General features: G+C 42.9%; 18 protein-coding genes and 1 long non-coding RNA gene across 30 annotated transcripts; 11 read left to right on the plus strand and 8 right to left on the minus strand.

Moving 5' to 3' along the window:
• Positions 1-26,721: 26,721 nt before the first annotated feature.
• LOC6623259 (uncharacterized) lies at positions 26,722-28,490 on the plus strand. The gene is made up of 2 exons (XM_002046078.4): positions 26,722-26,933; positions 27,023-28,490. Exons 1-2 carry the CDS (start codon positions 26,914-26,916, stop codon positions 27,468-27,470), a joined length of 468 nt encoding a protein of 155 aa, XP_002046114.1. The 5' UTR covers positions 26,722-26,913; the 3' UTR covers positions 27,471-28,490.
• A 7-nt stretch (positions 28,491-28,497) lies between these two features.
• Trhn (tryptophan hydroxylase) lies at positions 28,498-31,868 on the minus strand. Of its 2 annotated transcripts, none has more exons than XM_032435514.2 (8): positions 31,790-31,868; positions 30,682-31,265; positions 30,199-30,364; positions 30,078-30,128; positions 29,739-30,020; positions 29,553-29,679; positions 28,974-29,206; positions 28,498-28,903 (listed from the first exon to the last, which is right to left on the minus strand). In XM_032435514.2, the coding sequence occupies exons 2-8, from the start codon at positions 31,247-31,249 to the stop codon at positions 28,615-28,617; spliced, it is 1,716 nt and encodes a 571-aa protein (XP_032291405.1). In that variant the 5' UTR covers positions 31,250-31,265; positions 31,790-31,868; the 3' UTR covers positions 28,498-28,614. The 2 variants fall into 2 exon arrangements, with proteins under 2 accessions (XP_032291405.1, XP_002046115.3); XM_002046079.4 differs by having other exon boundaries at positions 31,713-31,868.
• A 3,746-nt stretch (positions 31,869-35,614) lies between these two features.
• Positions 35,615-40,292, plus strand: Aplip1 (JNK-interacting protein Aplip1). Of its 2 annotated transcripts, none has more exons than XM_002046080.4 (5): positions 35,615-35,918; positions 36,652-37,022; positions 37,539-38,314; positions 38,806-38,990; positions 39,054-40,292. In XM_002046080.4, exons 1-5 carry the CDS (start codon positions 35,818-35,820, stop codon positions 39,124-39,126), a joined length of 1,506 nt encoding a protein of 501 aa, XP_002046116.1. In that variant the 5' UTR covers positions 35,615-35,817; the 3' UTR covers positions 39,127-40,292. The 2 variants fall into 2 exon arrangements, with proteins under 2 accessions (XP_002046116.1, XP_015031044.1); XM_015175558.3 differs by having other exon boundaries at positions 35,616-35,918; positions 37,518-38,314; positions 39,054-40,291.
• Positions 40,293-42,450: 2,158 nt separating this feature from the next.
• On the minus strand, positions 42,451-46,956 carry LOC6623293 (lysosomal dipeptide transporter MFSD1). 2 transcript variants are annotated; one of them, XM_070208716.1, is made up of 5 exons: positions 46,399-46,956; positions 45,816-46,079; positions 44,055-44,091; positions 43,817-43,995; positions 42,451-43,753 (listed from the first exon to the last, which is right to left on the minus strand). In XM_070208716.1, the coding sequence occupies exons 4-5, from the start codon at positions 43,881-43,883 to the stop codon at positions 43,452-43,454; spliced, it is 369 nt and encodes a 122-aa protein (XP_070064817.1). In that variant the 5' UTR covers positions 43,884-43,995; positions 44,055-44,091; positions 45,816-46,079; positions 46,399-46,956; the 3' UTR covers positions 42,451-43,451. The 2 variants fall into 2 exon arrangements, with proteins under 2 accessions (XP_070064817.1, XP_070064818.1); XM_070208717.1 differs by lacking the exon at positions 44,055-44,091.
• A 2,732-nt stretch (positions 46,957-49,688) lies between these two features.
• On the minus strand, positions 49,689-64,580 carry rno (PHD finger protein rhinoceros). 2 transcript variants are annotated; one of them, XM_070207993.1, is made up of 8 exons: positions 64,163-64,580; positions 63,325-63,740; positions 62,591-63,243; positions 62,331-62,525; positions 61,618-61,834; positions 61,367-61,556; positions 60,689-61,305; positions 49,689-59,809 (listed from the first exon to the last, which is right to left on the minus strand). In XM_070207993.1, the coding sequence occupies exons 3-8, from the start codon at positions 63,064-63,066 to the stop codon at positions 50,888-50,890; spliced, it is 10,617 nt and encodes a 3,538-aa protein (XP_070064094.1). In that variant the 5' UTR covers positions 63,067-63,243; positions 63,325-63,740; positions 64,163-64,580; the 3' UTR covers positions 49,689-50,887. The 2 variants fall into 2 exon arrangements, with proteins under 2 accessions (XP_070064094.1, XP_070064095.1); XM_070207994.1 differs by lacking the exon at positions 63,325-63,740.
• A 172-nt stretch (positions 64,581-64,752) lies between these two features.
• mri (BTB/POZ domain-containing protein mrityu) lies at positions 64,753-67,158 on the plus strand. 2 transcript variants are annotated; one of them, XM_070207997.1, is made up of 5 exons: positions 64,753-64,954; positions 65,016-65,836; positions 66,137-66,334; positions 66,403-66,720; positions 66,789-67,158. In XM_070207997.1, exons 2-5 carry the CDS (start codon positions 65,170-65,172, stop codon positions 67,013-67,015), a joined length of 1,410 nt encoding a protein of 469 aa, XP_070064098.1. In that variant the 5' UTR covers positions 64,753-64,954; positions 65,016-65,169; the 3' UTR covers positions 67,016-67,158. The 2 variants fall into 2 exon arrangements, with proteins under 2 accessions (XP_070064098.1, XP_032291397.1); XM_032435506.2 differs by having other exon boundaries at positions 64,753-64,930; positions 64,992-65,836.
• Positions 67,159-67,281: 123 nt separating this feature from the next.
• Gk1 (Glycerol kinase 1) lies at positions 67,282-71,708 on the minus strand. Its single transcript, XM_002046084.4, has 3 exons — positions 71,082-71,708; positions 67,833-68,963; positions 67,282-67,576 (listed from the first exon to the last, which is right to left on the minus strand). Exons 1-3 carry the CDS (start codon positions 71,328-71,330, stop codon positions 67,361-67,363), a joined length of 1,596 nt encoding a protein of 531 aa, XP_002046120.2. The 5' UTR covers positions 71,331-71,708; the 3' UTR covers positions 67,282-67,360.
• On the plus strand, positions 69,335-70,991 carry NitFhit (NFT-1 protein). The gene has a single exon (XM_002046085.4). The coding sequence runs from the start codon at positions 69,472-69,474 to the stop codon at positions 70,918-70,920; it is 1,449 nt and encodes a 482-aa protein (XP_002046121.2). The 5' UTR covers positions 69,335-69,471; the 3' UTR covers positions 70,921-70,991.
• A 103-nt stretch (positions 71,709-71,811) lies between the features above and the next one.
• Positions 71,812-73,068, plus strand: LOC6623138 (uncharacterized protein C3orf38 homolog). The gene is made up of 2 exons (XM_002046086.4): positions 71,812-72,036; positions 72,093-73,068. Exons 1-2 carry the CDS (start codon positions 71,895-71,897, stop codon positions 72,839-72,841), a joined length of 891 nt encoding a protein of 296 aa, XP_002046122.2. The 5' UTR covers positions 71,812-71,894; the 3' UTR covers positions 72,842-73,068.
• Positions 73,069-74,195: 1,127 nt separating this feature from the next.
• On the minus strand, positions 74,196-79,140 carry Prp4k (Pre-mRNA processing factor 4 kinase). 4 transcript variants are annotated; one of them, XR_011416351.1, is made up of 11 exons: positions 78,952-79,140; positions 78,447-78,824; positions 77,065-78,115; positions 76,642-76,917; positions 76,318-76,550; positions 76,064-76,172; positions 75,451-75,987; positions 75,153-75,378; positions 74,551-74,626; positions 74,318-74,392; positions 74,196-74,243 (listed from the first exon to the last, which is right to left on the minus strand). XR_011416351.1 is itself a non-coding variant. In XM_032435503.2 (9 exons), the coding sequence occupies exons 1-8, from the start codon at positions 78,969-78,971 to the stop codon at positions 75,175-75,177; spliced, it is 2,808 nt and encodes a 935-aa protein (XP_032291394.1). In that variant the 5' UTR covers positions 78,972-79,140; the 3' UTR covers positions 74,550-74,626; positions 75,153-75,174. The 4 variants fall into 4 exon arrangements, 3 of the variants coding, with proteins under 3 accessions (XP_032291394.1, XP_032291393.1, XP_002046123.2); XM_032435503.2 differs by lacking the exons at positions 74,196-74,243; positions 74,318-74,392 and having other exon boundaries at positions 74,550-74,626; XM_032435502.2 differs by lacking the exons at positions 74,196-74,243; positions 74,318-74,392; positions 74,551-74,626 and having other exon boundaries at positions 74,679-75,378.
• A 359-nt stretch (positions 79,141-79,499) lies between these two features.
• LOC26531712 (2',5'-phosphodiesterase 12) lies at positions 79,500-81,528 on the plus strand. Its single transcript, XM_015176299.3, has one exon. It carries the CDS (start codon positions 79,637-79,639, stop codon positions 81,479-81,481), a length of 1,845 nt encoding a protein of 614 aa, XP_015031785.1. The 5' UTR covers positions 79,500-79,636; the 3' UTR covers positions 81,482-81,528.
• Positions 81,482-82,613, minus strand: thoc7 (THO complex 7). Its single transcript, XM_002046088.4, has 3 exons — positions 82,477-82,613; positions 82,298-82,421; positions 81,482-82,239 (listed from the first exon to the last, which is right to left on the minus strand). Exons 1-3 carry the CDS (start codon positions 82,484-82,486, stop codon positions 81,543-81,545), a joined length of 831 nt encoding a protein of 276 aa, XP_002046124.1. The 5' UTR covers positions 82,487-82,613; the 3' UTR covers positions 81,482-81,542.
• Positions 82,614-82,624: 11 nt separating this feature from the next.
• LOC6623361 (U6 snRNA-associated Sm-like protein LSm5) lies at positions 82,625-83,175 on the plus strand. Its single transcript, XM_002046089.4, has 3 exons — positions 82,625-82,767; positions 82,830-83,026; positions 83,097-83,175. The coding sequence occupies exons 1-3, from the start codon at positions 82,719-82,721 to the stop codon at positions 83,124-83,126; spliced, it is 276 nt and encodes a 91-aa protein (XP_002046125.1). The 5' UTR covers positions 82,625-82,718; the 3' UTR covers positions 83,127-83,175.
• A 342-nt stretch (positions 83,176-83,517) lies between these two features.
• On the plus strand, positions 83,518-93,775 carry ssp6 (short spindle 6). The gene is made up of 3 exons (XM_002046090.4): positions 83,518-84,176; positions 90,299-90,661; positions 90,722-93,775. The coding sequence occupies exons 1-3, from the start codon at positions 83,913-83,915 to the stop codon at positions 92,609-92,611; spliced, it is 2,517 nt and encodes an 838-aa protein (XP_002046126.3). The 5' UTR covers positions 83,518-83,912; the 3' UTR covers positions 92,612-93,775.
• Positions 93,776-94,614: 839 nt separating this feature from the next.
• On the plus strand, positions 94,615-104,980 carry LOC6623387 (protein SCAI). 4 transcript variants are annotated; one of them, XM_032435504.2, is made up of 10 exons: positions 94,615-95,326; positions 100,720-100,863; positions 100,936-101,118; positions 101,470-101,688; positions 101,758-101,880; positions 103,066-103,209; positions 103,273-103,592; positions 103,647-103,901; positions 104,260-104,463; positions 104,531-104,980. In XM_032435504.2, the coding sequence occupies exons 2-10, from the start codon at positions 100,766-100,768 to the stop codon at positions 104,773-104,775; spliced, it is 1,791 nt and encodes a 596-aa protein (XP_032291395.1). In that variant the 5' UTR covers positions 94,615-95,326; positions 100,720-100,765; the 3' UTR covers positions 104,776-104,980. The 4 variants fall into 4 exon arrangements, with proteins under 4 accessions (XP_032291395.1, XP_070064096.1, XP_015031046.1 ...); XM_070207995.1 differs by having other exon boundaries at positions 103,081-103,209; XM_015175560.3 differs by having other exon boundaries at positions 94,617-95,326; positions 101,470-101,700.
• A 2,832-nt stretch (positions 104,981-107,812) lies between these two features.
• On the minus strand, positions 107,813-109,821 carry LOC6623416 (brachyurin). The gene is made up of 2 exons (XM_002046092.4): positions 109,328-109,821; positions 107,813-109,264 (listed from the first exon to the last, which is right to left on the minus strand). Exons 1-2 carry the CDS (start codon positions 109,576-109,578, stop codon positions 108,673-108,675), a joined length of 843 nt encoding a protein of 280 aa, XP_002046128.1. The 5' UTR covers positions 109,579-109,821; the 3' UTR covers positions 107,813-108,672.
• A 413-nt stretch (positions 109,822-110,234) lies between these two features.
• Positions 110,235-111,559, minus strand: LOC6623345 (galactose mutarotase). Its single transcript, XM_002046093.4, has one exon. It carries the CDS (start codon positions 111,440-111,442, stop codon positions 110,351-110,353), a length of 1,092 nt encoding a protein of 363 aa, XP_002046129.1. The 5' UTR covers positions 111,443-111,559; the 3' UTR covers positions 110,235-110,350.
• Positions 111,560-112,365: 806 nt separating this feature from the next.
• On the plus strand, positions 112,366-113,804 carry loj (logjam). Its single transcript, XM_002046094.4, has 4 exons — positions 112,366-112,562; positions 112,638-112,715; positions 112,770-113,201; positions 113,398-113,804. Exons 1-4 carry the CDS (start codon positions 112,416-112,418, stop codon positions 113,452-113,454), a joined length of 714 nt encoding a protein of 237 aa, XP_002046130.1. The 5' UTR covers positions 112,366-112,415; the 3' UTR covers positions 113,455-113,804.
• Positions 113,805-114,773: 969 nt separating this feature from the next.
• Positions 114,774-115,649, plus strand: LOC116650803 (uncharacterized). The gene is made up of 2 exons (XR_004303817.2): positions 114,774-114,965; positions 115,070-115,649. It is a non-coding gene; the product is annotated as an uncharacterized lncRNA (long non-coding RNA).
• Positions 115,650-130,105: the final 14,456 nt, after the last annotated feature.

The following is a 130,105-nucleotide window of genomic DNA, read 5'->3' on the forward strand; positions in this document are numbered from 1 at the left end:
CACAGAAAAACTACAGCACTTGGCCACGCCCTCAATGCGAGCCAACAGGCGACCAGCGCAACGGGTGTGAGCGAGCGCGCAAGCTTGGCGCTCGCTCCCTACACGAACAGAGCAGTCAAGCAGTTAAGGTGAGAGGCGAACTCTCCCCCCCCCACCCCACTCACCTTCCACTTTCACGAGACTAACAACAGCGCGTGTGAGCGCGAGCGAGAGGGAGAGAGCGTGCCGAGCCGAGCATTGCTGCGGCGCTCTCTTAGACGACGGCGCTCATTGGCAAGGCCAAAAAGAGCAAAAACTTTTGAGCGCAACAACAACAACAACAACAAGAACGAGCAGCAAAAAAAAAAAAAAAGAAGAAAACAGCAAAAGCATTAAGCAGAAAGATGTGCAGCGGGCCAAAGAGGAAATGCAAAATGCGAGCTGTTATTGTTGCTCTTCTCGTTGTTGTTGTTGTTGCTCTTCTCGTTGTTGTCGTTGTTGTTGTTGCTGGTGACGTCACGCAGTAGGCGGCGCTACGAACGCATTTTTAATATGCAGCTCGAATAGTTGTTGTTTGTAGGCCTCCTGCAGCAGCAGCAGCAGCTGTTGTTGCTGTTGTTGTTGTTGTTGTTGTTGCCGCTGGTTGACATGTGCGCAGCCAATAACAACAACTAAACTAAAGCCTATGTGTGTGTGCGCGTGTGTGTGTGTGCGTGTGTTTGTTTTTGTATATTTTGCATATTTTATTTGATTTGCTTTCTCGCTTTTTTTTTTTTTTGCCTTTTTTGTGCTTCGTGTGCTCGCACGCTTCGTGTTCAACGCCCATTGGCTGGCATTTTAAATATATATATATATATGAATTATATACGTATATATATATATTTATATTGGTGTGTGTGTGTGTGTGTAGAAAAAAGCGTAGCATCGTAAATATTTATAAGCGCCTCTTCGGCCTGCCGCTAGCTTCGGCAGACACGAAACTCGGCGAATTACAAAAGCGAATCAAAACGATTTGCTGATATTTATATAATAGTTATTATAAAATCGGAAACTATTTAAATTTTTAAATAAGTATTTACAGCGAAAGGTCTCTCAAGTGGATACTCTTAGTTCTAGTTCCAGTTTCAAGTTCTAGTTCTAGCTTTACCTATAGTTCTTGTTCCAGTTCTGGTACTAGTTCTTGTTATAGATTTAGTTTTAGTTCTCATTATACTTCCAATTCAGGTTCTAGTTATATTCGTGGTTCTAGTTCCCATTTTAGATCTAGTTTTAGTTTTAGCTCTAGTTCTAGTTATATTTCTGGTTCTTGTTCTAGTTCTACTTGCAGTTCCAACTCTAGTTCCACTTCAAGTTCCTGTTTTATGTAAGAGCTGCTGTATAGATAAGAATTTCTTGTTTACAAAATTTGTACTTACGTTGTTTCAAAATTGGAGAACAAGAAAAAGTAAAAGGTGGTGTCTTAAAAATATTCAAAAATGTCGGTCCTTTAGCAGAGAAGTTATATACCTCGTTTTAGAGGCATATATATTTTGTATTTCACTTAAAGAGCTTACCCATATCCCAAAAAACTTCTGGTCAAGAAACTGAAGTCAAGAATTTGAGCAGAATCCATTTAAAATACAATTCTGTTACTTTTTGTTCGAAGATCTAAGATAATGTATCTTTCAGATATGACAAGATCTTAGATCTAATATAGAGTATCTTTCAGATATGACAAACTCTTCAAAGGTTTTTACCCGAGTGTCTGTCAGATCGATGGCTGTGGCAAAGAGCTCTTCAAGATTTTTAAAATGACAGTTTTTGTCAGTTTTTTGCATTTAATCAAGTCACTTTCTGTTGCGCCGCTGAACGCCGGAAATGAAAGCCCTTTCCGCTTTGACAAGCTCAAAGATGGCAGCCAAAAAAACCAAAAAAACAAAAATAAAACAAAAATTGTGAGCTAAAAAGTGAAGTGGGAAAAATAAAAAAGAAAAACTAGCGAGTATTGGCTTCCGTTCTGCCGTGGCGAGTAGGAAATTTCAAAGTGAAAATTATTGGGAAAAAGCGTGAAAAAAATGTGTGCGAGTGTGTGTGTGTGTGTGTGTGTGTGTGTGTGTGTGTGTGTGTGTGTGTGTGTGTGTGTGTGTGTGTGTGTGTGTGTGGGCAGCGGTGTGGAAACCACGTTAAAGGACATCCGCTAGAAAAGCGAAAGAGTTCATATTGGGAGCATCCAGCGAGAGAAGTCAAAGAAATGGCGACAGGAAATGGACATTGCCACTAGAAAGAAGCAGACCAAAGGCGACAAAACTAAAAACAACACAAAATACAACAGAATATCCCTAGAGATGGGCATATGCTAACCTACAAATCGAAGTGGACAACAAACCTGAAAGCTGAAAGGGCAAACTCTCTGAAGAGCTCTTCATGCCATCGAATGCCAGAACATTTGATGTCTTCTGTCCAAGCAGAGCAGCAAAAAAAAAAAACCCCTAACGAGGCCTTACAATTCAAGTGCTCTGCAAAGCATTCAAATGAAAGTTGCGTCTGTTTTGAGCTCTGAGATATATCAGCGGAGTCTCTAGGGGAATGCCATAAAAAGATCTGGGCAAGAGTTTCACAAAGATCTTTAAAAATTAGTTAATAAATTTTCCATAGCTAAGGGTGCAAATTCCAAAATTGCTTTAAAAATGTATTCAGCATGTTTTTATGTCAATTCTTGAAAATAAGCTGTGATGCTTGTAGAGATTGCAGATTCCTCAGCTCTTAAGTAAGTCAGGCAGTCATTCAGTCAATCAATCAATCAGCATAAACAAATTGTTTTTTTATGTAAACATCGAGTATACCTAACTAATATGTTTCTTATTCCATTTCTTACAGCATCCACATAATTAACGCCGGAATTTATTTTGGAGCAATTGAACAAGTTTCAAGCAAGCAAAATCTTGCAAAAAGTTTAAGGTAGGAAAAAAACTCTGATTAAAACATAACATTTATCAAGTAAACCCTTTCAATTTGAAAGCCTTTTAAAAAAAAAGACATATGATATATTTTTCCCAATTTAAACTGTTCCAATACTTTGGACAATCGACTCTGGGAGCCAACGGAATAATCCTTGGACCCAGGCGCATCCTTCGCGCATGCTGACTTTGCCAGTGCATTGTTTGTGTCCAGAGTGTAACATTTACATCTGCGAATACTTGGGTCAAAGGCATTTTTTTGCACCCTAAACCCATGCCAAATGGGTAGAGAGGGTATATTGATTGTTGCGAAAAGATGTCCAACAGGCAGAAGCAGGCATATGCAATCCCATAAGTCGATCTTCTGCTGTCTGTCCGGTCTGTATGTGTGAAGCTAGAGATATAAGCTTCTCCTCTTGTTCACACAGATCAAGATTTCTTTAAATAATCGATAATCGATAATCGACTTCACTTTTCCATAATGTCGATACAAATCGATATCGATATTCGAATAATCGAACATGTCTTGAGGCATGAGAAAACTAGAGTCTCCAATTTTCAAATTTATTCTTGACTATTTTAAAAAGTAACTTACTTTAATAGGTATTGCCTTGAACTTAGCTCTGTACACACTTTTGTATGCCATATTTAAGTCCTGAAAACAAAATCAAGAATGCATTTCCTAAAATGTAATCTGGGGGCAAAGGGAAGAAGAGAAACAAGCTCAGCTATAGTCGGCCAATGTGCTCGTGCAAGGCTTTTAAATAATGAGCAGGGTATCTGCTAGTCGTGCACTCCTCTCCAGTTAACTCTGACTTGTTTTTAGACTTTGCTGCTGCTACTGTTGTGGCTGCTGCATTTTCAACTGTGGCTTTGCTTAAAGTGTAGATCACGCAAAATCAACGCAGCGCAGAAAAAAATGCAGAGAAAACAACAAGCTGCGTGTGTGTGTGTGTGTGTGAGTAGGTGTGCCTGCGTGTGTGTGTGTGTGTGCCCCCCTTTAACAATAGAAGTAGCCACAGCAGCAGCAGCAGCAGCAGTCGGTTCCGTTGGCTGACTCTGCCCCGGGCTTGGGCCTGGGCCTGGTCCTGGGCTTTGGTCAATTGGTTAGTTGCCGTTGCCGTTAGAAAATTGCGCATACGACGCGTCGTCCACGTTCTCGTGCTGCCCCTCTTCTGTGCTCCTCCTGCTGCACACAAACAAAAAGTAAATACAAAAAAATATATGTAAAAGCCGCTGCCGTCGTCGTCGAAGTTTTCTCCAGTTTTATTTCCCCAAACGCCGCGCGACGTGCGCTACCTAACAAAAGAGTTTCTAATGATTTTTGCGCCCTGTTTGTGCCTCTTACTACTTCCCGCCCCTCCTCCCCTACCACTGCTGCTGCCCCCTCTCTCTGCTCGTCGCCTTTGCAATTGTTGTTGCTGTTGCAGACGGAAATGAAAATCGAAAAGAATTGTTAGCCCGGCTCCAAACGCTGGGCAAAGAGTAGGCCTACACTTGCAGGTCCTATCCCTCCCCTTGCACTCTTCATCCCCCTACTACACTGCCCCCGCTGCTGCTGGAACAATGCAAATAAATTCAATCGATGCTCGGCCCCAAGTCGCCGCTGGCCGTTGTCGTTGTTAAGCTCTGCCCCAGTCCACGCCCCACCTCCAATCTCTTGTAGGCGGGCGCCTAGCCCCACGCATGCATGCGTCAGCTGCGGCCATGTGCGTGGCATGGCAGGGGGGGGTGGTGGTGGGTGGCGGCGGCAGCTTGTTGCCTCAGCCGCTGCCAAAGTCGTTGGCTGTGGCCGGGCAACGACGCGCGACTCGTCCTCGCCAGAGGTTTAGAAAAGCAACTGCAGCTGTCTGTGTGTGCCTCTCTATGTGTGCGTGTGTGTGTGTGTGTGTGTGTGTGCGTGTGTGTGCAGCTGCCCGCATCGTTGCTAAGCTGCCAAATGAAAATCCTTTCGTTGGAGTCCTGACCATGGCCAGGCAGGCTCAAGTCCAAAACCAACATGGGAGTCCGGGGCAGCCTGTACTCGAATTTTCCATGCGATTTGCAAGCGCAAAATTTCCGCCAAAAACCAAACAAACAAAAACTAACACACGCACAGCCCCCCCTATGTGTGTGTGTGTGTGTGTGTGCCCACAAAGGCCAGCAGCAGCAGGCGGCCAAAGGATGCGGATGCGGCTGAAAGGAAATGCGCTGTCGCCGTGCACTTCCTCTCCGCTCTCTCTGCATTTTCTTGCCATATTTTTTTTTTTCCTTTTTTGGGGGTTTGCTGTTCCTGGAGCGGAAACGCAATTTCCAAGCACCAGGCTGCAGCTCAGGTGCAGGCACAGGCGCAGCTCCTGCTGCTGCTCCATGTCCCGATCCAGGTCCAGGTCCTGGTTTCGTTGCCCCAAAGACAACAAACAACATTTGGTCGAAGCAACAAACCAAAAATTTGTTTGAGCCAAAGCAAAATTTCGAACGCTGTTTGCCTATGCAGCAGCAAGGAAAACTGGTCAGCAGGTGGCAAAGTGGGTGGGGGAGGGAGGAGGGAGAGTTATTGGAGGGACGTGGGCAAGGGGAGTTGCTATTGTTGGGGGCTGGGACTTGGGCTGGACGCAGCTTGAGCTGCGAATTGGTTAGCCTGCTGCCGGCTGATGGGAGAGCCTTCTCTTTGTGTTTGTTATACCCATTAAAAATTGCTAAATGGGGTATACCGCTTTGCGATTGAGAATGGTGCGTAACTATATAAATATGTTATTGCATAAATATATTATGGCATAGCACATGCATCACGATATTATAATTGTTCTAAGCGATATATCCGCCCATTTCAGTAAAAGCAATAATAAAACGATTTTGTGTCTTGGGTTTTCAAGCATACCTCGAGGATTATAAAAGTTACTGATATCAAACTTTGCATATAGCTGTTGGAATAGTAGATAAAAATAAAAAATAAATTACTTTTTATATACCTTCCCTCATCCCCTCTTAAAACTAACAAAAGCTCATTTTTAATGCTAGAGCCTTGCGCCTTCGTACACACTTTTCTTTGCCATACTTAAGCCATGGAAATTTCATTAAGATCGAACTTTTAAGTTAACCAAGTTAAGCTAGAATGCATACCCTATAATAAGAGGCTAAGCGAAGCAGAAGCACCGAGACGTGCATGTGTGTGTGTTTCCCTGTGTATGTATGCATAAAAGGAGTTCGAATGTTTGTCTCCGCAGTTCCTTACTGCACTAAGGGGTAGCTTCCAGTCGGGCACACTCCGTTGATTGCATTCTTAGTAGTTTTTTTTGGTCTTTGATTATGCGTTAGCTATGCAAAGCAGGCTGCGTTTGCCACAACAGTTGCCCTCAGGCCTGCAACTGCTTTTACATCAACTCCCATTTTCATTTACAGCTGCAGCTCATGCTCTTGACTTTGGCTTAAACACGGGCTCGTCCAGCAAATGCATTTGCCTAATCATTTGTCTAAAATACGCAAAAAGAAACTGACTCAATTTTTTGTGGCGCATAGCAACGCTGAAAACTATGCAACAAGCGGCAGCCGCATATTGTCTTTGGCTGACAAGCGCTCATTAAAATCGCATTTAACACGAGGCACGAGCCGCAAAGATGCCACCACAGAGCACACAATTATCTGGCCGAGCTAGTTGTTGTTGTTGTTGTCGCCTGGCATTGTGTGGCATGCCACACATCATGCGCTCTGCTTTAGCATACATAAATCTGCGACCTCAACTTATCTTTGACAACAAAAATTCTCATACTTGGCAGTTAAGACTCGCCAAGTGCCGCAACGAAGCTGAACTACACTGCGAATTCTCACATGCATTTTAATTATTATAATTTACTCTAAACTTGGTCAGTTTTTATTCATATATAAATGAAAGAGAGTCGAACTAGCAAAAGCGCAGTTGCCGGTTCAAATATAAACTTTCCCAATATATTTATCTTACATACGTAACAACTTGCATCAATTTTATCCGAATTTTTGCAGCGAAATTGTATAGCATTCTTAGCACGGCTTTTCCTCTAAGTTGATTCTGCTTATACTGGCATAAGAGAAGTCGCTGGCTCAAATGCAAATTTTATATAATTTTGGAATTTGGAAGCACGTAAAAACTCAAATCGAGCAAGAACCGCTTCAAATGCAAACTCTGCCTTTTTGAGTGTACGTTAACGTAACATGTTAAATTGAAAGAGCATTTTTTGTAGTCAAACGTATTGTAACTTATGTGAAGCAGAAATTCATGATGTCCATTTGGCAAGGGCATACAACCAACTAACATATCCACACACACATTTCTGCATATTTATATGTATTCTTTTTTAATGCCCGCAAACAAAATAAAAGTCAAAAGCACGCCTAGGCCCGCCGGGACCTGCCTGGCAGCATTGTCTACAAAACATATACAAATATACAAGTATATATATAGAAAAACATTTTCCTTTTTTTTGCCAGCTCACGCTGTGCCACAGGATGTCTGGCGTCCTTAGAATAAAATCCTTTTTAAATATATATATATATATTTTTTTTTATCTCACTTCTGCGTGCAAATGTAAAAAAAAGCACAATGTTGTCCCTGTCGAGGTTGCAGCTGAGTGGCTTTCCCTGTGTGTGTGTGTGTGTGAGTGTGTGTCTTTGTGTGTGTGGCACGCGCGATTTTGTGTGGCGCGTGCCTTTTGGGCGCCCGGCAGCAGCAACAGCACTTCCTTCTGGCAACATGGAGACCCTGGAATCCACTGTTGGCATTTGGCTCTTAAGTGTTATTTGTCTACGTTTGCGCCAGCTCCAGACTGTGTCTCCTTCTCTGTCTCTGTCTGTGTGTGTGTGTGTGTGTGTGTGTGTGTGTGCCAGCTGTGTGTCCTGGGCGTGTGCTCTGGTAATTGTGCCGCTCATATGTGTGAATTAAATGTGCCGTAAAGGATCCCAATTTTCCGGTCACTTAACTGAAAACCGAGAATGTGCCAAAAACATGCGGACGGAAAATGGTTGTAGGGGAGAGGGGGAGGAGGGGGTGGGGGTTCAGCCGGGTCGCTGTTGGGCAACATTTTTGTGTTATCCTTAACCCGTCGCCGCTTTGGTTATTCACGGATCATGTGCTGATTGTTCATTTCATTAAGGACATTGTCTGACAAGGCTGCGACACGCCAAGGCTGGTAAACAGAGCCAGAAAAAAGGATTCGAGTATTTAAATCAAGTTAACAAGGCTTAGCTGGACTTAATATGAGTATTGGGTAAAGGGCATTTAAAGACCATAACATAATTAAATAATTATAAGAATAAGTGGAAGTTATATGTCAATTAACAAGAGCTCGTGTGTGTTAGTTTATGCATGCATATGTATATGTATGCATTTATGTATATAAATATATACATATGCATGCTTGGATGTTTTCGAATACCAAACGCAGACCAAACTTATTTGTCGCAAATGTAAATAAAACTAATCTCTACCAAGGGCTCTGCTCTTCGATTCTCAAGAACTCAAGTTGCCTCGACAGTTTTTCTCGCTTAGCTAGTAGTGTAGTGCTATTTTTCATATTTGTTGTTGATTTTTTTGTTTGTTTATTTTGTAATGTTTTTTGTTATGTTTTTTTTTTTTAATTTTTATTTAATGGATGTACATAACTGTATTTATGTATGTATGTATAAATGTGTTTATGTATGTATGTGTGTATGTATATATGTGTGTATGTATATATGTGTGTATGTATGTATGTATGTATGTATGCATGAATACATATGTAATATATATGCAAATTAAAAAATTTGCCCGAGAATTCTTTGAATTGCAATTTCTCCTGTGGAAAATTTAATTCTAAACACATATTTTTGGGTCGAAATTCATGTCAAAATCTTACCCCTAGGATTCGTATATAGACATGGATCAAAATTTCCCACCTCCATAGCTCGCCCAAAAATCAACCGATTTTCATGAGGCTTGGCATTTTCTTCATAGTTTTCCCTCTAAAATGATCTGGCATTTAAATCTGAACACATATTTTTGGGTCGAAATTCATTTCAAAATCTTACCCCTAGGATTCGTATATACCATGAGTCGAAATTTCCTACCTCCATAACTCGGCCAAAAATCAACTGATTTTCATGAGACTTGGCTTTTTTTCATGGCTTTCCCTCTAAAATAATCTGGCATTGAAATCTGAACACATATTTTTGGGTCGAAATTCATGTCAAAATCTTACCCCTAGGATTCGTGTATAGACATGGGTCGAAATTTCCCACTCCCATAACTCGGCTAAAAATCAACCGATTTTCATGAGGCTTGGTTTTTTGTTCATGGTTTTCCCTCTAAAATAATCTGGCATTTAAATCTGAATACATATTTTTTGGTCAAAATTCATGTCAAAATCTTACCCCTAGGATTCGAATATAGACATGGGTCGAAATTTCCCACCTCCATAACTCGCCCAAAAATCAACCGATTTTCATGAGACTTGGCATTTTGTTCATGGGTTTCCCTCTAAAATGATCTGGCATTTAAATCTGAACACATATTTTTGGGTCGAAATTCATTTCAAAATCTTACCCCTAGTATTCGAATATAGACATGGGTCGAAATTTCCCACCTCCATAACTCGCCCAAAAATCAACCGATTTTCATGAGACTTGGCATATTGTTCATGGGTTTCCCTCTAAAATAATATGGCATTTAAATTTGAATACATATTTTTTGGTCGAAGTTCATGTCAAAATCTTACCCCTAGGATTCGTATATAGACATGGGTCGAAATTTTCCACCTCCATAACTCGGACAAAAATCAACCGATTTTCATGAGGCTTGGCTTTTTGTTCATGGTTTTCCCTCTAAAATAATCTGGCATTTAAATCTGAACACATATTTTTTGGTCGAAATTCATGTCAAAATCTTACCCCTAGGATTCGTATATACCATAAGTCGAAATTTCCCACCTCCATAACTCGCCCAAAAATCAACCGATTTTCATAAGGCTTGGTTTTTTGTTCATGGTTTTCCCTCTAAAATAATCTGGCATTTAAATCTGAAAACATATTTTTTGGTCGAAAGTCATGTCAAAATCTTACTCCTAGGATTCGTGTATAGACATGGGTCGAAATTTCCCACTCCCATAACTCGGCTAAAAATCAACCGATTTTCATAAGACTTGGCATTTTGTTCATGGTTTTCCCTCTAAATTAATCTGGCATTTAAATCTGAAAACATATTTTTGGGTCGAAATTCATGTCAAAATCTTACCCCTAGGATTCGTAAAAGGCCATGGGCTGAAACTTCCCACCTCCATAACTCGGCTAAATATCAACGCATTTCCATGAGGATTGGCATTTTCTTCATAGTTTTCCCTCTAAAATGATCTGGCATTTAAATCTGAATACATATTTTTTGGTCAAAATTCATGTCAAAATCTTACCCCTAGGATTCTTATATAGACATGGGTCGGAATTTCCCACCTCCATAACTCAGCCAAAAGTCAACCGATTTTCATGAGGCTTGGTTTTTTGTTCATGGTTTTCCCTCTAAAATAATCTGGCATTTAAATCTGAAAACATATTTTTTGGTCGAAATTCATGTCAAAATCTTACCCCTAGGATTCGTGTATAGACATGGGTCGAAATTTCCCACCTCCATAACTCGCTTGGCATTTTGTTCATGGGTTTCCCTCTAAAATAATATGGTATTTAAATTTGAATACATATTTTTTGGTCGAAGTTCATGTCAAAATCTTACCCCTAGGATTCGTATATAGACATGGGTCGAACTTTTCCACCTCCATAACTCGGACAAAAATCAACCGATTTTCATGAGGCTTGGCTTTTTGTTCATGGTTTTCCCTCTAAAATAATCTGGCATTTAAATCTGAACACATATTTTTTGGTCGAAATTCTTGTCAAAATCTTACCCCTAGGATTCGTATATACCATAAGTCGAAATTTCCCACCTCCATAACTCGCCCAAAAATCAACCGATTTTCATAAGGCTTGGCATTTTGTTCATGGTTTTCCCTCTAAAATAATCTGGCATTTAAATCTGAAAACATATTTTTGGGTCGAAATTCATGTCAAAATCTTACCCCTAGGATTCGTAAAAGGCCATGGGCTGAAATTTCCCACCTCCATAACTCGGCCAAATATCAACGCATTTCCATGAGGATTGGCATTTTCTTCATAGTTTTCCCTCTAAAATGATCTGGCATTTAAATCTGAATACATATCTTTTGGTCAAAATTCATGTCAAAATCTTACCCCTAGGATTCTTATATAGACATGGGTCGGAATTTCCCACCTCCATAACTCAGCCAAAAATCAACCGATTTTCATGAGGCTTGGTTTTTTGTTCATGGTTTTCCCTCTAAAATAATCTGGCATTTAAATCTGAAAACATATTTTTTGGTCGAAATTCATGTCAAAATCTTACCCCTAGGATTCGTGTATAGACATGGGTCGAAATTTCCCACTCCCATAACTCGGCTAAAAATCAACCGATTTTCATAAGACTTGGCATTTTGTTCATGGTTTTCCCTCTAAAATAATCTGGCATTTAAATCTGAAAACATATTTTTGGGTCGAAATTCATGTCAAAATCTTACCCCTAGGATTCGTAAAAGGCCATGGGCTGAAACTTCCCACCTCCATAACTCGGCCAAATATCAACGCATTTCCATGAGGATTGGCATTTTCTTCATAGTTTTCCCTCTAAAATGATCTGGCATTTAAATCTGAATACATATTTTTTGGTCAAAATTCATGTCAAAATCTTACCCCTAGGATTCTTATATAGACATGGGTCGGAATTTCCCACCTCCATAACTCAGCCAAAAATCAACCGATTTTCATGAGGCTTGGTTTTTTGTTCATGGTTTTCCCTCTAAAATAATCTGGCATTTAAATCTGAAAACATATTTTTTGGTCGAAATTCATGTCAAAATCTTACCCCTAGGATTCGTGTATAGACATGGGTCGAAATTTCCCACTCCCATAACTCGGCTAAAAATCAACCGATTTTCATGAGGCTTGGTTTTTTGTTCATGGTTTTCCCTCTAAAATAATCTGGCATTTAAATCTGAAAACATATTTTTTGGTCGAAATTCATGTCAAAATCTTACCCCTAGGATTCGTGTATAGACATGGGTCGAAATTTCCCACTCCCATAACTCGCCCAAAAATCAACCGATTTTCATGAGACTTGGCATTTTGTTCATGGGTTTCCCTCTTAAATAATATGGCATTTAAATTTAAATACATATTTTTGGGTCGAAATTCATGTCAAAATCTTACCCCTAGGATTCGTAAAAGGCCATGGGCTGAAATTTCCCACCTCAATAACTCGGCCAAATATCAACGCATTTCCATGAGGCTTGGTTTTTTGTTCATGGTTTTCCCTCTAAAATAATCTGGCATTTAAATCTGAAAACATATTTTTTGGTCGAAATTCATGTCAAAATCTTACTCCTAGGATTCGTGTATAGACATGGGTCGAAATTTCCCATCTCCATAACTCGGCCAAATATCAACGCATTTCCATTAGGATTGGCATTTTCTTCATGGTTTTCCCTCTAAAATAATCTGGCATTTAAATCTGAAAACATATTTTTTGGTCGAAATTCATGTCAAAATCTTACCCCTAGGATTCGTGTATAGATATGGGTCGAAATTTCCCACTCCCATAACTCGGCTAAAAATCAACCGATTTTCATAAGACTTGGCATTTTGTTCATGGTTTTCCCTCTAAAATAATCTGGCATTTAAATCTGAAAACATATTTTTTGGTCGAAATTCATGTCAAAATCTTACCCCTAGGATTCGTATATAGACATGGGTCGGAATTTCCCACCTCCATAACTCAGCCAGAAATCAACCGATTTTCATGAGGCTTGGTTTTTTCTTCATGGTTTTCCCTCTAAAATAATCTGGCATTTAAATCTGAAAACATATTTTTTGGTCGAAATTCATGTCAAAATCTTACCCCTAGGATTCGTATATAGACATGGGTCGGAATTTCCCACCTCCATAACTCAGCCAAAAATCAACCGATTTTCATGAAGCTTGTTTTTTTCTTCATGGTTAACCCTCTAAAATAATCTGGCATTTAAATCTGAAAACATATTTTTTGGTCGAAATTCATGTCAAAATCTTACCCCTAGGATTCGTGTATAGATATGGGTCGAAATTTCCCACTCCCATAACTCGGCTAAAAATCAAGCGATTTTCATAAGACTTGGCATTTTGTTCATGGTTTTCCCTCTAAAATAATCTGGCATTTAAATCTGAAAACATATTTTTTGGTTGAAATTCATGTCAAAATCTTACCCCTAGGATTCGTATATAGACATGGGTCGAAATTTGCCACTCCTATAACTCGGCTAAAAATCAATCGATTTTCATGAGGCTTGGTTTTTTGTTCATGGTTTTCCCTCTAAAATAATCTGGCATTTAAATCTGAAAACATATTTTTCGGTCAAAATTCATGTCAAAATCTTACCCCTAGGATTCGTATATTGAAATGTGTCGAAATTTCCCACCTCCATAACTCGGCCAAATATCAACGCATTTCCATTAGGATTGGCATTTTCTTCATGGTTTTCCCTCTAAAATAATCTGGCATTTAAATCTGAAAACATATTTTTTGGTCGAAATTCATGTCAAAATCTTACCCCTAGGATTCGTGTATAGACATGGGTCGAAATTTCCCACTCCCATAACTCGGCTATAAATCAACCGATTTTCATGAGGCTTGGTTTTTTGTTCATGGTTTTCCCTCTAAAATAATCTGGCATTTAAATCTGAAAACATATTTTTGGGTCGAAATTCATGTCAAAATCTTACCCCTAGGATTCGTATATAGACATGGGTCGAAATTTGCCACTCCCATAACTCGGCTAAAAATCAAGCGATTTTCATGAGGCTTGGTTTTTTGTTCATGGTTTTCCCTCTAAAATAATCTGGCATTTAAATCTGAAAACATATTTTTCGGTCAAAATTCATGTCAAAATCTTACCCCTAGGATTCGTATATTGAAATGTGTCGAAATTTCCCACCTCCATAACTCGCCCAAAAATTAACCGATTTTCATAAGACTTGGCATTTTGTTCATGGTTTTTTCTCTAAAATAACCTGCATTTAAATCTGAACACATATTTTTGGGTCGAAATTCATGTAATAAACTTACCCCTAGGATTCGTATATAGACATGGGTTGAAATTTCCCACTCCCATAACTCGGTCAGATATCATTTCATTTTCCCAAGGTTTGACCTTTTCTGCATGATTTGGTCTCTAGATCAATTTGTCATCTACATCTGGGAACATTTGTTCAAAATTCATGTGTATATCAAATATCCTAAATAGACATACATCAAAAAAAGAGAGGACCGGTTCGGTTTACTGACTTAAAACCTATTTATCTTCTCCGATGTATATTCCCAGCAGTTGTCCAGAGTTTTGTATGCAACTGAAGTACTAATTAGCAAGATCCCGGCACATATTGCACATCGATATTCGCATATATTTATATATAAGCTGAGCGACTTAAACTGAAGGCTGAATGTGAAAAGCCAATGGCATCTCTGAAGCATTTATGCACAGCTCTTAAGCGCCTTAGTCTGCACCAGTGATGGGATGGCGGGTTAGGGGGAAAGGGTCAGAGCTGGATAGACCGCAAGAATTAACCGCCAACGGGTCGTCGTGATAAGCCAGCTTCTTGGACTTGCCACAGACACAACACATCGCAGGCAGTCAAAACCGAATTCTGTTGCCCAACCGCATAATTACCTTGCCCAGGCTCATGACAATTTAACTGCCTGGCATAATGTGACAGGGGCACAAAGATGCAAAGGACATAAGCACACACACACACACACACACACACACACACACACACAGGGCATCTCTGGCAGGCAATCGCCTTTAGGTGTCCGGCAAATGTTATCCTTTGCGGTTTACACATCTCCATTTGTCGCTGTGAGGTGTCCGGAAGTCCGGATATCCGACAGCCAAACAATGTTTTTATTATAAACAAAGTAAAACAAATTAGCGGCAACAAGCCACAAAAATACAAAAAGAAAAAAATGCTGTAAAATAGCTAAAAAAAAAAGGCAAGGTACGAAGCACAAGACCCAACAGAGCTGTCAGCGCGCTGCCAGTGTGTGAAATGGTTGCTATTTTAATACCCTTTCCAATATGGTATTCCTCTTATGGAATGGACTTTAAATGCTTGTAATATTAAATTACCTTATAGAAGCTTTTCTTGAAAAATGTTGCATAAATTTGGTATTTGTAACTTAAATATAATATAACTATTTGAGCTAGCGAATGATAACCCTGATTATAGTGTTGGAAAACGCGAGTAATGTATCGATAGTCGTCGCAGTTAAATGAGAAGAAATCATTTCTTATTATGTCAAAAATTGAGTTTCTGAGTTCGAACCGATGACTTCTCGCTTGCTGGTTCAACGCTCAGGCCTGACAGCCACGCAGGCTCATGAGGTGACGTTTGCTGAGCCCACATATATGCCTGCTTTGTTCTTGATACTTAACATTTACGCTTTGATCCACCTCTTTCTCCGTTTACAGTTCGAATTTGTCTAAATGTTCGCTCAAAAAGAAGCTCTCTCAGTTTGTGGTCAGAAAGTCACAAACAGTTGTAAATACACAATTTAGACTTATGTATATATATGACTGAAGCTTCTTATGACTATTTCTCAGTATTATTCTGCTCTGCTTTCTGTCAGGGTATTTGAACTTTGCCAGACCAGAGCAGATACATTTTGCTGCTCGTTTTTTATATGTTATCCTTTCACGGACACTTTATTATGTGGTTAGGGGGCGAGCGTAAAAAAGGGTTTTTTATAAACGCACACACATAAATATATATATATATATATATTATATGTATTTTTAATATAGTAGTAAAAAAAGGGGCGGAATATGTTGCGCGTGCTGTTTTTTTTTTGCTCTGCACAGTTTGTTAATTGTTTTGAGTTAATTTAATGCCAACCAGGATCGGCGGGTGTTAAAGGACAAACGTGTGCTGCTAATTACGAACGGGCAACAACAAGGACACGAAGACTGAAAGGACACGGCGAGCAAACGGAGACTGGAGCGAGGGCCAGGTGTCTCAGCAAACGTTGGGCAAACGCACATTAATGAACTCTAACTGTGACTGTAAATGGAACTGGAACTGTTGCTGTAACTGGGCAAGGACATGGCGCAAGGTGCGAATGGCTGCTGCTGCTGAACAAGAAGAAGAAGAAGAAGCAGAAGGACATCAACGCTTTGCTGTGCCGCAGTTAATTAGGAAATTAAATTGAGTAAAGTGCTTGAGCGTTTTGCTTGTTTGCCAGCGACTAACTACGAGAGTGGGCTCTATGTGTATGTGTGCTGTGCTGTGTGTGTGTGTGTGTGTGTGCACACACGCCTCAAAAATAATTAAGCGTAAAAAAAACACAACGTGCTAAGCGCTTGAGCTGCTGCTTCTCTGTCTCTCTCGCTCTGTCTCTTTCGCTCACGCATTCCCAATTGATCTATGACAAGCTCGCCTCCCTCCCACCTCACACACACAAGCCCCCCCTCATGTCGACGCCCATGCAAACAGCTTCTTGAGCCGCCAACTGGCTCCTCTTACGCACACCTCTTACTCCCCCGCGCTGGCCCCTTCTTCGGTTCGTGCTCGTCTCTGGCTGGGTTGGATTCTCGCCTCCAGCCCACCCCCTTACACAAGCTAGCCCTCGCTCTCGCTCCCCCCCGGGGGCACTTATGTACAAGTGGGCTACGGCGTGCGTTGCCTACTTTTAGGCGGCCTGCCATTCATTTTCATTTGCCCAGTGGATTTTTGCGCCTCTTTCGCCACGTTCCCGGCGCTTCGGCTGCGACTGCGAGTGTGGGAACTGGGAACTGGGGCTCTCCGGCACGCTCCGGCTGCCAGAGTGCTTCGTCTTCGTGGCAATTGCTCTTATCGCATGGTTGCCGTTAGTTTTTTGGTATATAACGCGCGCGTCTGTCTGTGTGTGAGTGTGCGTGTGTGTCCGTGTGTGTGTGTGTGTGTGTGTTGAGCACGCACCAACTGGCTGCTCGGAAGGCGGAGCCAGTGGCTGCCTATCGGGCAAGAGATTCAATGTGGTTGCTTTGGAAATTGTTGAAGGTTCCACTTCTACTTCCCAGCCCAGCTCCTCCTACGCCTCCGTTTCCGTCTCCGCATCCCACTCCCAGTCCCTCTCGCCTCCGTCTCGGTTCTTGTGTCGTTCTCTTGCATAAAAATCCAGGCCATTAATTATAATGGATATGGATATATGCATTTGACCGATGCATGGGCTTATATCAACTTTATCCGCTGACAACTCAAAAAAAACAAAAAACAAAACAACAAAATGCAGAAGAAGCAGAAGGAGTAGGAGGAAAAAAATGAAAAACAAATCTCTGAACATCAATCAAACTGCAAATCATGCTAAATTATATCAGACACAGATGACGGCGCATCAACTAAAAATTACAGAGCTCCAAAAATGAACAAAAAAAAAAAAAAGTCGCACAAAGCCGTCGACTAACTAAAATAGATAAATAGTAAGACGACGAATAAACATATACACTTGAAATTATATGGCATATACTATATAATAATAAATACGATATATACCAAAAAAATAAATATAAAATATTATAAAACATGTTCTATTTCAGATTAGATTCTATTCCATATTAATTAAAGATTAATCTTATTAAATTAATAATCAATTTCATAAACCAAGTAAGATTTTAAGCTGTTGAGGATAATATTGAATTATAGAAGAGATTTTTAGCCAGCAGATATCTTACTTTCTTATTCTTATAGATATTTATTTGTGTGTAGGATTTGAGGAGTAATATAATTATTATATAGTTAAGCAGGTAGACGCCTTAATAGAAAATCGACAACATTTTGTTTTTTAATTCTTGATTTTAATTATTTAAATCCCGCAACTCGAGCCAGCCAAATAAATATTGTTATATATCACGAATATGATAATATCTAATCGGTTTCATAAATTTTAGTTTAACTAGCACGAGGTGCGGCGCTTATTAAAAACAAAAATGAAGCACAATTTTGTTTTAATTTTTATTTTTCGACCTGTTTTCTAATGATTAATTCATTTCGAATAGTTTTTGGTTCTTGATCTAGGCTCTAGGTCCTGGCTTTTATGTGCTTTGAAAACTATGTCTCATTTCTCCAAGATATTTTAACTCAGCAAATCGAACTGTAAGGTTTACTTTATAAGTTGTGACTGAAGGTTTTGCAACATATCTGCGCATATGCAGAATAGTTCTTTGTCCTGTGGGAAACCTAGGGGAGACCAGAAAACGCTTTGTATATATAAATTGAATAGCTTTATTGGCCATTGTAAAATTCGAAGAAAAAGCTTATGCTCAGCTCTGCCATTTTGTATACACTGCAGTCGCAAAGGGATATATATTTTTTTTTTTTTGCAAATGGCAAATAGAAAATGTTTTAGCGGAAATTTGATTTGAAAAAGCGTTTTGCCGGCAAATAAATGAGATTATGTGCTGCCAAAATGTGTGGAGGACACTAACGTGTCCAGAGTCCAGGTTCCAGAGTCCAAAGCTCGGACCGTCTCTCAGCTCGGGGCAATCGAGGCATTAAAAAATGCAAAAAATTATATATCAAAGCAGTCGAGGAAGGAAACGGATGACGACGGCGACAAGGACAAAGACGAGCACGTCGACGAGGAGTCCGGACAGGTCCGTTGCACGTCATATGAAATTATTATATCGCATACACACACACACACACACACACACACACACTAGCCTGACATTGAGGATATTCCTACGTGCTCTGTCTGGCAAAAAGCAAACCTTGGCCCCCGCCAGCAGAGCCATGCAAAATAAAATAGCTTCAATCAAAAAAAAATTCGAAATTTTGTTAGAAAATTGCAAAAAATTACACATACGTCATGTATGTGCCACAAAAAGACGCAACAAAAAACTAACCAAAGACACAGCAAACGAGGCAAACGACAACAGTATTGACGACACCAGCGGTTGGGCAGAGGGGGAACATGGTAGAAGGGGGTAGGGGGTCGACTCTCAGGGAGTTCCAAAGGGAGCTTAGGTTAATGCACAAGGCCGCCAAACTAGCACGACTGGAACGGGGAGGGGAATGGGCGGCGAGTTGAGAGGAGAACTATGGAGCGTATACTTAATTTTCGGGGATTAAAGCTGTGCGGGGTTTGCCAAAAAAACTCCTATCAGCATATAAATTAAATATATATTTTTGTTGATCGATTATCGTTTGAATAAACTATCGTTTGATGTGCTTGCTGCATTAATTATCAATTTAAATATATATATATATATAATTATTATCTAAATGCGTAAATTAGAAATGCTGCAAACATGTCGACCGTTGAGTCATAGACAGTTTCTGTTCCATGGAATCTTTTGTAGAAGGTATTATTGTTTTGTTGTAGATATCTCCCAGCAAAACAAATATATATATTTTTAGATCCGACAGCCGGAATGTTAGAGCCCCATGTCCGTCTCTCCACATGTCCGTCTGTCTGTTTCTATTCGAGATAGAATCTCGGCTTTGACGCTATTGTCTTGAAATTTGGCTCAGGTTTGTCTTTTTGTTGTCGCATCTTATCAAGATTGCTTTAACATATTATATATATTATATATTATATAGCTTCATGGAAAGAATAGGTCGACAAATATTCTGTTTTCCAAAACTCCATTTCCTGTTTTCATTAAACTCAGCATTTGCGATCTTCACTATTCTCAGACATCCGCAAAGGATATTAAATCCTTGGCCTGCCAAAGACATTCTTATGTTCTTGATTTTATATTAATTAAGTTTTCAAATATATGCGAAGATAACCGGTCTAAACTTTGCATCATGTGCATATTAAGTATGGAAGTTATAAAGAAAGTTGACTCAAGAGCCACAATTTGTTTTAAAACTTTTTCGATAATTTATAAATATTAGTTTAGAATTTGTTGCTTGTTGACAATGCCTATAAAAGATAAGGAAATACTTGATAAACCAAATTATCTAAATATAATAAATTGTATTTAAATTCATTTGTTATTATTTAATAGAATATAAAAATATGGCTTGTCCCTGCTTCAGCTCTTTCGCCCAGCAATTAACACGCAGCAGCTGCTTGTGCTTTCTGCAGATGCTAATAAAACAGATCTTAATAAATCAAATTTCAGTTGTAATCATGTATGAGTAGTAACCCCCCCCTCCCTCCCTCCCTCCTCCGACTCGCCGCCCTCTGCTGTAGCAATAGGATAATAAGCGCAGACACAAGTTCATATATCAAAAGCAAAGCGAAGCCCCAAACACGTGGCGGCATGTCTGCAATTTCTGAAGTATTTTTCTTTTTCAAATCTACACATACATATATATATAGGGTATATATATAGATATATAGATGGCTGCAGAGGGGAGAGCGGGTGGGGTTTCCCACTGAAACTGAAAGCTAGACAGATCCTTCGAACACTTATCGCATTCAACATCATTTGCATGCGGCAAAATCGAAAAAACCTGAAACAAATAAAAATCATGAAATAAATTAGAGAAATACAAGAACGCGAGCAGGACGCGGGCGGGAAGCCGGAAATGTTAGATGCCAGCCGAAAAAGAGTTGCAAATAAAGCCAAAAAAAAAAAAAAATACAAAAATAAATCTATATATATTTATAAATATATGTGTGTGTGCGTGTGTGTGTGTGTGTGTGTGTGAAGGCAACAAATATGCGGGCAGCGCAGACAGTTTTCTAGTTGATTTTTTGCAATCTGCAGTTTTGCTGCTGCCGCTTTTGTATGAAACGTCGGAAATGTTGCTACAAGACCCAAACCCAAGCCTCAAATCTCCACCTACTCCATCGCATCCCAACCAACACTCAGACCCTAAGCCGCGTCTGTCTGGAGCTGAAGCTGCACCCGAGTCTCAAACCAGGCGCCCCCCCTCCCCTCCCTGCCCCGCTGGCCACACACAGCCAAAACATGCTCCACACTTGACTGCAGCAGCGACTGCGGCTCTGCCAGTGTCTGGACACGTCGTTCACGTGTCCCCTCTCTCCCCCCTGTCTATATCTGCTGTGTGTGGTGTCCTTCAGTTGGCAACACCTCGCGACGCATTTGTGGCATGCGGCATGCGGCATGTGGCAGCAACCACCGCGTTTAATCAGCGACAGCAGCCGCAGCAGCAGCAGCAGCAGCAGTTGTCCGTCTGCTTCTTCTTGGCCATTTATTGTTGTTGGCCCTTGCCTCGCTGCTTGCCGCGCTGCTTGCCGCGCTGCCTGTTGTTGTTTCGATTTCTTTGTCCCTACGTACATATTTTTGGCTGTTTTTGGTGGCTCAACCGTTTCAATATTTGCACTGCCAGCCCAACAATCCCCCTCAACACCATCCCTCTCCCACACTCAGCGCTTGCCAATATTTCCTGCTGCTGTGTCTGTGTCTCTGCTGCTTGCAACCCCCTCATCTCCCCCTCCCCCTCCACCCCACCGCTGCTCGTCTTCTGCGCTTCTATCATATATCATGTTCAGGCGCAACACCTTGCGGTACTCCCACCCCGCTACCCATTCCGCCCTCCCTTGGCACCTGCCTCGAACTTCTTTTGGCCCAAACACTTTTTATGCATTTTCCATTATTTCACATTTCAATTTTCAATTTACCAATTTGTTGTTTCTCTCTCTTTTCTTCTCTCTTTTTTGCCAATTTATTAAGCTTTTTTCTCTTTTATTTTTAATTTATATTTTTGGCTTTGTTTGAGTTTTTTGCAAGCTTTAAGCACTCGCATATCTTTAAGCTAAGCTGGCTTCAATTGGCTAAGTTTGTGCGTGCAACATGTGGCAAGCTGCTGTGGCGCGTGCCACAGTTGCCCTTTGGGGGCGTGTATGCAGCACTTAACAAATCTTCAAGCAATAAACACCACACACACACACACACACACTCGCACAGGCAGGGGCTTAGCATGTGGCATGCTGCTGTGGCGCCCCTTAATGCATGCTGCAATAAACATGCTGCAAGTGGCAAGACGCCGCACAGCACAAATCTGAATGCGCCACACTCACACACACACACACACACACACACACACACACAGAGAGGCAGGACCATAAGGACCTGCTCCTTTTCGCAGAGCTCAGACAACAATTTGTAAGCCAACACACGCCCAATTAACCAACAAGAAGAAGAAGAAGCAGCAGCAGCAGCAGCTGTGGCAGTGGCAGTGGCAGTGGCAAGTGGCAGCTCCTGGCCAGTCGGACCCTGTGACTTTTGGCATGGCCTTGTGGCATGTGGCATGTGGCATGTGGCCAGCTGCCTGCTGCCAGCTGCCCATACAGCATCATTTTTCAAAGGGACACACTTTGCAGCTCGCCACTTGACTGAGCATTTGCTTAGCAGCTGCCCCTTGCCTCATCCCCGCCTCCTTTGCCTGCTCCGTCTCTGTCTGTTTGTGGTAAGTGCCACAATTGTGTGTCAAGGTCGTCTGCTGCTGCTGTTGTTTCCTGCTTCAAGACGATGCCCCAAACGTTGTGGCACGAACGAGCACAATAACGTCTCCAGCCCGGGTGAATATTCTGCCTGCAATTGTGTATGCGTGTGTGTGTGTGTGTCTGTGTGTGGCAAGTGTATTGTGTGGCAAGCTCTATGTTGGAGGATGGAGGCAAGCTGTCTGCTCCGGCAGTTGCCGTAGAAATTCTTGGGGAATACCTTTTAGCAACTCAGACTTGTCTGACTGCGGCTCCTGCTGATGTGTGTGTGTGTGTGTGTGTGTGTGTGTTTGTGTGTGTGTGTGTTTGTATGCTACTTATGACTGTTGTTGTTCTTGCTGCTGCTTTTATACCCTGAGCCCAGTGTAAGAAGGCTATCTTCTTTCTGTGCAACTGTTAGAGGCAGTTGACAGCATCCTTGACTATATATATATATATTAAAGTATATATATTCTTGATCGGATGGACGAAAAGAGTCGTTCTAGCCATGACCAGCTGTCTATCTGTTTGTCCCATCATCTGTCTGCGCATTGTGAGAACGTGTCTAACTCGAACTGGAGACTTGATAATTTACGTATATTATATATATTCTCATATATATCTTCTCTTATACCTCTCATATATATCTTCTCCTATACCAGCATTTTATTATTATATCAATCGATTTCTGCACATTTCCGATAGTAAAAATCGATCAAAATCAATTATGAGACTTGGATTTTTAGGCATAACTCGAGAATTATAGAAGCTAGTTACAGCAAACTTGGTATATAGTTACTTGAATAGTATTTACAGATAAAAAATAAATCTTTTTTTATATACCTACCCCCATTCCCCCTCAAAACATTTGCAATGCTAGAGCCTTGCGCCTGGGTAATCACACACTTTTCTGGGCCCTACTTAAGCCATGGAAATTTCATTAAGATCGTACTTCAAATACCCAAGTTAGGATAGAATACATCCCCTCTAATAGGAGGCTAAGTGAAGAAGAAGAAGTAGCGAAGCGTGCATGTGTGTGTGTGTGTGTTTCTTTCTGCTCGTATGCATAGAAAGAAGTTCAAGTGCTTGCAGGTTTTGAGGGTATCTGCAAGTCGAGCACAACCGTCTAGAGCATTCGTGCTGCTGCTGTTGCTGTTGTTGCCGCTTGTCTGCCGCAATTTTACTCTCGAAAATTGTGTGAAAATTGTTTTTCTTGTTGTCTTGCAGTTGTTGTTGTTGTTGTTGTTGTTGTTGTCGTTGTCGTTTGGCCTTTTGCCTTTTTGTTTAAGATTCTGTGGCTTGTACATTTGTAAATAATCTTGTTTTACATCGCATCCGAGTCCGAGACTGGAGACTGGAGATTGTCCGTCCGGCTCCAGTGCCGGGCAATGCCGGTCAAAGTTTAGGGGGCGGGGCTGCCAACCGGACGGCTACATAATTTATGTGTGAAAAGTCTTTCTCTGGCTCTTTCTCTCTCTGCGTCTGTGTGTGTGTGTTTGTGTATTTGATTTTGGCTTAAGAATTTTAGGCTAAGGTTTCTTGTGTTCGTGTGTGTGTGTGCGTGTGTGTGCGGCAGCTTGAGTCAATTATGTTGCACAGATATCGAGTTAACAAATTAAATGCCTCTTTGCCACATGCCGCAAACTGATTGGCCTTAAATAAACATTTTAATTGTTTGATTTTTGGGCGAAGCTTTTGAGGCTTATATTGTTAATTAGGGCAGGAATTATTGAATCTACATTCACAATTGCGCACAATTTATTGTGAATAGGGGCTTCAGAAGAGAATCAACTTAATCGCATGCTACACGTTAATTATATAAATGTATATATAAATAAATAGACGATTCCTTCTGAGTTAATTCGAACTTCTATAAATACTCCCATTTCTGCGAGACCTTCCTTCCACATTAAACACGAGAATAACTTTTTTAAGTACTCTCCACGATTCGATGCGGGACACCAAGTAGACCTTTCCAGATCTCAGGCTGTTCCTTTTGGCCAGGCCAATTGGTTTGACATCCTACAAGGAACAAAAACATAAACGCGAAAATCTCACAGCTTCAGTATTGAAGTCCGAGAAGGACTTGAAGACCCACAGAATTCCCGTTCTGAGCTGAGGAATGGCAATAGGGGTGAGGGAGGTGGGGGCGTGGCACTATCATGCTAATGATCAGCATGAAGCCGTTCTCCTATAACCAGCAAAAAAGTCAGAAAACTTTAGAAAAGGTTAACCTCAAGCCGAAAAGCGAATTCCTCGAACGCATCTGCTGAACTGCGGAGTAAGAGGCGAGATGCTAAAAATTAACTTACTTAATAATAAATATAATTAAGTTTTTATTTAAAATCTCATTGTGAGATTTCCTTTTGAACCCATTTACAAATTCAAATTATATTTAATTAGCCAACATCTAATTAAATCAGACATAGATGGCGCCAGTGTGCAAGTCCCAAAAATTGCCCTCAAAAAGTTGTAGTCCAAGATAGGGGTTCTTTTCCGCGCTAAATTGCTGGGGTATTTATGTTTTATCCAGAGGGTTCTTTTCCACACTAAATGTCGGGTATTTTTATTTTATCCCGAGGGTTCTGTTCCGCACTAAATGTCGGGTACTTTTCTGTTATCCCGTGGGTTGTTTTCCGCACTAAATGCCCGAAGTATTTTTGCCTTATACCAAGGGTTCTCGTTTACACTAAATGGGTATTTTTGTTCTATTCAAGGGCTCTTGTCCGCACTAAATGCCTGAGGTTTTCCAATTTTCCCAATGGTTTTTTTCCGCACTAAATACCTGGGCTATTATTATTTTCTCCCAAGAGTTCTTTTCCGTACTTAATGCCTGGGGTATTTTTGTTTTATCCCAAGAGCTCTTGTCCGCACTAATTACCTGAGGTTTTTCTGCCATCCCAATGGTTTTTTCCGCACTAAATGCCTGGGGTATCCCGAAGGTTCTTATTCGCACTAAATGCCGGGTATATTTATATTATTCCATGGTTTCTTTTACAGACTAAAAGGCTGCAGTAGATTTATTTCATCCCATAGGTTCTTTTCCGCACAAGATGCCTGGGGTATATATATTTTAACCCAAGGGTTCCTATACAAACACCAATTTTAGTCAGCGCATGCGTTCCACTCCAGTTCTACTCAATCAAGTTGTAAATAGTATATAATTCCAGTTTTAATTGATTAATGTGCTTAAAAATTAGTATAAAATACTATTTTGAACTGATTCCATGCGAAATGGAAGACTTTAACCTTTAATAACTGAATCTTAACATCATTTTAGATATGTTATGTCTAGTTTTTCAAAATGAAACTTTTATTGACAATTGTTGTGCTCATATTATGATAGATATGTTTATATATGATCCAGACACGCAACACACACGCATAGGAACATAGACACACACATGACATATAAATAGTTCCTATTTCGTTATCTCATGCAGTCGCCCTTGAATAAACATACTATTATCTACAACTCGTATATACTATGTATGACGCCTTGCTCGCCTGATCAGACGCAATTGCTGTGACTATCAGCGAGATTCCAAAATATAAAAGATTTCAATCATTCCTCACACTTATGAGCAATGCCCCAGCTAGACCCTGGGGACAGCTCATGCGCCTTTCGAATCGGTTCCAAAGTTCGCGCCCAGACATCGGACATTACGTAGTTTCCAAGCGATTCAGAGTTATTTAGACGCCGCCACGAAATAACCATAAAAAATCGAACGATAAGAAATTATCAAGCGTTATCAGCAGGGCGCCGAGTGAGAGAAAGAGAGAGAGAGAGAGAGAAAGAGTCCCTGGCTCATCTGCAGACACATTAAAAAGCATTAAGACATAAATACATATTGAAACATGGAAGAACATTAGGAATAGGAATCCAGCCTTATCGCCGAAATGCACGGCCATTTATCAGCCTAATTCTGAGCGCTGTTTGAAAATCGAGCGATCCGTCTTCCATTCAGTTGAGTTCCAGCAAGAGCCGAGCGAGGTTTACACGCAGCTCAATTTAATAGCAATAATATATAATAAAACAAGACTTCTTAATTTTGATAAGAATTAACAAAATTAACAAAATTGTATACACTCAAATAATTAAACCCAACTAAATCTATCTAAACGGAGGCGTAAAGTGCAACAAATCATAAATAATTAGCTTCAAATAAAAACATTTTCAATATTATTTGAATAAATAAAATAAAATGCTATAAAAATAAATATATATATATATATATATGTACATAAGTATATATACATTTTTATAAATAAGTAGAAAAGAAAACTATAATTTTTATAATTAAAGTATATATGCAAACGGAATTATAAATGTGTGAAGCAGCATTTTAAAATCGAAATCTAAAAGACAGTATATAAAATATATAAATATATATATTCTAAATAATATATATATATATAAGCTCCATATAATCACACACATTTCGCCTGACTGATAAGCCAGACTGAGTTCTTGGTGCAGGCGAAAAAAAAAAAAAAAAAACATCTTCAAGACGCGTTGCAACTTTTGAACTCGGCGCTGCGATGATTTCCCATACCGTGAGGTGAGCATAGAGAGCGCTCTATATATATATATATATAGAGCAGCATGTCGCCCGATAAGCGAGTATTAAATTCGACTTGCCATTTGTAGAGTATTCAAGCTGATGTATATCGTGGCTGGCATACTGATTAGCAATGAGGAAATCTGCGATACGGTCGATCGCATACAAATCGCGCCACGCGTCGAAATGAAGCCCGAGCCGGAGCAGCGCGGCGGCGGCATTGGGGGCATCGGTGGCGTGGCGACACGGCCGGAACGCGATTCGCCCAAATCGAAGCGACGCAGGAAGGTGAGCGTCACCGGACTGGCCGGCGGCATGGTGCGCGGCGTCACCAGCAAGGTGACCAGCCAGGTGACCAGCCGCATGGGCGCACACTGCAGCTGGCTCTACAACATGCCCCTCATCCTGGGCCAATGGCGCCGGCTTGCGCTCAGCTTCACCGTCTGGACCATACCCAACTGGCTGCTCGAGTACACGTCCAGCTACATCAGCCGAAAGTTCTTCATCAACAGCGACTGTGATATGATCTACAAATAGTCAGCCTCTCTCTCTATATATATATATATATGCCCCAGCATCTGATCTGGGCATTATAGTTACACTACACGAGCTGTCCAACAACTGCAGCAGAAAGTTTTTTTGGTAGCCCTCAAGTATATATAGTATAGCTATTGAAGAGCCCTGTTCCATGTGAACTAGTCTCGCCGAGCAACTATCCGGCTCCAAATAGGCGAGGCTGCTTCTCCTAGCTGCAATTAGTACATATCCCAACACCCAGTCGGATCGGTTCACTATATCTTGTAGATGCCATAGGCAAGTCTGAAGTAAAATCTTATAGTCTTGCATCAAAACTTGGGCGTTGCTTAGTCAACAATATTTTGGCACAAGTTTTTATACGCCCGACAACTATATTATAAAGAGGTCATAGGAAGAATCGCGCGAAATTTAAGATTCTCTGTGAAAATTCTCTTTGTTTTCTAGGCTAAATCGGACTACTTTAACACACAGAGTTTCCATAGCAAAGATCGTTTTATTACTATATATATAATCTATATATATTAAACTACTTTGTTAATATTTAGCTTATGCATGAAAAAGTGTTTTGATTTGTTTCAAAATATCTTGAAGAAAGTCAACAATTACGAGCATATATTTAAGTGGTCCATTATATCTTATTAGTAGGAAAGATATGTCAAAAATTTATAGATTACCTTTATTTGTTCTTATAGATTATGGACTTTCAAGAAACTCAAGATAAGATTGTTTAGGGTCCAATGCAAAAGAATAAATATTTTATGTATATCAGTTAAGTATACGTAAAATATTTAAATTTCATTCTAACATGAATCAAATTTATGAACTCTGCAAGAAATAAATTCCTGTTCCTCCCCAAAAGGAACCTTCTGCCCCCTCTGTTCTCTCTACCCCTCTCCCACTTCAATTTCTCTCTACTTAAAAGTTGAAGAAGACACACAAAGAAGTGAAATTTATTTAAGTTTTAGTGCTAAGATGCAATAGTTAGACATAAGTTGAAATAAATTAAGTGTTTGCCAAACATTTAGACATCGATTTGCATATTGAATATAACTTGTATATATATAAATATCTTTTAAGTTTGCGGTATATAGCATATGGTCCCAGCGTAACAAGGTTTCGTCCTATTTCGCGATGTTGGTCTCCTCTAATCGCCCTCGGCTATGTAATGCTCCGTGTTGTCTGGACTGTTGCCGCCGCCGGCGCTGCCGGAGCGTACATTGAGGCTATTGTGCAGCATATTCGCTATGCTGTCCACGTCGAGATTCTCGTCCGTGGCCGAGATCTTGCGTAGAGCGGAGCAAACGATGCTCAGATCGCCCTTCAGCTCGCTGACCACGGCGGTTATCTTCTGGGCATTGGAGAGAACTTCCACGCTGCTCGTGTAGGGATTGTAACGTACCCCAAACGGACGCTGGATGCTCTCCGCAAAGGCTCTAAAGAGAGCGGGAGAGAGAGAGAGAGAGAGACTCGAAGAGAGGCTGGAGATATTAAAGGGTCACCTACCGCATTTTTTCCTTGGCCTCCTCGAAAGAGTCTGTATAGTAATAGGCATTCTGATAGGATGTGATGATGCACTCCTCCTTGCAGGTCAGCTCCGGATCGAATTTCTTGATCTTATCTTGTGCCGTAATGGCATGCTGTAGCTCCGCCACAGAGCTGAGCAGACCGGCGCCGTAGACCTTAAAGCTGTTGTCCGCCTGCTTGCACAGGCCAAACTCGACAGTGAAAAAGTACAACTACAAAGCGGAAAATTACTTAAAGATCATTCAAAAAGGGGAAACTAAAGCTCAGCATCGGTTAATTCAATTGAAACCAACTCTGATACTCAATCAAACCGAAAGACTCGAGCCGAAGTCGAACAAGCTCGATCAAACGCAGTTCGAACAGGTTCAAGGCAAAATATGCCTTGCATGCTCGAACTTATTTGTTGCGTTTGTTTCGAGTATTCGATAGACTCCATTTGTTAACCACAACTCAAACAGCTCGAGCTAAGTTTATTTGAATATTAACGCGCTCGTTTTTTCGATTTGTTTAAGTATCCGATACGCGTTTCGATTAACTCATAATACCAAGTACACACACCGTGGCCAGCTTCTCAATGTCCGCATCGCAGGCGCCCAGCGAGGCGAGGCCAATCTCCTGTGAGAACTGGGCAAAGCTCGAGTTGGCCAACAGCGGCATGTGGCCCAAAAGTTCGTGACAGCAATCACTGGAATTTGTAACACAATTAACACACACACATACACACACACACACTCGGACACATACGGCTCAGGCGTGTAGAAGGGATCCGAAGAGTGCCTTATGTACTGCGTGCAGTGGAACACGCGAAAGGCCAGCCCGGAGAGAAAGTCACGGGGCGAGAGATAACCAGCGACGGGACGCAACTGGAAGCCCGTCTTGCGCTTCAGATAGCTGCTGACATCCTGCAGCTGGGGCAGATTGTCCTCACGATAGCCACAAAACTTGACCAACTCCGGCCAGTTCTCCATGTACTCGGGCACCGCGTGCAGCTGATAAAGGCGATGCAGCTCCAAGAAGACGGTGCCCCTGCCCAAAACAACAAAGTTGCAAAAGCAACAACACGATAATTGAATTGCCACTTACCAAGTTTTCACCTCCTCCGGCGTGTACTGCACGCGTGGAATGGGATTGCCGCTAAGAGGAGGAGCAAGAGGAGGCAGGATATAGCTGAGTTTTAGGAAAGAAGGGAAGCCGCTGCACTTACTGCTTGAAATTGTTGGCTATGGCCGAGAACTGTTCGCGGCGCTTGCGATAAATGGGATCCTTGAAGCCGGGATGGTCGGCATCCAAGTCGGACCCATACATGAGCACATTCTGCGCCTGATCCAGGTCGGATATCTTGCGCGGAAACCAAACCATGTCACCAAAGTCTGCGTCATATGGGAAAATCAATTTACAGAAGGCAAATCAAATTTCAAAATATTAATTTCCCCTTATACCCTCTATTTGGAACTGGACAAAGGTTAGTTTTGTTCTTGATACATCTCTTGAAGCCCATTGGAACTTTTATTAGCCACATCGTATTGAGCTATTCTTACTCAGTTTTTAAACAAGCGTTCTTCTATCCGTTAATTCCATGGGAATTAGGCTTTGATATATTCTTGCTAGGTTTCAATTCTATTCCATAGAGTATTAGAGACCCCTCACTCTTCGTAAGTATCAAAAGGATTTGGATGCAGGTACTCACCAAAACTGGAGCAGGCGGACAGGGAAGGCGCCCGGGCCAAAGTGTGCGCATTTACGGACGTATAGTTGACCGAGGCGACCTCGCGATTGAGCATTTTCACCACCTGATCCAAGCGGCGTGGATCGCACTCAACATCCACCAGGACATCGGCCTGATTGCAGCTCGCCTCCACGGGCGACAGCTCCAGGTGCAGCACATTGATGCCCAGCTCCTGGAAGACCTGCAGCGCGCGAGCCAAGTTTCCCACCTGGTTCTTCAACGTGAACAAAATGGAGATGCGCTCGCCGCCGGCCGCAGGCGGACGCCCTGCATCGCCGGGCAGGCGCGCCGGCTCGGCGGAGCCACCGTTGCTCCGTTCCTGCTTGTTGGAGGACGAGAACAATAGAAAATTGTCGCCAGGTGCCGAGGCATGTCGGGCGAGACTTGCGTGCGTTGAGGAAGCCCCCGCCGCCGCCGACTCCTTCTTGAGCGTGTGCAGCGGACTGCCCTGTTTGACGGCCCATTCCTGTTCGCCGCTGCGGTACAGCCACAGGCCCAGCAGACTCTTGCCCGATGCGCTCATTCTCATATGTATATATGTGAGGCTGGAAGAAATTGCCCGGCGTTGGCCGGTTCAAATTAATATTGCTGAAAATGCAAAAGGCAGCGAAAATCAACCCAGCACCACGCCACTCAAGTTGCGCCCAGACAGAACAATTAAACCAAGTAAATATATCCAAAAATATTTTTCTCTCTTTCGACTACTCGTTGGTTCAAACCATAAGCTTTTTATTGGAGCTCTTAGCCTACTCTCTCAACTATTTGAGTTATACTTTTAACATTATTACTGCTTCTTTTTCTGGAAATAATAGGCATAGAGATTAACACATATCAAAATTGTAATGTTGCTACTTGAGTTGAACCAGCGACTTCTCGCTGGCTACCTAATGCACGGACAACCAAGCCAAGCGTAAGTTACTCTTGATGCTCTTAATAGGCTTAACCAAACTTATATCTTCGCGAATAAACCACAGCCCTGTCGTGTTGCTCACTTTCGGCTCAAAAGAAAGTTTTAATATGAAATTTCAATTTTCTAGCTCTATTGTCTTGTCAAGAATAATCCAGTTACTTTTTGGGTTGTGTACAAAATTCACTTTATTTCACTTTTATTCACAAGTGTAGCACACGCGTCGTATACGCAATGCAAACGCAACGGCAACTGCAAGATCCTGCCAAGTCACAAGCGCCTTTTATAGCCAGCCTTGTGGCAGCACACACACACACACACACAAAAACACACACACACACAGACACACACCCATTAAAATACATACATATTCAATTGTATTTATCAAGTGTGCGTAGCGAGATAAATTTGTTCAAGGATATAAAAGCTACAAGTGAGTTTCTTTTGCTCCTCCTCCTTCTGGCAGGCTCTGTCTGTCTGTGTGTGTGTGTGTGTGTGTGTGCGTGCGTGTGTGGGTGGCTGTAGCTCGTTCTGATTGGCCAAATCACGCTGAAATCAGGCTAGCTCTAACACATGACGTCATTTCACTTTCTAATCAGCAGCAACAACATTTAATGCGTTAGGAGTTCGAGTTGAACGTTTATTTTATTTTACTTATTTTTTCTAGTTTTTTTTTTCTATTTTCTGCTGTCAGCGCTTGACTTTCAAATGCGTTTGCTTAATTTATGCGGGCATGAAATACCGTGAAACGAGCTCTACATAACCAAATGGAAGACTTATAGTCAGAAATTCCAACCGATTGGAAAGAAATCGAATAAAATAGCAACAAATGTGAATGTTCGAATCAGTTGAAAAAAATACTAAATAAGAATTTTGTAGGGCTAAGAAAATATTTAATAGAGCAGCACTTCTTACTTATTAAGAACAAATCTACAATCAAAAAAGTTTATTGTCCTAAATTTGAGAAAAAAAATTCCATAAAACGAAAAAGTAATCCGAGCTATCTTTCCGTTGAGCCTTTTCGAGCTGGAAAAGAACTAAATCTTCGAGATAAATTTACTTCAAATTCCTAAAACTTACCCGATTAAATCGGTTATGAATCGAATCGGTTAATACGTAGTAAATTTTAGTTCCCTTTCCGTGGAGCCTTTTCGAGTAGAAGAATTTAGCTCCTGAATACATTTATGCCAAATTCTTTAAACTCAATGAAAAGGTACTTAAAAAACCTTTGTTATTCTAGAAAGGATTGCATCGAATCGGTTATACCTTAGCCAAAGTAAATTTGAGTTCCTTTTTTGTTGAGCATTCGACAAACGAGTACTGCGAATCGGCTATAAATGATAACCGCTTTTCTCATTTTAAAGAAGAGGACATCGAATCTGTTGAGATTAGGTCATGCTAATTTCGAGCTCCCTTCCTGTTGCGCTTTATCGATTTGGAGTAGTCATTTTTTAAAGGAGTGCATCGAATTAAAGTTATATTCGAGTTGCCTTTCCGAGTAGGAAGCGAGCTATACCATCTGCATACATTTATTGCAAGGCACCAAGGCACTTACTGCGAATCGGTTATTGCTTCTGTCACATAAACTTTCACTGGACATCAGTCAAGTCTACGGTATGTGGCATGCGGCATGACAAGGCAACCACTTGATGCGCTCGCCATGCCGTGCCCTGCCTTGCCTTGCCTTGACAATGTGCTGAAAGTTGGGCCCAAGCGGCAGAGTCAATAACAGATAAATGGCAATTTCTTTTGCTTTTGCGGTTCTGCTTTCGCTCCGCTTTGGTTCGCTTTGGGCCACCATTGTTTGCGCTTAGAGAAAAGCAAACAACGGAGAAGGGGGGCAGCTTCTGTTTGAGCAGGAGAAAGTCAAAGTTAGCTACTTGGCTATTAAAATATGCGGGCACAGCCACAGCCACAGCACACACGTGCGTGTGGAACAGGAACGAGCTGATGTGATAAACGTAATGGCTACTACTACTCCACTTTATCCCCTTTCGCATCCCAATCAAAGTGATTGCTGCTGGCCAACAGTTGTGTGATGGATTTATAGCAGATGATTCTTAAAGGCGCCTTTAAAGACAGCAACAGGCCATTTCTCGAAATGAATGAATGAATGAATTGACTGCATGAATGGAGCTTGTGATTTCTGTTGATTTCCGTCTAATTAAGTTAAGGCAGCTTCTGAGCAAGTGGGGCTGCTCAGCTTCTCGAGAAACAGGCATAACTGAATGCCAGATGAATATATACTAGACACATGCACTCGGCCAAAAGGCAAAGTACTTTCGGAACTCACTGTGTAAAAAGGGGAACCTGGTTGGCCTGAGCAGAGCATTTTCAATTCCGCATGCAAAACATTTTGCTTGAGCCCAAATGGAGTTAGAATTACTTCATTTTATATTTATTTATTTAATTCTATATAAAAATTAAGTGCTAAAAGTCTCATTACTCTCCCTTAAAGCATACAAAGATTGAGTAAATTTCACTTTGAGATACCTGCCTCATTTTACAACATAGATCCTTGTGCTTAGGTATGTCTACATATTTGAGTACCTCACTTAAGTTCTAAAAGTTTCATAACGATCGGACCTCAAGCACCGAATTAGATGTGCGATTAATGAAAAAAGAAGCGCAGCTGAATGTTTTCAAAGGGTTCAGGGTATTTCCCATTCGACTAAAGCTTGCCCGCCCAAATTTGAGTTCAAGTTTGTTTCCTACTCAAGTTGCGAATATTCAAGAGCTAAATATTTTTTCCCAGCACTTGGCACTGGATTTCCTCTGAGTGTGCGAGAGCTTGTGCGAGTGCTTAGATGGACGTATTAGTTGGCTTTCACCCTTTATTCAATCTTCATTAGGCCCGTCGATATACTAGCACAAATTAATTATACTTTCTTTTTTGCACTTTGCGTTCTTCTTCTTTTGGTTATCTGCGACTACTTATCTAATTATCTGTGGTTGTCAGCCTTTTAAGCACTTGCTTGCTTAACTAAGTATTTTTTTTCGAAGGATTTAACTATTATTATTATTATTATGACTATTATTATTATGATTATTATTATTATGATTATATTTTTGTATATGTTTATTGTATTGAATCAAAAATAGCATTCATTTTTATTACAACACAGTTAACTTAGGTGGTATTTCGCCAAGCCTGGTTAGGTCCACAGGCTTTATCGTGAGTTGGAGGAGGTCCTTCAAGGATCTTCTCTTGAACCTCCTGACTACAAACCTCCCAGCGAGGTCTCTTGTTGCTGCAAGCGTTCGTTGTATTGTTTGGTGAATGCTTCGACTTGGCTGTCTATCTCCAAGTTGGCGCCACCACGACGTTGTAAACTGCTAGAAGATATGTTGAAATTCTTGGTATAATTGTAGAGTATTTAACGCTGGTGAGTTTGACTCGGGCTGCGAGTTCGAGTCCAGTAGCAGGGTATAAACTGTTTGTAAATTTAATTTTAAATGCCCAACGAGCGAATCTCGAAAGCTTCATTTGGTGTTGGTGGAAGATGATATAGGGTATCCCCAAGTCGATCACTTGCGACTCTTTGTTCTTGTACTTGTTTCTTCTTAACATATCTTTCTATAACTTGGCTGTTAATAGAGGTTTATTTTTCATTTATTTAAGGCATATACCATCCACCCTCTGGCGCCAGAATTTGAATGGACTAGGGCTTCCATCCGCCCTGGAACGTGCCGCAGTGCGTCCGGCTGTGTTGCAAGCAACAGCATTGCAATTCGCGATACTCACCCCCAAAATAAATAATATTTGTAAGGGGTATGCGCATGCGTGCAACTTGTCAACCCCCAAATGCAGTTCCCAGCCAGCTCCAGTACGTCGGCTGGTTGTAAACAAAAACAAGTTGCAAGCGTCGAGAGAGAGAGAGAGAGAAAGGGGGTGGGAGAAAGAGAGAGCGCCATAAGAGAGCACTGGAGCATGCTCCTGACAGCTGAGGCTCGCATAAATTTCCCAGCTGCGAGAGGCAAAGACTTTAGCTTTGGAGTGGACGTCAAACTGAGCTGAAGTACGAGAAATCGACGTCAAGGAAATTATTGATTAATTCAGTTTTGTAGTGAAAAAAGTGTTTCGGCTGCTTGGGGAGATGTTGAATTAGTCGCAAATCCCACGTTTACACTCGAAAGCCACTAACCACATAGTTAGCCTCAATTTGTAGGCGTGGCAGCTGGACAACGCGATGGCCGACAGCGAATTCGAGGAGTTCCGCAGGCCCATCTTTGAGCCACACGCCATAAGCACCACATTCGGCAAGAAGAAGACCACACATGCATTTTACTCGTAAGTGAAAAACCACTTGAAAAATCAATTCAAATGCGTGCGAACACGTGTGCTCGATTCCTATTCTTGACTTGACCCGACCCCGGACGCAGTCAACCCTCGGGGCAACAGCTGACCCAAGGATGGCAAGGATGTGCATCGAAAGATTCCATTGCGTGCTTATGCATGTATATATATTTGCATATACACATGTGCTTGTATATATGATGTACATATATTACTAGCAGGTCTCAGATTTTCCGGATTTTCATTTTCATACCTTGTCCAAGGCTTACTTTGATGATAATTTTATTTGCTGTAAAGCTTTGAAAATTAATTAAAATCACACTTCATCAAAATTAACCTTTAGACTAGCCAACCTTGGACCCACATTTTTCGTCCAAGGCAGCGAATTATACAAAAAAGTGGGACACATTTTCACAAAGACTCTTAATAATGATTTTCATGCCAATCAGACGCAACGAATTAATATTTAATTCAACAATTTTTTTTTATCAATTTTCCACCCACGCTGGTGAAACTTTTCGATCCCCCCTTCTCATCAAAACAAGAACCTATAAATTGTTTAAAAATGCATTTAGCTAGCTTTGCTAGGGCTTAAGCTATGCCTTGTTCATCAATCAATCAATCAGTCTATCAGTCAGTCAATCTGTCAGTCTAGAAAAATACGCCTTCCTCTAGTAAAAACTTTAGCTAATCTCACAATTACCGCTTCACCCTCACTTTTGTGCAGTCTAACACCCAACGACGATCTTGAGGATTCGAATTCATCTAAAAGCGAAGGCTCCGACCAGGAGGACGGCATTGCCGATGGCAAGCTGCAGCGTCAGGTGGAGGATGATGAGTTGGGCGATGGCCTAAAGGTCACGCTCTCCTCGGATGGCTCACTCGATACAAACGACTCGTTCAACTCGCACAGGCATCATCCATTGAATCACCAGGATGCCATTGGTGGCTTTTTAGGCATCAACGGGCTGACCCCGGTTCCTGCTGCTGTCGGGTCAGCTGTTGGCCCAGTTACCAGCACGGAGCAGCTGTTGACACCCAGCGCTGCGGCTACGCGACGTCGCCGCAAGTTGCCGGAGATACCCAAGAATAAGAAATGTAAGTAAGCTGGCAACTAGAGCGTTGCATTGACTAATTCGCTTGCATTTAATTCGGATACTCAATCGAACCAACAAACTCGAGCTTTCTATTCTCATATCAAACTAAGTAGTGTTCGAATTAACCATTCATTAACGCGAACACATTTGAATGTTTGACCAAAGTTCGAACTGCTCGTGTCAGCAATATGTTCGAGCTACCAAAGTTTGAGCTTATCGAACCAGCAACTTGTTCGAGCTAACAAAGTTCGAACTGCTCGAGTCAGCAACATGTTTGAGCTAACGGCACGTGCGATTAGCTCGAACACAATCAATCAAATTTATGTTCGACTCAACTCGTTTTACTGGTTCGAGTATCCGAAACGCAAAACTTATGACTCGATGCATAGTTCTGGCGGCAACCAAGACACTATTTTAGTTACTACCCGCATGCCTGGTTAGAGTTTCCCCCTCGTCCCACGTAGCTAAAGCTAATCTACTCATGGCCTCGTTGCAGCTTCCATTTTGCATATTTTAGGTGGCGCCAATGCCTGCACCCTAGCGGATGAGTTTCGCATGGGAGCAGCAGCTGCGGCTGGAGTAGGAGCTGGAGCTGGAACTGGAGCTGGAACTGGAGCTGGAACTGGAGCTGGAGCTGGATCGGCTGGCTCTTTGCTGGCGCCGCGCACGAATCAGCAGCGCTCGTTTCTAACGCTCAAATGCGGCTATCTGCTGGACGAGGACTCCAGCCCGGACTCGGAGCGTTTGCAGAGCCTGGGCGATGTGGACAGCGGCCACAGCACGGCGCATTCGCCCAACGATTTCAAGAGCATGTCGCCGCAGATCACGTCGCCGGTGTCGCAGTCGCCCTTTCCGCCGGTCTTTGGCGGCGTGCCCTTCGGCCAGCTGGAGATGCTGGAGGCGACACACCGAGGACTGCACAAGTTTGTGCCGCGACACCATGACGAGATCGAGCTGGAGATCGGCGATGCCATCTATGTGCAAAAGGAGGCCGAGGACTTGTGGTGCGAGGGCGTCAATTTGCGCACCGGCCGCCAGGGCATCTTTCCCTCGGCCTATGCCGTCGACTTGGACTACAACGAGTTCGATCCGACCGTGCAGCTGGTCAAGAAGGAGCGCTACCTGTTGGGCTACCTGGGTTCCGTTGAGACACTCGCCCACAAGGGCACCGGCGTCGTTTGCCAGGCGGTCCGCAAAATAGTCGGCGAATACGGCAACTCGCCCACGGGACAAACGTGCATTCTGGAGGTATCCGATCAGGGCTTGCGCATGGTCGATCGCTCGGCGCCGAACGTAAGTCGCGACGTTGCCATATATATACTCTAGAGTCTTGCACAAATCTATTTCAAATGGCATTCGTGATTTGATTGAAATGAAAATCTTCTTGCTTTTAAACGAATGTAACTTGGTATCACTATTTCGAATTGAAATCCCGATTTATAGTCGGCGGCTCAAACCATTGAGTATTGTGTTTGAGTTGAGCAGAGGGGATGTATATATATTCGAAAGTAATTCCAACTACTTGCGAGTAGCGGGTTAATTCGAAAGACTGCTCGCCTTTATTGCTTCTTCTTTCAGCTACTTGTTTGTTTTCGTTGGGTTTGTTCAATTCGAGCGGGCATCCAACGAAACGAAGCTTGAAACGAAACTGAACGAAGACAACTTAACTAATTTCTTCGGTATTCAAAGAAAACGTTTTAAAATGATTGCTAGCAAATGTATTCGTGCAAAACTCTAAATAGACTATACATTTCTCAAGTTCTCTTTCATACTCTTTGCAACAGAACAAAAAGGAGAAGAAGCCCTGCATCGATTACTTCTACTCGCTGAAGAACGTCTCATTCTGCGCCTTTCATCCACGCGATCATCGCTTCATTGGCTTCATCACAAAGCATCCGACAGTGCAGCGATTCGCCTGTCACGTCTTCAAGGGCAACGAGTCGACCAGGCCCGTTGCCGAGGCTGTCGGGTAAGCTAACCCAAAATAAAACACATCTATGATCCTTACTCAAATGCATTCAATTTCTCGCAGTCGCGCCTTTCAGCGTTTCTATCAGAAGTTTATCGAGACGGCTTATCCCATCGAGGACATCTACATTGAGTAGAGAGAGCGCGATCGCGATGCTTTAAAGGAGAAGCAAAAAACGATACTTAAAATACCATATATAGTCTATATTTTTTGTGTGATTATTAATATAAATCAACAAAATTGTTTGGTCTTCGTCAAAAAGCTACAAAATCACACACACACACACAAACAAACACAAAGTGAAAAACCTTAAAACCTTTCAAATAATATCATGCAATAATAATTAAATGGAAAAAAAAGAAGATATCTTAGCTCTATCTAAACTCTACCGGATAACTCTCCCGTCATATTTGTTCGCGAAATTCTTCAAACTGTAAATAATTCATTTTGGTTCGTAAAAAGCACAGACAAAAACGAAATACACAAAAAGAACACAGCGATTAGACAATTTAAGTGTAACTTAGAGAGAGAGAACCGCTAAAAATTCAATTAAAAAACAAATATAATTAAAACGTGACTTCTATAGCAATATCGGAATATATATCCATGCACAAACCAGATGATAAGCTGTGCTCCATCAACTTTTCGCGTCAAATGGAGTTGGCAAACGAAATAAATACCCTAACAAAAAAAAAACAAACAATAAACCATGCATTACACTCAGAGAAAAAGTCCGGCAACTTTTAAGTACAAACCAAAAATTTCTGAAACCTGTTTCGAGTTTTTTTTTTAACTGTAAGTACGAATTTTTTATTTATTTACTTAAATTGAAAATAGTTATATTAAGGATTTCGCAGGTCAGTTAATTTAATTTAATTTAATTTAAGTATAAGCAAAATCTTGTAAGGCTTCTTAACTTTTTTTTTAACAATTTTTTTTTGTATTAAAATCCAACAGAATTTTAAAATATTTAAGAAAAAATATTCTGTAGGTAAACTTACAGATTCTTTGAAGAGAATGTTTGACTTGAGTACAGAGTTTTTCTCTGAGTGTACTGCCTGTGTGGCCAAAGTAGTCTAAGCCTTGAGCTATCAAGATAATATCTCATCTGGCTCTTGTGCAAGTGTTATAAGCTATATATATATGTCAGTTTATGATTTCTACAGAAGTTCATTTAAACAAGGCTCACCCCACACGCAAATTTTCTAGTATTACCTATTATTGAAGGCCCAGTTCTAAGATGTGTAAAACAATTATATATAAAGACGAATATATATGTACTTATACAGAAAACAAAAGGAAATATATATATATATATATAAAATCAGATTATGTTATGTATGCTGATATGAATTGTAACCAGTCGGGACTGCCCGACTAGGAGATACCCTGAACCTAGAGTCTGGATATAGTCTAACCGTTTCTTTCTATACATATGCAAAAATAGGACAGTCTTGATTTACTCCCGTGTTTATAGTCCGATCTTTATCAAATTTACATATATACCAAAGCGCAAGACTTTAATACGATTAAGAGACATCTAATCGGTTATAAATGAAAATGTAAATTTCTACTCAGATCGAAAAAAAAGCAAGGGATTACATCACGTTTTCTTAAAAGTCAAAAGTTTTCTGTTTATCTCTTTGGAATATCTCCGATTAATAACGTCTGATATTGGGTTTTTATACCTTTTTTGGCATTCAATTAAATAAAAAAAAAGTCGACAGGTAACATCAAAGTTGTTTTCCAAAAAACGATTCGTTTGTAAAGTCAACCCTTTTTGTTGATTTAATGGAATATTTCGGCCAAATAATGTCCAATTTTCGAATGATATACCGTTTTTGACTCGCAAGGATCAGTATTATCGGTTGCCATCAAAAAAATGAAAATCAAAATTTTGACCCAAATCGGCAAAAAAAAGTAAGGGATAACATCACGTTTTTTCTCAAAATCGACATCGTTTCGAAAATCAAAACTTTTTCCATGATTTTTTTTGAAATGTTATACATTTTTAAATTCGTACGGATCCCTACTATTAATTGACATTCAAGCAAAGTTAAAATCTGCTTAAAACCATTTATTGACCAAAAAACGCTTCGATTGTATCAACATTTTTTTTAATGTTTTTTTTTTCGGAATATCTCGGCCAAATAATGGCAGATTGTGGATAATATATCATTTTTGGCTCGATTGGCATAAAAAAAATGAAAATCTAAATAATGACGTGAGACGCCAACTTTGACATTTTTTTTTCGAATATCTCGGATAAATTTCGTCCTGACGAGTCCTGTGTCCAACACCTCGAACGGACAAGGACTATAATCTGGCTAAATCAATGTTGTTCTTATGGCTTGTGCGAAACGGGTATTCCCCTTTTTAAAGGACACTAAGTTGACCACCTTAAGGACGATTCTGATGTCCTTTAGACAACTTGTAATGCTTGTCCCGCTTACTTAGAATTTGTATTCAAAAGGACGAAAATCCTTAAAGGAGCTGAGGAAAAACGATTTTTTTCTATAGAGATAAAAGGCTGTAGATCGGCTGTATCCTTGCTGATCATGATGTCCATTTGCCTACCGTTAGTCCTCATCCTCCCAATTCAGAATATATAATAAAAAGGACGAAAGTCCTTCAGATAGCATAGATATGAGTACAATTCTTTCAAAAATTAACAAAGCCATAACTCGGCCTTATCCTTGCAGATCCTGACAAGTCCTGTGGCAAACAAAGCGTATGGACAAGGACCATAAACTGTCCAAAGGACAACCAAATCGTCCTTGCCGTTTCCAAGATATGGCCTATTTTCTAAAAAGGACATTTTTTAAATAGCCATAACTCGGCCAAATCCTGAAGGATATCGAAAGGATATATCGTTTTGGACTCGTGAGGAGCAGGACTATCGATTGGCATTCAAGGATTTCCAGGATTCGACAAAAAATTTCATCGAAATTTATCCTAGGGGGTAAGTCGCAAAATTGGCCAAAATCGAAAAATTCCGGGCTAACTTGGCCATTTGAAGGACTATCGGGATGTCCTTTGGCCAGTAGATAGTCCTAGCCTTCCCATTAGAGAATTTACAACCCAAAGGACGAAAGTCCTTCAGACAAAAATGTTTTAAGGACAATTTTGGTTGAAGAAAATAAGCCATAACTCAAGCATATCCTTGCGTATCCTGGCGAGTCATGTGTCAAAATAATTGTGCTGGCTAGGACTACCACCTGGCCAAATTTCATTAAGATCGTCCTTGTAGTTTTAGAGATATTCAAGGATTTGTGTTTTCGGGTAATTTCCATGCGCCCCGGGGCTGAAATTTTACAAGTCCAATTTCGAGTCATATGATTCTTAGATGACCCCATATTTTTTTGATTCAGATCGATGCAGGGGGTCTATAGGATCCTAACGCACCATGTCCATGTCCTGAAAATCTGCAAGGACATGCCCGAGTTATGGCCTATTTTCCACTTTTATATAGTTATCTATATTTTTAATTAAAATGTGTTTTTATCATTTCAGATTGCCAAATTAAGGATTAAAAGGATCTCTAAGGACCTCCACGACTGACAAAACTGATTTTTCCAGGATCGGACTTAAATAAAGCCAGATATAGTTATTTTATGTTTCAACAAGCTAAAATTATAATTTATTGTCGATTTGTATAATTTTTAGAAAAATAATTAAGAAAATTGGCATAAAAACAACAATTTTGTATATTTAAAACATAAATAAATCAATTATTTCAAATAAAACAAGAAATTCCCGTTTTTTGATTAAAATCCATTGCATACCCCCAGGGGCATCTGCTGGCAACCGCTGGCTGCCGAGATTTTTCTTAAAATTTCCGAAAAATACCAGGCGAACAGAAATGCCCAGAAGGTCGATGCACAATATTTTTGCGGCCGAAAAAAAAAATCATTGCATACCCTCACGGGGCGCCCTGGTCAGCGGCTTCGCCCCAAATTTGCCCTAAAATTCCACTCAGATACCAGGCGAACATAAATGCCCAGAAGGTCGATGAGTGGTTTGAATAAAAATTTTCATTGCATAGCATAAAGGGGCAAAAATGTAACTCAATTAAAATGAGTGCTGTTAAGTAGCATTTTCTGTTAAATGAGCACTGTAAGCCGGCTGTTAAACAACAGCTGCAGCTGAAGCTAATGAAAAAGGGCTCCTGAAAGAAAAAGCATACATATTTTTGGACCATTTCAATGCAAATTTTGCAGTGATCAGATCCTTTAGGTTCCAAAGGACTATATCGATGGTATGGTATAACCAAGGATATGCTAGTCAACTAGAAACCATCCAGGGAGCGGGACTGTTGCTGCGGGCGGCTGTAAAAGAAGAGCATACATATTTTTGGACCCCGTTTTGCGAGAACTTGGTCCTTTAGGTTCGCTAAGACTACATCCATGATATGGAATAACCAAGGATATATATTGGTCAACTAGGTACCATTATTATCGATCATTTGCTGATTAAATGTTGTCCATGTCCAATAAAACGTTCCTTGGCCTTAAGCCAGAGGGGCTGGGCGATGGCCAGCGATTCGGCGAGTATTATTAGCCAGAAGGTGTCGATAATGGCGCCGCTGGCAAAGATTAGCTGATCCACCAGCAGGATGAGCATATAGATAATCGTGCCCAGACGAATTCCGAGCAGAAAACGATTGATCAGAAAACACAGTACCACATTAGGCCCCGAGAAGATGGAATAGATAAGCGTAAACTGTTTCCTCCGATCTTGTCCATGAACGTCGGCAGACTTGGCTGTAAAATATAAAATGGAAAATATATTGGTTTTTGTATACGTCCGACTTTGGAGAGGCGTACCTTTAAGGATTCGCGAGTCTTTAAATTCCACACAAATTGGCAACAATTTTGTTATAACCATTGCCATTTTAGTCAAAATTTAAATACGATTTTATATAAAGTATATCCATTGCATGAAATAATCAAAGTCATCCGGGTACCAACGTTAGGGAATGTTTTCCTCCTCCCGGCAGATTTAGCTGCGAAATTCAAAATAGAAAATTAATAAGTATTTTGTAAACTTTTTGAAAAGACATACCTTTTAGGATTGGAGAGTCTTTGAAATCGACGAAAGTCTATAAAATGTTGGTTTGATCGACGCAGATAGAAAGCAAAGTTCCAATTTGGAAGAAAATTGAGTACGTTTTTTTAGAGTTAGAGTTTTATGTTAATTTCTGAACCGAAATAATTAAGCAACCACTTTGATGTCACCTCAGAAGGCGATTTTATAACATGCGAATTGATAATCCCGATGCGAACGATGTTAACTCAAGAATTCTGCCTTTTAACATTATCAAAGAGTTTCACTCAACTACCGGCGCACAGAAAACTGAGCAAGCAATCCACAAACTCGAGTGAGTTCACGCACAAGCAAGCATAAGTGGACATGAATTGCAAAAACACACACACACAAAGATATGAGAAAGAAGAGAGAATCAGCAAATGTATGCATACGTATGTATGTATGTACGTATGTTTATATGTGCGGCTGTGCATTATCTTCTCACACTCTCACGAATTTTTTACGAAGGGGAAAATATGATAAAATAAGCACTTAAACATTTGTGAAAGTCTATAAAATCGATGGACTTCTTTAATTTACGATTGCATTTTCGTCAAACCTTAGAATACAATTTTTTATGGCTTTTAATACTTCCGAGACGTACAAGTAAAAAGGTGTACACACATCACATGTGTATATAATTGATTGTAAATTATTAAAGAACCACTCGATGGACTTCTTTAGCTTTTGGTTTTACGAGTTTCTACGGCTATTAATACTTCCGACCCGATTGGAATTTACTTGATAATTTGCACTTGTAATTTTATTAAAACAGCTTTACACAGAAGCCTGTTGCGCGGACGCAAAGTGAACAAAAGTCGGCGCACAGAAACTCGAGCAAGCGGCGTTCAGAGCTAGATAACGCATAGGAAAGCACACACAAGCATGCATAGGTAGACATGAATTGCAAGAACACACACTCGCACATATGCAGAAGAAGAAGAAGAAGAGAGAGAATCGCCAAATGTGTACGTACAAATGTATGTATATATGATTGCTTGTGCATTATCTGCTCGCATTCTCACGAAATTTTTGCAAAGGAGACTAATTACAATAAAACAAGCACTTTAAAATTGAAAAGTCTATAAAATCGGTGGACTTCTTCGCATTTTGAATTCACTTTTGTTAAACTTTAGAATACGACTCTTTTTAATGGCTACTTAGACTTTTCACTCTTACAAGTCCAAATATGTACTTGCATATGTATGTATGTGTATATGATTGCTTGTGCATTTCCTTCTGATATTGCGAAATTACAATTAAATAATCACTTGAACATTCTTGAGTCCGAAATTAGCCAGACCATTAGACATACGGCTGGCCTTTACTTGAGAATTTTCACTTATAACTCTTTTAAAACAGATTTACTCGACTCGACTGCTGCCGTTTAACTAAAGCAGAATCATGCGGACAAAAGTCGGCGCACAGCAACTCGAGTAAGCGCCGATCAAAGGTAGATAACGACACATCCAAGCATAAGTAGATATCAATTGCGAGAGCACACACACAAGCATATGTCTGAAGAGCGAATTGCCAAATATGTACACACAGTTGTCTGTGTATATTTGCATTATCTTCTCATCTTCTTTTTCATAGTGCTCTCAGAAGTGAGCAAAAAATTAACATTTATGAAAGTCTATAAAATCGATGCACTTCTTTAAACTTTGATATTATAATTTTTTTAATGCATATTAATACTTCCGATCCGTAACGTACACCATGAGAATTTTTACTTACATTCACTCGACTGCTGCCGTTTAACTAAAACAGAATCATCTTGCGCGGACGCAGAGTAGATAAAAGTCGGCGCACAGCAACTGGAGTAAGCGGGAGTCTGCTCAAAGGTAGATAACGCACAAGCACACATAAATAGATATCAATTGCGCGAACATACACACAAACATATGTATGCAGCGAGAATCGTCAAATATGTGCATGCGTATGTGTATGCTTGTATTATTTTCTTATCTTCTTGTTCATCGCGCTCCCATGACTTTTTTGCTAGGTAAGGAGAAAATTACAATAAAATAAACACTTTAACATTCGATGGGCTTCTTCAGATTTTAATTTGACGGTTTTTTCGTTGGCTTTTATTACTTCCGCAATTAGAGATATGAATGGCATTTGCTTGAAAATTTGCACTTATAATTCTTTTAAAACAGCTTTACTCGACTGGTGCCGTTTAACTTAGACAAAATCACGCAAAGTGGACAAAAGTCGGCGCACAGCAACTCGAGTAAGCGACGTTCAAAGGTAAATAACGCACAGGCAATTATACACAAGCAAGCATAAGTAATTGTCAATTGCAAAAAACACTTACCCAAACATACATAACTATGCAGAGGGAATCGCCGAATATGCACGTGCGTATGTGTATTTGCGTGCTAGGGCCTTATCTACTAATGCATCGCATTCACAAAACAATAACGGGCTCAATAGATTAACGCGCGCGCAGCTAAACAACACCATGCCCTGTTGACTAATAGGGCCACACTGACTCAGACTAAAGTTGCGCAGATCCACAAAAGCGTCGCTCACAAAAAAAAAAAACACTCGAGCAAGCAGACGAGAACTTCGCTGCCAGCAGCTATTGATTGGACCAATCAGCGATCAGCAGCGAAAAAAGTCGTGAGCGCGTGAGCGCAAGACGAAAAATGTACAGCGAACACACACACGCACGGCTGACGGCTTATCTCAGGCTTTGGCTCATCTCTGCGTATGCACGTGTTTGTGTGCGTGTGTATGCTCTAGTTTACACTCGAGTTTTGATCGCCTGCTGATTTTCTGTGCGCCGGTCCGCTTGAGTCACTCACAAAATTAACACTCTGTTATATTTCTATTAGGAGCTGCTGACCCGGGGGATTCTGTAAGGGTGTTATTTAACAGGGGCTTTCTTAAGAATTCGATCAAACAAAATGGGACAATTTTACTCACTTTTTTTTTTAATATCTTGGCCAAATAATGTTCGATTTTAAAATGATATACCATTTTTGACTCGTACGAATCAGTATTATCAATTGGCATTAAAAAAATTAATATCTAAATTTTGAGCCAAATCAACTAAAAAAGCAAGGGGTTACGTCACTTTTTTTTGACTCAAAATCGGGGCTGGTTCGCAAATCAGAACTTTTATGATGATTTGTTTCTTGGGTAAATAAGAACTGATTTTGGAATGTTATAACCTTTTTTAAATTTGTACGGTTCCCTTTTATAAATTGGCTTTCAATTAAATGAAAAATAGAGGCGTTCGATTAAATTTTACGACCAGACACGATCCGGATGTAAAGTCAAACTATTTTCATGATTTCTTCGAATATCTCGGCCAAAATAATCTCCAAATATGGAATGATACACCATTTTGGACTTGTAAGGATTGGCCTTCAAAACAAAACACTATAAATTTTGATTAAATTTGAGAAAAAAGCAAGGGCTTACATCACGTTATTTCCAGAAATGGGTTCGTTTCAAATCCATGTCAGATTAGGCTGCAAAGTTCAAAATAAAAAATGAATTAGTATTTTGTAGGTTTTGATTGACATCAAAGTTTTTGACAAATAATAATTCGTGTTTACTCAGATCTTTTGACGAGATTCCATAAACCAAGTTTTGGGTATTCGGCTGGAAAATTCTTCCAGTTTTATAACTTATCTGCAAATCGATATTTATCGATAGTATGAAAGGACGAGGATACCAAGAGATAAAATGTATTTGGTATGTAGTAAGGTTAAGTAAAAGATATTTTCGTTTTAATAATTTATGTATAATTTCTTCTATATTTTCATATTTATAATACAACTTAGCTTTACTAGTTGGTTGGTTGTTTTGTTTGTTTGTTTGTTTGTTGGTTTTATTTTTACAGCATTATCCTTTTTACATATACTATATCGAAGTGTAGAAATCATGTTCATAATTATTTAACATACAAAAAAAGTTGGTTGCTTTTTGTTTTGTTTGTTTGTGTTGTTTTTTATGTATATATTTATATATTTAGTATGTTACACAATACTTATATATTTGGATTTACTAGGCATGTGTGCTTAGATTGTTCGTATATACTTATATAACACCTACCTGAACCGACAATTCTAGAATTGTTGTTACCCATTGTCAAACTAGATGCACGTCTAGCCCTAATACTAAGCCCTAGCACTATATATTTCCCTATGTAGCCCTACGTACTTACAGCCTAACTGTTGCCACCTGCTCAACACCTATATCATAGCAATAATAATAATGTAATAATAATAATCATAATAATATAATAATAATTTCATTAGTAATACTTATTGTTTTCCTAGTTTGCTTATAAATCTATTCTTGATGTGTTTTTTGCTTAAGAAACGTTTTCTTCTTTTTTTTTTTTCAATTTTAGGCATATTTAAGAGGTTGCTCGACTTATTTTCAAGTATTTATTTGTTTAAAGTTTCGGTTCCTTAGTTAATTATATATATATATTTATATATAATGCTAATCTTGTGCTAATGCTAACTTGATGCAAAAACTTGGTCTGGCTGTCTCGAAAACTTATGGAGAAGGCAACTGAAGAACTAGACGATCTCCTCTGTCCAAAACTCTATTTAGTAACAAGTTCAAAGTATATTGCTTCATTTGTACAAAACGGCACCAAAAATATCGTGTCCTTACTTCTTAATTGGATTTCGGGTTAATCCCCAACCCAATCTAACTTTGTAACTAGGTTTCGTTTTTAACGCAAACTGTTCCGGATTATGATTTCTTTAACTGTGTTGTTATCTTTGCTTTTAATTGACAAATCGTTTTGAAGGATTTCTGGTCGAGTTTACCCACATTTTTTTGCCAACTTGAGAAATTATCGGATCATGCTATCATACTGGATTGTTATATAGTCAAGTGTCGGAAAAGTAATCGGGTTTGTGCGGCGTTTTTTTAAGTGTAATTGGATTTTAGTTTCATGTTTTTGTTTTTTAAATAAGGCTTTGTTTTTTGTTTTATTTAAATTTTTGCTAAAAACTACAATTTAAAATTAATAATCAGTATTAATTAATAATTAGGTTAGAACGTAATAATAATTTAAAAAACATTTCTCGCACTCGCACTCGCACACACACACACACACACACACACACACACGTACACGCGCACAAACACACACAATTATATACAGTTTATACGTAAATCTTGCAACTCCCAAATATTTCTAAAAATTACAATTTTTTTTTTATTTTGCTCTGAATATAATTGGAATATATTTTTTTGTATATTTACTTTTTCTCTATGTTTAATAGTTTGTCGTGTTAAATTAACTCTGAATTTGGCTTCATATATAAATACATATACATATATATATATATATATATATATGTATATATGGTAGACATTTGCTCGATGTGCTTGAAATTTTTTTGGATTGGGTTTTGAAAAAAAAATTGTCGTTTTATATTGAGGCATTTGTCGTCTGGAACTGGAATGCGCAGCACATCGGGCATTGTCTGAAAATCTATATAATATATATATACATATATATATATATAGATATATTTATATACAATATGATCGTGTGTGCTTTTGACTTGTCTTTAGAAAATGTGTTTTGCAATTTCGAAAATTGAATATAAAACAATAACCATAAAATAATTTCCAACTGCTTTTTTTCTCAATGTTTTTTGTTTTCTTGGAGTTTCGACACGTTTACGCTTAGACGCTAAAAATACAAACATTTCCACACGTTTTGGGAATTACAATTCAAAAGTAATTTTTGTTTTAATTTCTAGGTTATGTTGCTGTTCGCTTTTTATATATGCACTTAGTTGCGGCCACGCCCCCCTCCCCGCACTTTGGGGGCAGCCGACTTTGATTTTCGCTAAGAACTACAATTAATGACTACAGGCTACAACTTTAAGTGTTTTTTTTCTCTTTTTTTGCTCTTTTTTCCGATTTTTTTTTCGATTTTTTTTTGTCGATTTTCTTCAGTTTTCATTTTTTTAAACAAATTTTCTGCTACGTTTTGTGGTTTCTATTATGTTGCAGTTCGCATTTGTTGTTTGTCATTAGTTTTTTTAAATAATTATTTTAATAAATAATTAAAATATATATATATATGTGTATATATATATTTATATATTTTAGCTTTTATGAGTAGGTATTTTTTATGGAAGTGGGTTAACTAGAACTAGAAAACCGAGCATTTTCTTTTCTCCTTTCTCTCTTTTTACTCTCTGATATTTAGGCTAAACATAATTGCGAATTCCGTTTGTTGTTTAACTTTAATACAGTATTTTACATAGAGGCTAGTCTACAGTTCTATTTATATATATATATATATATATATATATATGTGTGTATATATATAAAATTCGCTTTAAAATGTACAATTACGATTTAGTATTTGTTATATAGTGTATATATATAGTATATAGTACTATATAGTTAATATCTGGTGTGTGCACAACAAAAACGGGACAAAAGTGGGGTTATGCTTCGCTTTTTATAGGTTAGGTTTCGGTTTCGGTTTTTATAGGTTAGGTTTTGATTTTTATAGGTTAGATTTAACTTTTTTTTTTGTAGATTAGGTTTTTTTGCACTTACAAGCTAACTGTACAAGGTCGGGTGGTGTGTGCTTTGCTTTACAAAATCTTCTCAAAGTGGGGCAGGAAAATTGGGTTGTGCTTGTAGAAAATGTTTTACACTGAGTTATCGATTTGGGATTTGCATTTAGTTTTTAGGACACTTTGTTGCTGCTGGAAGTGAACGAACTCTGTATCGTTTCTCTCTTTCTATATCTATATATATGTACGTATATATAGCTTGGTCGTGGGCTGGCTTTATGATTATCATCTAACCTCACAGTCTTTTTTCAATGGAAGTAAAGCTCCGCCGCCGCGGCTGTTGTTGTTGTTGTTACCATTGTTGTTGTTATTGTTATTGTTGTTGTTGTTGTTGTTATTGTTCGAATTGCTGTTGCAGGAATTGCTGGAGCCGGAGCCGCTGGCTGAAGGCAAGGAGTTATTGCTATTATCATAGTTGCCCACATTGACGCACAGCGGCGAGCTCGAGCTTAGAGCAGCTCCCACCACAGCAACCGCTGCAACAGCTGCTCCTGATCCGCCTCCTGCTCCTACTCCTGCTCCTGGTCCTGCTCCCCCACTCTCCGGTAAGGAGGTGGAATCGTGCACATCGGCACTCTTGCTGGAATCGATGATCAAGCAGGGCGGCGAGGGCGTGCTCGCATCCTTGCCGAGCAACGCCGGCGACGCATTCGCGTTCTGCGAGTGCGGTGTAAAGCTGCTGTTGTTGGTCAGCGGCGAGGCGGCGACCAATGGCAGTTCCGCAGGGGAGCTCGCGGGCGCTGGAGCGGGCGCCGGCTCCTTGGCGATCTCCTTGGTCTCAGTTTTGGCACCTATGACATAGACGCCGCCAGCGGATATGCGTGCGATCTTCAGGCGCAACGGCGCCTCCATCTGCTGCTGCTGCTGCTGCTGCTCCGGCTTCTCCTGCTGCTGCTTCTCCTGCTGCGGCTTATCCTGTTGCTGCTGATCGAGGCTGATCGTGGTCGTTGTCTCCGCCTTTCGCTTGTTGATGCGCAGTATTAGCTTGGGCTTCTCGCCAGGCGAGGCGCTCAGACGGTTCTCGATCAGCGTCGTGGTCATGGTGCTGGTCAGGATGTTGCCACCGCAGCTGTTCAGGCTGAACAACTGTTGCTGCTGCTGCTGTTGTTGCTGGAGCAGCAGCTGCTGCTTGAGCCGCTTCTTCTCCTTCTTGTCCTTCTTGGGCTTGTCCTTTTTGTCCTTCTTCGGCTTGAGAACCTGCTGCTGGCTCTCATTGGCGCCCCCTGCCAGCTCCCGTCTGCTGTTGTTGTCGTCGCCCTTGTCGAAATCCTGCATGACCTTCTTCCGATAGTTCATCGAGTCGCGCTTGATCTCCTCCAGAGTCGGCGTGCTGTAGTTGCTCGTCAGCCGCTTCTTGGGTGGACAGGCTCGTCGCGTCATCTCGTAACTGTAGCTCGTTCCGCTGCCGCCGCTCCGTTCCAGCTCCTGCGCCTCACTGGGCAGCCCGCGTATCTTAATCTTCAGCTTGGGCGCCGTCGCCGCTGCCAGCGCCGCCGCCGCCTGATGGTGATCATCCTCGCTGCTTTCCAGGGTTTTGCTCCGTCCGCGTCGTTTGCCCGCGCTGCTGGCGGCGCCCGTCTTGCCGTTGTCCGTGGCGCTGCCAGAGCTACAGGCGCTGCGTCGCCGGCCATCGCCGGCAGCGGCTCCTGCTGCTCCTCCGGCCGAGGCACCAGCTCCCTCCTCCTGTTCCTCGAGGCAGGCATTGGCCGCGTCCAAAGCGCGCAGCTCCCTGTTGCTCGAGTTCTTCTTGAAGCGCTTCGCATTGCCGCTCGTTGCCGTCGTCGCCGGCTGCTCCTCGTCCAACTTGTCGAGCTTCTCGAGCGGCAGGCTGTCAGAGGCCGCTGGCAGGCCGCAGGAGCTGTCATCGTTCAGCGTATCCTTCTGCACCACATACAGGCTGAGCAGCTCCTTCTTGCGCATGCGTCGCGAATTGCCGCTCACACTGAGCGCAGCCGCCGAGGAGCTGCTGCCCGTGGCAACGCTGCTGGCCGTGACCGTCGTCTGGACCTGCACCTGCGTTTGCACCAGGCTGCTGGCGCCGCCCGCTCCGGTGGACAGCTGGCAGCTCGTTTGCGTCACGCTGCTGCTGTAGTGCAGATCCGGATAGGCCAGAGGTCCCTTGATCTTCAGCTGATTACGTGCATCCGAGAGCGAGGCCTTCGTATTGAGCATCGTTGTTGTATCGGAGTCTATGGAGACCTCCTCCGAGGTGGCCTCCAGCGAAGCTTCCAGCGCTGCGGCGGCAGCTGCAGCGGCGGGCAGCAGTTCCGTGAGAAGCGTGGGCGCCGACTGGTTGGCTTCGCTCGAGTGGAGCAGCGCGCCTTGCAGCAGACTGGGCTGCAGGGATGGGACAGAGACGCCTCCTCCTCCTCCTCCCGCTGTCTTATTCCCATTGTGATTGTTGTTGTTATTGTTGTTGTGATTGTTGCTGTTGCTGCTCGTGGTGCCCGTGGCCCGCAACGCGGACTGGAACTGTCGCTCGTCCTCCTCATCGAATTCGCTGAGTGTCTGATCCGCCGTGCCGGAGTCGAAGGCGCCGAGCAGATTGTTTTGATAGGCCTCCTGGGAGGCGCTGCTGTGGGGCGCCTCGAAGCCCAGATTGTAGGTGCGCATATCGACCGGGCCGGGCAGCACGGGCTGCAGCAGCGGATTAGCCGGCGCGGCGGAGGAAGACGTTGCGGACGATGTCGCGGCGGACGTTGCCGTCGCAGACGTCGTCCCGGCCGCCGTCTTGTTCTGGCCCCGCAGCTTGCAGCTGGCATAGCTGGTGGTGCTGGGCGCCGCGCCCGGCGTGCGCAGCTCGAAGCTGCGCCGGCGATCCCGCAACGACTGCAGATTCTCGACGCCGGAGCCGCTCAGCTCGTCGTCGTAGTTATTGAACTCGTACGGCGTTCCCACCAGATTGTTGACAATGTGCGTGTTGCTGCCATAGTCCGCCATCGGCGGCGGCAGCGGCAGCATCGCGTTGCCCGAGCTGCCGCCCCGGCCTCGACCACGTCCGCGTCCACGTCCGCGCGTGCCCGCTGCACCCGACCCGCTGCTGCTGCCACGTGGCGCACGCTGACGCAGCTTGCCCGCGAGCGTGTGCGTCAGCGGATCGTATTTGGCGGGCGGCGTGGGCGTGGCCGTGGGTACGGTCGATGGCACGGGCAGAGGCGGGGGCGGCTGCAGCGCGGCGACGGCGGCTTGTCTGGGAGATTTTCCCGGGGACTTGCCCGGCGGCAGCTGCGGCGACTTTTTCTGCTGCTCCCGCTTGGCGGAGGCGGAACTGCTGCTGCTGCTGCTGCGTTTGCTGGGCGAGATGAGCTCCTTGCTAGGCACAGGCACAGGCACAGTCAGTGGCAGGGATTGTGGCAGGGATTGCGGCACGGGCACCGGCACAGCCACCGGAACGGGCACCGTCTCCAGTTGCACTGGCTCCAGCTGCTGTTGCTGCTGCTGCTGCTGCTCCAATTGTTGTTGTTGTTGTTGCTGCTGCTGCATAATGGCGGGCAGCAAGGCGGCGGCATATGGTGGCGTCAGCTGGTACTGATGATTTGGCGTTAGCGTCATATTGGGCGTGGCATAGGGAGTGCTTACGTAGGGCGTGCTCGGCTGCGACTGCGAGCTGTTGCCATAGATCGTCTGACTCTCCGCCGGCGTCGACTGCTGCGCCTGGATAATGGCCGCCAGCTGTGGATAGATGCCACCATTATACTGTTGACTGTTGGGCGTGCGCTGCGGCTGCGCCTGCTGATGTGTGGGCGTGGTCGTTGCCTGGACCGGCTGCACTGGCTGTTGCGTCTGGTTGTTGTACATGGACATGGCATCGATGCCATTCACCAGCGGCGTGTGGCTGCCAAAGGCGCCGCTGCCACTGCCACTCCCGCTGCCGGTTCCACTTCCTGCTGCACTGTTGTTGTTGTTGTTGTTGTTGTTGTTGTTGTTGTTGCAGGCTGCAGTTGCTCCAATTCCAGGTGCTCCCGTTCCCGCTCCCGCATAGCTATTAAAGTAGCTCTTGTCCAGGCTAGGCGGCTGATCGTTCGACTCGGACACGGAGCTGGGCGAGCTGCTGCGTCTCGCCGCAATCAAATCATTCTCGTTCCAGCGCTGCATCCGTCCAAAGGGCGACTGCATTCGCGTGTTCTCATCGTAATCGCTCAGCTTGTTGTTATTGTTGTTCGCCTGAGAATTGGTTGCGGCGACCAGGCCGGAGTTCGGCTGGACGGACGGCACAGTGGCGCCTCCAGCTCCTGGATAGCTGCCGAGGCTATTCTTGACAGCTGCCGCCGCCAGATCCACAAAGTCGGGCGTGGATTGCGGCGCTCCAGTTGCACCCATTCCTGCTCCTCCTGCTGCTGCTCCCATTCCTGCTCCTCCTCCTCCTCCTGCTCCCTGGCCATTGCTACTCTTCTGCTGCTGCTGCTGCAGCTGCGGCGAGACGGATGACTTGTTCAGATAACAGCTGAGCGCCGCCTGCGCCGTCTGATAGTTAACCATGCTGCTGTAGCCGCCCAAATTGTTGTTTGCATTCGTTGTGGGCGTGGCATTTGGAGTATTGGTCAAACTGTTGGCATAGCTGCCGCCGGAGTTGGCCGTCAGCGGGGAATCCTTGATGGTCAGCTGGCTGGCCACGGAGTTGGGCGCGGAGCTGCCAAAGAGCACCAGGTTCTGGTGCTGCGCCGCCTGCTGCTGAGCCTGCTGCAGCTCCTTCTGCACGTGTATTACATCCTCGGGATCAGCTGCATTGTGAAACGGAAAGACGGAGGGAATAGCTGGCGTGGGCGGCAACAGATCCATCGTGTCCTTGCACTCATCCAGCTGCGCCTTGCGCTTCGTTTTGCGCAGCTTCTCGACCAGATTTCGCGTGGCCAGCGTGCTGTCCTCCTCGAAGATCTGTTTGCTCCCGCCGCCCACTAGGCTGGTGCCCAGCAGGCTCGTGAGACGTCCCGAGTTGGGCGGATTGAGCACATTGGCGACGCTGCTGGCCAGGCTGGAGGCATAGCTGTTGGCGTACTTGCTGTCCTCCAGCTCCAGGATGGCGTCCACAATCGGCTGATGTGCCGCATCCAGCTCGAGGGCGCTGCACGAAGGCGTCGCGGGAACCGATGGCACCGATGGCACCACTGGCAACAGGGAATCATGCGCCTGCACCTGCTGCGCCTGCTGCACCTGCTGCTGCTCTCCAGAATTCGAGTTCGAGTCCAGCTCAATAATCTCTGGCGGCTCTGGTGGAATAACGGTAACAGCCGGCGAGGATGTGGACGCAGAATATTTGCTCGCATTCGCTAGCAGCTCATTTTTGCGCTCCTCCTCCAGTTCGCGGGCCATTTCCATTTCGTTAAGCAGATGCTGCGTGTGATGCGTATGCTCCTGCTCCTCCTCGTCCTCGTCGCGCGTTCGTCTCCGACGGCGTCGCCAGCGATTGCCGCGACGTCTGTCCGATCGGCTGCGATCGCTGCCCGATCGATCCTCGTCGCTCAGCTCATCGTTGGAGGGCGTCGGCGTCGGCGAGGCGGGCAGCGGCGCCGCCGGCGGTCGCTCATCGATGTCCGCCGAGAGCTCGGCCAATTTGCTGGCATTCGCCGAGAGCTGGGTGTGCGTCGGCGCCGTTGTTAGCTCCTCGTCAATGTCCATCGGCTGCTCGCCGGCCTCCTGCGCCGCGGGCGGCGTTGGACTACGTTGCACCAAACGATCCTCTGCTGCCGGCTCTGGTGGAGGACTTCTTTGCGTCTGAGGAGGCGGCGTCGGTGTGGGCGTGGGCGTTGGCACCCTTGTTATTGTAGGCGTGGTCGTTGCCGTGGTTGCCGTGGATGCCGTGGGCGCAGGCGTGGCATTGTTGAGCTGCTGCTGCTTCTTGTCGAGCAGCTTATCCAGCGCACTGGACGCCCGCCCGCCCGTCGCCGCCTTGCGCTGCGCTATCTCATGCTCCAGATTTGGCGGCGTTTTCTTCGGCGATTCCGCGCGAGATTTACGCCGACTGCTCGTCAGCTTCTCGGGTGTCGGCGCCGGTGCCGGCGAAGGCGGTCGCGATTTGGAATTGCGCGTGGCACGTTTGCTCAGCGCCGGCGACGCATCGTCTAGCGAGGATTTGCGGCGCTGCGTGGAGGCTTTAGGCGGCGCCGGCGGCGTCACAAGCTCCTGGGTGGGCGCAGGAGCTGTCTTTTGCGGCGTTCTCTTTGGCGATTTGTTGGTGGAATTCTGACGCGTTCGGCTGGCCAGCGGGGGAGGAGGAGGCGGTGGAGGAACTGCTGCTGCTGCGGGTTTGTCCAGGGATTTGCGCGGCGAACGCTTTGGCACACTGGAGCTGGAGCTGGAGGTAATTGATGCTCCTGCCGGAGCTGGAGCTGGAGCTGGAGCTGCAGCTGTTGCTGCCTTGCGCTTCTCCGGCTCGCTGTCGCTGTCGGAGTCGCTGCCGCTGCTCGAGTTGCTGCTGGCGCTGCTGCTGGAGTTGCTTTCGCCGGAGCTGGAGCTGTTGCTCTCGCCAGAGCTGGAGCTGGACAGATTGGGCGCTGCAATGCGTCGCTTGACGGGCGTCTGCTCCTCCTTCGAGCGCCGCAGCTGTGAGCCGCGTCGCAAGGGCGTCGTCTGCTGCTGCTGCTTGGATGCAGCTGCTCTGCTTGGAGGCGTCGTCGTCGTCGTCGTCGTAGATGCAGTTGCTCTGCTAGGCGGCGTCGTCGTGTTGGCTGCAGCTGCTCCTGTGCTTGTTCCCGCTGCTGCTCCGACTGCATCCTCGCTGGCAATGGTTTCCTGCGTGGCTTTGGCCAGGGCTGCGCCGCTGCTCTTCAGCTGCTCGGCGGCCTTTTTGGCTGCCTGACGCTGAGGCACATACGAGACGGCAAAGTTGCCCAGTTTGGCCAGCTCATTGTTTTTGGGCGTGACCGCGGGCGTGGGCTTCTCCTTCTCCTTTGGCTTCTCCCGCTCTCGCTCCTTCTCCTGCTCCTTCTCCTTTTCCCGCTCCTTCTCCTTCTCCCTTTCCTTTTCCTTCTCCTTCTCCTTTTGCTGCTTAGGCGGCCGCCCGCGCTTGCCTCGCTCCGCTCGGGCCTCGCCCGTTGTTTTGGCCGCCGCCTTGGGCAGCTCCTTGGGCCGCGTCTTCTCCGCCTCGTCCTTGGCTTTACTGCTGCCGCTGCTGGCGTTGGCATTGGCGGGACTTGGCTCGGGCTCGCGCAGCCGTTCGCTGGCATCCGGCAACAGCGCCGTGGCGAGATTCGTCGAGTTACGCATGTTCTCGGATGCCTTTTTGGCCGCCTGCCGCTGCGGCACGACAAGCAGGTCCACGGGCGGGAAGACGGGCGCAGCGCTCCCCTTGCTGCTGTTCGACTTGGCATTGGCTTTGGATTTGTTTTGCGTTCCAGTTGCTGCAGTTGGAGTTGTGCCCGGCACGAACTCCTTCATGGCCGCCTTGGTGCGTATCGTTTGCTGATTTTGTGAATCGCTCACATTGCTCTCCGTCGCCGCCTGCTCCGCCTCCGTCTCCGTTCGATGGTGCTGCCCTGCCGCCTCGCGCTCCGGCGTCGATGTCGTCGAGCTGTCCGAGTCGGAGTAGATGTGCTGTCCCATCTTGCGCATGGCCGATGTCGCCGTCGCACCCGTCGCAGCCGCCGCAGCAAGATTTCCTGCCGTGGCGCTTGTGTTCCGGCTGTTTGTTGTGCTCCGGGCGTGCTTTACAGGCAGCAGCTCCTCACTTTCATCGCTGGACATGCTGCCCGGCTCCTGCTGCCGCATCTCCTTGTCCATCTGAGCGAGGCCACGCGTAGCCCCAGTGGGCGCTGCGCTGGCTCCTCCCCCATTGCTGGCAGCTTGTTTTCTGCGCGCTGCGCCAGATCCCGCGCCCGTTCCCGCTCCCGTTGGGCGGGCTCCTTCGCTGTGCTTTGACTTAGTTGCTTGGCTTTTGGCAGGTACTGCTGTTGACTTGTGTTGACGTTTGACACGCTCACGCTCACGCTCTCGCTCCCTTTCCCTTTCTCTGGCCCGCGCTCGTGCTCTCGCCCGATCATCGTCGTCGTCGTCGCTGGAGGAACTGCTGCAGCTGGTCCGCGCACCCGCAGACGCTGCAGACGCACACGCAGCCGCCTCACTTTGACGCCGCTGTCGCTGCCTCTGTCGCTGCTCGACGCTGCGCGCATAGGATTGCTTTTTGACTGCTCCCGCAGCTGGCTGGGATTTGTTGCCGTGGTAGCCGCGGCTATCGCTGTTGGATTCGCTGCCGCTGCCGCTGGCGCTGCCGGAGTCGGAGGAGCTGCTGCTGCTGGCGCTGCTGCTGCGCGCCGAGCTGGAATCAGCCGATGACGAGCTGCCGCTAGACGTTGCGGCGGACGCAGCAGCTGTGGATTTATGTGATTTATGCTGTTGGCTCGACGTCGCCGCCGTGGCCGGGCCGCTCTTTGAGGCACGCCTCCCCGCACACGGCATCGCCGTGGACGCCGTTGTCGTCGGCGCCCTTGGCGAGCCACGTGGCTTGGCGGCCTTCTGGGCCAATGTTGTTGCTGTTGTTGTATTTGTTGTTATTGCACCATTGTTGAGCTTCTTTTTAGGCGAGGACTTGAGCGCGGCGGCGGCCGCCTGCTTGCGCTTGTTGGGCGACTGGGAGGCGCGTCCACGTGCCTGCTTCCTGCCCATCAGCTGCTCCAGTATATAGTCCAGGCTCCGATACTGCGCCGGCACAGTTAGCTGATCCGTTGAGCTATAGAAGCTATCGTACAGCGTGGGCCCATCGTTTGCATAGATAATGGCATCCGTATCGAGGGCGGGTCGCTGCGCCTGCTGTGGTTGCTGCTGCTCCGTTGGCACGAGCTGCTGCTGCTGCTGCTGCTGCACTGCCTCGTCGAGCACGCCGAGCTGCTTGTAGAAGACCTGTTCGCGCAGCTTGAACAGCGAGCGGGAGAGCTTCTCACGCCGGCTGACCATGTAGCACAGATTGCGTACACGCTCCAGATCCTGTCGCAAATGCACCACGAGCTTGTGATTCTCCAGATCCTGTTGCTCCTGCTTGCGCGCCAGCATCTCCACGTCCTCAGACTTGGGCGGTATCAGTTCGCGGTTGTGTCGCGACTTGCGCTTCAGTTTCCAATAATTGTAAATGGCCTCGATTGCATCCTCGTCCACATCGAACAGATGGCAGCTAATGTCATTGATATTCACGTGCTTATCGAACTCCGCCTCAACCTCCTGCGGCAATTAAAACATACCAAAATTGTTTATTGTAATTGTATCAAGAAACGCAGCATTCAATTCCAAAAAGAGTCCTGCATCGTTTTATTGCTGTGCATCAAACTCGGCTACTCAATCGAACCGACAGACTCGAACTCCCGAACATCGAGCTCCGACATGTTTGAAGCAACTTCCCAACTTCCTCAAAGCATTCATAACAAACGTAGTTCGATCGGATCAAATCCGCAAATAATTCGGGGTAAAATATAATTTGTTGTACGACATGTTTGCATCAAGGCTCCAATCAGGTTTCATTCGAACTATCTCGAAATTTGGATTATAATTCAATTTTTGAGTCATCGGACGACAAGACGTATATCCGATAAGGCCTCCAATTAGGTTTGAAGCGAACTGTCTTCAACTCAGAGTTATAATTTAACTTTTGAGTCATTGAAATATTCGGGCTATCACGACAAGACGTGTACCCGTAAGGCCTCCAAACAGGTTTGAAGGTAACTCGGAATTATAATTGAACTTTTGAGGGAGTCTCAGCCCCAAAGAATAAATATTTTAAGTCACAATCATTAGATTTATGTAAGCATATTTGGTGGATGCCAGTTTTGGGTGGAATTAAACTTCACTATGAAAATATTTTCACTAGAATGGACACTCGAAAATTTTGAAACTATATGCGATAAAGCTCAACGTGGCTTTGTGGTTGTGAATACCTTGTTCACGAAACGAATTTCTAGGCAGGCAGTCGGATGATTCGAGCTTAAGCTGATATGCTGAACACCACGTAAAGCTGTTGCCAAATATAAAATCGAATTAAGGGTTCGAGTAACGTTTCGATTGACACGATGCGGGGCTCTAATAAATAAACTCTCTAAAATTTACCTGCAAACGCAGTGCGCGCGCCTGATTGCGCTCCTCGGAGGTCATGTCGTTTTTGCGATGATTTTTGCGCCTGCGATGATCCTCGCCCTTGGCGCCCGTTGTTGTGTGGCCCGCGTCATCACCCGCAGCTGTCCCACTGCTCGAGAACTTGTTGTTGTGCTTTTGCATGCAGCTCGAGGCGGCTGTGTGATGGCTCGATGCGGCGCCCTCCTTTTTGCCCTTGCTCATGCTGTGCTTTTGGCAATAGGAGCGCAGCTTGACACCGTCCTCGGCGTTGCCCTCCTCGATAATGGCGCGCATCTCGAGGCCATGCTGAAACGCACAGGTCACGTGATAGGCCGTCTTGCAGGTCTTCACCGAGCACTGGATGCAGCTGCCGACGCGCTCGCGGCACAGCACACAGATTAGTGCCCAGCGACTTTGCGGAATGCTTGAGATTTTTGTTATTGGCTCCATGCGATCGACACATCCAATGCTCACTTCCGGTATCCACAGGGCGCACGAGACATGCGCCCAATGTTTGCCCGATTTATTGGACTTCATGGCGCCGCCCTTGTTCGGACAGAGTACACACTCCGGCTTGATGCCCATGGAGCAGGTGCGACAAAGCCATTGGCCTGCAAAAACAATTTGTTCAGTGAGCAATCGAATTGCATGGATATTGCGTAGCTGGATTACCTGATGGAATCGCTGTAATGCCGTAACAAGCCTGATGCACGCAGATGTTGCAATTATCACAGAATACCATTTCGTTGGCCTCCTCGGAGTCGGGCGAGCGACAAACATCACAGATGACGTTCTCATCAAACTCAATGCCCAGACCCTCCTCCTGCTTAAGTATGACCTGAATTTGCTCCCAACAGCGCACCTAGAACATATTATACGTTAGTTTTGCCTTCTGCTTGGCTTTTTATCTGATTTTAGCTAACCTCCAGCTCCTCAATGACGCGCTCGAACTGCGTTTCGTTAATGGGAAAGGCGCCGCAGAGGGCACGATCGCCATTGTACAGACGCAGCCAGGCCTCATCTATGGGATCAATGTCATAGGCACATGTGTTCTCCGCCAGAGCAACTACATTCGTCAGACAATGCAGGTCCGGCGAATAATGTTCGTCTTTGGTGATGCGCAGGAAACGATTTTTTGGACTGCAAAAGAGCAAGTTATATAAATATCCAATAATATACATTATATAGTTAAGCTATTATTAACTTTACTAAATCCTTCTTTAGGGGAAAAATGAGATATTAGAACAATAAGTTAGCCAAAGATTGCAAAAGGCTAAGGGCGGAATATGCCTGGAATAGAAGCTGGCATCTGAATGAGGGTTTGTCTCTCAAGCTCAAAGCAGCTCTTCTTCAGCAAGAGTATTGTTACCATGCTAAATTATTTTCCCTAATTTGACTATTATAAGATTACTTCGTGATATCTACTGAACGAACATCTACCTTTTACTAGAAATTATAGTTTTCTTTTCAGTTAAATTCAACCACTGAAGTATCTGAGTTTAAAGCTTGCCCATCTCAGATCTTTTTAACTAGAGTATTGATCCGCTTTCTCATTTCCCTTTACTTTGAGATATCTTTTAAACAAATATCTAGCTTAGCCGGAGTAGTCTTTTACTCCATTTTACGCTCTACTCACAGTTTAAAGTCATGCGCTGGCGACACAATCGGCTCGGACAGCACATAGACACACGGCTCGGGCAGCGAATCGGGATTGACGGGCACCTGTACGCCCTTCTCCCATTCCTGTTTCCATTGATCGGTAACAATCAGATACTCGTAGTTGGCCAACGGCTCTGAGTCTGGCAATTTCATTGCGCTAATGAGATCCTTGCTGTAAATTTTAAGAAAATTGCTAATAAGTTTCTAGAACAGGCTCGAATTGTGATTTATACGCACCGATAGAGTTCAGCTGGCGCTTCCGTTGAGCTGCGATTGTAGATGCTCGACATTTTGATATCGGCCACGGAGCGCGCTTGCCAGGTGCTGCTGCTGCTGCTGTTGTTGTTGTTATTGTTGCTGCTGTTGTTGTTGCTATTGTTGTTGCTTTGCGCTTTACATTTGCTGGCCGACTTGGCCTTGCCCGGCAGCTTTGACGCGGACTTGGCCTGGCCGTGTTCCGCTTGCTCCAGCGATGCAACTGTTGCTGCTGCTGCTGCTGCGGCTGCAACTGTTGTTGTTGCAGCTGCAACTGTTGCTGTTGCAGTTGTTGACGCTGCTGCTGCGGCTGCTGTTGCCGGCGCTCCATTAGGCGGTCGTCCTTTGCGTCGCTTTGTGGGCGGCGGCTGCGGCTCAACATCTTGACGCAGCTGCTGTTGCGGCGGTTGCTGCTGCTGCAGCTGCTGCTGATTACCGCGTTTACCTCTTTGTGACATTTTTCATTGGTGTTGCGTTTTGTGTGTTCTTTAACTTTGTGTATATATATGTGTGTGTTGTTGTTGTTGTTGTGGTTGTTGTTGTTGTTGTTGTTGATGGTTTTGCCTACTGGAACCTGCTGCTGAGAGGTTCACCTAGACCGCACGCGTTTGCTGCTCGACAGTGCCAAGTGCGACCTGTAGAGGGTTAAGGTGAGGGTGTGGGTAGGAGGGTAGGTATATTAATAAATGTTTTAAATTGTTGCATCAATTTCTTACTACATGCTTAAGGCCACAATTGGCGACACCACAACCACACCGCCGGCTGTTGTTGCTGCTGCTGCTTGTTGTTGTTGTTATAAATTGTATTGTTATTATTGTTGCTGCTGTTGTTGTTGGTATGCTTGTTGTTGTTGTTGTTGTTGTTGTGCTGCTGCTGCTGCCGCCCGTTTAACATGGACGCCGCTGCCGCTGCACCAGCACTAATCCCGAGTAGCGCCGCCACTTTGCAGTCTGTGCCGTGCACTGCTCGGAGCAATAATGCGCGCTGCCGCTCCCCCTCCCCGCGTTTGTTTTCGCTGTGTTTCGTCTGTTTTTTGCGTTCTTCTTCGTCGTCGCGCCTTCACTTGCGTATTTTTGTTATTGCAACGCACCTTGTGTGTGTGTTTGTTTAAAGTTTTCTGCTCACTGCGCGTCTAAATGGAGATCAGTTCATAAAATTAACATTTTCAACTACCAATTTTCGTTTTGCAAACTTTTTTGTTGTACATTTTCTATGCGCTTTTCGTCACAAAAAATACACAAAAAAGAGAAAAAGGAAAAAAAAAACTGAAACTGCCAGTGCAAAGGAAAAGAGCAAAATGAGTTTGCTTAACAAAAGCTGAACGCTTTGCAACGCAAACATTAAATGCCATCCCAAAATCCATCTATCTCGCACGCTCGTTTTAAGGGCGCGCGCATTTACGGCATTGGTGCGAGCGAGATAGTGTTGGCGTGCGTGCTGCAGCCGTCAGCTTTTGTGCAAACGTCTCTTCCGCTCCTCAGCGCACTGCTGCCCCCCCCTCTTTCATACACACACATTCGATTCGACGTTTTTGCACCTATTTTTTTTTCTTACTTTTTATTGTAGTAATATTATTTGTTTTTGGAAATTGCACATTTTTTGAATATATTTCAAATGATGCCCGTGCCCGCTAGTTGGCATTGTCGCCACATTTGTTGCTTTGTTTGCCTGTTTTGGTTGTCGCGTTCGAGCGAATTTTGATTGAGATATATTACTCTCTGGGCTTTGCTTTTGCCGCCGCAGACACACACGCGAGCACTTGCTAGTGGTTAAAATGGACGTAGCAAACAAATTGCACGTTGCGTTTATTATGCACTCGCGTTTCGCGCAATTGGCATAATGTTTGCGACAAATATGCAATTTTTTTACGGATTATTTACAAGATTTTCTTCTCGGTTTCCTTTTCTACGTCTGCCATTTTGCTTTTCGGCTTATCGATTATTAGAGCTGTACCGGAATCGATTATCGATAGCGGCACCAGTCATTGCTAGTTCCCAATTTTAAATTATCGAAACCAGTTGCAGTCTTTGGCTCCGGGAACCGATATTGCTAGCAATCACTACGCACCCATATTTAATTAATAATATTTCGTTAGAGAAAAGCTAGTCTATGCGTGAAAAATCAACGAATTTTCATATTTGTGCGTGCGTTATGTATTGTTGTCAGTAAGGCCGCCTGTCGGGCGGCTCATGGGAATAAAAGTGGAGCTCCGATGTCCGCGCCGATGACACTCAGAATTGGTTATCGAATGTGAGTCAACCACCAACAAAAAGCAGCAAAGGAAGAGAATACAGAAGCGCAAAAAAACAGTTCGCACAAAAGGTTTTTTTTACATCATAAAATAATGTAAGGAGACAAAAAAAATAGTAATTGCGACTTATAGATTTAACAAACGATAAGCTTATAGAGAAGCCCGTCGACACACACGCAGCCTGGCATTTAAGAACAGCGCCAAATGCAAATGCATTTCTTTGTCTGCAGTTTGCTAGAATAATCTAAGTTCCGAGTGATTTTTTGAAAACGAGTGCACGACGCAGTGCCAGCCAAATAAATTCCGAAAAATGTCAACAACTCCAAATTCGAATAGTAGTGGTAGCAACAACAGCAACAACAACAATAGCAACAGTAATAAGCAAAAGCAACAACAGCAACAACAACAACAACACGACACATACAGCGACAGCAGCAGCATCGAGGAGAATCTTGAGGCTGCCGAGGAGCGCAGACGGCGCATTCTAAAGAATCGCAGTCGCAGCAGCACCTACATGCAACGGCAGCAGCAGCAGCAGCACAGCGCCATGAGCGTCAGCAGCGGCGCCATCTCCAAGCATGACAAATCCATGACGCCCACCACGAGCAGCGCTGCCGCTGCCGCTGCCGCAGCTGCAGCGGCTGCTGCTGCTGCTGCGCGTCTGGGTCCGCCCGAGCGCATTTGCATGCTGGTGGACGGCGTGCGTTTTACCGTCGAGCAAACACTGCTCACAGCCCATCCGAATACCATGCTGGGGACCATGTTCGGCACCGGGTTTCAGTGTGTGCATCCGAATGAGCGCGGCGAATACGAACTGGCCGATGGCATCTCCCATTTGGTGTTTCGCTCCATACTCGAATACTACAAGAGCGGTGTTATACGCTGCCCGCCAACCGTATCGGTGCCGGAGCTGAAGGAGGCCTGCGACTATCTGCTGATACCCTTCGACGCGACCACTGTGCGCTGCCAGAATCTAAGTGAGTATTACAGATTGCGGGAGCGTCTCTCAGTAGAGACCTGCATCGAGTCAACCGAGACGTCTTTCGGTATTCCCCGTGTTCGATATTCGGTTCTGTCGAACTTGAACACAAAAAGTTGGCTCGAACATGTTGCTGTCGGTTCGATTGAGTGTCCGAGTTTGATGTAAATGATTTAACCGATGCAGGGCTCTATCTCTTAGTCAAGTGCCGTCTACTTTGCTCTCCTCTCCCTCTCGTTTGTCTTTACCACCCCCTCTGCCATGCTGACACACACACACGCCTCTGTTTCTCACAAAGGAGGCCTGCTCCATGAGCTGAGCAACGAGGGTGCCCGCCAACAGTTCGAGGTCTTTCTGGAGGATCTGATATTGCCGCTCATGGTCGCCTCAGCGCAGCGCGGCGATCGCGAATGCCATGTCGTTGTGCTGCTCGACGACGACATGGTCGACTGGGATGAAGAGTTCCCCCCGCAAATGGGCGAGGAGTATTGCCAGAGTAGGTCATGATTACTATTATACATCATTGTACATCTTCTAAGTGCCTTAATCTCACATTTGCTGCAGCTGTGCATAGCACGGCGATGCATCGTTTCTTCAAGTACATTGAGAATCGCGATGTGGCCAAGCAGGTGATGAAGGATCGTGGTCTGAAGAAGATACGCTGCGGCATAGAGGGCTATCCCACACACAAGGAGAAGATACGCCGCAGGCCCGGCGGCCGTGCTGAGGTCATTTACAGCTATGTTCAGCGTCCGTTCATACATATGTCCTGGGAGAAGGAGGAGGCCAAGAGTCGTCATGTCGATTTCCAGTGTGTCAAGTCCAAGTCTGTTACGAATCTCGCCGAGGCGAATGCCGATCCGCCGCTCGAATTAGATGCAAGTGCGTATACTCCAACTGCTCCTGTGCCTGATTTTTTTTTTTTTTAACTGTTCTCCTGCTACTTTCAGGTGGCAATCCCATACCACCGCCCGCCGTAGCCGTGGTCAATGCTCAAGCACACAATGTTGATCTGGGTGCACCGGCCATGGGCATGGTTAACATTGGCGTTCCCGCCGACGTTGTGGCCGCCGTTGTTGCGGTCGATGAAGCCGCCGGCGGCGTCGTCATGTTAAACGAACTGGAGCTTGCGGCCGCAGCGGTTGCTGCGCCGGGCATTGTTGATGAACATGTGTAGAGATCGCCCCAAGGGCTGGATATATACACTGCCATCTCCTTAGCTGCACGCACCCAGAATAACGCTTTGTACGTTTTAAATCCAAAATTTTGTATACACTATCAAAAATAAAACACAAACCTAAATATACCCTACCAAGGAAATAGCTTCGGGTTGTTTAAAAGTTAGGAATGTGAAACGCAAAAGTAATAAATGTAGGGTATCTGCTATGCGAGCACACGTAACTTACCAGCATGGAGTTGTCCGGAAATTCACGCCTGTTCCAATTATTAAACAAATGAAAACAAATTTTATTTCATTAAAAATATATTGCCATGGCTTTGCGATTGGGAACTGCGCCCCATTTTAGGCACCATCAAAGGATTCGCGCTCGCCTTGGGCCAGTGTGGACGTCTCCCAGTTCAGGGAACGCTCAATGGCCATTTTCCATTTCTGGTAGCGTAAATTACGCTCCGTGGAATTTATTTTCGGCTTGACGGCCTCGCGCTCCTCCGACTTGGAGAGTGGCCCCTCCATGTTGTACTGCGGCGCCACCGTCTTGTAGGCGGCCATAGCAGCGCCCTGGAACAGATAGAAATATGAATTAAAAGTGTATTAAGATGGGATTCTAGAACTGCATCGGTTAGGATACTTCCGTGTCCGAATAAACTATTCACGAAACAAAGTTACAGCTATTCGAGTAAGCAACATGTTCGATGCAACGTGTTTGAGGCAAACATGTGCGGTCGAACATGATTGAAGCTACTCGAACAGCTCGTTACGAGTATCCGAAATGGCTTTTGTTTGACATGGACTCGTTTTTCTTAGTTTAACCTACCAGCGCTGTGGTCTCTGCAATCTTGGCGCGCAGCACATGAATGCCGACGAGATCGGACTGCAGCTGCAGGAACAGATTGTTGACGGTCATGCCGCCATCGACCATCAGCTTGGCCAGCGGAATTTTGCAGTCCTTGTGCATGGAGTCGAGTATGTCTCGCACTTGGAAGCAAACCGCCTCCAGCGTAGCGCGGACAATATGCTCACTGGTCGTCTCCTCGCTGAGGCCGCAGAGCACGCCGCGTGCATCCTGATTCCAGTAGGGCGCATACAGCCCATTGAATGCGGGCACAAAGTACACATCCAACGAGCTGTCCACCTGGCTGGCCATGGACTCAATCTGGGCCGTATTCTGAATGAGTCCAATGTTGTCGCGCAGCCAATTGAAGGCGGCACCAGCTATAGAGACGCTGCCTTCCAGCGCATAGTAGGGCGTCGCCTTGCGTCCCAGCTGATAGCCCACGGTGGTCAGCAGGCCGTGCTGTGAGTGCACTATGGATGGGCCCGTATTGTAGAGCAAAAAGCAGCCGGTGCCGTATGTGGCTTTGGCCTGGCCCTTGACCAGACACTGCTGACCCACCAGCGCCGCCTGCTGATCACCCAGATCCGCCGTAATGCTGATGCCCCGCAGCACGCCGCCCGCAATCGTGCCAAAGTGCTCGGCGCTCGAGCAGATCTCCGGCAGTATGCTATTGGGCAGGCCAAAGAACTTTAACAGATTGGCATCCCATTGCAGCGTCTCGATGTTCATAAGCATGGTGCGCGACGCATTTGTCACGTCCGTCTTGTGCACCCCGCCATTCACTCCACCCGTCAGATTGTACATCAGCCAGGTGTCGATGGTGCCAAACATGGCGTCGCCCGCGTCCATGGCCCTGCGCACCGTGGCCACATTGTCGCGCAGCCAGCGCAGCTTTACGCCGGAGAAGTACGGCGATAGCGGCAAGCCGCACAGTGGCCGCAAATAGTTAATGTTCCGCGCATTGTTCGGTATCGTTTCTAGCAATTCCTCCACAGTGCTTGTGGTCCGATTGTCCAGCCAAATGATGGCATTGCCCAGCGCCTCGCCCGTGTGGCGATCCCAGACCAAAGTGGACTCACGCTGATTGGTAATGCCAATAGCCAAAATGTCCTGAGAATTTGGGCAAAAAAATTGTTTAATTATTTGTAGTAATGAAACGTATAGCTTATTGGTTGAAACACTTTCGACCATTTAAATTTTAAATTTTAGCTAAAATGTGCTGAGAATTAATGAAAATAAATTTAAAAAAAAATGTTAATTTAACTAGAAGGGAAATTTTAGAGCCTTTAAATTTTAGAACACATTTTATCTTTCTGCGGCCTCTCAAGTATTTAATCGACGAAAAAAAACAGCTCTTGTTAACATTGTTCATTAAAACTTGCAGTTTGAATAAAAGCGTTTTGGCGCGCTGTTAAAAGCTCGCGTTAATTTCGCCACATTTGCGCGGCTTGGCAACACTGGTCGGCCAGCACAGAAACAGTAAACAAAAAATATATGTAAAGAAAAACCTGCTGATAAGGAAATAACAAAAGAAAAATATTGAGAGGCAAGCAAAGCGACGTAACAATTATTTTTTACTGTAGCCGGATATTTAATTAAGGTTGTGCCGTTCGCCCCAATGTCAAACACAGTTAAAATTCTCAGTCGAACAGTTGCCCAAATCATATTCAGCCGTAACAAACAGCAGCTGCGCATTATGTCAGGTGTGCCAGGTGCCGGCGGCGCCGCCGCTGTTGTGGCCGTTGGCCAGATGCGAGCAACCAATGACAAGGCATGCAATTTGCGGCAGGTGGAGGAGCTGGTGGCACGTGCCGCCGCCTCAAAGGCCAAGATGCTATTTCTGCCCGAGTGCTGTGATTTTGTGGGCGAGAATCGCGGCGAGACGCTGCAGCTGGCGGAGCCTCTGACTGGGGAGCTGATGCGCAAGTACCAGGAGCTGGCCAAATGCCATCAGATGTGGCTGTCGCTGGGCGGTGTGCACGAACTGAAGACGGACTCAGACGCGGAGAAGGCGAGAATATACAATGCCCATGTCCTGGTCAATGATCGGGGCGAACTGGCGGCCGTCTATCGCAAGCTGCATCTGTTCGATGCAACCACCAAGGAGATACGTTTGCGTGAATCGGATACGGTGGCGCCGGGTGAACGGCTGGAGAAGCCCGTGTCAACGCCCGCCGGCCAGGTGGGCCTGCAGATCTGCTATGATCTGCGCTTTGCAGAGCCGGCGCTGCTGCTGCGAAAACAGGGCGCCCAGCTATTGACCTATCCGGCGGCCTTTACCTATGCCACGGGCAAGGCACACTGGGAGATTCTGCTGCGGGCGCGCGCCATCGAGACGCAGTGCTTTGTGGTGGCCGCCGCCCAGCAGGGCTGGCACAACAAGAAGCGTCAGAGCTGGGGCCACAGCATGATCATCAGTCCCTGGGGCAATGTGCTGGCCGACTGCGGCGGCGACCAGGAACTGGCCGTAGCCACAGCCGAGCTGGATCTGTGTCAGCTGGAGCAGCTCTATCAGAGCATGCCCTGCTTTGAGCATCGACGCAACGACATCTACAGCCTGACGGGCTTCAAGCTGAGCGCTCCGGACTACAAGCTGTGTGCGCCGAGCACACAGGCTGGACAGGATCGACCCTTTGCGGCGAACATCGTGGACAAGCGCACCATATTCTTCGAGTCCGAGCACTGTTATGCCTTCACCAATTTGCGCTGCGTCGTCGAGGGCCACGTTCTCGTCTCCACGAAGCGTGTGACGCCGCGCCTCAATGGACTCAACTGTGCCGAGATCACGGATCTGTTTGCCACCGTGTGCATGGTGCAGCGCATGCTGGAGCACATCTATGGCACCACCTCCGCCACGGTCACCGTCCAGGATGGCGCCAATGCCGGCCAGACGGTCCCTCACGTTCACTTCCATGTCATGCCGCGGCGCAATGGCGACTTTGGCCACAACGATCAGATCTATGTGAAGCTGGACGATCGCGCCGAAAATCTGCCGCCGCGCACGCTCCAGGAACGCATTGACGAGGCACAAAAGTACCGCGACTATCTACACGCCAGCGCCAGTTAACCAGCTGCAACCGATATCCAAAACCACACTGTGTCCTTGTGCTTGTCATTAAAGTTCGGTTTTTAAAACTAGCAAGACTTTTTATATACTTCCCATAGCTCTGGATGTGGATCCCCCCTCCCCCCTTTTTTTTTTCAATAGGGCCCGAGCCCGTCGCTCACCTCAATTTTGCCGCCCAGCGCGACGAGCTTTTGGCAGGCGCCTTCGATGCACTCGTTGACAGTGTTGGTAATGACGCGCGGATCCTGCTCGCACCAGCCCTCCTTGACGTAAATGGAGGGCACCTCGATCTGATGGTAGCAGACGATGTCATCGGTGCCCGCACGGAATATCATAAAGCGCGCCGAGGTCGTGCCCTCATCAATGGCGCCAATAAATGGCCCCGCCATGTTTCCCTCGCCGGTTTCCATTTGCAGACTTTGTTTGTGTGGGGGTTACGTATGCACTAACACTCAGGTAAACACGCAAATTAATGTAAATTCCGTTGCGCTTTGCCACTAAAACTGGTGTTCGATTCTCGCCGACATATTTGTCGGACTCGATTACGATAAGAGATAAGGTCCAGCCCCTTTGTTGGGAAAGCTTTTTGGGTGTACTCTGTCCCCGATACTTATTAAAACCCGTTTTGCAAAACGTAAATATTTATTGCGAATGAGTGTGTGCAAGCGAAACGGCAATAACGGCGTTTATGCGGCAACAAATACGTGATTTATGCCGGCAACAAAATGTGGCATGTATTTTTTTATGAATAAAATGTATAATATTAATTGTATTTAAAAGCGTGCAATATCAAATTGAATATAATTGAATTTGTTTAGGAAACGCAGTGAGCGCATTTTCCAGCACTGCCAGCCAGTGTGCGCACAACATTAAAACTAGGTATTTTTTTGGTTATCATTTACGGTCACACTGTAAACGCTGTTCTTACACCTGGTCAGCTAAATGTTTGCAATTTATTTGTTTGCATATTTTAAATGCAGACACAAAGCATGTCCATATCGGAGCAGCATCGCATTGGGCTGCGCGATCTCCTGATTAACGAAACGAACACGCCGGTGTTGCTGCAGCTGGCCAGAAGCGTCACAAAAAATGTGTGCAGCATCGAAGAGCCCGAAGGTAAGCAAAATGACGCAAAACAATAAAAACAAACCCAACGAGATTTCTGCCTGCAGAGGCGCTCGACTACCTGACGGCCCACACGGAGGACATACACAAGCTGATGTATAAACGACATATTACAAGGGACCTGCTGTTCAAATACCTGCATAAACGCCAGCCCGGCACCTATACAGACTTCACCAAAGCGGATCTGGTCATGCGTGTGATAAATTATTGGGATCAACAGCTGAACGCGGGCACCATGCAAGTCCAGAGCTCAGCAATCGTGGACACATATTGTCCGACCCAGCCGTGCAGGGAAGAGGAATTCCCCATACATTTGATAGCGCGCAAATTTGGCGAATGGTTCTTCGACAAATACAACTCCGACCAGCTGAAGCTGACCGATTTGTGGAGCGATGCAGCGCTGCAGCTGGAGGTCATTGCGGATGACGGCACCAGCGAGATGCAGTGCGCCAGCGCTGAGCAGGTGCTGTTAGCGTTAATTAGCGCTAAGCAACAGTTTGGCTTCTACTTTAATCCCAATTTAACGCATTCGGGCGTGCAGGGACGCATCGACAACTTTGGCCAGGTCGTGGTGCTCTGCTGTGGAACACTGCACACCGCCGACAGATCTGTTGGCGTCTTTGAATGCGTCTTTGGTCTGTTGCGCGATCCGCACGCAAACAACAACTGGAAGCCCAAAAAATTCAAGTGTTTGCTGCGCAGCGAACTCCGCCCCCCACGGCTGCACACCCTCACTGCCAGCGAGACGCTGCAGACGGCTCTGACGCTGCCCACGACCAGCGACACACTGGACTAGCCATCGGTGGCAGGCTAAGTCTTCAAAGTATCTGACTATATTTAATTTTTAGAACACATATATATATATATTTATATAACTAGTCTGTTAAAGCAAGCATAAAGAAATCAATTCTTTTGAAAGCTTGTTTAAATTTCTGTTGTAAATGAAATTTTAATGTTCGACTTAACAAACTTTACTTTGGGATTGTAAAATGATATCACAATAAACTGCCTTGATTAAGCCCACGGCTAGGAATTCTTTGAAATTAAACAAAATCAGACGCAAGGATTTTAGACCTCTGTAGACATACGAAAACTTATATTGATTTCTATCAGAATCTATTCACTGTTCGTTTCTATGAAAACTATATAATATAGATATCCAATTTCTATGAGAAAAATGAAGTTGAACTAATAATGGGCGGGGGTTTGGAAAGGTTATTTTCTAGCAATATGGAAGGGCCAAAATTGTCTGTCTTCCGACCTTGTAAGAATTCTTAAGCAGACTTTTGCGAAGCTATCTTAAACCTTAGCCACATAAAAACAGAAAAACGACATTCTTCCTATATATCTGAAATATTTGTTGGCTGGCTCGAGAACCTTCTCATGGATGTTGCTTATATGTGTGAAACATTTTAGAACTCGGATATGTCAAGTTGTTCAGGAAAACTTGGAAAACAAAAAGCTGTTTATATAAGAATTAAATATTTGACAGATCGAGGAAAAATCTGTGATATAAGTGTCTCGTATTAATAATATGTAGCTTATATGGAAACATAATAAAAAAATGTATGAAAGTCAAAATACTTTGAAAAACAAAAAAAGATTTTTATACAAGAACTAAGTTTTCGACCTAGTATTCAGAATAGAATCATATTCTGATTCTGATTTATCTATTAACTATTTGTAAGTGTTCCACTTCATCAAGATATCTTTACAGCCAAAGAAAGACCAAATCTCTTAAGATTATATCTATGAAATCTGTATGATATTCATTTGTGGAAGCTATATGAGATAGCTAGGAATGGAATAACACTTGAAAGGGCTGAGTTCAGTGAGGATGTCTTTAAAGACTAAGTTTTTCATGCAAAAACTGTTGTTCCAATGGAAGCAATATGATATATGATATGAGGAGTGAACCGAACCATCCAGCTCTTAACTTATGTCTAACTTATAAGAGAACTACTGAGACTTGTTTACTTTGAAAGACGGACGGATCAGACCTGGAATATACCCAACAAACTTATGGATGGGCTCAAAAATCAAAACTAAACTACCTTAATGACCAACTCCTCTAAAAAAAATTAGAAATTTTTTCTACGCTTGGCAGTCTTATCAGTGTTCATTTAAGGAAATATTAAACCTTTTGCTTACGTTACCTGTTACTTGTTCCAAGAGGGGATCCGCGCTCCCGTTTTTACCTGTGGATAGAAAAACACACGAGAGAGAATGTTTCTCAGTAAAACACGCGATTTTCAAGGATCTAACAACTTACGCCCGGACGTGGAATTGTGTCAGTTTCAACAGACGCGCAGTTTCCACATTTTGTGGGCACTTTCGGCCGAGTTTGCTGCAAGTTCAGAAAAAACAACAGCATTAAACGAAGGCTTTAAGACAAACCATAATGTGTTTTTTTTTTTTAAAAAGGGTGAAAAAAAATAATAGCAAGCTGACCCGGTGTTATAATTGGTTTAAAAACTGATTTTGAGCCCAAAAATAAATTATTACCAGTTGCGCTGCTCGCGGCTCCACATTACTTTTATAGACGTTTGCTAGAAACGTGATTATTGGCTGAGCAGGTCCACTGAAATGGTATCAAATATTAATAATAGTTTGTGAAAAGAGGCGAATGCAACTAGTAGTTATATATACTATATAATTGCGCGCGTGTGTGTGTGTGTGTGTGTGTGTGTGTGTGTAGTGAGAAAAGAATTGGTATATGGTGGGTGTTTTTGTAGTTTTACATAGTACATGCATATACATATATATCTATATTAGGAATTACTTAGATCTATCGAAAAAGTCGTAAGCACGCACACACATAACAATTCGACCGTTTCACAAAGCGCGTACAACAAAAAACCACAAAACTTATGTACATTTGCTTATAAAGTATTTGCATATATATAAATATATATATTTTATTTATATATATATATTTATATATTGTATGTAGAAAGATAGAAGCTGTATTCTATTTAATAGATGTGTGTTGTCTGGGGGTGAGTGGTCGTCTTTGAAGTTCGGTAATGATAATAATAATAACTCGAATAACTCGCTTTAACTAACATCGCTAACGTAATTGCTTAGTCTAGAAATTATTGAATTACGTTTATTCTCTCTCTCTCGGATCTACATTTTCTCCTGTATAAACGGATGCATAAGCGCCTGATTCAGCGATATACGCTTGCCTGGATCCAGTGCAAACATATTCTCCAGCAGATCCTTTAGCTGCGTAACCTTGCGATGCTGATCATCGGGCAAATTCTGATCGGCAATCAGCTCCTGCTGCAAATTGCGCGTTGGCTTCACCACGGGCATCACAACGATTTTCTCCTGCAAAGGTAACAGAAATGATATCAGTATGAAAGTTTAAGATAGAGCCCTGTATGCAGACGCGTCACTTACCCGCTCGGTTAGCTTGTCTATCTCGTGGTAGAGAAAATTGCAGCTTTGGTCGAAATGCTGTTCCCTGAACTGACCCTTGCGTACAATTCGATTGGGTATTTTGCCTTTGACATCCATGAAGAACTTGAGCATTTGATTATTGCTTTTGCCACTAAACAATATCTTGCCCGTGTACAGCTCGTAGATGGTGCAGCCGGCCGACCAGGTATCAATGCCATAATCATAGGGTATGCCCAATATGATTTCGGGCGCACGATAGAAACGTGAAACCAGATAAGGCGTTATTTCGTTCTCACTTATGCCCGAAGCGGACCCGAAATCGCACAGTTTCAAGATAAGATTATTCTCATTGACCAGAATATTGTCGGGCTTGATGTCCGCATGCAGTATGCCAGTCTTCTTCAGCAGTTTGAGCGCCAGGAACAATTGCTGGGTATAACTGCGCACCGCCTTGATGTGCAGGCCCACGTTTTTGCCATATTTCTTGAGCACCTCACGCAGATTCATAGCCAGCGGCTCAAACACCATGCACAGATGCTACAACGCGGGAGTTGAAATAGTTTTTTTTTTAAATAAATTAATGTTAATATTTTTAGGCAGTTGAAAAACTCACCTGCTTGTGGAAGAAGTGCCGATACAAACGCAGACAATGAAAACGATCATCGGGATCGGCATCGTTGAGCTTCTTCAGGATTTCCAGCTCGCGCAGACCCGTTTTGTGCCTGTTTTAGGATATTAAATATAAATATAAGGACTCAATTTACAATACACAAGGAAATTTAAGAAAATCTTCTAAGTGGAAATTTTTAAAAACCTTTTTAAGAGTCTTTTAAATTATGCCCAGGCAAAGCTGAGTTTCGCACTTACATGATCTCATTGTTGCGTATAATCTTGATGGCCACGTTGGCGGCGCCGCGCGCTTGATCGCGGCCACGCACCACATTGCTGAACACACCCTGTCCGGTGTAGCCGCTGACTAGGTAGCGATTGTCCAAGACCTCGCCGATGCGCACGCGATAATAGCCCTCGGCATCGTCCCAATTGTCTGTCAGCGCCGGATTCTCAATTTGATGCTTGTTGTGCACAATTGTGCTGGGTGACTAGATGGATTCAAAGAAAGCGAGAGTTGGGGATGCATTAGAAACTTAAGCGAGCAAAATATATTGTGACATTTACGAGCTTGCGACTCACATCGAAATTGGAATCGACGTCCTGATCGGCAAACATGTCCCACTCGTTGCGTTTCTCCTTAACTGTGCTGTTCTTGGACGAATTCGCATCAAAGGGCTCCGTCTTGCCATGTGCATCCCGTTGCTCTTCCTCCTTATCTTGCAGCGTAGGCGTGGGCGTGCGCTGTGCTCGCTCCGGTTTGGAGGAAACGGGTGAAGTGCTTCTGGACTCGTACGAATTGGATTTGCGTGGCGTTGGGCTGGCCGTGCGCGACTCCTGATCATTGGTGCCCAATTTCTGTTCAGAAACGATAAGAAATTTGTAGTTGGAACTCAAGTTTATATAAGCTGGCATTATACATCAATGTTTCACCCAATCTGATCTTCAAGCAGTCACCCAAGACAATATATATATATGTATATATATGGGTATATGTGTCGTTACCTTGAGCAGCTCCTCGCGCTGTTTGCGACGCAGCTCAATGATGCGCTCCTCGTCATCCTCATCCTCGTTGATGTCTATGTCCAGGCTAGCTTCCTCGTCGCTGCTCTCCTTTTCGTGTATTTTTTGGCCTTCGCTCAGCGAGCCTTTGTAGCGATCGCGATCCGCGCCAAAGCCATTGCCGGAGCCTCGTCCGCCGCGTCCGGTGCCGCCACTACCACGATCCTGTTCCTGTTGACGTTCGCGTTCACGTCTGCGGTCCGACTCAACCTTACTGCGACTGTGCGAGCGTGGCCGATTCCAGCGTTCACGATCTCGTTGGTCGCGCTCACGCGGCCGACCGCCGGCACGCTCCGCGGGCTGTCGGCTGTCCCTGTCCGGACGTCGATCGTGATCACGACTCTGTTCGCGCCGCTCGCGCTGCTTGTCGCGATTGATCTCCTGGCGCAGATCCTCCATGTTCCTATTGTACTCCTGATGGTGGCGTCTCTGGTTATGGTGCTGCTGCTGTGGCTGCTGTTGCTCTATGCGACGGCGCGGCGTGCGACTGCGTTGATCGCGGGGCGCACGATCGCGGGAGCGTCGATCGCGTGAGCGTCCCGCTGCCAGCGATGCGTCTTCACGTGTGCGACTTCTCTGCGGGCGGGTGGGCGATGCGTGACGTCGTCGCTTCTCCGGCGTGGGCGAGGGCGTGCGCTGACCACCGCTAGAATCATCCAATAATATAACATCGGGTTCGTTTGAGTTATTGATGTTAGACTGTTTATTATTAACATGTTTACTAGTTGCAGTTGCCAGCGACGCTGCAGACTGCGAGCTCGGCCTGCCCTGCGGCACCTCAATAGCTGCTATAATGGCCTGCTGCTGCTGTTGCTGCAGTTCGTCACGCCTGCGCTTAGCCAGCACCGAATTGGAGCGACTCTCGTCGCCCTCCGTGTCTGACATGTAGGCGCCCAGACGCGCCTGTAGCAGCGCCTTTTGCTTCATGAGTTCCTCCAAATTGAGCTCATCCTCGAGCTTGGCCGGCAACACAGGACTGGCAATGTCAATGGGGCTGGAATTAAATAACACTGATTATTATCCTCTATTGTAATTCATGGAACGAAACATCTTTGAGCTCCTAAGGTCTTTTTCTTGAACAGTTCGGATCATGGCCGTCTGTCTGTTTCTTTGCAAACGAAATGGTCAGGAATGATCGGTCGGATATGTGATAAATATATGATTCATATCTCATGAACATCGGACTATATAACAGAGCTCTACAGGAATAATTGGTCAACAAGTCATTAAGATAACCTTAAGCCAAACTTCCACAAGGGTATTTAAGCTTCGGCGTGCCGAAGACAGATGTTCTATTGGGGGTTTTTTTGTCATTTAATACATACACTTCACTCTCGCTACCCGAGGTGGCCACCTCCAGCACGGGCAGCACCTTGTTCTGTATGGTTTTGGTTATCTCCTCAACCAGGCTGCACGGATCCGTGTTGGGCTTAACGATGCGAAAGTCGGCGGAGCCGTTGGACGACAGTATGGCGCTGCGCTCCCGGCTGGCCGCCTGCATGATCTCGGTGAATTTGCTGCTAAGACTTTGGGCGCCAGCATTTGAGGATTCGCTTTGACGCTGATGGCGCTTCTTGGACTTCTTGTGCTTTTTGTGCACCTTCTCGCTGGAGCTGGTTTTTTTGTGTTTCTTATGCTTCTTGGACTTTTTGTGCTTGGCGCGGCGCTCCTCGGTCTCGCTGTTGTCGCTGGAGTCGTAACTGCTTGGAAGAACACACTAAAAATTAATATACATACACACACACGTATTGCACACGCATACACACGCACAGCACACAAACACATAACCTCACAAAGCTTTGCTTGCTAATTTGTTGTTTTGCCACCTACCTTTTGTCATCACTCGTCATTGTGTATAACTGTTGGTGCAAGAGACATGCACCAGTGGTTGTATTATTAAAAATTAAACTTTCGATTAGTCTTTGGTGCGCGTTTATACATTTGCATTCGAGTTGGTATCAAAACGTTTGGCTCAAGTTCGTCTGAGCGACGACTCTACTGAACAAATGAACTATGTGAACTAATTGTCGCTCATTGGAGCCACTGCTAAATGAGCAGACATTTAACAGCTGCTTACTGGCACTGTTAAGCATCCATTACAGCGAGGTAGCATAACATAACATAGTAACAGCACTGTTATCGATTATCTATGGTATTTACAGGCATATAAAGTCCTAATTTTATTTTTTTGATGAGGATAAATCAGCCATTGTTATTTTTATGGTAACTTTTGTTTAAACAACAGACAGAAATCACTAATTATGGAAAGGTTTCTTAGTTTAAATTGGGCGCCTACCTATTCGCCTGTTTTCATAACAGGAGCAGTGTTGCCACCGGCCAGTAAAAAAAGTAGCCGAATTCAATGTTAAGTAACAAAAAAGGCTAAAAGCCTAAAAATGTAGGTAAATAAGTGATAAATTTTACTTTTTACGGCTGACGACTGAAACATCGCTCAAAATTAGCTATAAAAAAGCTGTGGTGGCAACACTGCCTAAAGCAGCACGCCGGCAAGGCAATGATTGCAAAGTTTTCTCATTTGTGTTCGCTAAAGTTATTCCAACAACAATTGCGAGTAACTGCACTTTCGACTTGCTTACGTAGTATACGGCCGCACAGCACAGCCGTCGACATGGATAAAGTGTATCTGCGCCATGCACAAAATACGGAGGAGCTGCACATAACGTTTCGCTATTCCAACAAGGAGCTCAAGCTAGATCGCAGCTTTAACTTTTGCCGGCGCATGGACGAGCGTGTGGATGAGGCACTCAGCCGGATACGGCACAATGTCGAGAAGGAGCTGAGCAAACGCAGCAGGAAGAAGACCAAGGGCGCACCAGCTGTTGTCGAGCCTACGCCGCCTCCCAATCCGGATGAGATAATTGTGGCGCTACATCGGGACGGGTCCGAGGAAGGCATCCTGGGCATCACCTTTGCCGAGTTGTTATCGGACCTTGCAAATGTTCAACTCAAACTGCGCGTTTTGGACACCACATTCGATGTGGTGCTCAATGAGCCCTGGACCGGAGCACTCCAGTTGCCCAGCTCCATGATGGCCGGCTGCCTGGTTTATCCGCTGAAGCTAGAACTGCAGTTTGCCAGCCGGGCGCACAGTTCAGGTGAATGGTTCAAAGCAACAAAGCCCGCATCGGGAATCTTTAATGAGCAAACCAAGTGGGAGCCATGCGGTAAGGGTCTGATCTATCAAGTGGCGCCCGCGGATATAGGCTATCATTTAAAGCTGGTCGTGACGCCGGCAAATGAGAGTGGCCACTCGGGTCCGGCGACGGAGTGCATTAGCAAATTGCCGGTTCAGCCGGGACCCGGCGCTTGTCCCTTCGAGCTGCGCCAGCAATATACACGCCAGCCACTGAGCGGAACCCACGAGATACGCGTGGTCAGCTACAATCTGCTGGCCGATCTCTATGCGGATGGGGATTACGCGCGCAAAACTCTGTTTCCCTACTGCGCGCCGTCTGCCCTGAAAATTGATTACCGCAAGCAGCTGTTCATCAAGGAGCTGGTTGGCTATAATGCGGACTTGCTGTGCCTGCAGGAGGTGGATCTCAAGATATTCGAGCACGATCTGCAGCACGTGCTGGAGCATACCTTTGCTGGCATTATGACGCCCAAGGGCGCCTGCGCCGAGGGCATTGCCCTGTTTTATCGCAAATCGCGCTTCCAGCTGCTCCACAACTATGTCCTGCACCTCGGCGACAACATCAGCACCTTGCCCATCTTCGCATCACTCTGGAATCGCATTAAACACAACGAGCAGCTGGCCAAGCGCATCTGCGACAGGTCCACCACATTGCAGCTGTGCCTGCTGCAGCTGCGCGAGACGGATCGCTATGTGCTGGTGGCCAATACACATCTTTACTTCCATCCGGATGCGGATCACATACGCTTGCTGCAGATCGGTTTCTCGCTCATCTTCGTGGAACACATGTACAGGCAGACCATAAAGGAACGCAATATAAGTTCGCAAAATATTGGACTCATATTCTGCGGCGACTTTAATAGCGTGCCCGAATGTGGCATCTATAAGCTGATGACCGAACAGTTTGTGGGCACCGATTTTGTAGACTGGCGCAGCAATGCGGAGGAGGCTGTCACCGATGTGGAGCTCCGGCAGCCTTTCATGATGAGCTCCGCTTGCGGCACGCCGCCGTACACCAATTATACGACGCTCTTTGCGGCCTGCTTGGATTATATATTCTATCAGAGCGATTGCTTGGAGCTGCTGCAGTCTGTGCCGCTGCCCACGGTGGAGGAGTTGAGCGCCAACGAGGCTATACCGTCCGTCACGTTTCCGTCGGATCACGTGGCTCTCGTGGCGGATCTCGCATTTAAATCAATCTGATTGTTTACTGTAAATAAATTGATTTTTTTTTATTGTTGTAAAGCTAATTTGTACTCCAACTCTAACTGGCCACGGCCACGTCCACGTCGTGCTCATCCTTTTCAATGCTCAGCTCCAGCACGGCATCCTCGTCGACAGACATGGTTATGGGTTCCTTGGAGCTCTCTGTTGAGGCCGAGTTCTCCTTCGGCTTGCCGCGATTGCTTTCAAATTTGTTGGTCACAACGTTGTTCAGTTCGTCGTCATCATCCTCGTCGCTGACCTCCATGATGCCATTATTGTCGATATTATCAACGGATGCGGCGTCGCTTTCGCTTGATGATGATGACGAGCCCGTGCTGTTCTCCTCCTCCAGTTGCTGCTCCAGCTCGTGTATGGTGTACATCAGTAGAGTGAAGTCGTTGCGACGCTTCTGGAACTTGAACTCCATCTTAAGCTTCTTCTGTGTCAGCTTGTCGATCTCCTTTTTGATGGTCTCGATTTGTTTCTCAGTGGCTTTGCGATCCGGCTGCTCCTCGATGAGCGAGGCGAGCAAATCGTATTCCATTTTATTTTTGCGCAATTCCTTAGCTATGATTAGCTCCTTCTTGCTCGCCTCGATCTCCTCCTTGGCCAATTCGATGCTCTCCTGATGCTTCTCCGCCAGCTTCGTGTAGTTCTCCTGCTCCTCCTGGATCATGCGCAGCGTTTGCACATTTTTCAAGGCGGCAAATTGACATTGTGCCAGCTGCGCCATTAGACGATCGAACATTATTTGACTAAAATTTGAAGCTTGTTAATGAGCATTAATTGTGGATTATTTGTAGGGCAGTCTACTTGGTCTCCGGGGAGTCGTTCTTGGAATTGGCCCATTTCAGGAACTGTTTTAAAAGCATGTTCAGTCTGCGATCTTCGCCCGTGCCATCGCCATCGATCAGCAGACGCTGTTTTATGATTTCCTCTGTGTAGATGAACTGTTAGAGCGCGTTTATAATATTTATAAATAAATAATTTACCGTCGTTCATCGCGGCGGCTTTTGTTTTTTATTTTAACTATGGCAAAAGACCGGCTGCTTTGCTCGCCTGCAGCTATGCTCAGTAAAAATATCGACTTCGAAATTTACCACACACTCACATGTTGAACCGATAGTTCTGAATTCACCACACACTCGCATGTTATCGAAAACATTTGCCGCATCTGCTCGGCGCTTATTAAACATTCTTGTTTCTATTTAATTTTTTGAGTGAATTACGCGAAATGACTGCTGTGCCGCCGCCCGCTAACATATCCACACTGATGCCACTGGGTAAGCACCAAAGAAAAACATCTATTTACAAGCATTTTAAACGTTTGACATGCGGCCGGCAGAACTGGTGGACAAATGCATCGGTTCCAGAATTCACATCATCATGAAGAACGACAAGGAAATGGTGGGCACCCTGCTGGGCTTTGATGATTTTGTCAACATGTTGCTGGACGATGTAACGGAATACGAGAACACGCCCGATGGACGACGCATCACAAAGCTAGATCAGATTCTGCTTAATGGCAACAACATTACAATGGTGAGTAGAAGATGATAACAGCTGGGATGGAGCTTTTTTGCTTATTTATATATGTATTATTTAATTACAGTTGGTGCCCGGTGGCGAGTTGGCTGAATAGCAATTTTATACATTTTCTACAATCTTAATAAATATGAATAAAATGAAAATGAAGCGTTTAATTGGTCACATTGATGCCAGTGCTGCCAATTTAACTATTTTAAAGCTATATCAGGTTACAGATCGTTCAGAGATCGACTGGCGGGAACAGTTGCTTATGTCAATTTATACATAGAAACCAAATTTAGCTGCATTGAATATAACATTCCGCTAACATTGTCAGCACTAAGTGAAACAGTGCTGCCAGACAAATGCTGTGCGTGTGTTTTGTGGAGGTGGCAGCTCCGCGCATGCGCTTTTGAACTGAGCGCGCGCGTTTTTTTTCTATTGCTTTTGCCATGCAACGCCGCGGCTGACAGTCAACATGTGCCATAAATAAGTACTAACGGTAATGTTCTAGCTGCATACACTCGCATGTCCGGTTGCTCTTTGCCACTCAGTACGGCAGCAAACTCGAACGGAAGTGGAACAAGCGAAGCGGAAACCCACACGACGGCCGCCGCCGCCGCACGAATCTGAAAAAAGTTTTCCAACAAAACAAAATAATAGGCAGCAGCAATTTGGTCAATGTTATGACTAATTGGAATTATAACGTGGACAGCGCTTAAAGCGAGCGCTTCGCCAATTCAATACCGTGTTAAGATATTCAGTTCATATAAAACGTTAAAGCAATTTTGTGCGATTTTTGTCGGTATCTGTTGTCGGGGGTCGCCTTCGCAGCCGCAGACACTGGCCAAAAGACTTGTCTGGGCAATATGATTGCGTGCAGAAATCAATAGATAAAAACATGAGCAGCAGCTGCCAGAGCATCGCCACGGCGGCCAGCAGCGCCGCCACAACAGCAGCCGCCGTCTCCATGTCCGTTTCGAATGCCACCTCGGTCGGTTCCCTCATAGCCGCCGCCTGCATGCAGCCCCAGCAGCATCTGCCGCACCAGCACCAGGCGCCGCCGGCAGCGTCTCACTATGTCAACGGCACTGGCAGCCTGGGTCGCCTTAAGTTTCATCACAAGAGTCTCGATGCCAGCGACGAGGAGCTCGAGTATGCGCAGGTATGTGGCCAGCACACATTAATTGAAAATGGGCGAGGTGAGGCAAAGTATCATCCACCCACTCGACGGCTGCTTATTGAGTCATAATGCGATGTCCTGCAGCGTGGGCTCAATTGAAATTGCCTTGTGGCGGGTGGTAGTTTGTTGCTGCTGGTTGCCCCCCACCCGTAACTCTCTATACACATATATATATACCCGCCAGTGTTGCCAAGGGTCGCAAAAAGCATCTCAATCCAAGTGTTAAAAGCACCTTAAGAAATGCTGAATTTCATTTTCGATACCAACAAAATAGCAAAATTACCTATAAGCAACCATATTTTGCTAGAAAAAGGCCGAACTTTAATTTCTGTACACAAAACAGTTTCTACTGCTCCGGCTGAAGACGTTTTCAAATAGCCAAATTTAGCTACATCATAGCTAAATTGGCAACACAAGTTGGGTAGTTGGGAATTCGTATATAGTCATGGGTCAAAATTTCCCATTCGCATATCTCGGCCAAAATTCAACTGATTTTAATAAGACTTGATTTTTTCTTCATGGTTTTATCTCTAGAATAATCTGGCATTTAAGTCTGACAACGTATTTTTTGGTCGAAATTCATGTCAAAATGTTACCTGTAGGATTGATATATCGATGATGGTCAAAATTTCCCATTCGCATAACTCGGCCAAAACTCAACGGATTTTCAAAAGGCTTGACTTTTTCTTCATGGTTTTATCTCTAGATTAATCTGGCATTTAAGTCTCACAACGTATTTTTTGGTCGAAATTCATGTTTAAATGTTACCTCTAAGATTGATATATCGATGAGGGTCGAAATTTCCCATTCGCATAACTCGGCCAAAATTCAACCGATTTTAATAAGACTTGACTTTTTCTTCATGGTTTTGCCTCTAGATTAATCTGGCATTTAAGTCTGACAATGTATTTTTTGGTCGAAATTCATGTCAAAATGTTACCTCTAGGATTGATATATCGATGAGGGTCAAAATTTCCCATTCCCATAACTCGGCCAAAACTCACCGGATTTTCAAAAGACTTGACTTTTTCTTCATGGTTTTGCCTCTAGATTAATCTGGCATTCAAGTCTGACAATGTATTTTTTAGTCGAAATTCATGTCAAAATGTTACCTCTAGGATTGATATATCGATGAGGGTCAAAATTTCCCATTCCCATAACTCGGCCAAAACTCACCGGATTTTCAAAAGACTTGACTTTTTCTTCATGGTTTTGCCTCTAGATTAATCTGGCATTTAAGTCTGACAACGTATTTTTTGGTCGAAATTCATGTCAAAATGCTATCTCTAGGATTGATATATCAAAATGTTACCTCTAAGATTGATATATCGATGAGGGTCGAAATTTGCCATTCGCACAACTCGGCCAAAATTCAACCGATTTTAATAAGACTTGACTTTTTCTTCATGGTTTTGCCTCTAGATTAATCTGGCATTCAAGTCTGACAATGTATTTTTTGGTCGAAATTCATGTCAAAATGTTACCTCTAGGATTGATATATCGATGAGGGTCAAAATTTCCCATTCCCATAACTCGGCCAAAACTCACCGGATTTTCAAAAGACGACTTTTTCTTCATGGTTTTGCCTCTAGATTAATCTGGCATTTAAGTCTGACAACGTATTTTTTGGTCGAAATTCATGTTTAAATGTTACCTCTAAGATTGATATATCGATGAGGGTCGAAATTTCCCATTCGCATAACTCGGCCAAAATTCAACCGATTTTAATAAGACTTGACTTTTTCTTCATGGTTTTATCTCTAGATTAATCTGGCATTTAAGTCTGACAACGTATTTTTTGGTCGAAATTCATGTTTAAATGTTACCTCTAGGATTGATATATCGATGATGGTCAAAATTTCCCATTCCCATAACTCGGCCAAAATTCAACCGATTTTAATAAGACTTGACTTTTTCTTCATGGTTTTGCCTCTAGATTAATCTGGCATTCAAGTCTGACAATGTATTTTTTAGTCGAAATTCATGTCAAAATTCTATCCCTAGGATTGAGATATTGAAAGGGTCAAAATTTCCCATTCCCATAACTCGGCCAAAACTCAACGGATTTTCAAAAGGCTTGGCTTTTTCTTCATGGTTTTCCCTCTAGATTAATCTGGCATTTAAGTCTGACAACGTATTTTTTGGTCGAAATTCATGTCAAAATGCTATCTCTAGGATTGATATATCAAAATGTTACCTCTAAGATTGATATATCGATGAGGGTCGAAATTTGCCATTCGCACAACTCGGCCAAAATTCAACCGATTTTAATAAGACTTGACTTTTTCTTCATGGTTTTGCCTCTAGATTAATCTGGCATTCAAGTCTGACAATGTATTTTTTGGTCGAAATTCATGTCAAAATGTTACCTCTAGGATTGATATATCGATGAGGGTCAAAATTTCCCATTCCCATAACTCGGCCAAAACTCACCGGATTTTCAAAAGACTTGACTTTTTCTTCATGGTTTTGCCTCTAGATTAATCTGGCATTCAAGTCTGACAATGTATTTTTTAGTCGAAATTCATGTCAAAACTTTATCCCTAGGATTGATATATTGAAAGGGTCAAAATTTCCCATTCGCATAACTCGGCCAAAATTCAACCGATTTTAATAAGACTTGATTTTTTCTTCATGGTTTTATCTCTAGATTAATCTGGCATTCAAGTCTGACAATGTATTTTTTGGTCGAAATTCATGTCAAAATGTTATCTCTAGGATTGATATATCAAAATGTTACCTCTAGGATTGATATATCGATGAGGGTCAAAATTTCCCATTCCCATAACTCGGCCAAAACTCACCGGATTTTCAAAAGACTTGACTTTTTCTTCATGGTTTTGCCTCTAGATTAATCTGGCATTTAAGTCTGACAATGTATTTTTTAGTCGAAATTCATGTCAAAATGTTATCTCTAGGATTGATATATCAAAATGTTACCTCTAAGATTGATATATCGATGAGGGTCGAAATTTGCCATTCGCATAACTCGGCCAAAATTCAACCGATTTTAATAAGACTTGACTTTTTCTTCATGGTTTTGCCTCTAGATTAATCTGGCATTCAAGTCTGACAATGTATTTTTTGGTCGAAATTCATGTCAAAATGTTATCTCTAGGATTGATATATCAAAATGTTACCTCTAGGATTGATATATCGATGAGGGTCAAAATTTCCCATTCCCATAACTCGGCCAAAACTCACCGGATTTTCAAAAGACTTGACTTTTTCTTCATGGTTTTGCCTCTAGATTAATCTGGCATTTAAGTCTGACAATGTATTTTTTAGTCGAAATTCATATCAAAATGTTATCTCTAGGATTGATATATCAAAATGTTACCTCTAAGATTGATATATCGATGAGGGTCGAAATTTGCCATTCGCATAACTCGGCCAAAATTCAACCGATTTTAATAAGACTTGACTTTTTCTTCATGGTTTTGCCTATAGACTAATCTGACATTCAAGTCTGACAATGTATTTTTTAGTCGAAATTCATGTCAAAATGTTATCCCTAGGATTGATATATTGAAAGGGTCAAAATTTTCCATTCGCATAACCCTGCAAAAACTCAACCGATTTTAAGGAGACTTGACTTTTTCTTCATGATTTTTGCTTTAGATTTATCTGGCATTGAAAATTCTACTGCTTCGGTCATTGGGAAGACGTGTTTCCGCCTCAAAAATAGCTGCTGAATTTAAAGTAAAAAGTAGCTATAAATAGCCAAATTTGGCTAGCTCTCAGCTGAGTAGGCAACTCTGGCTGGTGGTGGCTTTTGACGCTGTTTTTGTCGTGTAGTGTGGGCAGTTCAGAGGGTTGAAAGCCGCCTCAGCTGTTTAACCCACCGAAGTTTACGCTTGGCCAGACACTTGGCCAGCACAAACCAAGGCTGCGCCTCGCCAATCAACTTTAAATAATTCAATGCTCCGGAAGCAGCGACACGCCATCAATCCGAGCCCCGAACCCCGAAAACGATGGACGTGCCCTGCTCCACGGCCTTTGTTCATGAAATTAATTGAATTATGGTTTTTATGATATTTTTGTGCAATGCTTGGAAATGGTAAATGAAACCGAAACCGGAACTGTTTATTGTGAAGGCTCAGCTTGTGGCTCTTTCTAGCTGTATGTGTAATTTACTATGCCATGTGTTTTATTTTTTTATTTTTATAGATATGTTTATGCATATTCATATACTTATGTAATTTGTGCCTTCTGCCCTGCATATTTCTTTGCTTAAAGCTACTTCACCTGCTCAACGTCTCTCTGAAATTCTAGCATTTTCCTGGGTCTGATTCCCGAGCGTCCGATTCCATTTAATATTTATAAATGTGTAGACCATAAAAGCAAACTTTCAGCTTGTGTTATATGCATGAAAGCGTAGCATATACAAATGTATTTTTGGCAATATAGACCAGCTTGGCATACCTAGACCAGCTTGGGTCAACAGACTAACGTGAGCGTAATTCCCGCTTACTTTAAACAGACTAAAGCCCGATCGCCCATATGTTTAAACTATTATTATTTCTGCCTTTTCTCTGAGCAATAACTTATTAAATAAACACATTACGAAAATTTTAAATAACGTTAAAATTTGAACCGATTGAGCTCTCTTTTATTAGTTCAACGCTCAGGCAGCTTACGACTCGCAGGGTCATGACGTCACGTTTACAAAGCACAAAACACACTTATATGGCTGCGTTGCTGATTGTTTGTTTTGTACAAACTGTGACCAACTTTTTTCCAAATTTGGGAAGGGAATTTTTCGAAATGCTCGCTTTTGAGCCTAAACAAGGCTTCTTAGCCTTAATTCTGAATTAAGCTTATAATAAGAATATTAATAATAGGTAATCGGAATTGAAGAGCTAATGATATTTTTTTGTAATTATAGTTAATCTTATTAAAATTAATTAAGATAAAAATGAATCCAATGTATTAAGAGAAGATTCTTCCGACTCCATAAAGTATAAGCCAAACTCTTTGGTTTTTGATCCAACTCGAACCTTACTCTTACTATTATATTTCAAATATTTGGTTAGGTTCATAAAGATCGATAAAAGATTTCTTCTCCTGCTCCGTTACATAACTCTACACAACTTCCATATACCCATTGCCACAACAGTTTACAGGGCATTTATAGTAGTTAACACCTGGGGATATTCATTTAGGTTCAGCCACAAATGTGGCACACCAAATGGCCGCCGGCTGGCCACGTGAAATGAAATGATGTTTGCCAACTGTTGGCCAGGCTTAAGAGCAGCACGTTTTCCAACTTTTAACAAAAAGTTTTCCATGAATACGCTATGAGGTTGGCGCAGACAACACTTTCACTGAGCAGAGTCTGGTCCAAGAGGCGAGCAGGTGGGGGGTGGAGGGCTGTTAAAACAATGGAAGGCAAACAAGGCACACAGACAGACACACACATGCCATAGTTAAATAGACAACGCTCGGCTTTTCATTAAATCTTTACTAAGGACAGACAAACAGAGAGAGAGAGAGAGAGAGAGGAAGAGGGAGGAAGCGAAAGGGACAGGGAGAGGAAGCAATAGAGAAAGCGTCAGGACATTTGTAATGCCATAAATGACTTCGAAGCCCCGAGGGCCGCTTTTTAAAGCTATTCAAATGAAAGCAAACGCTCAGGCTCTTGCAGGTGCTGCCCGACTAGGGTATACCCTATACCCAACCCGCTTAAACATTCTAGTTCTCTGGACTGCGCTTTCTCTTACCCTGTATGGGAAAATACAGTCTACATACCAAATTTTGATTTTACAGCGAATAATACCCGAAAAAAGTAAGGTCTCTTATAGGATGGATAGACAGGCAAGCTAGAGATTTTGATAAGTATTCAAGAAGAGTCTATAGCTTTTATAAGCTTCGAGTAATGCCAAAAAACCTAGTTTTGAAGTGGATATTATGAAACTGGGAGGGGGGGATATGGAAAGAAAATGATTATTTCTGCGTATGTTATAGGATGATGAGACAGACAAAGTAAGATCAAAAAAGCTCGTCTTCTTCAAAAAGTTGTTCAACCAAAAGCAAATTTATCCCCCATCGATCCAAAATTCCTTTACTTATCCTGACTTCCAAATTATATTGCGCCCTTGCAGCTATCGCGCTCCACGCACATCCTGGGCCGCTACAAGTCAGAACGTTTTCTGGCCTCCAAGCCGAACGAGGATCGACGCCGACGCACGATCATTGTGGAGAAGAGGAACGACTCGTACGGCTTCACGCTGCAGAGCTATGGCATACACTACAAGTGCGACGAGGAGCTGGAGATGATCACGTACGTGGACTATGTGGAGTATGGCGGGCCGGCCTATCGGGCCGGAATGCGCGAGGGCGACGTTATACTCTCGATCAATGGCAACGACATGGAGAAGGCCGATCACAAGACCATCGTGGAGTTCATCAAGAAGTGCGAGCTGCGCATGCGCATGGTTGTGCTCTTCGAGGATTGTGTGCGCAAGGTAAGCTGGGGGTCATACTCTTCCAGTTAATCTTCTAAAGAAATCCATCATTTCGCACAGGTGGATCTGCACATGCGCTACATCCAGCTGCAGAGCATGCTGCAGCAAAAGATGAACGAGCTGGAGCGCGTGCATCTGCGCGAACGCGAGCTTCTAGAGGGCAAGTGGAAGACGCACAGCTTGCCGGCGCGCAAGAAGGCAAATGCCGCCAACAGCTCGCCCAGCGAGGGCGACGGCATCTCGCCCACAGAGGCGGGCGCCAACGAATCGGGCTTCTATCGACCCGCCCTGTCCACGGAGGATGTGGCCAACATGGCGCTGCGACAGCAGCCGGTGATCATACCGCCGCCGGCACAATTTATGCTCACCTATCACTATCTGGATCCGAGCTATCGCTATGTGCTGCGGCCCGCGCACATGGAGGCGGGGCTGCAGCGGAGCAGCAGCAGCGATCCCCACCAGGCGCAGCAGGCCATGCAGTACATGCTGCAGCGCACCGAGTCGCTGGACACGAACAGCGCCAGCCAGGCGACGCAGTATCACAGCGCCAGCGCTGGAGCAGGAGGAGGTGGACCAGGTGTTGGGTCCGTGGTGAAGCCGCCAGCGCCGCCGCCGCGCACCTGCGAGAAGCACAAACCGCCCGCCAAGCTGGAGAAGACAAAGCATTGCCATGCCGGACACTCGTGCAATCCCTGTGTGGGCCACTTTCGCTGGAAGTCCGCGGAGAAGTCGCACAGCAATGGGGACAATGTCAGTCTCGATGCCTACGATCTGGCCAGTCCCTGCTGCGATACGCAGTGCGTGCCGTCGCGTCGTCGCCATCGCCAGCACAAGGAGCACACGCACAAGCACAAGCATCGCGACCGGGAAAGGGAGCGTTCCGAGCCGAAGGATAAGCAGGCAGCGGGTCGGCACAAGTCGCAGACGCATGCTGTCGCCGCCGTCGCCGCCGGCTCGCCTGTGGTCAAGGCGTCACAGCCGAATCATCATCATCATCACCATCATCGGCATGTGCACGAGCAGACGCCACCGCCGCCGGGACAGGCGCAGCCCCATCATCATCATTATCAGCAGCAGCCGTCGCAGTCGGGTAGCGCGCGCTCGCGCTACTTTGATCTGGCCTCCGGGCTGGCGAGCCACTGCAGCCTGCATTCGTGCACCTCCAGCGAATTTGCGCCCGCCGATTCCGCCTCCTACACGACCTCTATCAGCACGGACACGCTCTTCTGGGAGCCCAAGAGCGAGGCGGGGTCGCGTCAGCCTTCGACCAAGTCGCGTCAGTCGTACGAGCAGCCGCAGCCAGTCCCGGTCCAAGGACACGTCCATGGGCATCATCATCATCATCATCCGCATTATCATGTGACCGCGACGCAGGTGCAGCCGTCCCAGATCTATCCGAACAGCATGGCCTATGTGCAGAAGCCCAAATCGTGGGATAATCTGGCTACCAAGGCTCTGGTGGGACAGGGCTTTGGCTACGGCTATCTGGACACGGCGGTAGCCATGAAGCCGCCGGTCAAGCTGCAGATTGCCCAGCAGCGGCATTCGATGCCGCGTCGAAATCCGTATGGCCGTTATTCCACCTATGGCGACGTCGAGAACTATGCGCCGCCGCCCACCGAATTTGTGGGCGAGCTGACGACCACGACGACCACCACGATTACGGCCAAGTCCACGGAGGAGCTGCTGGCCGCCTGCGACTGCCTGACGCCGCAGCAGCAGCAGGCCCTGAAGGCGGCCCAGTATCAGCTCAGCCAGACGCAGAAGCTCTCGCATCAGAACTCCTGCCAAATGGGCTACTATTCCCATCTGCCCAGGCCCACCGCGGACGTGGGCATCTCCACGGGACAACCCCAGCAGCAGCAGCAGCAGCAGCAGCAGCAGCAGCCGCAGCAGCAGGCGAATAATGGGTGCGATGTTGCCACCGTGTCGGAGGCAACTCGTTTGTAGGCTGCCAGCCATTAATTTAGCCATTTTCTAGCCAAATTCAGTGCTTTGCAGAGCTCTTTCGCCGGAAACAGTTGAAGCATTAAGCTTATTTAGGTATGTTTTAACAAATCTGGCAACTCTTCTCATTGCCAGTTTTTGCTTAGCAACAACTGTTGCCAATTCAGCTATTTTCTTGTTAAATACGAATCTTTTCCGATGTCTTCAGACAAACCTCTACTTATTGGCAACTTTGTATATAGCTAAATTGTGATCAAAACAGCTATTCAGCTATTTCCTACCTATATTTGGACCTTAACAAAGTCTTTCAGCTGAACATAACTATATTTTAAAAAATGATCTATCTATTTCTAGCAACTCTGGCATGCTTTTATTGCCTATTTCTGCTCTGCCGGCTGATTCAGCTATTTTTAGCTATTTTTAACATCATAGCTAGCTTATTTTTGAAAGGGCAGTTGGCGACACTGCCGATAGTTGCCATCAGGCTAGCAACTAGGCCGACTACACATAAACCGTCTTTCAAGTGGGCTTCCAAAATGAATGCATTCAAAAGCTAGCAAATGACTCATTTGCAATAATATCTGGCAACGTTGAGTGCATTTGAATTGGGGGTTCGCTACACTACAAAATGTACATCGAAACAATTAGCAAATGTTGCAGCCAAATTTTTAAATTTTAACTAGCACTTGAAAAAACAGTAAGGAACAGTTAGAGACAGTTACATATAAACTAGATTTATATGTATTATAACTAGACGCATTGCAGTTTCTGAATTTTTAGATTTATTTGAAGACTGAAAGCTACGCGTAGTATATTTTAATAGAGGTCCGGGTGAGACAGGTTCTTGAACCTGGCCGGCTCAAGTGCTTGAATCTATAGTTAAAAGCTAGACATACATATTATAAATATATAAATATATGATTTATATATGCATGATAGCTATTGTTTTTAACATACTGTAGATATACCTTTAATATACATATATACCTAATATTTATTATAGTTATTATGAAAAGCTGATGTCGAACAATGTAATTTAATCATTGTGATAGCGCGTCAAGGCAGATACTGAGAACAAAAAAAAAACAACAAACACAATTTTAGTCAACTAAATATATATAAAAATATATGTATGTATAATTGATCAAAGAGCGCTTCTGATGTAATGCAGTTAGTAAATGTTATTGTACTTTATATATACAATAAAATTCAATGTGTGTTCATGTAGTATAACTCAAGAAAAATTGTTTAAATTTTTACTCTTTGCATGATTTTTAAATGTGATTTGTATTATTTTCATTGTTACTTTCTGCTTGCCATCTGATCATAGCTTTAAGCTAGATGGCAACTCTGCAACCCTAACCTATATATTTTATATACGATAACAGTGTACCAGATGTAGACTTACCCAACGGTTGGTCTGCAAATTTTTGGTTTTAATTTTTATTGTCACTCTGATATCCGTCTGATCGTGGCCACAATTAGGCATGAGAACAATTTACGAGATGGCAACTCTGTAAATACCCAAATTTAAAAAATATTTTCTATTGTTAATTTGATATCCTATATTATTATATTATATATATTAAATATATGAATAATAATAAACCAGATGGCAACTCTGTAGTTCTATATTTCATATAACCTAGGGCATATTTTTGTAGTCAATCTGATATCTGCTCGTAGCCACACTTTATTTTAATAATATACGATAACAGTTTATCAGGTAGCAAGTCTGTAGAGTTTATTTTGAAATGTCCAACCGAAAAAAATTGTAAACCATTTTTTACAGCCACTTCGATATCCGATCGTAACTCCAACTTATCTCAATTGTATCTGCCAACAATGAACCAGGTGGCAACTCTGTAGAGTTACTGTTCAAATGTGCAACGGTAAGTCTACAGACGGTCAGCTGTTTTGTTGCTGGTTCAACCCCCGAAATGACTGTCAAAATAGACGCCCCCTGTCGGCTGGCGTGCGGACTAGCAGCTGTCAGTTTTGGGCAAAAAAATCGATACCAACCCCAACCCCAACCCCCTTCGTTAAAAATGTAAATGCGAAAAAATTCAATACTGTGCAGCCATACACGACGCTCGCAACGCGTTTCCACAAATCACAAGAACTCGTGTGTCCCATAAATTAAACGAAATTCTCACAGAAATCCAACATAAGAGAAGGTTCGAAGAAGTGCTAACGCCGCCAAAAAAAGCAAACGGAAAGGAAAGCGAGAAAATCGGAAAAAAAAAAAAGGCGAAAAGTGCGTGAAACGTTAACCGGCAAAAACGGATACAAAGGCCACAGAAAGGACGCAGTGAAAGTGCCATGGAAAGCGCGTAGTTCCGAGCATCCGTTCATATTCCTGCCGGAGCAGAAGGAAAATATGTTAGGTGTGGCTTTGGAGCGCTGCTAGCGGGGAGCCTGAGCGTGGGCGGCTAACGGGATCTGGCAACACCGGCGGCGGCAACAACAAACACGGCGGAATCGAAGGCGCCGGCGGCGGCGGCAACGGAGACGGAGACGGAGCACAGCGGCACAGTCCCCTCCACCTCCATCAAACAGTTAAAGCAGTTCACATTCCGCCAGCAGGCGCGGTGACAAACGGCAGCGGCGACGGCAACGGCAACGGCTGCCCTGGCGGCTGCTGCTAAGGTTGTTGTTGTTGTTGGCGGCAGCGGCAGCGGCAGAGGCAGAAGCGGAGGCAGGTACAACAATGATAAGGTACGTTTGTATTTTGCTCCTCGATTAAATGCTGTTCTCTAAATTGCAAATGGCGCTCAATGTCAATTTATGCCCAATGGTTGTTCCGCAAAACTCCAAATTGCAAAAAAAGTTTTCTCACTTTGTTACTAAGGAGAAAAATGCTGTAAATGTGATTGGTATAGGTTGTCTTTAATGGAACAACAGTTTTTAAGAATAGCTTTAACTTTTGTGACGCTCAATGTTCAATTCCGTAAATGTGACTGGTTTAGTTTGGTTTAAAAGGCGCAATAGTTTTTAGGAACAACCTTAGCTCGCAGTTAACAAAAGATCAAGGGTTGTTTCGCAAAACTCCAAATTTAAAAGTTTCTACTTTATTATTACTAATTCGCTATATACTAAAAAAAACTATTTTGTTTTGCTGATCTAACATTTTTTTATGCCTGATATACTTTGTGTTTGTAGGCGAAATAGTTTTTGAGAAAGTCGTTACTTTTTTGGCCCTTAACGTCAATTAAAACTTTAAAAAGTTTGCCTACTTTATTATTAAGAAGAAAAATTTTGTGAATATGCCTGATTTATGTTGCTTTTATAGGCAAAGGAGTATTTAGGTAAGGCCCCATGTTTCGTGGCGCTCAACTTCAATTACAGCTCAAGGGCTGTTCCGCAAAACTCCAAATTCCAATTAGATAGCTATTTTATTGTTATTAAATAAAACTATTTTCTAACGCTTATTTAAAAAATTTGATTTCCTCAAATATTTTTCTTTTTTTTTGGCGTTTAAGCTTCTGGGAATAGCCTTAACTTTGGTTCTGTGTTGCTGCAGGCAACGTAATTTAATCAATTCGATAAATACAGATTTGCCAATGCCCGAAAAATTTCAACTGCCTCCAGTCACAGAGGCAAACAAATATCACAGCAACAGCAAACTACGATATGCGAGCTGAAAGTTTTTTCGGTCATTCAGCAGACAAGAAGCCACACGTAGAACACAACTGAAAGCTAATACAGTGGTCGCTCGAAAAGAGATAATTTCTGTTGAGTTTTTGTTTTTATTATAAATAATACTGGTATGTTTTCTTTTTGCTATATAACTGAATTCTTTAATGGATTACTAAAATAATCCTTTACACCACAACTTTAGATAAATATAAACCAACTCAAACACATCAGGTCTAAGGAATTTTTTAATAAGCTTCGGTGCTTATAGTCCAATCATTATGAAATTTTAATTTTTTATAAATATGGTATATAAACGTCTGCAAATGCAAATGCTTAATGTCTTAGTTTTTGGTATCTAGCATTTATAATGCTCGAGATATACTAAAGTTGTTATTTAGGAGATATTTTGAGCACAGGAGATATTATATATTAGGTTAAATATATAACCAATTTCCATTCTTTAGCTTTTGTGTTCAGACAGACGGACTTGGTTAGGCAGCTTGTCATCTTGATCAGGAATATATATATATATTATATATATACTGCAACCCGAGTAGGAGCTGCCTCCTTCCGCCTGTTGCATACACACATATCCAATGGGACGCCCCAGTCTGCAGCTGTCCGTTCAGTCGAGCGTACACTGTAATTGTTGTACTCATCAGAGGTCTAATAATTTGTGGCCTAAGCTGCCAACTGCCAGCTGGATATATACAAATACATATATTTATGCTCAATTGTGCTTTCGAGCTGGGATCTGCGAGGCCTCTGAACTTGATGTTTGCTGCGGATGCACATGACAACATCATTATCAGTGTCAAAATGCCATTAAGTGTGTAAATGTGCGGCAGACAATGCCTTTGAAGGATTACACGCATACACACACACACACACACACACACACACAGACAACAAACAAAAAAGAGGAAGAAAACTGAAAATAAGTATTACAAAAAAAGAGAGAGAGAAGAAGAAATGCGCTGCTTTGTCGAAAAGCAAAGAGCATGCGAGTAATATTTGCCAGAGTGCTGGCGGGCATTGAAAACACACGCACACATGAAAATGTATGAGTGTGTGTGTGTGTGTGTGCCGCTTTGCAGTTAGTCAAAAAGCGTCTAGCGATGAGCGCCAAAGTGCGTTGCATACTTTTTAGCGCGCTTTGTTTGACTCGAATTGGGATTTTCCCAGCAGCAGCGGCAGTTGTCGTCATCCTGCAGCAACAACAACAACAACAACAACAATAACAACAACAACAACAGTAATAACAACAACTAGTTGAAGCCAGCAGTGAGGCACAACTTATATTTTTTTATACCTCGCCTTTGCCACGTTGACAACATGCAGTCAACTGGCAGGCGACAAAAATGTCCTTGACCATTTGCACTCTTAGCTCGCGCCAATAAATCTTAGATTTCTATGATTAGCCATTAGGGCATGGCCTGTAATTTATACGTTAAGAGTGCAGTGGCATATTATGCATATTATTGCAGTCTTTGGCCGCATCAGGTCATATTATTAACATTTTCGTTTTCACTCATTTTTCGCCCATTAACGTGGATTTTTCTCAAACAACTTAACGCGGACAAAGCACTTCTGCAAGCTAGGGGTATTTTTTTAGAGTTTCCCTGGCTAATTAACTGCTTTAATTCTATAGCTGAAAAGAAAATATACTTTAGAGTTGTACTAAAATTTCCTCTTCAAATTTTGGGATTTATAATTTCCCTAGGTAGAGCATAGAGCATACAAAATTCGTTATGCTAAAAAACTTACTATAAGGCTGAATGTTTCTTTTCGTATTTTTATTTTTCCTAAAGTGGAACTACATGGGAAATTGATGAATTATAATTTCCCAAACTACCTAAGAGCAAAACGAACTTGTTGTGATTTGTGGGCTGTGCTTGCGCTGTCTGCATTCTCTGTGTGTGTGCGTGTGTGTGCCTATCTGTGTGTGTTAATAAGCATTGGCATAGTGGCAACGACTTTGCTTAGTATTTGCGTTTTTTCATTTCCGGTTTCCACATGTTGACATGCTGTTGCTGTTGCTTGAGTCCTGCTGCTGCTGCTGCTCCTACTCATTCTCCTCCTCCTGCTCCCGCTGTTAATGATGATGGTAATCGTAATGAAGTCAGCAGCAGCAGCCAGTTATGGACGCTGTCACAGCTAGCATTTAGAGTGAGAGAGAGCGAGAGCGAGGGAGAGGGGAGAGTGAGTCAGCTTGTTAGTTTATCAGCTTTGTTTAGGCTTCCCGCCCAGCCTCTATACACTATTATGTAATTTGCACTTGTTAAATGGACTCTTAATTTGATTAGGGCGCCGTAAATATGAAGTGGCGTCGCTTCTCACACAATTTCAATGTGACGCACGTCCTTTGCCAGCCTCCTAAAAACCATATTACCAACTGCTGTTACTTCTCTTCCTCCTCCTTCTGCTCCTGCTCATCTCAGTTCTGACTGCTGCTGCTGCTGTTGCTGATGAGCTCATATTGAAAGTTTTTGTGCCAGCGACCTAGTTTGGCTCAACCGAAATCAATGTGGTCGCCGTGGCGCCATTTGCACTAGCGACCCTTTTGCTCTGCCGATTCCTGAACGCAGCTCCGCTCTCCGCAGCTTCCAACATTTAATCATCATTTTTTCTTCTTCGTTTTCCACAAACATTTTCCTTGGCCTCTTTCAATGGCCATTCATTCAATAATTGAAATGCTTGAAAGACCTGTCCGAGCCTTTGAAACGGGCTTAATGTTGAGCTAACCTCAGAGATCTCCTCGGAGAATATATAAACTAGCTATGTTTTATGGGAGTTCTTCTATAGCAAGTTAATCTTAGACTTTCAATATGTTTACAGTACTCAACCGTCCAATTGTATAAAAAGCAACTACGATGCTCTATCCACAATTGGAATGCTTCGATTTTAGTTTTTCAAGTCCCCCAATCTTTACTGATGAATTCCACTTTAATGTGGCTTGTTTAAAGACTTTTAAAAATGAAAAACAATAAAAAAATCTTCGAGAAAAGCCAAATTCCAATTCCCAATTAAGAACTGTAAAAATTGGGTCTAAAGAAATACAGAAAAGTTTTCATATCAGCTTTTAATTTGAGAGCCTCGCTTTTCAATTTATTCCTTTTTTAAATATGTTTATAGTTGGAGTTCTTTTGAAAACTCTTATTTTATGATTTTAAATATATTGAGTATGTTTTTTTATACATGAATAATAAAACCACGAATTCTGAGTCTCCGACTAGTAATAAAGAAATGCCTAGGAGACAGGGTATCTGTGAGTCGATCATTTTTAATTTTTTAGGCATTCTCAGTTGTTTCCAATTTGGTTTAGTCACCTGCTCGGGCGTTATTAATTGAGCTTTTGATGCACTGCATCGATTGTTTCTGCCTCTCTCCCTCTTCCTCTCTCTCTCTCTCTCTCTCTCTCTCTCTCTGTCCATTTGCCCGTCTGTTCTTCATTTCGGACCCTCCCCTGCCCCCCCTCGGAGCGCTTAAAACACAAAGTAATTGTTAGCTGCAAATTGGTATTTTAATTAAACTTGAATTCAACTCTGCTCAGCCTCGAAATGTTGCATCATCCAAATTGGCTTGACGGATTTGAATTGAATCGAAATAAATGTAGCTACGATTCCCTGCGATACATTCGCATGGTTAAGTATTTTTGTTGCGCTTGAAAAATGTGTCATAAAAATTATATATTTAATAATGCGGCGATGAACAAAATGCACATTAAGCATACGCCGCATTGGCATTTATTGTATTTCACGATTATTGACAACGACATCATCAACATTGTTATGCCCTGTGCCCATTGAGAATTGCGCAAAGCGGGTATATTGGCTTTGTGACCAGGTAGACCTTATTAGGTATATATATATACAAATTGGTTGTTCAGTTGGTTTTGAGAAAGGTTAAGCTCAGATACTCAAAGAGGAATATATATTTTCACCTGTTAGCCCCTGATTTTTGATATATGAACTTATTTGGATATGCCATATTAAAGCATTGCAAATGTCAAGCTCATCAGACTTTAAGTACTCAAACTATTTATAAATGAAATATTTTAAAACTCTCCAAATGATATTTTTGATTTATTTTAAATAATGGAATGCTAATTTCAATTGTGTTCGGTTCAATTTGGGTGTGCCGAAAAGGAAATATTTGAATAAGCAAGTAAGTTAGGGTGTTTGCTAGTCGGTACGGCTCAATTGGAACACGCTTACTTGTTCTTAGCATCATTATAATCAATGTGACTGGCTCAATGAGCGGCTCAATGAATCTGAAGTGGGCAGCGCTTGCTGCGATTATATACCAAGATGCGCATATAGAAAGATAGATAGATATAGATACATGTGGGCTAGATAGATAAATGCGGATTGCATGATTCAGTTGGCCAACTGATGGCAACGGACACGGAGTTGTGCCGCGGCGCAACCAAGAGATTCATTAATATCAGATATTAAACCTTTCTTTTGCAGCACATCCGGTTCGCAGACATAACACTTTGGGGCGGCAGAGAAAGGCATGGTGAAAATGGAGTCCACTGAGGAACAGGATAGAAAGCTTGTCTTGGAGTTTTGCCATTTGCTAGAGAAATCCAAACAGCTCTTCAATGGACTCAGGTATGCCAAATTAATCAGTTTTTGATTTTTTTTTATATCTATATAATGCTGAAATGTTTCCAATTAACACAGAGATCTGCCGCAGTATGGGCATCGGCAGTGGCAAGCCTATTTTGGACGCACCTTCGATGTCTACACAAAGCTCTGGAAGTTTCAGCAGCAACATCGCATGGTCCTCGACTCCAAATATGGACTGAAACGCTGGCAAATTGGCGAAATAGCCAGCAAAATCGGACAGCTTTATTATCACTATTAGTGAGTATTTTATAGTATATAAAAACGGCTAGCTCTGGCAGCCTAATTCCCTAAGTGTTCCATGTGAAATCGACTCTCTATAAGGCTACGATAAATAGCCAGTCAAAGAAAAATCTGTTAAAATATTTAGATCATGAATTTTGTACTTGTATAAACAAGTTTAATTTCTTAAATTTTAAACTAGACTAAACTGAATAGTCGCAAAATAAACATCTATCTTCTATACCACATAGCTGGCAGGGGAACTCTTTCTCAATCTAGACTATATCCAATAACTATTTCATAGAGCAAATATTATGATTATACCATACTTTATATACTTTATTTTCGGTTTTTATCTATTTGGAATAGTTTAAGAACCAGCGAAACGAACTACCTGAACGAGGCGTATCAGTTCTATGCGGCCATACGGGGACGAGCGTATTATTCGCGCGCTGCCAAGGAGGATCGGCCGGATTTGATGGTGAAGAAGCTGCGATATTATGCACGCTTCATAGTCGTCTGTCTGCTGCTGAAGAAAATGAAGCTGGTGCGGGAGCTGGTCACGGAGCTGGAGAAACAAATACAGGAGTACACGAACACGTAAAATGAACGGCAATTGCATTTGCTGATCAGATTTAATCTTTTGCCCACTTGCAGTTACGAGCCGGAAGATCATTTGGAATGGTCGCTGGTGCTGGAAGAGATCAAGGGCTTCATCAAGGCCGAGGCGGCGGTGGCAGTACTCCATGCCGATTCCAATCCCATCATATTATCGCACAGGTGAGTCGTTGGCGCAATCCGATGTACCATTCAGCATACACCTTGCCCGTGCTTTCGTCGGCGGAGTAGGAGTCTATGGAGAGCTCGTGGGGTTAGATATGTTCTCTCTCTCTCTCTCTCTCTCTCTATCTCTCTCTCTCTGTGGGTTGACTCTTTATATGTTTTGCGTAGGTATACGAGTTTTGCTTCAGTTCTGTTGCTATCAATTATTTCATTTATTGTGCTTATCACAGAAGACTTGAAAACACCAAAGAAAACACTCACTGTTCTCATTCATCACGCACTTTTCCATTGATTTTCCCCCCAACTTCATGCACCACACACACATCCACACACACACACACACACACACCAACTGAGAAACAAATGGAAATACTTGGAGGTGACATCGATAATTATGAATATATCTTGAGTACTTGAGCATTTTTTGATCTCACTTTATAATTTTCCCAAGATCTTCACTTATGATGATCGCATTATTGATCTAATCATCTGTCTGTTTAAACTTTATAGAATCCTTGACATTTAATTTGAGGTTTAAAAATATTTAAATGAATAAATAACACATAAAATTCTAGGTAGAATAATAATAGATCAGTCTAAAGAGATCTTAAGATTATTATGAAGAACAAATTTCATTTATTTTGTCCTTCACATATTTATCGATCATGATGATAATTTAAATCGATTATTGATGTATTATCGAAGACGTTTTCATAGTAAAAATTAATACTTAAAAATAAATACTCTTTATATATGAAAATTTGGGAAATGGAGATTAATTAAACATCTCAAGATCTTAACTTCGACATATTACGCATCTCTAGCCAAGAACTTCATTTAATATGATGTTTGTTGGAGTCTTTTAGGGGCTCAAACCCTAACTTAGCTCAATGTGCTACTCACTCGAATGTATTTAAATATATTTTCCAAGCTATGTAACCTTTTCGATAATTTGTTTTCTCAGTGGTAACACACACAGACACCCCTTGTTTTATGATTTCTTATGTTCTCCCCACGTATAAATACCCTCTCACACACACACACACAAACACACACGTACCCCATTCTCCCAGCCCTATATATATCACCTCATTAGTGCGCCACATTCTCAATTCTTCTGTGAAAGCACGGGCCACCGCAATTGGGTTGTGGACCAGCACAACTACAACGACTGATGGGCAGTGGTTCCGGTTCTAGGTTATCGCCGCTGACGACGCCGCCGTGCGAGAGATCGCCGCATATGACGCTCAGTTTGCAGGAGATCCTGATTGTTGGTTCGGCATGCGAGCAGGCCAAGTTCTCCGAGCTGACGATGGACATGTTTAGGTGAATATTCCCACTAACTGGAGAAACTCTGTGTAAAAAACAATAAAATTCATCTGGCTGCAGAATGCTGCAGACGCTGGAACGTGAGCCGACGGAAGCGGCAACGAATCCGTTGAGCATGTCCCATGGCCTTGTGCACGGGCACGATGCGAGTCCGGCGGCCAGCCGCATACCACCATACGGAGTGCCCGGCTCCAAGGGCTATCTGGAGAATGGCCGTCATTATCGAGACAATCCACACAAATATCTACTGTACAAGCCTTCGATTAGCCAGCTGCTGGTCTTTCTGGCCAGCGGCTTTAAGGAACTGCCCCTGGGCGGTGCTCTGCTCCTGTATATGTCGGCGGACGGCTGTTTCTCCACCACAAAGCATCCCGAGGACTGTGAGTACCAACTCCAGCTGGCCAGCAATCCTGTCTAATCTTCTGCCTCCACAGATGGCTACGAGCTGGGCGGCCTGGGCACCAGCGTGAAGCGCGACAGCGTCGATGGCGGCGGCTTATCCTGTCGCGGCAAGTCCTACAAGGAGAGCCACTGCCTATATCCGGGCGATCTGTATCCGTTTACGCGTCGGCCCATGTTCGTCATCATCGATTCGGATAATTCGTTTGTCTTTCAGCACATACCCCGCTACTTTGGCCAGCCGCTGGTCGTTCTAATGTCGCCGCAAGATGTGCCGCCCGCTTTTCAAGGTAAGCATTCCTACATATCAACAAACTTGCTGACTGTTTGACAGATTGATTTACTGATTGACTAACAGTCTGAATGACTGATGCACTATCGACAGACCAAATCAAAGGAGCTTTCTTTCAGCTCGAAAGTAAGCGCTAAGTTAGAGTTTTTAAATATTCGACCTACATGTATGTGATTGCGTGATTTAAGCGTCTGAGCTTCAGACCAGCAACTGAGAAGTCGGCGGTTCAAATTCGACAATTATTTGCAACTTTACTTTTGTTTACCTAATTTTGTTTGTATACATAAGTCTATATACCATAAAAAAGATATAGCTCTACTCACTTTATACACTCTCTCACTGCATCTCTATTGTAGCTGATGTACAGCATCATGGGTCGCTGTTCACGTTGTTCCTGCACTCCCCGCTCACGGCGCTCTGTTACATATGCAATGTGGGTGATGTGCCGATCCATCACTGGGAACGCTGCCAGACTTATGTGGATCGTTTCATAACAGAAGCATCGCGCCTGGTCACGCGTTGTCGCATCGATGAGATCGAACAGGGCATAGGATTTATCGGTAAGTGGCCTCGCTCTGAACATTGCAAGTCTTTCCTCTAATGGTGTTTATGTTTTTTGCATTTTAGACTCCTCCTATGTTCAGTTCTTTGGCGACGATTTTCTGCGCACACTCATTCTACGTTTCGTGTTCTGTGATGTGGTGCTGCGTTTGCATCGCGGTTTCCGTGGACGCCATATGCGACCGCGCTGTGAGCCCCAGCTGCCGGCCAACGAACTGCTCGAGCATCCCTCGCTGTCGCATATCGTTTTCCAGCTGGCATCGGCGCTCGATGTGCGCGGCCATTTCTCGGAGGGACCCGAGTGCGACTGATGACTTTTTTTGGCCGTAGTCTTAGTTCTAGTCGTAATTTTCTATACGAGGCTGTTGCCGCTCTACTGCCCGGACAGACAGTTTTCGTTGTTGCATTATGTGTACAATACTTTTTCGCTGGCAACGAGCTTCAACGTTAGCTGAAAGTTGCAAGCCGGTGGCCAATTAAGTGGGCATCTGAAATAAAATGAAAGGAACTCCATTATGTGTTTGCCGCTTTTGTCGAAATCAGGGCTGCAAACTAACACAAAAAGAAAGGTCGCCGGTTCGAACTAAGTTCCTGCCTTGAAGCGTGGCTCGTGAGCCTGGTTTTCTACATCCGAAAAATCTAGGCTTTATTTCAGTGCACCGAATCATATATTTTCAAATTCTTAATATAGTTGTTTTATTCTATGCAAACTTCCACAAAAGAAAGGTTCGAACCAGTTTCCTTAAGGCGCGGCTCGTGAACCTGGTTTTTTAAACCCGAAAAACCCAGGTTTTGTCGCTCTACTTCAATTTATCATATATTTTTGAAATCTTAATAAACTAGCACAAAAAGAAAAGTCGCTGGTTCGAACCAGGTGTGGCTCGTGAACCTGGCTTTCTACATCAGAAATATTCACATTTCATTTCACTTTATCATATATTTTGAAAAAATCTTAATAAACATTCTATTTATTGATCTCTACCAAAATATGGTCCAATAAAACCCAAGTTCTTTATGCTTTCGTCTTAAGACTTCTTCGAAAGTTTTTTACTTTTAACTCAATCTTTTTTGAATATAAATGGTTTATTTCGGGTTTCGATGCGGTTGTTCTTAAGGCAACTAGTTCCATTTAGGTTTCGGCTCATATTTAAAAATTAATTGGAATTCCGACTTCGAACCAATTCGGTTCAGAAACTTGTTTGCAGCCTTGTTCGAAAATGCATATTAAATTTTTATAAAATACAGACAAGATAATATTTACATAAATATAAATACATATATATATATATATATAAATTATACGCGAAATATATAATAATAATAATCAAGTAGCTAGTTTTCTTATATAGTGCGTCGCGCAATGGAAAGGTCCAAAGTTAGTTGCTTAGCATATACATAATAATAATAATAATAACAATAATAATAATAATAATAATAATAATAATATTGAACATAAAAGTTATACACAACACAAATCTTGATAACAATTAAACATAAAGCAGCAAAAATAACGAAACCTAACAAAACGATAACTGCCAAAAGAGAAGAAGAAAATGAATCAAATTAAGTTGAACAGCTATTTTAAAAAATTAAAAACAATTTTTAAGCTAAACAACAATTAAGATTAGAGAGCAGGAAAAATAAAAATAAAAACAAAACAAAACAAAACATTTTCATACGCAGCGATAAACGTTTAGCTTTTATACAACAGTTAGAGGAGAATATAAATAAATATATATATATAAATAAATGAAAACGAAACTTAAATTAAAATCTATAAACACGACACACTATATAAGAAATGCGTTTTTTTACTGCATTTTCATGCATGTACACGAGACGCTTACAACAAATTAACATAAACAACAAGAAAACAACAACAAACGAATAATAATTATAATAAATATATTGTACGTATGTAATATTGCATATAGGTATTATTATGATTACAAGATGACTGAAAGTTACTGTTTCAAAACGCAAAAACAAACGAAAACGAAAATAAAAATTTAGCAAAAATAATAATTACTTATACATATATATATATACATTCATATATATATATTCATATATATATATATATATATGTGTATATACAAAGGATAGTTAAGCTGACGAACGAAAAGTAAAATAAAAAATAAATATATACAAAATATATTTTGCGTATGTTAAACAAAAATTTAAATTTAAAACAATCCCAGCAAAACATTTTATACGAACTCAAAACAAAAACTAAATACAAATCTATACTTGAGCAACAAAAATAAATAAATACAAAAACAATATCATGTTTCGGCATTCGCATTCACACGAACAAAACCCTATAAACGAATTGCCATTATCATATCGCTGTGTTCCACAAAGTAAATACGAAATTTATTGGTTTTTTTGAAATATATCGAAGGAATGCTCGTGCATTACATGTAACTGATAGAAAATCGAATGGATTCATAGGCAAGCATATACAATATTTCATATATGAATATAAAACTAGTTAAACGCATAGAAAAATACCCAACGGGCCTGTTAAAGATTTCGATGCGGAATCGAAATAAAAACGTGTAATTTGCAAATTTCGGAATGTATAGAAAATCTTTTTCTTGCTTGCATACTTTTTTTTTTTTAATTCTCAATTAAAAACTACAAGCCTCAAGAAACCTATAGAAATGAAACGAACCGTTCCGTAACCGTTTCACAGTCGATTCGAACTCACGAATTCGGAATCACATCGAAGTCTTGAACCGGCCCGCATATTTGACAGGCCCACAAAACAAAAATAAATAAACACCGCAAAAACAATTCAAATTTCAATTTTATAGTTTTTCTTAAAAAAAATTTGTGAATTCAAAAAGCGAGAAGGAAAACGAAAGGAAAAACCAAAAACAAAAACATGTAAAATTTCTCAAATCTCAAGCTGTCTTATAAACAATACGAAACGACAATTATTTTCCAAGGTTCTTAAATACTCTTAACTTCTTTGTTAGCAACAAACGAATTGTATAGAATTTTTAACAAATTTGTTTCAAACTTGTGTACATACAAACATATGTAATTCTAAAAAGAAAAAAAAAACATAAGAAAAGATATGAAAATATGTTAAAAAGAAAATGCTCTTGATGAACCAAATGATAATATTATTGCTAGCGCGTTAACATTATTTTCATTAACATTAGATTTTGTACATTTGAAAATTGCATTTACATAAGCATAAAACTGCAAAAAGTAAACAAAAAAAAAAAAACACAAACACAAAATAATATGCAAATTAATTCATGATTAATCAGCAACATTAGCCACACGTAAGCGATACAAATCCCACAAAGAGTACATTCAAACATAATCATAAGCGAATTGTTTAAAACACACACACACACAAACACACACACTATCAACCCATTTAACAACAAAACAAACGATAACAACAAATTTAGCAAAAGCCACAAAAAATACAAAACATTAAACAAAAAGACAACAAAAACATATGAAAGTATGGGAACGAGAAGAGAGCGTATGGAGTTTGTATGAGAAATAAGAATAAATCACATGTTTGAAAAGAAAATCAGTTTTGTGTTTAATATTTATATAGCCTAAAATGGACTGGGTTTGGGCTGAGCAGAGGGTACTCGACTCGGATGAGGCAGCATTTGCACCAATGTCATGCCTTAATATCCAATTCCATAACTAGGTTTACCCTATATAATGAAATCTTGCCTCGCCAGAGTCTTTCCAGCTCGAAATGAAACAAGAAAGAGCGGCCACCCTCGCTTTTGTGAAGATATGTTGGCAAATCGACAATCCTTTTATAGAACAAGTTATTTTTTAAACGATTCTTTCTTGATAAGATTTTGACACATTCTAGAGTTCACAAATGTCCACTTTGGTCAAGACATATTGAAATTCAGTAATGCTTTTCGTACAACTTAATTTTCGACTAAAAGCAGCTATGTTAAATGAGCTGTCTGATTCTGGTTTATGGCTTTGGCTAAATCCACTCGGCTTTTGAATATAAATATATTAAAGGGATAGTGGATATTGGATTAAATTATAATATGCACTGCATTGAAACTTAATTATCCAATTGAATGTGCCCAAACAAGCAGAATTCTAAAGTCCTTATCCAAAAATTTCCTTTTCTGTATAAACAATATGCCCACGAGGAGTTAAAAAGTTGCAGCTCCAATAGCTGAGCAAATTGAATCTAGTTAAAGCTAAGCCTTGCTCAGGCGACCCGTGTGCTGCTCAATCCAATCGTTAAACGAGGCGACGCGTGTAAATATATCCGGCAATCGCAGCTGGCACTTGTCATCGTAACCGTGTGATACGACGCCAACGACAGTCTGGGTGCCATCGTTCAGGACCAAGGGGCCGCCCGAGTCGCCGCGACAGGGCAGTCCGCCCTTGGAATCAATGCACAGAAACGAGTCCAGTATGAGCTTGCGTTCGCCATTCAGCTGTTTGTTCCACAGACGCTCGCACAGCTTATTGGGAATGATCTTCACATTCAAATACTGCAATATGTCGGTGGGTCGCTGCTTGGCCGTCAGGCCCCAGCCGGAGCTGATGGCCGAGCGACCGTTCAGATTGAATTTATTCTTGCCCCTGGGCAGCCTGGCGGGTTGTGCATAGGCGCCCAGTTTTAGATCCTTGGGCAGACGAATGAGTGCAATATCGTTGGCCACCGTGTGACGATCGTATAGAGGATGCACAATTGTGTCCTTTCGTCTGACCAACAGCTCCATGTGGCCGGGCTCGTCTTTCCTTGTCTTGTTTAGAGCGCCCGCGGTGACAATCACTTTGAGCCTGCAAATTGAAACGGCTTGTAAATAAATCCCGACTTGGCTTGTTGTTGGTTTTTATGCTCACAAATTTGTGTCCGGCTCCTGCAGGCAATGCGCTGCGGTCAGTATCCAGCGCTTCGTTAGAATCGTGCCGCCACACAAACTGGGCTCATCGCCGGAGTTGCCGAAGTAGGCATGCAGTGCCACCTGGTAGGGCAGTTGCTTGGGCCTCGCAGCCGAACCATTGATAATACGCAAATGGCCCTGGCTGAGGATTAGACACGGGCACAACAGCAGCAGCACAAGCGGGTAGAGTGTGTAGAAAGGCTGTCTCATTTGTTTGCTTAACTATGGAGTCGAGTTAACGTGCGCCTTATATATAGCCTTGGATTATAGCTCCAGTTTATAGCCCTAGAGCGTGCACTTCACCTTATCAGAGCTTTACATAATAAACAACTTTTCTGCGTGCTATCAGTTTATTAGTAAAAAAAAAAAGGCTTGAACTCTCGCTACAGGGGATTATATGCATACATGACATTCTCTTTGGTTTTTAATTAATATATATATATATATATATATATATATAGTGAAAGCTCTAGTGTGCAAAATTCAGCATTCAATTTGGGTGTGTCTGCCTTGGAATTACTTCTGCGCTTGTTCGATCTTGACAATGTACCTTCAGGTCTTAAGTATGGTATGCATACCTTATAGAAGAAAGGGATATATTCCAGATTTATTTATTCTTTTAGAAAGTCGACATACCCAATTTGGCGACTCTATCTCTTGTAAGCTGCGAGATATGCTTAAAAGACAGGACTCGATTTTTACTGATTTATCGTTACGTTCAGACGGACGGACATTGCAAGATCGACCCCGCTGTCGAAAAATAAATACTTTACGGAGTTGGAAATGTCTCCTTTATATGCATTAATGTGCCCCCTTTTTGTGCCTAAGGCTTGCATTGTCATCGGAATATTAAAAAATTTAGAAAATATTAAATGAATCTGGGATTCTTCATTCCAAGATATAATAATATCTTGGACTGTTAAGCGTTCGTGCGCTCAAGCGATTTTTCACTGTATACATATTATAGAGTATTATAGACAATTTAACGCTGCTTTCCAAACTTGTAGATTACTTCGTGATGATACTTCTCGCCGGGGCGCAATATTGTTGTGGGGAAATTCTCATGATTCACCGAATCGGGAAACTTTTGCGTCTCCAGACAGAAGGCGCCATGTTTGGCATAGGCCGCGCCCGCTTTGCCCGGCAGCGGACTCTCCCCCTGCGCCTGGTTGGGCAAAAAGTTGGAGGTATACAACTGTACTCCCGGCTGATTGCTGGCAATCTCTAGCCAGCGACCGCTCGGCGGATGCACAACTCTCGCAATGCTCGTGATGTTCGCTGGCGGCGTAAACTTTACGCAAAAGTTGTCATCATAGCCACGGGCCGGCTCCAGCTGCCGTAGACGTTCGCCCAGGTTGCTGGCGATCCGTAAATCAAATTTGCCGCCGTCTACGGGCAGAATTTTGCCCGTGGGTATGGAATCCGCGTCCGTTTCGGTAATGCCATAGGCATTTATGGCAATTGTATGCTCGTAGAGTCCGGCTTGGCCAGCCTTGTGCCCGGCCAGATTGAAGTAGGAATGATTGGTGAGATTCACGGGCGTCGCTTTGCTGGTCACCGCATCCATGCACACATGCAGGCAGTTGTCCTCGGTGAGCGTGAAGCGCACCGTGGCGGTCACCTCGCCGGGATAGCCTTCGTGGCCATCGGGATTGGTGTGCGTCAGCCAGACGCCATTGGGCAGCACCTCCAGCACTTGCCAGTGCGCCTTGTTGAAGCCCACGAAGCCCCCGTGCAGCTGCAATTGACCCCGGTTGCGGCTGACCTCAATTGTCTTGCCGTCCAGCACGAATCGGCCATTGGCTATGCGATTGCAGACGCGCCCTACGGTGGCACCCATATAGGGATTCTGTTCGCTCTCATAGCCCGCCAAATCATCAAATCCGAGCGTCACGTCCTCCACCTGACCTTGAGAATCCGGCACCTTAATGCTGCTGATCGTGGCGCCCAGCGTTAGTATCTGCACGGACATCTGCTCATCGTTGCTCAGCGTAAAGCGTCGAATCGTGCCCGTTTCCTTGGTGAATGGATTCACTGCAGCCTCGGCAAAGACATCTTCCGTGACGTGCACCATGCCGATCCGACTTTGTTATGAGTTAAACACACACAAAACAGTCACTTAAGTAGTAGTGCACACTGCGAAAACCGCAAACACTTCATAAAGAACATATGTTTGTACGCAAATACATATGTACACACAATGTTGATAGAAAATATCTTATCAATGTGTTGCGTGAGTGCTGCCCGCCGCAAGCTCATTTCAAGGCATATCAGTTTAATATAAGTAGCACTTACTTGCATGCAGCTGAAACTTAGTTAATATACAATATATCATTTGTGTTTTTTAGCAAACAGTGATTTATTTTAGACACTTGCACTTGAAATGGCGCGATTTTACTGCGTCTTATCGATAGTATATTTAAAGACGTTCGATAGTTTACAGCTGGATCTGTTGCGCATGTTAATCGATTAGTATTGGGAATCAGCTGAGCTCTGTTATCAGTGGCTTGAAGAGTCTGTTAGCAATTGTGGAGTAAAAGTCTACAGCAACAGAACCTATGCAAATATTTTCAGGCACAACTAGAGGTGCTTTTATCTTTAAAATGCTTAATTTATTTTATATACATTTGCACTTGATATGGCGCCATTTTGCCTCTTATGGATAGCATACTGATCCACTTGTTGCGTTTGCTAAAATCAGCTGAGCTCTGTTATCCGGGGCCTGATGTCTGTTGTGAATCAGTTAACAGTTGTTGGGCAGTGCTCGTTTCCAATAACAGCTGCTGCCAATGTTAAGGCCTATAATATACAATATACTAGCCGTATATTTCGATTTCTTGAACTCTCCTCAACACCAACACAAATGCTGTTAAGTAGCTACCGCTTCGCTTAACAGCAAAAGTTAGCAGCGTGGGCTCGTGGACATGTGTTAAGTGAACTAGTTTAACACTAATCTACTAATTAGTTCGTTCTTTGAGCTAAGTCGAAAGTTCGAACGAACTAATTCCGAACGATTCGATGCAACTCTTTTTGTTTATAAAATCAAAATGGGCTTGACGTGGCAGCGGTTGAGATTTAATTTATTAGTGACCATTGGATTAACATCCTTTTGCCTGCTCATTAAAACAATCAGCGCACAAGAAGCACAACAACCATGGTACGAAAATTTGCCCGCAGTCGCCATGGATTATAAGGTATTTAATTCAAATTAGAAAGTGCACGGGCTAAACAACAATAAATATGTGCTCGAAATAATTTGTTAAATACAGGTACACATAGATGCCGGCAAGGAGGACTGCTATCATCAGTATGTGCAGGCGGGTGCCACCTTTTACGTATCATTCAGCGTAAGTATGCGAAATGGAAGTCCACGCATTTTCTTCATGCTTTAACTTTAACAGGTTGTGCGCGGCGGAGACGGCATGGCTGGCTTTGCCGTACGCAATCCGGCTGGCGAAATCGTGAAGCCCTACCAGTGGCAGGCCACGGCGGATTATACGGACCAAGTGTCGCCCGGTGGCTACTATTCCGTGTGCATTGACAATCAGTTCTCGCGCTTTGCGGGCAAACTGGTCAACATCTACATCACGGTCGTCAAGTACGATGCGTGGGACAAGTACGCCAAGGAGATCGAAGAGCTGCAGCTGAATATGCAAAACTTTACGACCACAATTGGCACCGTTGAGCGCAACATTAATGATATGCTCGGCTATCAGGCGCACAGCAGGCATCGTGAATCGCGCGATTATGCCCTGCTGCTGGACAACAATTCCTATATACAAACATTCTCCATTAGCCAGATTGTGGTCATTCTGATTACGTGCTCCATACAGGTGAACGGGTTTGCCAGTGTTGCCAGTGTTGCCAATTCAGCTATTCTCAGAAAACAGTTAAATTTTAAACGAATTTACCTTTATCACAATAACAACCCTGCACATAAGCTAGCTTTAGCTATTTTATCATTTGGCAACACTGATTAACGCTTTGATTTTGTTTATTATAACTTAAACAATTACTTTTAATTTCTAGGTATTCTTCGTGCGCAAACTGTTCGAAGTGAAGACTACCTCCAAGAGCCGTATTTAGTTGCTAATAGGACCTTTTTCATGGTCGCCAAACTTGCGGCATTTATGCACAAAGCTGTAAAAAAAACACTTTTGTACTTTCCTCCGTTCTTTTATATGTACTTCACACGTTCCCCAAGCGCACTGCACATACACACCAAGCATTCATCATGGAACCTATTATAATATGTAATTATTTTAATGTTGGCAAACAGAACAAGTGCAAACTTAACAGACTTCAACTACTGATATTTATCATTTGTCCATATATATACAACTTATGTGATAAATGAACATGTGTCCAGAGAGAGAGAGAGGAGTTTTTAATTAAATTAAAGTTTATATTTTATACTTGAGTATATGTATACATCACATGGTAAAGCTTCTTATTTGTATTTGGGTTTGTGTCTACGCTAAGTTAAGTTAGTTTCCTGCAAGCTCTCGAAATCCCGTTGAATTCAGTGTTGCCAACTTCCGCTTAAAAATAGCTGAATCAATTTGAAATTTCAACTGAAACTAGCCAAATTTAGCTAGAAACCTGCTGCATTGGCAACACTTGCCGCATTATGCATAAAGTTGAAGTTAATTATAGTTTGCTGGATTTTCACGTTAATTACTGATAATTATATATATTGTATCTATTGGTATTGGGCGGCGAATAGCTGGGTGCGTCTAGCTCGGAAAAAATGCCTTCGCCCGTATCGCTGCCCGGTCTGAGTACGCCCTCACTAAAAGCAGAGCGTGTTTAATTTGAATATCACATATTGGTAATCGAATTTTAGCCAAATTCCCAGTGTTTCTTTTTTTTTTGTCTGTTGCTCACCCAAAGGCGCTGCCACCGAAGCGTCCCACATTGGGAGCCTGGTAATAATTATAAGGCGTCGCATTTATCCAGGAAGTAAGCATAAAAGCGCACAGCAAAAACACACAAATCTTGAGGAACTGCATTATCCAATAGCTTGACGTCTTCTTTATTCGTTAATAAAATATTTTTTATTTGTATTTAATAGCGGAACGAGCTACCGAAGCTGTCGCAATGAGTTTCAATCGAGTTATGCGGCTACCAACTGGAAGAATGACACCTATTTATACTGCAGACCTGATTTTGACCAGTCTATTTACATATACGACAATCAGAACTAGTTTCCATATCATTGACGCTGTTTCTTAAAAGCGTTTTAATGGACAAGAGAAATTTAAATGGCATTTAACCATATATTTGTATTATTATAAACCAAAAGGTTAAATTTACAAACTATCCACCAACGGGACAGCTTTATGCATAGAAGCTTCTTGCATTAGAGAAAATTCAAATAATATTTTATATTTAATAACTAATGTTTATGTCAGTTCAGAGTACGTCAAACTTTGAAACAACATTGAATTTAAAGTAACGGAAAAAAATCACAGCAAAACATGTTTTTTTTTTTTTATTCGACAAATTGGAGCTACCAAATAACATTTTACTAAGTCATAATCATATTAACAATCGGCGACCGGTTAAGTTCTATTCTCAATTAATCTGATTTCTAGGTAAGAAATGAGCTCATAAATACTGAACGATTGATATTATTCATACAAATTCATCCGTTTTTTTCTGCCGTTCCGGAATTCAAATTTGTTTGTTTTTTGTTAAGAAAATTTGACCTCGAATTGGAGAAAAAAGGGCGATGCACGAAAAACATAAACAACAACGAACGAGACGTCATAAGGCTTAGGCGTCTGTGCGTCAGACGAGCAAATGAGAGGTCGCCGGTTCGAAGATAGTATAGAGTGTACGAAAAACATAAACAACAACGAACGAGACGTTGTAAAGCTTACATAGCTCCGGTGTCTGTGCGTCGGATCAGCAAGCGAGAGGTCGCTGGTTCGAAGTTAGAATAACGTAAGCTGAAGCGTTTTTTTTCATGGCAGCAGAAGTAATTTCGTTGCAATTGAGCCGGATGACGCCGTGTAATTTAGACTCGCAAATGTGCAACTGAATCATTTTATTTAATGTGCAACTTTCTGAAAATGGGCAACAAAAGTGACAGGAAAAGGGAAAGAGCTGTGAACCAGGTTCACAAGCTGAACCATAAGACGCGGCACTTGTGCGAACCATGAGCCGAACCAGAACATGAAAAAGTGGTTCGTGAACTTGTGACAATATGAGAAGCCACATTTAAACTAAGTGTTTCTTAAAATATGTCCAAAAATATATGCGAAGCATTTAAAATATTTGTAAGCTAGTTTTAGTTCCGCAATAAAAATAATGGTATTGCCTATGAGAATTTAATTTAATTTATTTATGTTAAAGCGCACACACACGGGCACACAAGAGTCATGCACACAAACACACGCATGTTAATTACATAACTTAAAATGCGATTATGTGTGCGCTTATCTGCGGCGTCTTCTTGGCCAATTCCCGCTTCGCACAGTTTCCCAGCTGCGCCTTAAAGTAGGCAGCACTGAAAATGAACCCGCAAATGATGCGAGCTGGGCCCCAAACTAAGCGCCTAATGGCTCGCACACAGATAAGTGAGTGCTTGAGTGTGTGTGTGTGTGTGTGTGTGTTAGTGCTGGCTCTTTAACTGTTTTAAACGCCATTGTTAAAATATTGCTCATACGCACTTCCGCCCGAAATGGGGTCTTTGCTTGGACTAATGATGCCAGCGCCGCAGCCAGTGCTGCCCAAGAACGTGCAGCAGCAGTCGCCGTAGCAGCAGCAGCAGCAGCAGCAGCAGCAGCCAGTGTGCACAATATCGACTGCAGTTCAGATGTGGCTCCGCCCACTTTTGGCTAAGCGCAGAGATAAACAAAGCGGGCGAAAGGGAGCGCGCGTGCGCATCAACCACCGCAAAAGGAAGCGTTCATGTTGGGGTGCAGCTGCCGCCGCCGCTGCTCGGGCATCCTTTTGATGTGAGCCAGAGCCCTGCTGATTGCGGCCTCCCGAATGTGGGAGGAGTATGTGTGTGCCGGGCGCCATCTTGAGAGCGCGCGCACGAGATGATTTGTGCCTCATTGTGCGGCCAGGCCAGGCGAGCCTTTTTGTGTATGGCCAGCGGGACATACACATTAACTTGGAGTGCGCGTTACCGTTACGACACGTCGAGCGGAGCTGCATAATAATAACGGCACTTTGCGGTCGAGTATACGTCGGTCCACACACACACACACACACACGCACACACACACAGGAAGCCGCGAACTACAAGGGGGAGAGGAGACCACAAAATAAATATAAAAAGTAAAAAGTACAAATACAAACAAAAACAAAGCTTGGACAAATGCGCTTGTTGCTTGCTGCCAACTGACAGTAGGCGTGGCAGCGCCCCTCTGCCCACGTGTGTAAATGTGTGTGTTGCATAAATTGTTGTGCGGAAATTATTGAAATTTTACTTTTTGGCCAAACTCGCGGCGAGAAAGTGGCCCGCCGACAAGGCCAAAAGGGACGCGTTACGGCCACCGTCGGCGTTCTGTGCCACGCCTCCTTTACGTATTTTGCGCACTGACAAATTTACTTGCATATCCTGCTACAACAACAACAACTAGTCACAAAACTAAACAAACACAATTTGCGTATCGCAGTCGCCCCTTCACAGCGCGCCCGCCAAGCCCAAGCCAAGCTTGTTCTCCGTCGCCATTTTGGACAATAATTTCACTTCCGGTTTGCACAAATACAACGGTAAATGGTATTTAAAAAAACAAACAACCTAGCACAAAATGCCGCCAAAGTGACGCGTGAAGTTGTCGTATTTCAAGAATATTAGTTAGTCAAAGTGCATTAGTTAATCAATTAACTAAATTAAGTGGAGCTTGACATATTCGGATTAAGCACAAACACAGAAACCAGCATAATCCTGAGGTGAGTCTCGTGAAATTTTTAATAATTTTATTAACTATTTAATTTATTATTATTATTGTTATTATTACTATTATAATTTATTGATTCTTACTGTTATTATCATTACATAAATATTATTTATTTTCATTTATATCTGGGCACATAGTTTTTAGTCGAAATTTATGTAAAATTTGACAATCTGAAATCGTATATAGACATGGGTCGAAATTTCCCACCCTCATAACTCGTTCAAAAACCAACCGATTTTCACGAGGCTTAGTTTTCTCTACATTATTTGGCCCCAAGATTAATTTGGCATATATATCTGGGAACATAATTTTTAGTCGAAATTCATCTAAGTGCGGGTACTTCTGGATATCCTATACAGACCAATTATCCCACATAGACATTGAGTAAAATTTCCCACCCCCATAACTCTGTCAAAACTTAACCGATTTTCACGAGGATTGGGTTTTTCTTCATGGTTTGGCCCCTAGATTAATTTGGCATTTATATCTGGGAACATAATTTTTAGTCGAAATTCATGTAAGATTTGACAACCTGAATTCTTATATGGACATGGGTCGAAATTTCCCACGCCCATAACTCGGTCAAAACTCAACCGATTTTCACGAGGTTTGTATTTTTCTTCATTATTTGGCCCTTAGATTAATTTGGCATTTATATCTGGGAACATAATTTTTGGTCGAAATTCATCTAAGTGCGGGTACTTCCGGATATCCTATATAGACCAATTATCCCATATAGACATTGAGTAAAATTTCCCAGCCCCATAACTCGGTCAAAACTTAACCGATTTTCACGAGGATTGTATTTTTCTTCATTATTTGGCCCTTAGATTAATTTGGCATTTATACCTAGGAACATAATTTTTGGTCGAAATTCATGTGATTTGACAACCTGAATTCTTATATGGACATGGGCCGAAATTTCCCACCCCCATAACTCGGTCAAAACTCAACCGATTTTCACGAGGTTTGTATTTTTCTTCATTATTTGGCCCTTAGATTAATTTGGCATTTATATCTGGGAACATAATTTTTGGTCGAAATTCATGTAAGATTTGACAATCTGAATTCTTATATGGACATGGGTCGAAATTTCCCATCCCCATAACTCGGTCAAAACTTAACCGATTTTCACGAGGATTGGGTTTTTCTTCATGGTTTGGCCCCAAGATTAATTTGGCATTTATATCTGGGAACATAATTTTTGGTCGAAATTCATGTAAGATTTGACAATCTGAATTCTTATATGGACATGGGTCGAAATTTCCCACCCCCATAACTCGGTCAAAACTCAACCGATTTTCAGGAGGTTTGTATTTTTCTTCATTATTTGGCCCCTAGATTAATTTGGCATTTATATCTGGGAACATAATTTTTGGTCGAAATTCATGTAAGATTTGACAACCTGAATTCTTATATGGACATGGGTCGAAATTTCCCACCCCCATAACTCTGTCAAAACTTAACCGATTTTCACGAGGATTGGGGTTTTCTTCATGGTTTGGCCCCTAGATTAATTTGGCATTTATATCTGGGAACATAATTTTTGGTAGAAATTCATCTAAGTGCGGGTACTTCCGGATATCCTATATAGTCCAATTATCCCATATAGACATTCAGTAAAATTTCCCACCCCCATAACTCTGCCAAAACTTAGCCGATTTTCACGAGGATTGGGGTTTTCTTCATGGTTTGGCCCCTAGATTAATTTGGCATTTATATCTGGGAACATAATTTTTGGTCGAAATTCATGTAAGATTTGACAACCTGAATTCTTATATGGACATGTGTCGAAATTTCCCACCCCATAACTCTGTCAAAACTTAACCGATTTTCACGAGGATTGGGGTTTTCTTCATGGTTTGGCCCCTAGATTAATTTGGCATTTATATCTGGGAACATAATTTTTGGTCGAAATTCATCTAAGTGCGGGTACTCCGGATATCCTATATAGTCCAATTATCCCATATAGACATTGAGTAAAATTTCGCACCCCCATAACTCTGCCAAAACTCAACCGATTTTCACGAGGTTTGTATTTTTCTTCATTATTTGGCCCCTAGATTAATTTGGCATTTATATCTGGGAACATAATTTTTGGTCGAAATTCATGTAAGATTTGACAACCTGAATTCTTATATGGACATGGGTCGAAATTTCCCACCCCATAACTCTGTCAAAACTTAACCGATTTTCACGAGGATTGGGTTTTTGTTAGGGTAATTTCTAGTGTGCCTAAGATGCACATAAAGAAAACACACGTAGTGGTTCGGTTAAATGTTTAATGGAAACTTCGAAGCATGAGTACAAAAATCTGAACAAGTACTCAATTACAGAATGAGTACTATGCTGATACAATGTTGCCAGATTATAAAGAAGCTTAACAGCTTATTGTCACTATTTTAACACTTCTTCTTAAGCTAATTATAATCAGTTGCAAAATAACAAATTTAATTCAATCCAAGTGTTTTTACAAAGCCTACGTGCTTTTGCTTACTTAAACATTTTGTTAGTATATCTGCAACATTATTATTTGTAGGTACGTATTCTAATGCAATATCATTACATTGTACCTTTTCACGTATAAAATGATACCTTATGTCTATGTGCTTAGTGCGCTTATGATGGACTGGATTTTGCGCAATATGTTGCGCGCTTAGGTTGTCGCCACATATAGTCAACGGCTCTGTATCCTTTGACCATCCCATCTCACTAAGTAGCCTGCGTAGATAAACTGCTTCTTTGGCAGCCATGGACAAAGAAATATATTCTGCTTCAGTGCTGCTCAATGCGACAACGCTTTGCTTTGATGAAGTCCAAGAGAACGCACTGCCTGCCAGGAAAAATGCGTAGCCACTATAGGATCTCCTGTCCAGCCGATCGTTGCCCCAATCTGCATCTGCATAGCCTTTTAGTGGTTTGCCATTTTTACGGTATACTAATTTCATATTCTTTGTACCCGCAAGATATCTTAGAATGTGCTTTGCTGCAGACTGGTGTTCTCCATGAGGATTAGCATTTCTTTGTGATAATTTGTTTACAGCATGCAAAATGTCTGGTCGGCTCAAAACTGCTAAGTATATAAGCGAACCAATTAATGACTGATATTGCGTTATATTTACCTTTACACAAGTATCGTCGTTGCAGTCCACTTGAAAACCTGGGTCAAGAGGTGTGCTTACTGGACGGCAATTGCTCATGCCATACTTGTCCAATAGGCCTTGAATGTGCGTCTTCTGGTACAGCGAAACGGAACCTCGATCGCCGTCGCGTTGGATTTCCATGCCTAGGAAATAGCTAATGGGGCCTCCATCGTGCATTTTAAAATTTGATGCAATCTTCTTCTTAATCACGGCTATGTCTTCTTCGCTGGGACACACTATGATTAAATCGTCGACGTAGACAGCGATGTAGCTGAATTGTTGTTGCTTTTGCTTGACGTATAAGCATGCTTCATTTTTGCATCTTTTAAAATCCATGCCTCTCAATACCTCATCGAGCGTATTGTTCCAAACTCGTCCGGATTGTTTAAGCCCGTAAAGTGCCTTTTCTAGTTTGAGGACTTTATTTGGATGCTGCTTGTCAATAAAATTCGGCGGCTGTTTCATGTACACAGTTTCATTAAGCTTACTATTTAAGTATGCGTTTGAAATGTCGACTTGATGCATATACAGCTCTTTTTCGGCAGCTATTGCGAATAACATGCGAATGGTTTCATATCGAATTACGGGAGAAAACGTTTCCCAGTAATTGACACCAAATTGTTGACCACAACCTTGTGCAACTAGTCGAGACTTAAATTTTTCAATATTACCATCTTTATCTCTCTTGATTCGGTAAACCCATTTTGAACCAATGGCCTTTTGTCCAGGAGGTAGCTCACACACTGACCATGTCTCATTTGCTTGTAAAGCGTCGTACTCTATTTGCATAGACTTTTCCCAATCCTGCGCATTTTGGCCATGTAATGCTTCTGCAACTGACTGCGGAGTTTCAATGTCTTCAATCTGATTAAGACTATTGATCAATTGGTACTGCTTTCTGGGCCTGCCTGGCTGACCTGTACGTATAATTTTTGGCCTGCCACGCCCATGTTTTACTACAGCTTCAACTTGTGGCAGCGCTACTTGGTCATTGTCGTCATCGTTGCCATCTTCTCCTGGATCGCTTGCGCTCACAAAATCCTCCTCTTCTTCTTCATTTGAGTCACTGTTGTACTCTTGCACCTCGGCAGGTTGCTCTGGGTGGTTTTTTGCAACCTCATGATTTGACTCAAACGGGATAATGTACGTCGTGAAGGTGTTTCTGTCTGAAATACTGCATGCATCAGTTGTTGCTATGTCAAACTCACCTTCAATGAATTTGACATCCCTTCTTTCAATAACTGTTCGCTTCTCGCGATCATATAGGCGATATGCCTTTGCTGTAAAGGAGTAACCAACAAAAATGTACTCCTTGCCCTTTGCTTGGAACTTGCTTTTTCTGACTTTGTCGAGTGCAAATGCCCGCGAGCCAAATACTCTCAAGTGCTGTACTGATGGCTTGCGATCCTTCCATACCTCAAATGGTGTGCTTCCATCTAATGCTTTTGTGGGACATCTGTTGCGCAAATAAACTGCTGTTGCAACAGCCTCTGCCCACAAAAATTCTTCAAGCTTTGAATGAATTAGAAGACTTTTTGCCATTTCAACGATGGTCCGATTAGCACGTTCGGCCACACCATTTTGCTGCGGAGTGTAAGGAACTGTTAATTGCCTCTTTATACCGCACTCGATCAAAAATTCAGTGAATTGCTTATTCACATACTCTGTTCCATTGTCGCTGCGCACAGCCTTTATTTTATTTCCTGTTTGGCATTCTACAAAAGTTTTAAACATTTTAAACTTTTCAAAAACTTGGCTTTTTGAGTGCATAAGGTAAACAAATATCTTGCGTGAGTAGTCATCAATAAAAGTTACGAAATATCGATTGCCTGCAAGCGACTTAACATTCATCGGACCACATACGTCTGTATGTACTAAGTCCAGTACTTGCTTTGAGACACGATTCGCTTTCTGTGGGAATGGCAATGCACAAATTTTTGCTTTATTACATGTATCGCAATTTATTTCTAATTGTACATTTTCAACTTTCATACCACGCACCAGTTGCTTATCATTAAGCAATTTCAAATCCTTAAAATTCAGGTGGCCAAATCTATTGTGCCATTTTATGGAAGATGAATCAGAACTATTTAGCATATGAACCTGATCAAGACTATGTTTGTAAACATACAAACCATTTTCGTGTCTTGCCCTTATTATCTCGTTGCCTTCTTTGTCTTTTATCAGCGCAATTTTCCCTTCAAATATGGTAGAATTCTCAAACTTTGCTGCAGCACTTACTGATAAAAAATTCATGCTTAAGTCAGGGACATATAAAACATTTTGCAGCTTTAATTTTATTCTATTGCAGTGCAACTCAACACTGCCACTGCCGGGTGAATCGATAAACTTATTTGCGGCCAACATTATCGACGTCTTTTTATCAGCATACGTAAGGAACATGCTGCGGTCGCAGCACATGTGCGATGTTGCACCACTGTCAACGCACCAAAAACTCTTTTGCTTCTCCTTGACACACGTGTGCATTAAGCATAGAGACTTTTCGTCCTTTTGGCTCTTTTTATCATCCTTCTTTTTATTTCGGCAATCGCTCGCTCGATGCCCTTCTTTTTCGCAATTAAAACATTTGCCTCGGAATGGCTGCTTACTGCTATTCTTTCTGCCTTTGCTTTCGACACTGTTGTTGTCCCGCGGTCCATTATGTTTGTGTGTATACACTGCTTCTGGTGTCCCTATGCCGTCTCTGCTAGCTCTTTCTTGCTTTCGCGTGGCCTCTTCTAACATTTTAACCTTGACGACTTCGAATTTGGGCAGCTCATCGCGTGTCTCAATCGCTATTACAAAATTTTCCCATGTGTCTGGTAGACTGCTCAAAAACATGATGACCTGCAACTCGTCATTGAGTTTGATGTCTAATTCTGCCAACTTTTCAATTGTCTCAACAAATGAATTGACATATGCGACTACATCGTCACCCTGCTGCATATTGAAACGTATTAATTTTTGATATAATTGGACCTTCCTAATCGGTCCAACTGAGACATGAATTTCCTTTAGTTTTTTCCATACAGCTGCAGATGTTGGGCATGACTTGATATGCATCAACTGTGTTGGCTTCAGATTTAAAATTATGTAAGCCATCGCTTTTTGGTCGACACTAACCCATTTTTCGATATCCTCACCATTTCCTTCTGGCTTAACATATTTTCCACACACAACATTCCATAGGTCCGCCACCACCAAGACACTTTTCATGGCCATATGCCATACGTCATAATTGTCCTCACCAAGTTTTTCTATTTGATGCGACATGTTCATTTTGACAATTTCACCACGTTATTCTTCGCACGAAATAAACTTTTTAAAAATTTAACAAAAGGAAGCTTTCAAAACCATAGACACTTTGTGTACTTATTTAACCGAAAAACAACGAGACCTGGGCCCATAACCAATGTTAGGGTAATTTCTAGTGTGCCTAAGATGCACATAAAGAAAACACACGTAGTGGTTCGGTTAAATGTTTAATGGAAACTTCGAAGCATGAGTACAAAAATCTGAACAAGTACTCAATTACAGAATGAGTACTATGCTGATACAATGTTGCCAGATTATAAAGAAGCTTAACAGCTTATTGTCACTATTTTAACAGTTTTTCTTCATGGTTTGGCTCCTAGATTAATTTGGCATTTATATCTGGGAACATCATTTTTGGTCGAAATTCATCTAGGTGCGGGTACTCCGGATATCCTATATAGTCCAATTATCCCATATAGACATTGAGTAAAATTTCCCACCCCCATAACTCTGCCAAAACTCAACCGATTTTCACGAGGTTTGTATTTTTCTTCATTATTTGGCCCCTAGATTAATTTGGCATTTATATCTGGGAACATAATTTTTGGTCGAAATTCATGTAAGATTTGACAATCTGAATTCTTATATGGACATGGGTCGAAATTTCCCATCCCCATAACTCGGTCAAAACTTAACCGATTTTCACGAGGATTGGGGTTTTCTTCATGGTTTGGCCCCTAGATTAATTTGGCATTTATATCTGGGAACATAATTTTTGGTCGAAATTCATGTAAGATTTGACAATCTGAATTCTTATATGGACATGGGTCGAAATTTCCCATCCCCATAACTCGGTCAAAACTTAACCGATTTTCACGAGGATTGGGTTTTTCTTCATGGTTTGGCCCCTAGATTAATTTGGCATTTATATCTGGGAACATAATTTTTGGTCGAAATTCATGTAAGATTTGACAACCTGAATTCTTATATGGACATGGGTCGAAATTTCCCATCCCCATAACTCTGCCAAAACTTAACCGATTTTCACGAGGATTGGGTTTTTCTTCATGGTTTGGCCCCTAGATTAATTTGGCATTTATATCTGGGAACATAATTTTTAGTCGAAATTCATCTAAGTGCGGGTACTTCCGGATATCCTATATAGACCAATTATCCCATATAGACATTGAGTAAAATTTCCCACCCCCATAACTCTGCCAAAACTTAACCGATTTTCACGAGGATTGGGTTTTTCTTCATGGTTTGGCCCCTAGATTAATTTGGCATTTATATCTGGGAACATAATTTTTCGTCAAAATTCATGTAAGATTTGACAACCTGAATTCTTATATGGACATGGGTCGAAATTTCCCACCCCCATAACTCTGTCAAAACTTAACCGATTTTCACGAGGATTGGGTTTTTCTTCATGGTTTGGCTCCTAGATTAATTTGGCATTTATTTCTGGGAACATAATTTTTGGTCGAAATTCATCTAAGTGCGGGTACTTCCGGAAATCCTATATAGTCCAATTATCCCATATAGACATTGAGTAAAATTTCCCACCCCCATAACTCTGCCAAAACTTAACCGATTTTCACGAGGATTGGGTTTTTCTTCATGGTTTGGCCCCTAGATTAATTTGGCATTTATATCTGGGAACATAATTTTTAGTCGAAATTCATGTAAGATTTGCCAATCTGAATTCTTATATGGACATGGGTCGAAATTTCCCACCCCCATAACTCGGTCAAAACTCAACCGATTTTCAGGAGGTTTGTATTTTTCTTCATTATTTGGCCCCTAGATTAATTTGGCATTTATATCTGGGAACATAATTTTTGGTCGAAATTCATGTAAGATTTGACAACCTGAATTCTTATATGGACATGGGTCGAAATTTCCCACCCCCATAACTCTGTCAAAACTTAACCGATTTTCACGAGGATTGGGGTTTTCTTCATGGTTTGGCCCCTAGATTAATTTGGCATTTATATCTGGGAACATAATTTTTGGTAGAAATTCATCTAAGTGCGGGTACTTCCGGATATCCTATATAGTCCAATTATCCCATATAGACATTCAGTAAAATTTCCCACCCCCATAACTCTGCCAAAACTTAGCCGATTTTCACGAGGATTGGGGTTTTCTTCATGGTTTGGCCCCTAGATTAATTTGGCATTTATATCTGGGAACATAATTTTTGGTCGAAATTCATGTAAGATTTGACAACCTGAATTCTTATATGGACATGTGTCGAAATTTCCCACCCCATAACTCTGTCAAAACTTAACCGATTTTCACGAGGATTGGGGTTTTCTTCATGGTTTGGCCCCTAGATTAATTTGGCATTTATATCTGGGAACATAATTTTTGGTCGAAATTCATCTAAGTGCGGGTACTCCGGATATCCTATATAGTCCAATTATCCCATATAGACATTGAGTAAAATTTCGCACCCCCATAACTCTGCCAAAACTCAACCGATTTTCACGAGGTTTGTATTTTTCTTCATTATTTGGCCCCTAGATTAATTTGGCATTTATATCTGGGAACATAATTTTTGGTCGAAATTCATGTAAGATTTGACAACCTGAATTCTTATATGGACATGGGTCGAAATTTCCCACCCCATAACTCTGTCAAAACTTAACCGATTTTCACGAGGATTGGGTTTTTCTTCATGGTTTGGCTCCTAGATTAATTTGGCATTTATATCTGGGAACATCATTTTTGGTCGAAATTCATCTAGGTGCGGGTACTCCGGATATCCTATATAGTCCAATTATCCCATATAGACATTGAGTAAAATTTCCCACCCCCATAACTCTGCCAAAACTCAACCGATTTTCACGAGGTTTGTATTTTTCTTCATTATTTGGCCCCTAGATTAATTTGGCATTTATATCTGGGAACATAATTTTTGGTCGAAATTCATGTAAGATTTGACAATCTGAATTCTTATATGGACATGGGTCGAAATTTCCCATCCCCATAACTCGGTCAAAACTTAACCGATTTTCACGAGGATTGGGGTTTTCTTCATGGTTTGGCCCCTAGATTAATTTGGCATTTATATCTGGGAACATAATTTTTGGTCGAAATTCATGTAAGATTTGACAACCTGAATTCTTATATGGACATGGGTCGAAATTTCCCATCCCCATAACTCTGCCAAAACTTAACCGATTTTCACGAGGATTGGGTTTTTCTTCATGGTTTGGCCCCTAGATTAATTTGGCATTTATATCTGGGAACATAATTTTTAGTCGAAATTCATCTAAGTGCGGGTACTTCCGGATATCCTATATAGACCAATTATCCCATATAGACATTGAGTAAAATTTCCCACCCCCATAACTCTGCCAAAACTTAACCGATTTTCACGAGGATTGGGTTTTTCTTCATGGTTTGGCCCCTAGATTAATTTGGCATTTATATCTGGGAACATAATTTTTCGTCAAAATTCATGTAAGATTTGACAACCTGAATTCTTATATGGACATGGGTCGAAATTTCCCACCCCCATAACTCTGTCAAAACTTAACCGATTTTCACGAGGATTGGGTTTTTCTTCATGGTTTGGCTCCTAGATTAATTTGGCATTTATTTCTGGGAACATAATTTTTGGTCGAAATTCATCTAAGTGCGGGTACTTCCGGAAATCCTATATAGTCCAATTATCCCATATAGACATTGAGTAAAATTTCCCACCCCCATAACTCTGCCAAAACTTAACCGATTTTCACGAGGATTGGGTTTTTCTTCATGGTTTGGCCCCTAGATTAATTTGGCATTTATATCTGGGAACATAATTTTTAGTCGAAATTCATGTAAGATTTGCCAATCTGAATTCTTATATGGACATGGGTCGAAATTTCCCACCCCCATAACTCGGTCAAAACTCAACCGATTTTCACGAGGTTTGTATTTTTCTTCATTATTTGGCCCCTAGATTAATTTGGCAGTTATATCTGGGAACATAATTTTTAGTCGAAATTCATCTAAGTCCGGGTGCTTCCGAATATCCTATAAAGACCAATTATCCGATATAGAAATTGATTAAAATTTCCCACCTCCATAATTCGGTCAAAACGCAACCGATTTTCACAAGGTTTAGTTTTTTCTTAATGGTCAGACCTCTAGAATAATTCGACGTTTAAGTCTGGGAACTTAGTTCTTGTCCAAATTTCCACAACCTTATAATTCAGTCAAATCTCTTCCGATTTAGTTTCTTGGTAATGTTTTTACCTCTTAATTAATTTGGCATCAAAATCTAACAACCTAATTTTTTTGTCGAAATTCATGTAAAAATTGTACCCTCCCTCAACTATCCCATGAAGTTGAAATTTCCCACTCCCTCTAGATAATAAAACAAAAAAAGATGTTTCAATTTTCAGCTCAACGTTAATAAAAAAGCCGCCGGCTTTGCTCAGCGGCACACTGACATTTAGAAAATCACGAATGTAAGTGCGTGTTAAATGACCACGCCCCCATACGAGAGAACAAAAAAGACCATTAACCAGAGCTGATAGGTAAATCTTACAAACCATTAAAGTGCCTCAGACGGCGCGTGTCTCCCCATCCTGTTAATTAAAATGCTGCGCTCGGGTATTATGTCATTAGCTCTATATGCAAAACATTTCAATGTCTGTCTCTGTGTGTGTGTGTGTGAGTGTGTCTTGGTGTGTATGTGTGTGTGTGTGTGTTTAGCATATGTATGCGTATGCTCGTCAAATCGTTTTTTTTTTTTGATACAGCCCAGCATAGCCACGCGTCGCACGGCATCCCGGCAGCCCGGCATCCCGACATCCTGGCATCCTGCGCGTATTTCCGGTGTGCGCGCGCGGCCTCTCGAACGAGAAGCGAGAAATGCGATAACTTCAAAATGGCTGCGTGCTCGTCCTTCGGCGTGTCCTTGTGCTTCTGCCTAACTGCTTTGGGCCCAGGTCCACGCAATTTGCTTGCAAACACAATATGATAAATAATAATAAACAAGGCGTGTGCAGGGCCCGTTTATAATGTCAGTCTCTGTAATGTCTGATGACGTTGCAGATAGCCAAATGCCAACGAAGTTGTTGTTGTTCTTGTTGTTGTAGTTGTTGCTGCCACGCTTTAAGCTGCCACAAAGTGCGTTCGAAATTTAAGACATCTTAAATCATGATGACAGAAAGGGTTTAGTGCAAAAAGTGCTTAGGCTGTCAGAGCTTTATGCCAATATGTATGACAGTCAGCAGCAGATATCTTCCACCCCATTAGGCATATATTCTCTTGATCAGCAATAATAGCTGGAACCATGTCTGTTCGTCTGTCCTTCCGTCCCTCTATCTGACTGTGTGAACGAGCTACTTGATCTAGTATCTACTATCTCGATATCTTTCTATGTTATCTTTTACATACTATCGATAAATATGAATTACATAAGTGCTAGATATTTCTTCAGAAGAACTTGTTATGCATATTCACAAAAATCATAGTCATATATCATCATATATTATGCATTATTTCAGCTCAAGCCTAAGCTCCCGCTGTTTCCCAAAAAACTTCAATCACATCTTGACACTCTAATATCTTCTCTTGGTTTCATACTATCGATAGTTATCGATTTGTAGGCATTCGATTTTTTGAGAATATCTTATCTCTAGATAGAAACTTGGTCTGTTTATTCCCAAATATGACATTCTTATTGGGAATATTTCTAAATTCATTTTATGTATTTCAAGTCTTAGGCTAAAGTATTTAAGGTATTTCGTGCCATATTAAAGCCCTGAAAATTTCATTAACATCGGACTCTTAAGAGCCGAAATATTCTATATATTGTTTCAGGCTAGGGTCCTAAGCAAAGACAAGAAGAAGCAAGCATGTGTGTGACTTCTGCAGGGTATCTGCTAGTCGTACACACCCGCTTGCTTTCTTGCTTGTTACTGTTGCTGTGGCATAAATTTCGTTGGCATAAATCAAAATTCAGCAACTTCCGATGAAGGCAGAGTGCAAAAATTTGCATGGTACACACAGCACACACAGCACAGTACAGCACACACACAACACACACACACACATACACACTGGTACACACTCATAGCAAACAATAGCTGCATTAGAAATGCACGCTCAAATGGCCGCCGCCCACGCATAACGCTCATACGCAGCGTTGGCCCCGCACCATAAATAACCCCGAGGCAGATAATTATGCATATATCTTCGGGGCCCCAGAGCACAACAGCTAAAACACTAATTATGTTGGCTAGTGCAACCAGTTTGTGAGCGTTGCAATTGGAGCGCCAATTTCACGAAATATTTTTGAATTTGCGTCATTAATTGCAGGCCATTCGCTGTGATTTATGTGCACTATCACATGTAAATTCAGGCAAAATATATATTCCCCTTAAATCTAAACTGAACATTATTTCTTTAACTTTT

The sequence above is a fragment of the Drosophila virilis genome, chromosome 3 (assembly GCF_030788295.1).
Source record: "Drosophila virilis strain 15010-1051.87 chromosome 3, Dvir_AGI_RSII-ME, whole genome shotgun sequence".
Lineage (NCBI taxonomy): Eukaryota > Metazoa > Arthropoda > Insecta > Diptera > Drosophilidae > Drosophila > Drosophila virilis.

What these genes read in the sequence shown, in the direction of transcription:
- LOC6623259 (XM_002046078.4), top strand. Translation starts at nt 26,914, where the DNA reads ATGATTTCCCATACCGTGAG. An exon ending in ATGATTTCCCATACCGTGAG is followed by an intron (nt 26,934 to 27,022) that starts GTGAGCATAGAG and finishes TGCCATTTGTAG; the next exon opens with AGTATTCAAGCTGATGTATA.
- Trhn (XM_032435514.2), bottom strand. Translation starts at nt 31,249, where the DNA reads ATGAGAATGAGCGCATCGGGCAAGAGTCTGCTGGGCCTGTGGCTGTAC. An exon ending in CCGGAGGAGGTGAAAACTTG is followed by an intron (nt 30,021 to 30,077) that starts GTAAGTGGCAAT and finishes TGTTTTGGGCAG; the next exon opens with GGGCACCGTCTTCTTGGAGC. An exon ending in CCCTTCTACACGCCTGAGCC is followed by an intron (nt 29,680 to 29,738) that starts GTATGTGTCCGA and finishes TACAAATTCCAG; the next exon opens with TGATTGCTGTCACGAACTTT.
- Aplip1 (XM_015175558.3), top strand. Translation starts at nt 35,818, where the DNA reads ATGGCCGACAGCGAATTCGAGGAGTTCCGCAGGCCCATCTTTGAGCCA. An exon ending in ACCACACATGCATTTTACTC is followed by an intron (nt 35,919 to 36,651) that starts GTAAGTGAAAAA and finishes ACTTTTGTGCAG; the next exon opens with TCTAACACCCAACGACGATC. An exon ending in GATACCCAAGAATAAGAAAT is followed by an intron (nt 37,023 to 37,517) that starts GTAAGTAAGCTG and finishes GCCTCGTTGCAG; the next exon opens with CTTCCATTTTGCATATTTTA.
- LOC6623293 (XM_070208717.1), bottom strand. Translation starts at nt 43,883, where the DNA reads ATGGCAATGGTTATAACAAAATTGTTGCCAATTTGTGTGGAATTTAAA. An exon ending in AGACTCGCGAATCCTTAAAG is followed by an intron (nt 43,754 to 43,816) that starts GTACGCCTCTCC and finishes TATATTTTACAG; the next exon opens with CCAAGTCTGCCGACGTTCAT.
- rno (XM_070207994.1), bottom strand. Translation starts at nt 63,066, where the DNA reads ATGTCACAAAGAGGTAAACGCGGTAATCAGCAGCAGCTGCAGCAGCAG. An exon ending in CCAGCGCATGACTTTAAACT is followed by an intron (nt 61,835 to 62,330) that starts GTGAGTAGAGCG and finishes GCTCTTTTGCAG; the next exon opens with TCCAAAAAATCGTTTCCTGC. An exon ending in CGCGCGCACTGCGTTTGCAG is followed by an intron (nt 59,810 to 60,688) that starts GTAAATTTTAGA and finishes TAATTGCCGCAG; the next exon opens with GAGGTTGAGGCGGAGTTCGA.
- mri (XM_070207997.1), top strand. Translation starts at nt 65,170, where the DNA reads ATGTCAACAACTCCAAATTCGAATAGTAGTGGTAGCAACAACAGCAAC. An exon ending in TGTGCGCTGCCAGAATCTAA is followed by an intron (nt 65,837 to 66,136) that starts GTGAGTATTACA and finishes TTTCTCACAAAG; the next exon opens with GAGGCCTGCTCCATGAGCTG. An exon ending in GCCGCTCGAATTAGATGCAA is followed by an intron (nt 66,721 to 66,788) that starts GTGCGTATACTC and finishes TGCTACTTTCAG; the next exon opens with GTGGCAATCCCATACCACCG.
- NitFhit (XM_002046085.4), top strand. Translation starts at nt 69,472, where the DNA reads ATGTCAAACACAGTTAAAATTCTCAGTCGAACAGTTGCCCAAATCATA.
- Gk1 (XM_002046084.4), bottom strand. Translation starts at nt 71,330, where the DNA reads ATGGAAACCGGCGAGGGAAACATGGCGGGGCCATTTATTGGCGCCATT. An exon ending in CGCTGGGCGGCAAAATTGAG is followed by an intron (nt 68,964 to 71,081) that starts GTGAGCGACGGG and finishes CCAAATTCTCAG; the next exon opens with GACATTTTGGCTATTGGCAT. An exon ending in TTGCAGAGACCACAGCGCTG is followed by an intron (nt 67,577 to 67,832) that starts GTAGGTTAAACT and finishes TATCTGTTCCAG; the next exon opens with GGCGCTGCTATGGCCGCCTA.
- LOC6623138 (XM_002046086.4), top strand. Translation starts at nt 71,895, where the DNA reads ATGCAGACACAAAGCATGTCCATATCGGAGCAGCATCGCATTGGGCTG. An exon ending in CAGCATCGAAGAGCCCGAAG is followed by an intron (nt 72,037 to 72,092) that starts GTAAGCAAAATG and finishes TTCTGCCTGCAG; the next exon opens with AGGCGCTCGACTACCTGACG.
- Prp4k (XM_032435503.2), bottom strand. Translation starts at nt 78,971, where the DNA reads ATGACGAGTGATGACAAAAG. An exon ending in ATGACGAGTGATGACAAAAG is followed by an intron (nt 78,825 to 78,951) that starts GTAGGTGGCAAA and finishes TGTTCTTCCAAG; the next exon opens with CAGTTACGACTCCAGCGACA. An exon ending in TAGACAAGCTAACCGAGCGG is followed by an intron (nt 75,379 to 75,450) that starts GTAAGTGACGCG and finishes TTACCTTTGCAG; the next exon opens with GAGAAAATCGTTGTGATGCC.
- LOC26531712 (XM_015176299.3), top strand. Translation starts at nt 79,637, where the DNA reads ATGATTGCAAAGTTTTCTCATTTGTGTTCGCTAAAGTTATTCCAACAA.
- thoc7 (XM_002046088.4), bottom strand. An exon ending in AACGACTCCCCGGAGACCAA is followed by an intron (nt 82,240 to 82,297) that starts GTAGACTGCCCT and finishes TTCAAATTTTAG; the next exon opens with TCAAATAATGTTCGATCGTC.
- LOC6623361 (XM_002046089.4), top strand. Translation starts at nt 82,719, where the DNA reads ATGACTGCTGTGCCGCCGCCCGCTAACATATCCACACTGATGCCACTG. An exon ending in ATCCACACTGATGCCACTGG is followed by an intron (nt 82,768 to 82,829) that starts GTAAGCACCAAA and finishes TGCGGCCGGCAG; the next exon opens with AACTGGTGGACAAATGCATC. An exon ending in ATGGCAACAACATTACAATG is followed by an intron (nt 83,027 to 83,096) that starts GTGAGTAGAAGA and finishes ATTTAATTACAG; the next exon opens with TTGGTGCCCGGTGGCGAGTT.
- ssp6 (XM_002046090.4), top strand. Translation starts at nt 83,913, where the DNA reads ATGAGCAGCAGCTGCCAGAGCATCGCCACGGCGGCCAGCAGCGCCGCC. An exon ending in AGGAGCTCGAGTATGCGCAG is followed by an intron (nt 84,177 to 90,298) that starts GTATGTGGCCAG and finishes GCGCCCTTGCAG; the next exon opens with CTATCGCGCTCCACGCACAT. An exon ending in TCGAGGATTGTGTGCGCAAG is followed by an intron (nt 90,662 to 90,721) that starts GTAAGCTGGGGG and finishes CATTTCGCACAG; the next exon opens with GTGGATCTGCACATGCGCTA.
- LOC6623387 (XM_015175560.3), top strand. Translation starts at nt 100,766, where the DNA reads ATGGTGAAAATGGAGTCCACTGAGGAACAGGATAGAAAGCTTGTCTTG. An exon ending in CACAAAGCATCCCGAGGACT is followed by an intron (nt 103,593 to 103,646) that starts GTGAGTACCAAC and finishes CTGCCTCCACAG; the next exon opens with ATGGCTACGAGCTGGGCGGC. An exon ending in ACAGGGCATAGGATTTATCG is followed by an intron (nt 104,464 to 104,530) that starts GTAAGTGGCCTC and finishes TTTGCATTTTAG; the next exon opens with ACTCCTCCTATGTTCAGTTC.
- LOC6623416 (XM_002046092.4), bottom strand. Translation starts at nt 109,578, where the DNA reads ATGAGACAGCCTTTCTACACACTCTACCCGCTTGTGCTGCTGCTGTTG. An exon ending in CAGGAGCCGGACACAAATTT is followed by an intron (nt 109,265 to 109,327) that starts GTGAGCATAAAA and finishes TTCAATTTGCAG; the next exon opens with GCTCAAAGTGATTGTCACCG.
- LOC6623345 (XM_002046093.4), bottom strand. Translation starts at nt 111,442, where the DNA reads ATGGTGCACGTCACGGAAGATGTCTTTGCCGAGGCTGCAGTGAATCCA.
- loj (XM_002046094.4), top strand. Translation starts at nt 112,416, where the DNA reads ATGGGCTTGACGTGGCAGCGGTTGAGATTTAATTTATTAGTGACCATT. An exon ending in CAGTCGCCATGGATTATAAG is followed by an intron (nt 112,563 to 112,637) that starts GTATTTAATTCA and finishes TGTTAAATACAG; the next exon opens with GTACACATAGATGCCGGCAA. An exon ending in CCTTTTACGTATCATTCAGC is followed by an intron (nt 112,716 to 112,769) that starts GTAAGTATGCGA and finishes TAACTTTAACAG; the next exon opens with GTTGTGCGCGGCGGAGACGG.